We start from the raw sequence: 144,179 nt of genomic DNA, 5'->3' as shown, positions 1-144,179 counted from the left end.
CATTTATGAAATGCATTCACAGATTAGCTGTATCTACCTACACTTATTTATACAAATGCATTCACACAGTAGCTTAACTACCTACATTCATTTGTACAAATGCATTCACACATTAGGTATAGCTACCTACACTCATTTATACCGATGCATTCACACCGTAGCTGTAGCTACCTATACTCATTTAAACAAATGCATTCACACGGTAGCTGTAACTTCCTACACTCATTTATAGCAATTCATTCAGACAGTAGCTATACCTTTCTACACTCATTTATATAAATGCATTCACACAGTAGCTATAGCTAACTACACTAATTTATACCGATGCTTTCACAGAGTAGCTGTAGCTACATATACTCATTTATACAAATACATTCATACAATAGCTATAACTAGCATCACTCATTTATACAAATGCATTCACACAGTAGCTATAACTACCTACACTCATTTATACAAATGAATGCACACAATATATCTAGCTATCTACACTCATTTATACAAATGCATGCACACAGTAGCTGTAACTTCCTACACTCATATATACAAATGCATTTACACAGTAGCTCTAGCTACCTACATTCATTTATACACATGCATTCACAGGGTAGCTGTAGCTACCTAGACTCCTTTATACAAATGCATGCACAAATTAGTTTAGCTACCTACACTCATTTGTACAATTGCATTCACACAGTAGATCTAGCTATCTACACTCATTCATACAAATGCATTAACACAGTAGGTATAAATACCTACACTCATTTATACAAATTTGTTCACACCGTAGCTGTAACTATCTACACTCGGGGCCCCGAGTGGCCGATGCTCTAAAGCTCTCTCCGTTACGGATCACTGCCATCTCACCTCTGTCTGCATGAGCTCGAGTCTAGGATTCGGCCAATGTGGGTGGGTGAGAAAGTTCGCCAGTAGCTTCACGTGGGTCGGTGGTTTTTCCCCGGTTTTTTCTGGGTTCTTCCTCCACCATTAATACTGGCCGCCATGTAAAGTCTATCGTGTGCTGCAAAATGGCGTCAAACACTACAACAACATCAACTACCTACACTCATTTATGCAAATGCATTCACACACTAGCTGTAACTACCTACACTTATTTATACAAATGCATTCACACAGTAGCTGTAACTACCTACACTCATTACACAAATGCATTCACAATGTGGGGGTACCGAACCGTTAATACTGGCCGCGATGTATAGCCTATCGTGTGCTGAAAATGGCCTTAAATCGTACAAAAACAACAACAACAACATTCACACTTTGTCACGCTAGCTATAACTACCTACACTCATTTATGCAAATAAATTCACACAGTAGCTGTAATTACCTTCACTCCTTTATACAAATGCATTTACATGCTGTCTGTAGCTACCCACACTCATTTATAAAAATGCATTCACACGGAAGCTGTAACTACCTACAATCATTTAAACCTACACTCCGGGCCTCGAGTGGCCGAGTGCTGTAAAGCCTCTCCGTTACGAATCGCTGCCATCTCACCTCTGAGTTCGAGTCTAGGATTCGGCCAATGTGGGTATGTGAGAAAGCATTCCAGTAACTTCTCCTGGGTCGGTGGTTCTTTCCGGTTTTTTTCCGGGTTCTTCCTCCACCATTAATACTGGCCGCCATACATATTCTATCGTGTGCTGCATAATGGCGTTAAACCCAACAACAAGATCAACTACCTACACTCGTTTATACAAATGCATTCACGCAGTAGTTTTAGCTACCTACACTCATTTACACAGATGCATTCACACAGTAGCTGTAGCTATCTACATTCATTTATACAAATTCATCCACACAGTAGCTGTAACTACCTACACTGATTTTTTACAAATGCATTCACACAGTAGTATCTAACAACTTACACTCATTTATACAGATGCATTCACACGGTAGCATATTACTACCTACACTCATTTATACAAATGTATTCACAAGGTATCTATAGCTACCTACACTCATTTATACAAATGTATTCACACGGTAGCTATAGCCACCTACACTCATTTATACAAATGCATGCACACAGTAGCTGTAACTACCTACACTCATTTATACAAATGCATTCACACAGTAGCTAACTATCTACACTCATTTATACAAATGCATTCACACAATAGCTAATTATCTACACTCATTTATACAAATGCATGCGCACATTAGCTGTAACTACCTACACTCATTTATACAAATTCATTGACATGGTAGCTGTAACAACAGACACTAATTTATGCAAATAAATTCACACAGTAGAGGTAACTATCTACACTCATTGATACAAATGCATGCGCACATTAGCTGTAACTACCTCACTCATTTATACAAATGCATTCACACAGTAGCTGTAACTACCAACACTCATTTATACAAATGCATTCAAACAGTAGCTGTAACTACCTATACTCATTTATACCAATGCATTCACATGCTAGCTGTAGATACCTACACTCGGGGCCCCGAGTGGCCGAGTGGTATAAAACGTATTCCGTTACGGATGTTTTCCATCTCACCTCTGTCTGTGAATCTCTGTCCAAACACTCATGAGTGAGCAACCGTTGACAAATCGATGTGACTTCATTTATAACATAGGATGTATTGTTGCCCACACGAACTATTTCCAACTGATCATGAAGATCTTTCGGATCACACAATCCACCAAGGCCCTCTCCTTGTTTTCAGGGTGTAAGTCTTAGTATAAGTTGCTGTGCCAATCGTTTGATGTGTTTGTCTATCCAAGGCGTGAAATTCAGATGCATATTGTTCTTCTTCCTTTAGTCTTTTTGTCGTATTTCTTTTCGTGTAACCTTTAGTGGTGGAAGCTTACGTTTTGGATGAGTCGCAACTGCTCTAATTGAATATTATTCTGCTACAGTTTCAGGAGTAAATATACTGGCTGATTTGACCATTCTTCTGTTGTAGTATCAATGGGTAGTGGATAAGTGAATATATATGTTATTCTTTTGTCGTGGTAGTTTTATGGGCTGGGTGATTGTTGCAAGTCTATGCTCTTAAAATAAATAACAGAAAAAGTGAAAAGCAGCAAGCTTTGTTAACTTCAGCGAATATTTTATTACCCTGGAATACAAAGTGAAAATGAAAAACTTATCATATTGCAAATTATGTCCCAAAGAATCCCAGACTAACAGACACAAGTCCAAATAATTTAAAGCCCTGAATAAACTATAGTGAAAATTCAAATTAGGTCCATCGCTGAAGGTGTTGATGTGCATGTAGTCACATGTATCGTGTTGATTTTACCAAGAGTCTTTTCTTGAAACACAGTAACATAATTATAAGCCTGAATTTACTATAAATCCAGTGAATGTATATGTCCAGGAATACTATTTTATGAAAAGCACTACTTATTTCCAGATAAAATATTCACTGAATTAAATAATTTGAATAAATAAATTCCAGCCGAAATGAACTTCTGGATACAACAATGCTGCAAAATTGATTCTGATAGATCTTAAAGCACGAATGAATAATACCAATAACAAGATTAACTTGACCTGAGACCATAATTAACACTTTCTACAAAACCCATTACATAATTTAAGATACTCTTGTTGAAAGTTCATAACGTTTACAAAATAAAATGTTAGTTATGTTTAAATTCTGTTACTAAAATTATATTATATATCTTGGACTATGTCAGCTACACCAGGTAAATTGCAAGAGGATTCCAATAACCTATACCCAGACCCAAATAAACATGTTATATTTTATTAATAATGATACTGATATTAAACCCATATACTCAAAAAATATTTTAGATATGTATCAGTTGTTTACCAAATAAAGTTATCAATAATTCAGGTTCAGTATAAATTAACTTGATTTTGGACAAGGTTAAGTCCAACATACAATGTTACACTACAAATGCATACAATTAAACAAAAAATAAATAAATAAAAGACAAACTTAACAAACAATGTAAATTAAATATGGATATAACAGTGGTAATTTCTTTTTTATGCAGGACTACAATAAAGCTTTGTGTCGCTTGAATTTTTCACCACCTTTACCAGCTTTAATCAAACAAGAATATTATTATAGGAATTAGACATCTTTTCTTCATTAAAATTTAGTTTCGGGGTATGCATCAATGACCAGTATATGGCTGTGGTGGAGACAGTGATTCGTCAGGTTCTCCAACGTCTTCTATGATTTTTTATATTTCCAGGCACTATCTTTGATGGCAAGCTTTTAAAAATCTATGCAGTTGCAAGTGTGTTTTTGATAGCATTGGTGCGTTTGGTTATCTTACGTAATGCATCAGGTGCTTATTTGTTTCGGGTAAGGGCTGACACTTGTCCCGATTTGGCTTATTCAATATCATTGGCACATTCAGCAATTTCTTTTGTGCGTTTAATCAACGGCGCAAAATGTTTGTTCAAACCCAGCTGAGAGATCTTCTTGTGCAGTTTGACGCGGCTGTAACATAGATTTGACTTTTGTGCGGCCTTCTGTTACATTTTGAAGCAATTCTAGATATTGCTTCGCAGCTTCGCGGCATCGTCTTTCGTACGATTCTGTGGTATCACTGCCGGACATGTTTATATGATTGTGGTTTTTAAAAAATTGTTAAAATACTTATTGTTTGCATTCAGACCCGGTTACTATTTATCCCCATCGACAGCAAGCTTCGGTTAAATGAATGATGAGGAAACTATAAGGGTCCGAGGTGATCCGAACAAGCGTGTCAGAAATTCATCCCACGTTTGGTTAGCGGCAAACTTAGTTCAATAAATGTTTGCAAAACCATGCGCTCAGTACCAAATATATCATCAGCATATATTTGTCACAGATCACGTTTTCCACGTAGGCCTACAGCTGAGTCAAATATATGATGTCCGTGTGTTTGTGTCGGCCTCATGAACATATTTGTATGCAATTGACTTAATTGTCAAGCATCACAATATTGTACACAATACTGTATTTATTTGCACACAAATCGTTAATGAGACGGATTACATAGTGAGGTGAAAAGCATCTTCCTGACTAAAACTACTGCGGGCCTGGTACGTGCTTTTATCTACGAATCGATTCTGTCAACTAACCAAGGCCTTGTGAAACATATTAATCGCGTTGATGCTGCGTATTGCCTACCTGACCTTGCTTTTCAAGCATCCCGACCTTTTTTGTTTTATGCAAGGTAACTACTCTATTTAATTTCCAGCAAGCACAACTACTTGATCCATAATTCTATTTATACCATCCGGAGACTCGATTGCTATTCAGTAAACCATAGTTTTCAAAATGGTTATTTCAATCCTTTGACTTCTGTTCATAATACTGAAAAAATAGAGATTAACATATCAAATATAATGTATTAAATCTATTCTATACAAGTGTTTACTCGTCCGTCTACACTACCAGAACCAATGCATTATTTACATATTTGCTTGCAATACGTCTTGTGGCTCAGGTTTTACGATGAAGAATGTCATCGGAAGATGTGTGTCAATCCTTCGTTCTCTGGAGCATATACTAAGAATTGTGGAGTCAACGAATTCTAACTTTTCGATAGGCAAATGACGATGACCCTAAACTCCAGCATAAATGTCCAAATATCAAAACTGGGTGGGATGGGTAAGAGGAATTTTGGGAGTCAGTAGTTGGGTTGTGAGACAGAATTGCTTGATAATGGGTATCACGGCCTACATAATGTGATGGTTCAGACATAATGCAAAATATATTATTTGATCTAGAAAACAGCTGTTTAGTGGCATAATGAACATGCAAAGGCTGCAAGTTACCTCTATCACCCTGTTGTGTCAGTTTGTCCTGTACACTATGCAACGTATCTTTCTTTACCGTGATCAGCAGATGCATGCGTTGATCGGTGCGATTTCTCCTTGTATTCCTGATAATAAGAGGCAGTTGTTCTGAATGTTTACACCAGAAGCCCAGAAGAAACTGGAATTGGTACCAGGGCAATTCAAGAAATTGATTTGCCGTCTGTTAGTAACAGACTCCTGAATAATTATGTACCACAAAACACACATGCTGCAATAAAAATGCTTTGTTCCAGAAGTTTAGTAGCCAATATAACTTGGCGGATGCTTAGCTTCTACAATTGAAACACATTGTCCAATTTTTTGCTTATTATTCTGTCAAGGGTTTGACATTCACGATACCTAGTGCAAATGTGCGTCAAAAGGTTCAAATCAAGTTAGTGGAATAGCAAGATGTAATGCATGAACCATTTAAAAACAGATCTGATAAGTGGTTTCCGTTGACCCTTCATCTGCATGCTCGTTGTGTGTTATTCTAAATATGAAAGTTGAATGCTGCATCATACATATTAGCCTTTCTTGTGTCGGTTTTTAGAGATGCAGAATTCAGAGTGTCTAAAACAGTACCCAACAGAACATTATTGACAAGTTAGATTTTATAGACGTGAGTGATGTAAGTCATTACTTTTGAGGACAATGAATTAAAATATCGAGAGAGAGAGAGAGAGAGAGAGAGAGAGAGAGAGAGAGAACAAATGATTGATAAATAGTTGGGGTCTGACAGATGATGGGGTAATTGGAACAATACAAATGTGCATCTGATCATTTCGTTGAACTCATTTTTGCGAGTCAAAAGCTGTTTAATGTACCTAACACTTAAGACAAAGTGAGACCAGATTTATGATGGGGGGATGAGAATCAGCATCGTGGACAAGGATTTGAAACTGGAAGACAGTCATACGAATACATACCAAATAGGATACACTATACTAGTATGAACGTTGTTATTTCATTGTTATCCTTAATTATAATGGTAGATATTATTACTTATTAGTATAGGACTAGTTACGGTATTAAATCATGACGGTAGTATATATATGTCTAGACTGTTTCCCCATAACTGCCTTTTGACTCACAGCAAATGCATAGCTCATATTCATTGACCCGATTTTAAGTCATACAAGTCCTTTAAACAACTTATTTCTGAATAATGCAGATTGCATGATCCACAAGTCTATTTAAACCGTCTCCAGTTATTATTTGCTTTTCTTAAAAGCCTGTTATTTCTACCAAGTGACGGGTTATATAGTGCCTCACGTTATTAAGGTTTTGGAAGAAAAGTACCCATCCAACCCTCCCGCACCCCTCATTATTGTCCGAAGACAAACGATGGGTGAATTTGAATATAGGGATGTTCCATTAGTACATGTCACATACAGTCCCCAAAGGATCCTCCGCAAAACAGAAATCCTATTCTAGGTCGTTTCTTCTTCGTAAGGATGGGCAGATGTCTACATAAGTTACGGTCAGTATGGTTGTAACACATTCAGCAAAACCATCCAATGACCATGATGTAAATAATAATGATGAAGGTAATGTATGTATGTATGTATGATTGTATGTATAGTCATTACCGCTCCGGTGGCCTAGTGGTTAGATCGTTCGCCTTTATGCGGGAGGTCGTGGGTTCGATCCCTGGCCGAGTCATACCAAAGACTTACAAAAACGGTACTAACAGCCACCTCGCTTGGCGCTCAGCATTAAGAGGTTAGTGTTAGGACTGGTCGGCCCGGTGTCAGGATAATGTGACTGGGTGGGACATCATGCAGCATGTCTGCGGCATGATGCCCCAGTGCTAGACATCACTATAAACTGCCACATTGCAGATATCGTAGCGATATGACTGAAAAATTGTTAAAGCTACGTTAAAAACCCAAATCACACACATGTGTAGTCATTAACGTTACTCATAGGGGACATATGGCCGAGTGGTCTAAAGTGCTCGCCTTTGCCGATTACTGCCATTTCATCTCTGTGCGCGTGGATCGGATGCTCGAGCTCAACCAATGTGTGTATGTGAGAAAGCTTTCTAGTAGCTTCCATTGGGTTGGTAGTTATTACAGGTTTTGTTCCGGGTTACTCCTCCACCTTTTATACAGTCCTCCATGTATATCATGTGCTTTACAATGGCGTTAACCCGACAGGTGCGATCCCTTATGGTTGTATCTCATTGTCAAGGATCTCAAATGATGATAGTATGATAATAATAACGATACCAATGGTTTACTTTACTTTCGACAATAAAGCGAAAAATAAATATATTATATCGCATAAGAATTCGAAAAGTATTTTACTACTCACCTTCATATTTGGAGGGCAAATGGAGGTTCTACGTCCGTCACGTTGGGAAAGAGATCGTAATGCAAAACTGGGAGGGGGTGGGTAGAAGTCAGTCTTTAAAAAATAAAGGTAGTCAGATCTACAGAAAGCGGAATATTGGTGTCTTGACATTACATGTAGTATTTTTCATAACGATAATGTCACTAGCGTCATTTCGCTTATTGCTATACGGTTCAGTAGTAAAGTTAGGATTACTAAGCGCCGTGGCAATTGCCTTAGAGAAAGTTACATGGACTGAATAAAGGTTTCGTCCTAGAGTGACTTTGTAATGGAATCCCAGAAATGTCGGTATAAGAATGAGAAAAGAGATGGAAAGATTGCAGAAAATAGATTTATTTTGAAACCTTACGCGGTGTGAGGGCTATGCGGTATTCCATATTAGTAGTATATGAGGATGATTGAGCGACAAAGGGATCATAGTGTTAAATTATAGGGTTTGGACTTTGCAAAATGAGAATTTAAATGAGAATGGCGCCCGGGGATCTCTGGGAATTGAACATTGGTGACGTTATGGAGTTTTTAGGGTTAAAACTATTATCGAGTGAATGCACTTGAGGGACAAATGTTGATAGGGACAAACATAGTATTAAAGAAACAAACAAATACACGTCCAAACAAAGAAGATGGAAACACAAAGATAAGAGGAAAGAAATGTTCCAAAGAAAGACTCACAGATGCAATAGAGACTCCAAAAAGAAAATCATATTGTACTAAACATTCATTCAAGCATATAGATGGGCTCTCTGTTCTGTATTTTGGTCTAAGCACTATCCATTTAATACATACAAAATTTGACATGAAACAAACCTATTTACAAGTTATTTAGTTCTTGGTTTTAGTAAACTATTTTTTAAAATTAAAGTTCATGCCTTCCTAAAAAAAACCCCACAAAAACACATAATATGCAACGTATTTACATTTCATAAAATAATACAATTTTCTTATACTCTACAATAGATGTTAATTTTTAAGAAAAGGTTAAAACAAAATACGAAACAAACAAACAAATAGGACAAAGTTCATGCTTCTCTTTATATCCATTCCACACTTTCTTTAAAATCTGGTCAGCTACAACTTGTGTCCCAGCGTAGATGTTTCCCATCACGTACTCCCTTTCATTCATAACTCTGCTGTTGTATCCATCGTGCTAGGTGCACTTATCGGTAAGTGCAGTCATTATCTTCTTCCCACGGAGCAACAACGTATGCCATATGAATGGTCAATTTTCCATCGGTGATGTCAAATTTTTCTCTCATCGTCTGCACGTCTTTAATAGCCCTCAAAAGTTTGGAGGAAGTTAATTATGCAGGTGTACCAAACCCCAGGCATACAAGAGTCCGAACTGTCGTGATACATAGATAGGTTCAAATGACTTCGATCTTTGACTTGGCACTGACGTTTGAGACTTCTGAGACTCATCGCCCTTTTGCTACTGTCCCTTCGTTCACTTCCAACAATTCGTATCCCAGGTCCAGAGCTTTGAACATTTCCACGCTAAACAACGTTCCTGTCAATGTGCGTTCTTCCTGAGTGTGATGTCAAGGTTGGTCTTGGTTGCACGTTTCGGCACAAGTAAGACACATTGCAAAAATCAGTTTTCCTTGGCAATGGTGAGGTAAAATGGGAATGTTTATGTTCATGGAAGGCAAGACTTTACATTTAATTAATCCTTCGTAGTGTCGGAATGGTATCCACGTCGATGTGTTCCGTCCACAATTGTGGGTGACCTGGGGGAAAAAGTGACAACATTTACACACGTAAGGATACAGCGAACTCACGTTTAGTTATTTTATTTCTTCTCCTTTCTCGTCGTCCGCGTAGTACAGCAAATAGCTGGTATTCGTCCATCCTTAATACAAACTATCCTGTGGTTCCAGAGGGTCCACCAGCTTGTCATTTGTCAAGATACATTTAAATTCGGGATCGGTTTTCAAATGGTGATCTTACTCGTGTTCCCTCATTTCCACTACTTGGTATCCCTGCTGCTCTAACTTCAAGCGCCGTTCACAAGTAGCCTCTTACAAGTCTTCCATGGTACGTTGTAAAATCTGATTTTTAGTGTCACGTTGAGATCAACAGGTCGGACATCTGTGAAATAAGCAACTTTTAAACTTGTACACGATCTTAGGGTTTCCTAAGTCCCAGCCAACCACAGAATACGTTCTGATGGTCTTTTTGCCTCCTCCGTTTCGGGCATGTTAGATCCATTTGTCTTCCTTCTCGCATAAAAATGTAGCCAGCGTACAGCTTTGAGCGAGTAACGGCGTTTGACAAAATTGGTCGTTTGAGGGCGAATGGCAGCCGGGTTTGATTTCGGGCATGAATCGTTTGCGGTACACTTAGGAAAACACTTTGACAATGGTGCGGACTTTTTTTTCAAAATATCGATCCCTCCGTGACCCATGAACAGTTCTCGAAATTTTCCACAGCAACGCCGTAAAATGTCCAGGTCAGAATGACAATACTTTAAAATTTCTTCCTGAAAGTCGAAGGGGTCCAAGGCATGAGCGTGGTACCAAGCGTAGAAAGCTCTTCCTTGTTCGTTGCGCATGTTGTCGGGGTCATTTTAGTGAGTCTCAGGAAAATAGGGCAGAACGGCATGTTTACTGCTTTGGTATTGAAAAAGTACGGCAAATAGCCTTAGGCCATTTTTGTCATTCCAAACGTTTAAGGCATTCGGCTCCATGTATCCTGGCTAAGTAACTCATCGAATCTTAAACTGCACTTGTCTCACTTGCATGTAGACGAGTTTGACTCCGTTCAGAGTGACTTAATAACTTTAGGTGCCTTGTTCTGTATATTATTTTAGAATAAATTGTCCATCGTATCGCGAGAAATTGTTAGCCATCACCGCGGCATAGCGATGACAATCTTCGTAACGTTCGATGTTCTCTTGACTCGAAATCTGTCAGCGTGTTTGGTTCTCGAAAGATTTTTCTCACGTCTTCCAGGAATCTTGCTACAGTGAGGACAATGACAATAGATCGGTTCTTTAATGTACTTATCGCACGTTCGATGAGCTACGCAAAAATTAGGAATATGAATTCGCGTCTCTTGCGTGCATTCGAAATTGAAAAAGATGAAATTGCCTTTCTTCTTGTGTTCATCGTCGTCATCCTTCTGTTGGGTTAGTATTTTTGAATGAAGCATATATGTTCAAAGTCCACGATTTGGCGACAAATCGGACAGTGTTTCGTTCATACACGTACCTGCGCTTTGGCACTATTGGCGAATAATAATGGTACAGTTAAGTATTTGATGCTACAAGAAGAATTGTTACGGTACACAACACAAGATTGCAAGTTCACATTCCAGTCAGTCTGCACTACAATGGCGATAAACGCAAGATGATAGACAAAACAATGCGTCAGCCGTCAGAAGCAATGTTTTTGGCTCCACCTATTTTCTTCCACATTAGCTTCGATCTCCTTCAGTAGCTCTTCGCACAGTGACAAGATTTCCTGCGCCTGACCTCTACACTACTTGCCTTGAATTAGAACCAAATAAATGCGTCACTGATTGTAATTGACTTCATTGGCATACCGATATTTTCCACCGCCTTAGCTGTTATTTGCACAGCGAGAAGATCAGACGTGATTTTTGTACCTGACCACTAGTCACTTTAGAAACAATAAAACTAATGCACAAACGTACCTAGTCCGATAAATCAATCTCCCAAATCTGTGTTGATACTGATGGACGATATGTTGGTCTGACTTGACTTGTTCAATAAAATGTGTAATTTTGCTGCATGCATATCTTTCCGGAACAAAAATAACTGGTAATAGCCATTTCAAGCGCGAAATTCAAAATGGCCACATGACAAATGGTTTTGCTTTTCCAGGTGGATGTACAAGTCACCAAACATCCGTAAATATAATGTACGTCATCAAAGGAACCACTCAGCCGCCGAGGGTAGCTGAACGTCCACGTGAATTAACGGTAAGCGTGTAAACTGTACACCAATATAATCAGCCAAATTTAATAAATAGGTGATATCAGCCCCTCCACCGAAAATCAGTATCATGACGGGTGAAGGGGTGATGTATCGGCCAAAATCGTACTATGGGCGACTCGCGGATATTGTATCAGTTTTATTGCGAAATACATCACGGCATCTTTAAATATACTATTCTGTGAGAACGTTATATCGACGTTTTTGACAATATTATTTTAGTAGGTTATGTCTCCAATTCACTCTTGTGATATTTTACAACGGTGTTTTTTTCCCCTTCTTATAGGAGTAATTATTTCAATGAGATGTGTGATTTTGAAATTTCGTAAAGAAAATTTACCATACAAACTATAACCTTGCCTATGGTTAACTCGGAACCCTAAAACCAAAACATGCGTTCAGAAAAAATGTAACAATGTTCGACCTATTTTCTCTCAGATTAGACTATCGATAGAACAGGGCACGTTTTGGTACTGCTTTTGTTTTCTTTTTCCGCTCTTATATTTGTGTAAACTTTGCAGCATAGTTTGTAGCGTGTGATGCGAAACACAGGACATCTCTTAAATTTGGGATATGCAGCAAATGTTAAGCGATCATATGACAATAAATATCACGCTATACCTTTTTATGAAATTGATGAATGAATGAAAACAATGAACAGTTAACATGTATGGTTGTTTTAATTATCTTTATCCTATAATACCGCATATAATAGTATAACTAAAACTGGTGTCCTACGTTTTTTAAACCATTCCTTCTTTCTTTCTGTCGTTAATGTTAAGTCTCTCTGCCAATCTCTCAAAACACTCCAGACTAAAAGGCCGCCCATTCTACTGTTACCCAATGCAGTAACATTTGTGTGCGTGTGCGTGCGTGCGTGAGTGTGTGTGTGTGTTTGTTAGCTTTCGCTTACACGCATATCGTTCGTCTCTAAAATTATGGTCACGTTAGAGACATAAAACACACTTCCAGAAAATTGAGAACGAAAGCTTACATCTACAGCTTCAGATGTAAAGAACTCAAGTAGGCCTAATAAGTAAAGCTTTTCAAATTAAAGTTTGTAATCGAGATGAAAGGAGAAAGCAGACACCAAGCGACATTAGCGATCCGTGTCGCACAATACTTTCCGACTGTGTTATTAGAAGTTCGTGCTAGCAATCTTGAAGTGGTGTCATCGTTTCATCTTGATTATAAACTCTAATTTGACTAAGTTTTACACACTACTTGAACTCTTTACATTTCACAGTGTAGGCCTAAGCCATCGTTTAAAAGTTTCTGTAAGTGCGTTTTGGGGTCTCTCAAATGTGACAATAAATTTAGGGGGACGAACAAATTTCTTTGGGGATGAATCAGGACTCATGGTTTTGTGACAGAAGTGAAGGACATTGATGCTGGATGACTCATGTCGTCTCGTTCGATTCGCGATGGATATTATAGATGTGATAAGTATTATTTTCTGTAATCTAAGTACAATTTGTGAGATTTTATCACCTTTTCTTACAATTTAAGCTAAAGGAGGTCGTTTGGATAGTGAGTATGATATCATGGATGGTATAGTGGATGTAATGGATATTATTTTTGTGGTATAAGGGATAGTCTGTTTTGTGAAATTTCATCTTATTCATTTGAATTCTAAGCTAACACAGGATGTGTGTCTTTGTTTGTCGCTATAAAACTTTCTTTGCCCCTATCACGTACATTTCCCCAATCTACCTACCTACCTACAGCAGCGCTTCTTCAGGTCAGCCACTTGCAACCCGGTTTCCATTTCCCCCCTAGTGTCCAGCACAGTGACGTCAGTGAAGCTAGAAGTTTTGAGGCTATAAAAACAGATTTGGATTTTTCCATAGGACTTTACACAGATCGTAGCTATAAACAAATACTAGAGTTTTTAAACAGGATCGTCACACAAGTTGAGGCTATAAATATATACTGGGTTTTTCCATAGGAATTTCCTACAAATTGTGACTACAAATAGTTACTAGCGGTTTTCCGCATAGTATTTTTGGTAGTGTAAGAGATAGTCTATTTTGTGAGATACTATCTCCTTCTCATTTTTATTTTTGTTTGTGTGCGTGCGCGTACGTGTGGGTGTGTATTTTTATTTTGTGTGCGTTCGTGTACGTGTGTGTGTCTTTGTTTGTCCCTATAAAACTCCCCTTGTCCCTACAGTCCTCACCCTCCTTGATTTGTATGCAGCATTTGACACAATAGACCATGATATAGTACTTCACCGTCTCCAGCATGTATTTGGAATTCTTGATACAGCCTTACTGTGGTTCAAGTCCTACTTGGTCAACATGACACAAATTGTATCTGCAAATGGAATACACTCCAGCCCAGTTGATATATGTTGTGGTGTTCCACAGGGGTCTGTTCTTGGACCTGTTCTCTTCATTCTGTACACTCAGCATCTCCTAAGTGTCATAGACCATCATCCAGTGTCTCACCAATTGTACGCTGATGACACCCAAATATACAAATCTAGCCACCCAACTGAAGTTGATACTACCATCCAAGGTGTAGAGAGGTGCATTTCTGGTGTGAAATCATGGATGACTTGGATGACTTGTAACAAGCTGCAGATGAATGATGATAAAACTGAGGCCATTCTGATCACAACACAAAGACCTTCTCATTTACATCCTTTACCTCAAACAATAGATATCAGCAACGCCAACATTAAATTCACACAATAAGTACGAAACCTAGGTGTTACTCTGGACAGTACTCTCACATTGCACCAACATGTCATGAAAACATATGCAAGGCTGCATATCTTGTGCTGAGAGGCATCAGCTCAGTTCGCAAATATCTTTCAGCTGATGCCACTAAAACACTTGTGTGTTCATTAGTACTTTCAAGACTGGACTATTGTAACTCAATTCTGTCTGATTTATTTCAATATCTACTCCAGAAACTTCACAAAGTTCAAAACACAGCTGCTTGGATCATACTTAGAGTACCACGATCAGAGCACACCTCCCCGCTGCTCTGTACCCTACACTTGCTATTCATTCGATCCAGAATCAAACACAAAATTTGTTCTCTGTGCTACATTTCACTGTCGGACTCTAGTCCAACATACCTATCTGACCTAACCCATGTGTACACACCAGCAAGATACTTGCGCTCCTCTTCTGACAATCGTATACTCATTATTCCCACTATGAAAACAAAGTCACATGGACAGCGTTCTTTTGCATACCAGGGCCCAGCAACGTGGAATGAATTGCCCACTGAACTTAGACACAAAGACACAGAGGGCTCTCAAAACTCACTTATTTCGACTGCAAGAACAAACTTAAAGACCTAATATTGTTTCCTACCTGAAATATTCTCAGAATGTTTTTTATTTTTGAATGTTTTTCTAATTTCATGGTGTTTGTTTTTGTAATATTATTGTTTTTTTTATATCTTATAGGTGTTGTCCAATGTTGTAAAGCGCTTAGAGGTTCTAAAGATTAGGCGCTATACAAAGTCCTCATTATTATTATTTTTATTATTTGCCTTGGGAAAGTCAAAATGAGTAAAGTTCACATTTTATAAGGATTTGTTTGCAAATGAAGCCGATAAATGCTCACAAGACAAAAATGTCGAAACTTTGCAGAGAATATTTATGTTTTGAAAGCCAACGTTCTTCTGGGCATATACGGTATTCCACATGTTGATATATACCTTTCCAGTTCATTCATATTACCTCCTTAGCAAACGTGTCCGCATTAAGACACTGAATACAGGTACTGATTGTGTATCTGCAGGAACAGAAAGAGTCGGGAACAAAGGCAACACCGCAAACATATACTTATTTTTAAAAGAATTGATTAGTAACATAGAATGTGAAAAACGATCTTATATGTTGTAGAATAAAAAGTGTTTTCATTGCCTTGAGTACTTTTTATTTTCCTGCTTTGTAGCAAGAAGATTTATGTCTAGATAAAGGCAGCACTTAACATTAAAATGCCGAATGATCATAAATCTGAATCATCATCAATGTCTGTTTTACTACCTCGTGTAGCTAAACACGTTTTGCAGAGTCGCAACCTATTCTGAATAAGTTAACATTTTTCTAGACGATATACTTTATAACTGTAAAGACTTCAGTTCGATATTCATCCATGTACTGAACATTATTACATTTACGATCGACATACTTTACGTAATTGTTTGTTTAATTGATTGTTTCTTTAATTGATTCACCTGTATGTAAGAGTGGGTGTCTTTACAAAAACATCAGATTAATAGTGAACGGAAGAAAACGCAAACATCAGTGAAAGTACACAAATTTTTTAAAAATTTAAAAAAAAAATTTTTTTTGCAAAAGAATTTGTATAAACAATTAAACGAAATGAGTTCAATAATTCAAAAATGTAAACGATAAGTGATGGAAAACAAATCAAGACACGAATTACTGTCTAGAGATTTCACCGAGCTCGACCCGAATCTCCACACACTAGGCAGATACAATTATGCAGAAAAGGGCCTAATTAGTAGAGGAAACAAATGTAGGTACCCAATTCACTAAATATTGTTTGATATCACTGCACTGTTAACATTAAATATCTGTGAAGAAAAACCGTAATTTATGGTAAATATGTACGGGTACAGTTTTTACAGTGGTATCATAATGTAAGGTTATTCGAGGTGATTCGAATATAGTTGTTCCATTTAACTGTTTCACAAAATTTCTATAGGACTCGTGATATTCAGCTTCCATAATAAAACTATAGAAACAACACATACTACTAAAAATTCTATAAATTTAATTGTCGAAATCCTCGTGATCAAACCTACATTGCTCATCACTGACATAACCTAAATGCACAATGCAATTTTTATTTTTATATTTATTTCCAATATGTGTTTTCAATTCCTCACTTAAGAAGGCTCTCATTTCAGCGATGAGTGTTCCAAAGTCAAGTCTGTAATCAAAATAAGTTTGCCTTGGAATAGCTCTAAAAAGATTTGTTTATTATTTACTTTTCCGTTATCAGCCAATCATGACAATCCAAAACCCGTATATACTCTATTTTATGTTCTCCCCTTTCCAGACTGGTTCCAATTTTTGCACGTAATTTGTACCCTGGCTTCTTTACTTCATAAGGTTAAAGGTTACATGTAAATATGTGTGGAATCTGTCGTCATTTTGAACTTCTTTCGTATGAACGACAGTGTACTATCAAAAAAAAAAAAATGGCTTGCCACAGCTGATTTAGACAGAACGCACATGCCTAACCTAAAAACTAAACATTATTTAAAAAAATGTAAACTCTTATGAATGAAACAATTCGGGTAAGATGATATTATTCAAAACATATTTAGTTATACTGGCTGTATTGTAGCATTAGTATTAGTAGTAGTAGAGATGTTAGTGGTAGTAACAGTTTTTGTTTTTGTTTTTGTTGGTTTCAAAGGAGTTTTTAATGTAGTATTGACTACATTATGTCGAGGAAATGAGAGCTACGTGTCTTCCTCAAAGCCACTATGAGTTGTTGTAGTTGAAGATGAAATAATAGTAGTAGTTTTGGTAGTAGTAGGTATAATGCCCCTGGAAGTTGTCATATAGAATACTCGGAATAAAAAGTATAGGTGCAAAACAATGGGGCAGATTTTTCAACAAGTAGAGGCAGCATTAGTTGTTGATGGGTGAAGGATCTGATCACATTACTAATTGTTGATGGGTGAAGGATCTGATCACATTACTTATTGTTGATGGGTGAAGGATCTGATCACATTACTAATTGTTGATGGTGCTGGACGTGATGACAGTATTAGATGTTGATGGGTGAAGGATCTAATCACATTAGTAATTGTTGATGAGTGAAGGATCTGATCACATTACTAATTGTTGATGGGTGCAGGATGTGATGACAGCATTAGTTGTTGATGGGTGAAGGATCTAATCACATTAGTAATTGTTGATGAGTGAAGGATCTGATCACATTACTAATTGTTGATGGGTGCAGGATGTGATGACAGCATTAGTTGTTGATGGGTGAAGGATCTAATCACATTAGTAATTGTTGATGGGTGCAGGACGTGATGACAGTATTAGGTGTTGATGGGTGAAGGATCTAATCACATTAGTAATTGTTGATGGGTGAAGGATCTGATCACATTACTAATTGTTGATGGGTGCAGGACGTGATGACAGTATTAGGTGTTGATGGGTGAAGGATCTAATCACATTAGTAATTGTTGATGGGTGAAGGATCTGATCACATTAGTAATTGTTGATGGGTGCAGGACGTGATGACAGTATTAGGTGTTGATGGGTGAAGGATCTAATCACATTAGTAATTGTTGATGGGTGAAGGATCTGATCACATTACTAATTGTTGATGGGTGCAGGACGTGATGACAGTATTAGGTGTTGATGGGTGAAGGATCTAATCACATTAGTAATTGTTGATGGGTGAAGGATCTGATCACATTAGTAATTGTTGATGGGTGCAGGACGTGATGACAGTATTAGGTGTTGATGGGTGAAGGATCTAATCACATTAGTAATTGTTGGTGGGTGAAGGATCTGATCACATTACTAATTGTTGATGGGTGCAGGACGTGATGACAGTATTAGGTGTTGATGGGTGAAGGATCTAATCACATTAGTAATTGTTGATGGGTGAAGGATCTGATCACATTACTAATTGTTGATGGGTGCAGGACGTGATGACAGTATTAGGTGTTGATGGGTGCTGGGCGTGACGACAGTAGTAGTTGCAAAATATATGTTGTACGTGATGACAACAGTAGCTGATGATAGGTGCGAGACATGATGACAGTAACAGTTGATGATAGGACCGAAACGTGATGGTGGTAGTAGTTATTATCTGTGTGGGACGTGATAACAATATTAGTTGATTATTGGTGTTGGTCGTGATGACTGTAGTAACTGTTGATGGGAGCGAGAATATGATAGTATAAGTTGATGATGGATGCTGAAAGTGACGACAATATTAGTTGATGTTGGATGTTGGAAATGAGGAGGGCAGTAGTTAGTGATGTGGGCCGGACATAAGGACATTATTAGTTGTGATAGGTGCTGGCCGTAATGACAATATCAGTTTATGATGATGGGTGCTTGACGTGATGATAGTAGTAGCTGTTGTTATGTTCTGGGTGTGATAACAGTCCTAGTGGTTGATGTGTGCGAGGCGTGTTGACAGAAGCAGTTGTAGAAGGGTGCGATAACTAACGACAATATTAGTTTATGATGGGTGTTGGATGCGATGAAATTAGTTGATGATGGGTGCTGAACGTTGTTGTTGTTGTGGGGTTTAACGCCATTTTTCAGCACGATGGGCTATACATGGCGGCCAGTATTAATGGTGGAGGAAGAACCCGGAAAACCCCGGAAAGAACCACCGACCCACGAGAAGCTACTGGCAAGCTTTCTCACATGCCCACATTGGCTGAATCTTAGACTCGAACCGCCGCAGACAGAGGTGAGATGGCAGTGATCCGTAACGAAGAGCGCTTTAGACCACTCGGCCACTCGGGGCCCCGGTGCTGAACGTAATGATAATAGTACTTACTGATGAGTGTTAGAACTTGTGACTGTAATATTTGACAAAGGGTGCTGGACGTGAGGATAATAGTAGAAGGCGTGATGACAGTAGTAGCAGTCGATGGGTGATGGAAGTGAGGATTGTAGTAGCAGTTGATGGGTGCTAAAAGCAAGGACAGAAGTTGCAGTTGATGGGTGCTGGACGTGTGGACAGTAGTAGACGTTGATTAGTGCTTGACGAGATGACAATGGAAGCAATGGATGAATGCTGGAAGGGAAGACAATAGTAGCACTTGATAGGTAAAGGACTTGAGGACAGGAGTAGCAGTTGATGGGTGCTAGAAGTGAGGACAGAAGTAGCAGTTGATAGGTCTGGAGACGAAGACAGTAGAAGAAGTTAATGAGTGCTGGACATGAGGACGTTAGTAGCAGTTAATGGGTGTTGGACGTGAGGAGAGTAGCAGTAGTTGGTGGGTGCCTGACATGATAACGTTAGTAGCAGTTCATGATTGCTGGACACGAGGACAGTAGAAGCAGTTGATGGATGGTGAACGTGAGGACAGTAGTAGCATTTGATGGGTGCTTGTCGTGGGGACGGTAAAAGCAGTTGATGGGTACTGGACGTGAGGACAAAAGAAGTATTTGATGTGGATGGACGTGAGGGTAGTAGCAGCAGTTGATAAGTGCTGGACACGAGGACTGACGTAGCAGCTGATGGGTGCTGGATGAGAGGGCAGTTGTAGCAGTTGATGGGTACTGGACAGTAGTAGCAGTTGATGGATGTTCGACACTTGCACAGTAGTAGCAGTTAATGAGTGCTTTACGAGAGGACAGTAGCAGTTGGTAGGTGCCCGACGTGAGGACGGTATTATCAGCTGATAGGTGCTGGACGTGAGGAAAGTAGTAGCAGTCAAAGGGTGCTCAACGTGACGACAATAGTAGGCGTTGATGGGTGCTTGATGTGAGGACAGTAGCATCAGGTGATGGGTACCCGACGTGAGAACAGTAGTAGCAGTTGACGGGTGCCCGACGTGAGGACAGAAGTGGCAGTTGATTGGTATTAGACGTGAGGAAAGTAGTAGCAGTTGACGGGTGCCCGACGTGAGGACAGAAGTGGCAGTTGATTGGTATTAGACGTGAGGAAAGTAGTAGCAGTTGATGGGTGCTTGATGCGAAGACAGTGGTAGTAGTTGATGTGTGCTGGACGTGAGTACAAAAGTAGCAGCTGATGAGTACCCGATGTGCGGACAGTAGTAGTAGCTGATGGATGCTGGACGTAAGGATAGTATTAGCAGTTGAATGCTGCTGCTTTCGAGAACAGTTGTAGCAGCTGATAGATGCCCGACGTGAGCACATAAGTAGCAGTTGATGGGGTTCATTACGTGAGGACGTTGATACGTGCTTGACGCAAAGACAGTAGAATCAGTTCATGGATGCTGGAATCGAGAATAGTAGTAGCAGATGATGGATGCTGTACGCGAGGTAGCAGTTGATTCGTGCTTGACCCGAGGAGAGTAGTAGCAGTAAATGGGTGCTGGACATGAGGACAATAGTAGCGGTTGATGGGTGCCCGTGGTCAGTATTGTATTAGTAGTTGATGGGTGCTGGAGGTGAGAACAGTTGTGGCAGTTGATGGGTGATGTACGTGGTTGACTCTGTGACAGTGGGAGCAGTTGATGGATGCTTTACGTGATGGCAGTAGTAACAGTTGATGGGTGCTGGACGTTATGACAGCAACAGCAGTGAATAGGTGCAGAACGTGAGGACAGTAGCAGCAGTTGATGGGTGCCCAACGTGAAGACAGTATTAACAGTTAATGTGTGCCCGATGTGAGGACAGTAGCAGGGGTTGATGGGTGCTGCAAGTGAGACAGTAGTAGCGGGTGATGGGTGCTGGACGTGATGACAGTAGTAGCAAATGATGAGTGTTGGTCGTGAGGACAGTAACAGCAGTTGATGGGTAATGGACTTGAGGAAAAATGTAGTACATCAAATGAGCCCTACGTGAAGGCAGTAGCAGTTGATGTGTGCCCGACATGAAGACAGTAGTAGCAATTAATGGGTGATGGAGGTGAGGACAGACATAACAGTTGATGGGTGCTGGACGTGAGGGCAGTAGATGCAGTTGAACGTGGTTCGACTGGAGGACCATATTAAGAGTTAATAGGTGCTAGATGCGATAATATTAGCAGCAGTTGATGGATGTTCGACGCTTGTACAGTAGCAGCAGTTAACGGGTACTTTACTTGAGGACAGTAACAGTTGGTATGTGCCCGACGTGAGGACGGTAGTAGCAGTTGATGGGTGCTGGACGTGAGGAAAGTAGTGGCGGTTGATGGGTGCTGGACGTGAGGTCAGTAGTAGCAGTCAATGGGTGCTCGACAGTAGTGGGCATTTATTTGTCCTGGACGCTTGGGTAGTAGTAGCTGTTGATGGGTGCTGGACAGGAGGAGAGTAGTATCAGCTGGTTGGCGCCGCAGGTGAGGACAGTATGACCTGTTGATGGGTACTGAACGCGAGGACAGAAGTAACAGTTGATGGGTGCTGGTCGTGAGGACAGCATTAGTATTTGATTGGTACCCGACCAGAGGACAATATTAGCAGTTGAAGAGTTCGAAATGTGGGGACAGTAGTTGCAGGTAATGGGTGCAGGTCGCAAGACATTATTAACAGTTGACGGGTAACCGACGTACAGACAATGGTAGCAGCTGATGCCTGCTGGACGTAAGGGCAGTAGTAGCAGTTGATGGGTGCCCGATGTGAGTACAACAGTAGCAGTGGATGCGTGCTGGACGCGGTGACAGTATTGGCAGTTGGTAGTTGTTGCAAATGATAACAGTATTAGGCACTGATGGTTGATAGACGCTTGGACAATAGTAACAGTTGATGGGTGCTGGTCCTGAGGACAGTGTCAGCTGGTGATGATTGCTTGGCCTGAGGATAGTAGCAGTTAATAGGTACTGAAGGTGATGACAGTAGATGCAGATGATGAGTGCTGGACATGAGGACAATATCAGTAGTTGATAGCTGCTAGACGTGAGGACAATAGTAGCAGTTATTAGGTGCTGGAGGCAGTGATAGTAGTAGCAGTTGATGGGTGTTGGACTCGATGATAGTAGTAACCAGTGATGGTTGTTGGTCCGCTTGGACAATAGTTGCAGTTGATGGGTGCTTTACGTGATTACAGTATCAGTTAGTGGGTGCCTAACGTTAGGACAGTAATAGCAGTTGATGGGTTCTGGGTGTGAGGAAAGTAGTGGCATTGGATTGGTGCTGGACGTGAGGTCAGTAGTAGCAGTGATGGGTGCTCGACGTGACGACAAGAGTAGGCGTTGATGGGTGCTCGACGTGACGACAATATTAGGCGTTGTTGGGTGCTGGAGTTGGGGACAGTAGTAACAGTTAATTGTGCTCGACGTGACGACAATATTGGTGATAGATGGGTGCTTGATGTCAGGAGAGTAGCAACAGTGGATGAGTGCTGGACGCGGTGACAGTAGTATCAGTTGACGTGTGCTGGATGTGAGGACAGTAATGGCCGTTGATTGGTGCTGGACGTGACGAAAGTAGTTGCAGCTTATGGGTGCTTCATGTGAAAACAGTAGTAGTACTTCATGTTAGCTGGACATAGGGACAAAAGTAGGCGTTAATGGGTGCTAAAGTCGAGGACAATAGTAGCAGTTCATTTGGTGTCGGTCGTGATTACAGTAGTAGCATTTGATGGGCTCCCAACGTGCGAGCAGACGATTTGACAGTACTAGCAGCTGGTAGGTGTTAGACGCGAAGACAGTAGTAGAAGTTGATGTGTGCTACACGCTTGGAAAGTATTAGCAGTTGGTGGCTGCTGAATGTTAGGAGAGTTGTAGTAGTTGGTACTAGACGTTATTGCAGTAGTATCAGTTGATTGATGGTTAAGGCGAGGACAGCAGTGTCAATTGTTGAATGCTCCACAGTAGTGGAATGATGCCTGTCGTGAGAACAGTAGTAGCTGCTGATGGGTGCTCGACATGAGGACATAAGTAGCAGTTGATGTGTTCCCGACGTGAGGGCAGTAACAGCAGTTGAATGATGCTGGAAACGAGGACAGTACCGGCGGTTGATGGATGCTGAACGCTATGACAGTAGTAGGCATGGATGGGTGCTTGACGCTTGGAAATTAGTAGCAGTTGATTAGTGCCTGAGGTGAGGGCAGTATCACCATTTTAACGCGAGCACAGTAGTATCAGTTGATGGGCGCTGGACGTGAGGATATTATTAGTAGTTGAATGGTGCTGGTACTGATAACAGTAGAAACAGCTGATGGGAGCCCTACGCGAAGAGCGTAGTAGCGGTTGATGGATGCTGGACGTGAGAGCAGTAGTAGCAGTTCATAGGTGCCTAACGAGAGGACAGGAGTAGCAGTTGATGGGTGCTGGACGTGAGGACAGTTATAAGAGTTGATGGAGTCCGATGTGGGGACAGTAGTAGCAGTTGATGGCTGCTGCACGTGAGGACATCACTAGTTTTTTGTCGGAGCTGGACGTGAGGACAGCAGCAGGTTTTGTTGTTGTTGTTGTTGAGTCAGAGAGAGTGAGAGAGAGAGAGAGAGAGAGAGAGAGAGAGAGAGAGAGGAGAATGAGGGAGAGAGATGGAGAGCGAGAATTTACTGGCTTGACTATTTTACTACTGTAGTAAAGTGTCAAGAATTGGTTTTATGTACAAGTATGTTAGTCTCAGTTATAAATGTACCAGAAAATTACACGAGCAATGTGTTGGATAAAGACAAGAGCGGTTTTTTGTTTTCGACGCGTCGGGTTCTTGTAAAAAAAAACAACAATGAACTGGAGCGGTAATGGCTGTAAAAGATTATAGTGTACATGAAGAATCCAATTTATTTCAGGAAATATGAATGTGTCATATAATGTTTCAGACGGGAAATAAAATAGTTTGTTCGCCCCTGATTTGAATAGTTAGAAAAGTGCTGATTTGATTGATCCATGCTACTAAAGGGACGTGACAGTAGAGATATATGTTGTTATTTTCGAATATAATTGAAATCTGTCTTTCCAGTTATAACTAGTAAATGATAATAAATGGGAGCCTTTCTAGAGGGCAATGGCCTTGAAACTGCATGTTGTTGTTGTTGTGGGGTTTAAAGCCATTTTTCAGCACACGATAGGCTATGCATGGCGGCCAGTATTAATGGTGGAGGAAGAACCCCAGAAAAACCCCGGGAAGAACCACCGACCCACGAGAATGAAACTGCATGTAGTTTTCTCAGTCGGAAGCCTATTGCTGAATTGAAATAACTATTGACTTCCTTTAAGATAACAAATATCAGACAAAGTCGATGCAATATCATTTTCTGCCAGCAAAGAAGATGTCATCTGCAAATCTTTTAACATACTTTCCAAACACGATTCACTAGTATGCTCCGCTATGTGACATTTTTAATAAAATACAGTATCAATTAATTATGACCACGAGCCAGTTAATATATCCTCCGATTACTCATTACACATGTTTAACAATGATGGAATGGGAGGAAATTAAATTAAATTCAGAGATTGGAAAATACCATCGTTGTACGTTCTGTAAACTAAGACATTTTTTTCCCTCTGCCTAACATCAAAATCCATCTCTCTGAGTCCTCTCCAAAATGTAATTATTGTAAATGATAGCCACCAATGGAAAAATCGTTGAATACTCTATCGTGCTGGATTTATCATGAATAGGACTGAGAAGGGCGCATGCTGCTGATGCATGTACTACCACCACGACTGGTATTGCAAAACTAGGACTGAGATGGTTGCTTACTACTACTGCTGCCTGTACTACCACCACGACCGCTATTGCAGACCTAGGACTGAGAAGAAGCCGGTGGAGGTATAGGATGCTGAGGATGACACTGATAATGACGAATGATGAAGAGGAATGTGAGAAAAGCCATGATGATGATGAGAACGCCGACGATGGTAGCTTTTATACAGCGATGATGATAAAATGATAATAGTGTTGACGAAAAGGACGACGACAATGATGATGTGCAAGATCAACAGTGCAAATTGTGTACTGAAAGGGTTTAGATTTTGATTTAAACGTTAAGCCCACATTGCAGTGAAGATTAGGGTTATTCGTTTCAACAAAATAAACGTGTAGATAAGGAAAACAATGGTGCAGAAAAATAATGTCGAGCGGGAAAACAATGTGTAAAAAAGCGAGATACGGGGTTGCAGTGCTGATGTCAGTGGTCACTTACATCTTGAACATCTTCTTCGTTACATTTATCGCTGAAAACCGGATCTTAAAGTAAACGTTCGGTTAGATAGCATACTAGTATGAAGAATTAAAAATTCAAGAGATACTATTATTATTATACGGTATGTAGCAACAATAACAACAACAACAAAAAACCAACATAATTATAACTCACAAAAGGTCTAATAAAGCAATAAGTGATTTTTAAATTGAACTAAATATTTCGGACTTCTAACAACAGCATAGATAAACATTTACGACCGAAAACTAACGTAGGTGTTAATCGACAATGTTTGCAAAATCTATAACTTATGCGTTGGCATGGCGTTATCTTCCTCATTAGCGGAACTATTGTTTATACAATTATTTATCTTTAAATTAATTGATTTCATGACACTTAGGGACACGTATCGTACTCTGATGACATAAATGGATGTAATTAGTGAATGTTGTCCTATATTATATTTGTTTTTAACTTCCAGGTATGAAGGATTTTTTGTCTTCTTTTGTTTAGCTAAGTTCGTGTCCAAAAGGGAAAATAACGTAAACATTGCCGATATTCTTTTCAGGATCTATGACTGATAAAGTCACTTGGATTTATTGATATTGTTCTTCGCTTCTTATCTCGTCTGCACATCAACAGCAACCAGTCATGGAGCTGTTTTGGGATTTGTATTTCTTTCACATTACTCGAAAAGTACATACTGAAGTCTGCATTGTCCAGCAAGCCTTTTATATCGTTGGCATTTCATCAAACAAATGCGTTGAGCAGTGTCTACGACTATATTTGATAAAATGAAAGTTACAAATAGTTCGCGACCACCTGTTACCTGCAACGAGGCTAACATATCTAGCGTGAAGCTTCTACCGCGTTCATATTTACAAGTAAGCAAAAAGGATTCTCAGTCAGACGAAGTAACCATGCAGTGAGAAACTAGGTGGAACGCGTTTTATAACGGCAACGACATAAAAGAATACGAAGCCATCTGTAATACCTTTCTTTCGAATAGAGGAAACGAGAAGCGGATACAATGACATAAATAATGACCCGGGCACGATGCATATCAGTAACATCCTCAGGGGCCAATCCATTATGCTGGTCCCGGTATATAGGGAGGATTGTCGACCAACGTGACAGACCGCCTAGTGGTTAGAGAGCCCACCTCGGATGTGGGAGATCACGGGTTCGAACCCTGGTCGAGTCATACCAAATACTTATTAAAATGGTATTAACAGCTGCCTTGCTAGGCGATCAGCATTAAGCGGTTAGTGTAAGGATTGACCGGCCTGGTGTCAGGATAATGTGACTAGGTGGGACAACATGCAACATGCAATATGTCTGCGGCATGATGCCCCAGTGCTGGACATCACTATAAACTGCCACAATGCAGACATCCTAGCGATATGACTGAACAATTGTTAAAGCTACGTTAAAAATCCAAATCACACACACACACACACACACACACACACACACACACATATATATATATATATATATATATATATATATATATATATATATATATATATATATATATATATATATATATATATATATCTATCTGAAACCGAGTAGAGTACTTTTAGTGAGCTATAATGTTGAAACAACACGTAGCTTTTCTCGCTATCAAAAGTGAGATTATGCTTTTCAACGTTTCAACCACCACGGGGGGCCCAGAGGAACAGATTGTGTTTTGTTATCCGATTTTTTCATCTACAATGTAGAAGTTCTGTAAGAGTTCGTATGACGATGAAACCCACATCACCAAAAAGTGACAAAGCCGGTAGTATTTGCACTCGTACGTAGCAGACACATTCACATGTCGACCTAGTAATTAATTCTTATCTGGCTACGCAGTCATGACTGTAAGCTTAGGCGTGATGGGCATATAGACTGGTGCGTGCTGTCAAGGCGATGGGTACCGTTTAGCCGCAAATCTGGATTTGTATCTCGGTAGAGTACACGACAAAAATTATCTAACCTTTATGAAAGAATTATATTTTCTTGCATGTATTGCTCCCAAATCAATCTTGAACATTTGTGTACTGTAACTTTCAGTTTGCAGTGGCGGTATGTGTGTCTGCGTATTTGTTTTTGTGATTTGCTTATTATACAGCCGTCAGTAATGTTTCTTAAAAATGTAATGAAGCAAAATACAATTAACTGTAAACATATCTCCATATTTAAATAATGCAATGTCTGTAATCATCACTCGTACATCGAAATAGTGGAGGATATAAATGTAGAAAACTGCATCTTCGCTAGCAAATATTCCGATATGTTAACCCTACTTACATCTTGGCGGATCGAGTAGATATTTTAGTGCTTTGTCCTAACGACATCTGTTGGATTCATGTGTTGCATCCCTCAGTATGTAATGCCAACTAAAAAATGGCGTGTAACAGCGATGCATTGTACATCGGCCGAAAATGGTGGATGCAATTGACTTCAAAAAAGGATACTTTTTAAGTTTAACATCGAATTTTTTTTGTGTGTGTGTGCATATTTTATTTATTAGCATCGTACAAATAATACTGCGCGAAACGTATGCGCTTTGATTATTTGGTTATTAACATAAATGATACCAATTTGATGCTATCTAAATTTTACCAGTAGGTCTGGGTTCTTGTAAAATGTCATCATGTTTAAAACCTAACCAATCAGAAGATACATATGATCAATGAATTTGATAATTTCGTCAACAGCTCAATGGCTCGTGTTTATGTGGAGGAGATGTGCGCTTGTGAAAACGTGTTCGTGTTGAGAAAACAAAATTCGGATGCCTACAGCAAGATGGTTTTGACACAGTTGGACTAAATTTTAATGACTGTATGAAAAGATGTAAGTGACCGCTGAGTTCCACTGGACGTAGTACTTATTTAAAAAATATGATCCGTACAGTTTTAATCTTAGACTGACGTGGGCAGACGGATGATATGACGGAAAGACGGACACAGGGACGTAGGCTATCACAATGTTTCCATTATCAACGCGTACATCATTGGGATGAAACTTTTTCTGCTAGTTAAGGCCGAAACAGTAATGCAAATTGTACGTCAATATCTTAATTTTAGGGTAATTCAGCCTGCTAAAAGTATTGATATAGTGTATTTTGAAGACACGATCTATTATCGCTTTTATTTCAATTCCATGTCAGTCGAAGAAACTAGCCTAACAGAAGATGCCCTGCTTACCATGTGTGGATTAAATTAAGCGTACGTTTTACAACTAGATTATATATGAGACTTAATGGGATTTGCTCATTTAGAACCATTTTAATGTTGTTGTTGTTGCTGGGAGGGAGGAATGAGACGGGACCAGGTCATGGAAGGGAAGACTATCACGTCTAAGGATACAGGTATTGCAAAGCTGCAGGGTTCGGACCCTGGATGGCGGAGTGTTCTAAGGCGCTTGTCTTGACAGATCAGTGACTCAGATCATCTCTGTCTGCTTGTGTTTGAGTCTGGACTCAACCAGCGTTGGTGTGTGAGATACTTTACCAGTACTTTCCCGTGGGACATTGGATCTATCCGGAGTCTTTCCGGTTTCTTCCTCACCCTAATATAATGTCCAACATGTATAGCCTATCATGTGATGAAAAATGCCATTAAACCCCACAAAACCAAACCAAAAGTCCTAATTTTATAGAACTTGGCGGGTTCAGTTAATAATGATCCTGAAATTAAACCCATACAAAGAAAGAATATTTTAGCTATGTATTAGTAGTTTACAGAATTTTAAAAATATCCAAAAAAGTCAGGTCAAGTAGAACATAAACTTGATTTTGGACAAAGTTAAGTCCAGTATAAAATGATACATTGCCATAGCATATAATGAAATAAGATATAAAGAAACTAACTAACAAACAATGCAAATCAAATATACATAACATTATTTAGAGAAGTTTCCTTTGCATTTACTAACATCCTATCTGGCTTTAATTAATATTCTCTGTCTGTTGGACTGGACTAGGGACTTTCCCCACAGTTCCTTCTTGATCCAAGCAAAGTATAACTGTTATGTTGCCTTTAAAGAAAGCCAAGTGGTAAAAGATTTAATTTGACCTCAAAATGCTATGCAATTGGGTCACATTATTACAGCAAAATCTCCTAGGAATCTCATCAAAGGTTCAGATAGACCAATATCATATGCTAAAACTTAATCAAAATAATTTCTAATTATAGCAAGTTGCTGTTCCAGGAATGCTAGTTGTAAATAGGAGTTAAAATATTAGATAAAATTTAAGTCTTATATACTGTTTGTTATTCTGAAATTGAACTCTTTGCATGTTAGACTAGCACGAAAAGGAGACAAAGGTCATATTATATGTTGTCTTCATCGGTCACTAGCAGAACTGTTGAAAATTTATGTTTGAAATAAAAGTTAACATGTATGACACCTTTAGTAATCCATGGGTAGAATACAAAATTCTGTTTTTATTTACTTTCTATAAATTGTTATTTGTAGCAAGTTGTAATTACCCTTGTTGGGCCTCAATGTGACTAGAGTTCATGACGAGCGTTCAACGTGTCAACAAATAAAGGTAGTAATAGGCCTTCGAAGAACACGTGGACGAGATTTATTTAAATGCTTCCTAAAGAGGATTTTTCACTGCTTGAATGCGCTTGTCTCTTGCGGAGTGATTTCCTAAAGGTTACAACTGACTTGGTCAAGCTACCGAAAACTCGTAGTCATGTCTCTTGTCATTTGGATTTTTCTGAATTTTCCTTTTTATGATAAGTGTTATTCTGTTGTTGAGGGATATGCATTTATTGCTCTTATCTTAATTTTGTAAAACATTGAATCATTTCTGCTAAATGTATTGCCGCATTGAAATTGACACAATACTGATTATTATAGTATAACGGTAGTATATCTTGACCCAAATATGTAGACTTCTCACCACACGTCAATTCGCATCCGCAACTCTTATTATTATCCATACCATAGGATGGCACATTTGAAACATTTCCATCGAATAAATTCAACTGTATTTAGCCCTTATTAGTTCTGCTTGAGATTCAATGCCAGATCACGGGGAAATATTTGATAATGACAAGGACAACCTGATTTCATATATGTCAAAATGTATTATTTTCCACTTCTTCCTTGTAGTTGTTCAGTTACTAAGATTCATAGTTAAACTGATTATAATGACTATCCATATACACATGTACAATTAACTGGCAACCTTAGACGATGGATCATGATGGATAGGGTGGTGTATAGTTACCATCGAATAACAAAACCTTTATATATTTTGGTGACTGATACTTTCCTCCTACAGCCCCCCAAAAGTTAATGAACTTGTTTTCGGATTTCACATCCTCTGGCTGGATGTCAATAATCTTACTGTGCCCAGAAAATTGCCAGAGTCTCTTGTGTCACCACGTATTTCATCAACATGTTTATGTGAGAAAGCTTCCTACTAGATTTCCCGTGGGTGGATGGTTCTTTCCGGTTTCTTCCTCCGCAAAATGCACATGCCGTCATTTATTGCCTCTCATTTGCTGAAAAATGGCGTTAAAAGTCACAAAACCAAACCATCATGCATTGCACGTGTGCATGTTACAGCGTTCCATTGTTAACTATATTATAAATAATACGCGGTTTGTTTCTGCTCTGACTTGATTTTGTTATCATCACTGGTGATATATTTCAACTACTGCATCTAGAGAAATCATTTCGGTCTTCATTTATTTTGTTTGATTTAAGAGACAATAACTTAAAGAAAACTCTGATAACATGCACTGGACTCTTAAATGTAAATGTATGTAATGGATAACAAGACCATACATGACGCTAATGGTATCATCTGAAGTTGGAATTGTACACTTTGATATACCAAATACCTATCATGACTTTCCTCCACTCTGATGATTTATCATAAATATTTATATCAAAAGATCATCTGAAAGATGATGGTAATAAAAACAATAACAAATATTTTACAGAAACATGATGAAGATAAAATAAAGTCATTTCTTGAACATGCTTAGAATACCTTTCTTTTCTGTTTCTCTGTTTTCATTAATTTTGTTATCCAGCGAATTGTCACAAATCAAGAAACATTGAAACAAAAGGGGAATTTCTTACGTACACGAAAAAAAACAGTAATTAATGATATCTATGTTAATATTTAGTTGTATAACATTGATATAGCTTCGACATAAAAGTGATATTATATGTTTGACTTGTCAAATTAAACCTATCCATACTGGGTACCCATACGAATGACACAGCAATTTCACATAATTAATCATTCCATTAACATTTTCTTAAAGACAAAGTTGAGTCTTCCTTGATGAATCGACACAGAAACTCAGCGTGTCTGTTACGTGGTAAGTTGGTTAGCGTTACCTCGAGGATGATCGACCATGGTATTATTGCACGGATAGTATAAATAATTAAATTCAATATAAAATCAATGGATGGAAATACAGAGATCTGAACAGAGATATAGAATAGAACGAGTCCCCGTATGTCAAATATAGCAATTTAATCAATTAGAAGCATGAAATAGAACGTTACACTTGAATGATACACTTTCTTTTAGAAATATAATTAAACAATTTGTAAGATATGCAATTAGCTGCTCTGTTTATACCGATAAGACAAAGTTCATCAGGAAATCGAACCCACGATCAAACTCAATTGCCCGGCATGCCGTCATAACCTAATCGCTTGACTGTCCTTCCAATTGCAAATACTGGTGACATGTTAGAGTCGACGGAATCCGTTTTCCATTCTCTGTGTGTCTATCTTTCAATCTGTCTCTGTCTCTCTGTCTGTCTGTCTCTCCCTCTTGGTAGCCTCCTTTCCTGTCATCAACTGTTATCTGGCTGTCTTCTCCCTTTGTCCACGGTAAGGGTGTCTATATGGAGCTATTTCCATTTTAAAAAAAAATAAATAAGGAACCTAAATATTTGTTATTTGTTTCTTCTGGGATCGAACACAACCCACTCTCTAGTTACGTTAGATATCGTCTTACTGTAATTCAACATAAACTAAGGCTAAGTGCGCAGTCTGACAGCTGATACACAAGGCCTATTACAGAAGATTATTGTATGTCCCAAACGTTATCCTAATTAAGAATCAGTCACGTCCCAAACCAGGGCTGTCAAAACCCCAGCAGTCTAGTGATTTTATACGGTACCTAGACCATTATTCAATTTATTCTGACATACCACACTGACAGCGACAAAATTTGCTGCGACAACATCTGCAAAATTCACAATGTTAAAGTGCATAATAGCTTTAATCTTTTTATAGCTCAGATCTGCAGCTCAAGACCATACTTTCAATATTTTTTGTTTAGATGGAAACTGTTGAATACCTTTTTGTTGCACAGCAACGTTTCAACTTAATTTTAATGAATCTATTGGACAAAAAAAGCACTAGAAGCCAATGACAAAATATGCTCGCGTATATATTTTAATACAATTCGATTTGTATACACTTTTCACTTTCGGTACGTTTTGAGCATTGCTTTGACTCAAATATGGTTAGAATTCTTGATGTATCACACTGTCACATTTGCTAAGCACCCAGCTATAAAGTCATGTAAAAGCTATAATCTACATATCTTGGGAATACTATCGCGGTCTTTTGTTTGATCTCTAAAATTTTTAGCGGAGTTAGTGCTGAACTGTTATGCAAGGCTACCATTGCCAGCCAAAGACCTGAAACTTGAGTCGGCAAAGGCTACCGGTCGCGTCACTTAACAAAGGCTTGACATTATCACACCTCTATACTAAAGGTTTGTTCAAGGATCAAAACGAACGTCCACGGGGCCAAGGAGGTGTGTTCTTATCTGTTAGACATTTTCTGCTACGTTTGATTGATCGATCCACAGCGATATCCAATCAAAATTGAGATAGAGGGCGTGATTACAGTTCAAACTCGAATGATACCTTCCTATATTGTAAGAGTAATTTAGTATTCGACTGGTAGGACTGCATATCGTCAGGAATCATGTCACAAATAATAGTTCCGGTTCAGTGCCCACGAATGTAGTTCTAGTCTATTTTCAGAACATGTTTTCCTCTCTCATTTTGGTGGTGATAGAAGAGTTAGATTTATACATTTTTGGTAGGGATTTAAAGGTAATTGTTTATTGTGAGAATATGAGCTCAGGATGTGGTTGTCCGTGTGCATTTTGGCGACAGAGCACATTGAGCAATAAGGCCTTGGTGATGATCTGGAAGTGAAATCTGTTCTGTGTACATGCTGCTCTGTTTACAGTGCAGCCTCTCAAAAAATGCAGGTCAATCTTTGACAAGAACTTCATCGTGAAGTCATCTTTTAAGGCATTTTAGATTAACATATGATTTGTATTGATGGTCACACAGTGGAAAGGTCCGTACTGAGAAAGAAATTTAGAGAATATATAGTAACATTAATTGTGTTTTAAGTCCAGTATGGTTTACTCCGAGAAAGAAGCCACTCGTAATATGGCGGCAGAACTTAGAGGTAGATTCTAAGGATAGACAAAGCTTCGAAAAGGCCAGTAAGTTATTTTCTGATTTTTCCAGAATATTAAGGCATCGTAAGTGTAATTATTTGTAGTATGTACACGTAATTAGTAGGATCGTTTCGTATGTAAAATTTCCTTTGTATTGTTTTATTTACATGCGTATTTGAGAAATGGGTATGAGCGTTACTAGATAATTATTAGATGCGAGGCGGAATTATGTAGATGGTTAACTTGTGGTAATAATTAATTTTGTAATTCGCTATTAGGTTACTTCGTAGTAAGCCAATGCATTTACTATGCGTTATGTAAGAAGTTACACATGCTTGAATTGTGAATTTGGAAACATGGTTGAAGTATGTATGATTAATTACTATGGACGTATGCATGTATCAGTGCATGGGTATTTGAATATTTGCGTACTTTGTATGAGTTTTATGGTAAAGAAATGCGTCTGAGTATTTGTAATATTGTTTAGTATAACGGGATTAGGAATATGTACTGATGTGACGGAATTTATTGATGCATGTATAAGAAGTAATTGATACCGTACTGTATTATGACGTTTGTTTTACCATACAAGAACGTATGGGTATCTCGATGTGAACGAATGTGTGACAGAATAAATTTAATAGCCATTATCTGATGTTAGACTGTATGTGTGTGAGATGAGAGGGCAAAGGAAAAAGAGTGTTCCATCCTTGTGTTTTGATAGGAAGCCTTTTAGGAAACAAAGAACTTCCGTTTCCATTGGTTGCCAAGTCTTCAAGCGTTGGAGACGAAATTGAGACTGTAGCCGAGACAGTCGAAGTCGACAGAAGTGTAAGGAATTCGGACTATTGCCGAGACAGTCGAAGTCGACAGAAGTATATTCTAGGGGGAGAAAGTGGAGAAGGAGGATGAAGAAGTAATTTGGAGAAAGGTCGGGGAGGAAGAGGAGTGTGAACTGGGAGAAATAAAAAAAGGGAAAGGATACAACAGATGAGAAGAAATACAAGAACAGGTGGAAATCAATATCACACTGGTAATCAAATGATGCAATAGGCTTAATAAAGGGTCGAGCGGAAGGAGTGTAATTGGAAATTAGAGTCATTTGATTATTTAATTGTTATTCCTTTAATTTCAACCTTTTTTTGTATACTTACCCATCTAACTGTCGGCATTGCTGACTGGGTACTCGGAGTTCTACAGCTATCTTTCACTAAATTTAACTTCCAACAAAATATAACCTGGGTGGGACTTTTATAATAGTTTAAATAAATATGGGGATCACCCTACCTCAACAAGTATAGCTCGTCACACACTATACTTTAATGTCTGGCATAGTCCTAATCAGCATATCATGAATTTCTTTAAATGTGTAATAGTTTCGAATGTACCTGTATCCCTTGTGTGTTCATTTGAAGTTTCCATTGAATCCATTTGTTACTTATGCATATATAACAATCTGAGGGGTCTAACTACACTATTATTCTTTACAAGGCAGTACAAGTAGCATTACAGATGGGATGATTACTGGTCGCATAAATTATACTAAATCTAGACTAAACAAGTGACTGAGTGTATGAAGTCCAGATTGAATGCATTTGTGACCGGATATTTGCATTATTTGATTTAGAACAATTTTATGGTTAGATAATTTTCTGGAACATGGGAGGAGACAGACAATTGTCGACATTATTTTAGAAACAGAAGTAAGGTAAGTTACTAGATTAGGTTAACATTTTAACCAGGGTTGGCGTATTAGTAACTGGTTCCGACCAAACCACCAGCGCTTTATTCACTGACTGATACCATTAAGTTTTTTGTAACTAGCTTTTGTTGGTTTAATTGGCCATATTACAACATGCGTAATCTTTTCTGTGCAATCACCCTTGAGCAATCGATTTGAAAGATGGCTGACAAACGATTGATAGCAATATAAAAAAAAAAAAAAGATCCAAGCGGCGTGGAAGGACACTTACAAAGGTCGCAGTCAGTCAGTAATGACAATACTGCGCAAGAATATTATCGGCTTATTAGGGACCAGTGAGATCCATATAAAGTTGACATGTCACGAATAATAAAACTGCATCCTTTGTGTAAAGTGTATTAGCTGTGATATCTCTCTCTCTCTCTCTCTCTCTGTCTCTGTCTGTATGTCTGTCTCTCTCTCTTATATATATATATATATATATATATATATATATATATATATATATATATATATATATATATATATATATATATATATATAATGTCCTCAGTTAAATTGGCCTCGTACAGTGGTCGTTTAGTTGCAACTTTATTCGCTTGCATGACGACCCTTCGGGTATTTTAAACATAGGGAAATGTCGCTTCTTATGGACAGATGTAGTGGTAAATTGTCCGTTTGACAAAAGTGAAAGTGGCAACTGATACACTAAATCCACAAAATAGAGTGAATATTAGTTATTTGTATGTGACGTGCAATCATTTAAGTAATTTCAAGCTCTAAGGATAATCCAAAATCAAGAAGGCTGTTTGCTAAATACTCTTTTGTTTGAAGTACATAGTGCTAAAGAGCTCTTTAGGCTCCCATTCTTTTAACAAATTGATGTTAAATACCTTTTATTATTGTGTGAAATTGGTTAGATCGCGTTCTTCTTGAATAATTCAAGGACATCCACGGAAAACGATCCACCATATAAACATAAGAAATAAAAAGTAAGTAACATACTATACTTCTCGGTGTACTAGCCATCTACATTGAGCATTTGGTCACTTCTAAATTTAAAATTAATACAATCTTGCCTCGCAACAACTTTCGCATTGAAAGTGCATTAAGACAATCCCGAGATCTGTACAATTATCACAATAAATGGCACAACTTGTGCTAAACAAGCCACCAGCACAAAAGAAATGGAGGCCTGGGACAACACAAACGAAATTTATTGCGGAATAAAACACATGACACCATTTTCGCTAGCCAAGGTTCCGATATGTTACCCCTATCTACACCTTGGCGAGTCGATCATATATTTCAGTGCTTTGTCCTAGCGACATCCACTGGATTTCATATTTGCATCCCTTAGTCTGTAATGCCAACTAACCAATAGCGTGTAACAGCACTGATTTGTACATCAACCGAAAATTATAGCGGTAACTGACTTAAAAAATCTCGTTTGTCGTAACAGTATGTTTACACTTTCCTTGGGTTCTATCTACAGTTTTTATAATATCAATGATACATATTTCCAATAGCCAGTCGTCATAGTGAATGGGGCCACCCTAGCCTCAATGGGAATTAGCATTACAGAGACCCCTGGGCCACTCTAGCCTCAATGGAAAATTAACATGGAGAAAAATCGTGGGCCACTCTAGCCTCAAGGGGAATTTAACATGGGAAATAGTCTTGGGCTACTCTAGCCTCAAGGGGAATTGAACATGGAGAAAAAACCCTGGGCCACTCTAGCCTCAAGGGGAATTGAACATGGGATTTTTTTTTTTTAATTTTTTTTAAAATTTAAATTTAAATTTAAATTTAAAAAAAGGGTAGGCAATTGAATAAAGTCAATCTCTTTTCGAGAAATATGGCTGGCCCTGAAAAGGGCCTTTGGGTTTATGTTAATGTATCCATTAACATAAAGGGCACCGCATTGGTCTTCTTCTTGTCCTTAGGCTGCGTTTCACTGTAGGACCGTAAATCAGGACTCTTTTGAGGCATCCTTGTCTTTCTACGTAGATCCTACGTATCCACAGACTGGTGTTTGTCCTGTGGACAACGGTCCACTTGGATCGGACATACATGGGTATGTCCGTCCGGAACATCATGGAAGACACAAGCGTAGAAGATTGCACATCGGTCCACATCTTGAAGCGACGAGAACAAGTGAATCAATGCAGTGAACTGCGCTTATTTATAGGTAGAGGTAGGATTGAAACGGATTGAGTTCATTCACCAATCCAAACACGCGTTACAAAATTCAGTCAGCCCGCATCCAATCCGAAGAGATTAGTCTGTGACGTCAGTTGGTCTATATAGATTCGCTAGCGCTTGTGTGCAGTCAATCTATGCGACAGTGATTCAACATGACGGAAATTCAGAAAACGATCCATTGGGGTGCACCAGCAGGGCAGACCGCCCAAGGGAACCCGGACTTACTTTCAGAAGAGGTACATTGGGATTTTGTGGATTTTCTTACCTCGCAAGAATTTGTTCCGGAACCTTCGTCTCATTCTTCATTACCGCAAGTGGAGAATTTTAGACAGAGACAGAAAGAAGAATTGGAGAAATTTATGCAACGACAAAAGGAAGCGGAACAAGCTTTCCTCCTACAGCAACAGCAACAGCAACAGCAACAAGAAGAGGTAAGAAAAAAACAACAGCAACAACAGCAAGAAGAAGTAGCAGCAAAGAAACAAGAGGGTGAAAATCAAACGGCTACGGTACTGTTGGACATTTTAGTTAAGAGTTAAGAAGTCTGAAACAAATGTATCAGACTTCTTTATCACGACCGAAGAGAATACGACCTTCCCGAGCTAAACACGCCAACCCTGTGACTAAGCCTATCGTACCACCCTTAGTGATTTCAACCCAATCATCAGAAGTAGGCCTTGGCCGTGGCAAAGGCTTAAGGCAGTTAAAGTTGATTGGTTAAACTCACTCCTACACCATAAAGAAAAAAGGCCCTTTTCAGGGCCACCCACATTTCTCGAAAAGAAATACAATTTCAATTTGCCAATAACTCAAAAATAAACCCCACCCATTTTACCCTTATAGTACGTGTCTGTGTATGAGTGCGTGAGTGTAGCTTCTTATTTTAAAATCAAAACTCAAAGACACTTACCTTATATCATTAATGTATTCTTTTCTCCATAGTTACAATCCAATTCACAATTCACAACAGAACACTTTAATTAAAAGTTCATTGACTTCTTCTTTCTCCTTGTTTAGTCACTCTGTTTTTTGAATTTCTTCACCGTTTTTTCCTCATTTTCTTCCCTTCTTCTTTTCTTCTCCTGTTTCTTTGCCTCTTGTAAATAGAATTGTCTTCTTTCTTCCTCTTCTTCCTCTGAAGGATCCCTCTCTTCTTTCGAAGAATCCCTCTCTTCTTCCGAAGAATCCCTCTCTTCTTCTGAAGAATCCTTCCTTTCTTCTGACTCCTCTTGTTCCTTTTTTGGGCAATCTGGAGACCAATGTCCTTTTTCTTTACAATAATAACAGGTATCTTGACTTTTGTCTTTTTTAGCCCCTGTTTTTTTCTTTTTTGACGGTCTGGACACTCTGAAGACCAATGCCCTTTCTTCTGACAGATATAGCAAGTATCTTGACTTTTATCTCGAAAGGAAGGAGAGTAGTCCGTCGGCTGGTCTGAAGAGAATTTTCTAATGACCCCTCGCAAAGCTCTGACGAAACGTTCCATCTGGGTAGTCTCTTCCATCGTTGTGCTCGGTTTGAGAGTGAAATGAATAGTGAAAGGACACGACACACACCCTTTTATATACGCTGGTTTGTCATGACTATAAATTAGTCTATGGTGTTTAAACTTGAGTCATTTGACGTTTTTCACTCAAGATGAAACGATCCTATTCATTCGAGAAGAAAGAAGAAGAAGAAGAAAGTAAGAGGCAGAAACGTGATCTATCGCCTCGTACCAGGGCTAAAATCTTGGCACAAATTCATGCCAGTGATTTTGAAGAGGACATGAGTGAACCAGAATCCGAACCCTCTAAACCAAGTTCACCACCCTTAGTCAACCCTGAAAAGTACTATTCCATTCGAGAGACGGAAAAGCGCTCCTCTAGAAAATTTAGAACCACGGCTTACACCTACACAGTGAATTTTAAAGATTTCAAGGCCGACGTACCATTGGAGAAAGCAGAAGGGTTTATCACCGAGATGTGGGATTCTTTGCTCACCGCACTCAAGCGACAATGTCAACCCAAAGAAGACGATCGCTTGACACTATCCATAGATCACGACGGTTTGAAATCCCATGTTTGGATCGAGTTTAGCAGACCCGCAGAACTAACCCCTTCCAAAGTCATGGACAAGATTCAACACGTACAACAATCTAATGACCAGTTTGACATCACCGATGGTAAAGCCACACTGAAAATGGCCCACGTCTCTCCTCCTCAAGGGATTGGACGCAAAAAGATGTTATTGGTGGACGACCTTCGCAACACCAAAACAAGTCACGTCCGAATTAACAACCCTCAAGACCAGATGTGTTTAGCTCGAGCCATCGTGGTGGGACGAACCTATGCCAACAAGAACGACACGGTAGAATAGAAAAGAGCCTGGAAAACTATTCGACAATCGGACCGAGCCAAACAACGAAACGAAGCAGAACTCCTGTTGCAACAAGCTGGTCTGTCCAAAGACACACCCTGTGGCATTCCTGAGATGCAAAAATTGCAAGATGCCCTAGCTCCACGCTACACCTTGAAAGTGCACCCTCAAGAAATGCGCGGACCTCTGTTGTTTCGAGGCCAAGACTTTAAGGACGGAAAATACATTCATGTTTATTATCACGATGACCATTTCGATACCATTACCACTATCACCGGATTCCTGGGATACAGATATTACTGTGAGAAATGTGATTATGGTTATAACAATCGAGAGCAACACAAGCATTGTGGATGGAAATGCCCAGGATGTTTGGCCTCTCCACCCTGTCTGAGCGAAGAACCAGTGCCTTGTTCGACTTGTCTGCGCACGTTTGTCAGCCCTACCTGTTACCAACAACATTTGAAAACACAAGGTTCACAGAAGAAATGTGCTTGTCAACTCCTGAGATTGTGCCCTACGTGTAGACAAGGCATACGTACCAACAGTACCAAGGCACACGTATGTCGAGGAAAGAAAAAATGTCACATTTGTCACCACATCGTCGACTTGGAACACCAATGCTACGTGCAAAAATACCAACCCCCACCAGAGAAAGAGGACGGTCACAAGAAGAAAAGCAATTTCATCTTTTTCGATTTCGAATGCATGCAAGAGACTGGCATTCACATTCCTAATTTCTGCGTGGCTCATCGAGCATGCGAGAAGTGCATTCAAGAACCTATCTTCAGTCATTGCCCTCACTGCAGCAAGATTCCTGGAGGGCGTGAAAAAATCTTTCGAGGACCGAACACGTTAGCCGATTTTGCCCAATGGGTCTTAGATCCCATCGACAAGACGTGGAGCCAAGAGGACATCGAACGTTACGGAGATTGTCATCGTCATGCCACAGTGATGGCTCACAATTTCTCCGGATACGATGGACAGTTTCTTCTCAGATACTATACGGAACAAGGCACCGAGCGTCCTAAAGTGACTTTGAACGGAGCCAAAATCATTTTCATGCAAGTGGGACAAGTGCAGTTTAAAGATTCGATGAGTTACTTGGCCATGCCTTTGAGTCGAATGCCTAAAACGTTTGGAATGACAGAAATGGCTAAAGGGTACTTTCCTCACTTTTTCAATACGGAAGCCAATCAACATGCCGTTCTACCCCATTTACCTGAGGCTCACTATTACGACCCCGACAACATGCGTACCGAACAACGAGAAGCTTTCTACGCTTGGTACCAAGCTCACGCCTCGAACCCTTTCGACTTTCAGGAAGAAATGCTAAAGTATTGTCGTTCCGACGTGGACATTTTACGGCGTTGCTGTGGAAAATTTCGAGAACTGTTCATGAAACACGGAGGGGTCGATCCTTTGAAAGAAGCTTGCACCATTGCCAAAGCGTGTTCCTTAGTGTATCGATAACGATTCATGCCTGAAAACACTGTGGCTGTCATCAGTCCTCAAACGACCCACTTTGTCAAACGTCAATACTCGGTCAAAGCCCTACGTTGGTTACATTACTTGTGCGACAAGGAAGACAAGTGGATTCAGCATGCCCGCAACGGAGGGGGCGAAAAGACCATCGGAACGTATTCGGTCGATGGCTGGGACTTAGAAAACCCCAAGATCGTGTACGAGTTTAACGGTTGCTTATTTCACGGATGTCCCGTCTGTTACCCTGACCGTGGCACTAAAAATCAGTTTTTGCAACGAACCATGGAAGACTTGTACCAGGACACTTGTCAGCGACGCCTAAAGTTGGAACAGGAAGGATACCAAGTGGTGGAAATGTGGGAACACGAGTACGATCACCGTATGAAAACCGATCCCGAGTTTAAACGCCTCGTGGAAGGTTACCAGTTCATGGACCCGCTGAACCCGAGGGATAGTTTGTACGGAGGAAGGACCAATGCCACCTGTTTGCTGTACCAAGGAGAAGAAATCAAATACTTGGACGTGTGTTCGCTGTATCCCTACGTGTGCAAATATTGTCGCTTTCCTGTAGGGCACCCGCAATTGTTAACGGAACACATCGACCTGAAAAACATTCGACAATACGAAGGCTTGATCAAGTGTAAAGTTTTGCCTCCCACGAACCTATACCATCCCTTCTTACCTCACCATTGTCAAGGCAAACTGATGTTTCCTTTGTGCCGTACTTGTGCCGAAACGTGCAACCAAGATCAGCCTTGTCAGCACACCCAGGAAGAACGGGCCTTGACGGGAACCTGGGTCAGCATAGAATTGTTCAAAGCTCTGGACATGGGATACCAACTGTTAGAAGTGTACGAAATTTGCCACTTTCCCAAGACACAACAGTACCACAAGGGTGACCCTACTCAGAAAGGCATTTTCGCCGACTACGTGGATGCCTTTTTGAAACTGAAACAAGAAGCCAGCGGCTATCCTTCCTGGTGTCACACTCCCGAAGACCAAATAAAATTCAAAGAGAAATACTACGAACAAGAGGGCATCTCTTTAGACCACATCGAAAAAAACGAAGGCAGGCGATCGTTTGCCAAAGTGATGTTAAATTGCTTGTGGGGTAAAATGGCACAACGACCGTGTTTACCCAAGACGGAATATTTGACAGAACCTTCCCGCTACTTCCAGATGATTCACGACAAAACCAAATACATGAAACACGTGGACGTCGTTCGAGAGGATTTGATCTTGGTCAATTACGAAGAAGATCTGGACTTTATACAAGACGACCCTTTTGGAAATGTCATCATTGCGGCTTACGTGACAGCTCATGCTCGCTTAAAATTGTACGAAGCTTTAGAACTGTTAGAAGAACGCGTCCTGTACTTTGACACGGACAGTTGCATTTACATCCATCACCCGAGTCAACAGCACCCTGACATCGAAGGAGACCGTTTAGGAGCCTGGACAGACGAGCATCCCGACGACAAGATTCTAAGTTTCGTCAGTGGCGGCCCCAAAAATTACGGTTACGAATACCGGGACAAACAAGGAGAAGTGCACACGACGTGCAAAGTGAAAGGACTGACTCTGAATTATCGTACCAGTCGAGTGGTCAACTTTGGGGTATTGAAAGAAGCCTTGCAATCGGGAGAGGATGGAAACTTTAAAGTGACCACCTATCAACCGAACAAGATTGTACGTTTACCCACTCACCACATCGTCAGTCGACCCTTGGAAAAAGTCTATCAAATTGTATACCAGAAGCGAGTGCGACTTCCCAATCACTTTAAGTTGCCGTACGGTCACGTCGGTATTGGTCTGTATATAAAAAGGAACCCTAGGCAAGATCGATAGTTCATTGTTCATTGAAGTAACTTACCATGTCGTTGACGAAGAAGAAACCAGATTGGTTAGGAGTCAAATGTTGGACATCACCGAGACCAGGGTTTTGAGGCTTGGACACAAGAGGTAGCACATTATGCACGAGAGTTATTCAAGGAAAAAAGTTACTTTTCAACCCGTGTTAGTGACGGTGCCAGAAGAACCCGTCACCCAGGACAGGACTGTCGTGGACAGGCCTGAAAGACCCTTTCGGGAGGACACTTGTGTGACCTTACCCCCTACTATAGAACTGGTTAGAACTTTACCCAAAACATGTGGTTGTTGTACAGACACTTGTTTTTATTCCACGTTCATGGTTATCATGTGCCTTTTATTCTTGTACTTAAGCCTTTGGCTTTTATGTATTTTTGTCTTTCGTATTCATGTTTGAAAAAAAACATTCAATAAACGTGTTCTGAAAAAAAAGTATATAAACTCTTGTCTTGTTTGTTTTCGTGTCACAAGTGATATTTCTCACACTATGGCTACCTCTGCTGTCTCTGCTCCCTCTTCCTCTACTGTCAAAGTCATCGACGAACACTTAGATCGTGCCAGTTGGGAGGCTTTATATCTTCGCCATCCCTTTAACATGCTCATTGCTGGACCTAGCGGTTCAGGCAAAACCGAATTCGTCAAACGTTTGATCGAACATAAACATCATTTGATCGATCGACCCCCTCAACGAATCGTGTGGTGTTACAAAGAGTGGCAATCGGCGTACAGCCTCTTGCGAGAAAGTCAAGGCGATTCCATCGTGTTTGTGGAAGGCATTCCTAAAGAAGACGACGGCATCGTCTCTGACTCCCGTCTAACCCATTTGGTCATTTTTGACGACATGTTAGGAGAAGACGAAGAAGAAATTAAACTGTGGTTCACGCGCAAAGGGCATCACCGTAATGCCAGTGTCGTTTACATCACCCAAAATTTGTTTCAACAAAGTAAAGCCCATCGCACCACCAGTCTCAATGCGCATTACGTGGTCTTGGTTAAAAGCCCTCGAGATAAATCGCAACTGCAAGTCTTAGCCAAACAGTTAGGAACGCCTTGGCTGACTCAGGCGTACGACGATGCCACTCAAACTCCACACGCCTATTTACTCGTCGATTTGAAACCTACGACCCCGAGTATTTGCGATTTCGTACCCACTTGTTTCACCACTGGTGCCAAGACGGAGGGCCTGTCCTGTACACGTTTCCGTCCTCGACTTCATTTCACTCCACATAAAAAAATCTATAAAAACCTCAGACCCTTTTTCGTCTGTCTCACTCTCAGTGCGAACATGTCGTCCCTTCAGTCGCATCTTCCCGTCAAATTGATTCGTGCCTTGTATGGCATCAGTCGAGAAAAAGATCCACAAACACGAGCTCGTGTCTTAGAAGCTAGTCTCAAAGAAGTCTTACGATGGTTCACGGTGACGGCACGTCAATTACTCCAAGGAATCATTCAGATTCCTCATGAAACCAAACGCTTTTTTGATCGAAACAAAGTCGCTTTGGTCCAACTGGCCGATCCCCGCATCGACACTCAAACCAAAAAACAAATCATTTTGAAACCTGGAGGGAGCGGTACTGTAGGAGGGGTCATCATTCGCTCACTCTTAAGATGGGATCCTAATGCCCCCAAAGTTCTCCCCAAGACAAAAGTCCAACGAAGCCCCAAGAAGAAAAAGAAAAAGACCAGGTCCCCACGAAGAACTTCTCCAGTGGCAGGACCCTCCTCTGACCAGACACCACCCCGGAAAAAGAAAAGAAGCCCCCAGAAAAAGAAACAGAGAAAGAGTCCCCAGAAAAAGAAAAGTCCACAGAAAACTAGTCCCAAGAGAGGCACTTCGGCCAGGACGCAACCTTACACTCGCAAACCACGACCCGCCACGGCGGTGACTGCGTCTCCGGCAGCCTCACGTTTGTCCACTTCTCCGTTAATGACACCCAGAACTGAAGAGTACTTGGAGACGTTGATCACACCAAGAACTTCTCCGTTGATGACCCCCAAAAGAACTTCCCCAGTGGCAGGACCTTCCAATTTAGTGGCAGTGGCTGCTGCTCACAAAGTACCTTCTCCCAAAATCAAAGTTCAAGAAAGATCGGGCATGTTACAAAGTTTACTGGATTTGTCCAAGCAAGAACTGGCTCGATTTAGTCCGTTACGTACCCCTGCACGACGTGTCATGCCTGTCCTCAAACTAATACGACGTAAAGACAATCAGTGGCGACGCGTTCCAGTATAAAAAAGGCCTGTGACCAAGTCGGGTATCAGTGTTTTTTGGTGCTCCTGAAGAGTCAAAGATGTCACCCTCCAGAAAACCCCAAGGAAAGAAAAGGAAAGGACTGCCACCACGTTTAGCCAAGCATGGGGACATGTTATCTGTCCTGTCCAAAGCTTCTCCACTCCTACGAAAAAAACTCATTCAAACAGCCTCCAAAGAGGTCATCGATACCGTGTGCGAATGTTGTTTGAACGTTTTGAAAGGCACGATCCCTTTGTCCAAACACCAGAAACAATGCTTAGGCAAACATCGTCACGTTCTTCGCCAAATGGTTCAAAAGAAAATTCCCATTCGTCAAAAAAAGAAGATGTTAGTGCAACGTGGAGGTATTTTACCTCTCTTGTTAGGCCCCATACTGAAAGGAGTCTTGGGAACCATGTTGTGAGGACTGGTGGGAGCAAGATAAAAAGGCCTCGGAAGTTCCAAGATCTCAGAATCGACCCCTGACAACCCTATGGAAGGACGAAAACTAGCTTTAGTGCCTTACAAACGATGGATGGAATACCATCGGTGGCAAGAACAACACACCCCGCATTTACCTCCCAATCCCAATTTGAGCGAGATGTCCCAGTTACAACACGAATTGCAGTCCTTGATGGATCGCCAAGATTTGTCCGAAACAGAAAAATCGCAAAAGTACGGTCAACTCTTGCAACGACTGCAACTCTTTCACCAGAAAGCTTTAGACGAAACAGCTCTACCCACTCTGAAAGATTTTAAGACCTTGATGAAAAGTCCAGCACCATCACCAGTACCAGTACCAGTACCAGTGACCAAGACAGAAAAAGGAAAAGAAGAAGAAGAAGAAGGGTTTCAAACTCCACCAGAAAAAGTACGCAAGTTAACAACACCACCTACCTCCAGAATTGGATGGATTAAAAAGATGATGGCCACCCCTTCTTCATCACAAGAGAAAAAGAAAGTGAAGACAGAAGTGAAGACAGAAGTGAAACAAGAACCGATATCCCCCGCTCAGACATCCTCCTCCTCTTCAACACCTATTGCCGGTCGCACACGCAAAGCATTGCAATCCAAGAAAATACCCCAAGAGAAAAAGAGTAGCATCCTCCAAGAGTGGGTGCCTTATTAACACACCAACCAACACAAAAAAATGGAAAAAGTCTTAGCCAGCATTTACTACGATCCCTCCCATCCTGCAGGTTACAGAGGAGTTCAAAAATTGTATCGTGCTGCCAAAACGAGACTGAAAAGTCTCCGTTTACCTCAAGTGCAACGATGGTTACAAGAACAAGCTACCTACACTTTACACAAACCCATTCGACGCAAGTTTGCCAGAAGTCGCACCCGAGTGGAAGGCATCGATCATCAATGGCAAGCCGATTTAGCCGATGTCTCTCATTTGGCCAGCTACAATCGTGGCTACAAATATTTGTTTTGTGTCATCGACGTCTTTTCCAAATTTGCTTGGGTCGTACCCTTGACTTCCAAATCGAGCAGCGAGTTAGTGCGAGCCCTGCAGCGGGTGTTGAAACAAAGCGGTCGTCACCCTCTTCGATGGCAAACGGACAAAGGTACCGAATTTCTGAACCAAGCTTTCCAAAAAGAATTAAAGAAACGTGACATTCATTTTTTTACCACCGAGAATCCCGAAACCAAAGCCAGCATCGTGGAACGTTTTCAACGCACTTTGAAAGAACGCATGTGGAAAAATTTTACGCATCACCACACTCTGAAGTACATCGACATCTTACCGCACCTGGTGCAAGCGTACAACCAATCTTACCATCGAAGCATTGGACGTGCCCCGCAAGACGTGACTCCCGACAACGAAGTGTTGGTGTTTGAGCGCCTGTTTGGTACGTCCCCGACGAGGGCTGTCCCCAAGAAAAGTGGAGACTTGGCCGTAGGAGATTGGGTGCGCATTGGCAAAACCAAACGCACTTTCGACAAAGGTTACTTACCTAACTGGGCGACCGAATTGTTTCGCGTCACTGGACGAGTGCATGGCCGTCATCCTGCCGTCTATAAATTGGAAGACATGAACGGAGAAGTGCTCAAAGGAACGTTTTATTTGCCCGAGTTGCAACGTGTCACCAGAAAAGAAGACGACGTGTACGACATCGAAAGCATTCTCGAACGCAGAACCCGTAAAGTGGGCAAACGACGTGTCAAAGAAGTCAAAGTACGTTGGAAAGGATATCCACCCAGTTTTGATTCTTGGATCGACGCTTCGCAAGTCATCGACTATAAAAAGAAGTGACCATCATGCCCTTTCACACAGCAGACGCAGCTACGTCGACCACTCCTCCTTCACCTAGTTCTTCTGTGCAAGATTTACAAAAACAACCCTTGTGGGTGTGGTGTGGAGAACGTGTGCCTAAAACGCAAATCGTCTTTTTCTGCCAAATCTTCGTGGTGGATTGTGTCATCGGGGCAGCCATCGCCATTTTGAGTTTGCAACAAGGAGATAAACAATTGTGGACCATTTTATTGAGCAGTTGCATCGGTTACCTGCTTCCCAATCCCTCCCTGAAATTCTCTTCCAACGGGAACCTTGTGTCCAGTGCCAGTCACCACTCCAATCACCACAATCAGAACCCCATTTTGGGCGGAGACACGCCTCTGACGTCCAGTAACCCCTCGGACAGCCACAGAACTCTGGAATTATGAGTCACCAAAACCAATTTTACTTAACCTTACCCAGTGACAGTTCCATGGAGGTGTTTCCCCACAACACGTTGTGCTGTTACACGGCCAAATTACCTCAGGCCATCCCCTTAGATCACGAAGCCCATTGGGAAGTGGCTTTAGTAGAAATGATTCACCCGACCCAAGTCCTCAATGTCCTTCCCAATCAAAATTTTTTTGATGTGGAAGTTCATGACGAACAATTGCAACAGTGGATGGATAGCAATGTCAAATATGACAAGAAAACCCGTACACAAAAGTACACCACCTATCACTTGTTCATTTCCCCAGGCTATTATTTTAGTGGTCAACATTTGGTCAGCGTCATAGCCTCCAGGTTTAATGTCGTGTTTCTGAAAGCTTTGGAGCATGTTAACAAAAGTGTCACCATGGAGTACCACAAAACAGCTCGTCGCTTCTTGATGAAATTTGAACGGAGTAAAGTCCTGTCCATTTTATTTTGTCCTGAATTGTATGACATGTTGGGCGGAGACATGAACCTGAGAATGAGCATGATGAAGAAAAGCGAATTACCCATCGTTTACGACAACGAGTCTTTTAGCAAGTTATTTCGTGCCCCGGTAGAACTGAACCAAGGACTGAATTTGATGTTTGTGTACTCCGATGTGGTGGAGTATAACGTGGTGGGACACACCTCCGTACCGTTACTGCGTGTCATTCCTTTCAAAGTGGATTCTGCCACGAACACTGACGAGGAAGGTGGAAACACTTACCACGTCCACCGCGAATTTGTCCATCCTCACTATTTGCCTGTCAGTAAGTCGTATTTGGACACGGCAACATTACTATAAAAGGAGATTTGGGACAAAATATTCCATTCACCAAAGGTAAAGTCACGGTGAAACTCCATTTTCGAAAACGGTTTTCTCACGATTCGTAAGTCATGTATTCAGTGTACCGAGGGGTTGCTCGACAGCGAGGACACGGTTTAGGAGATATGTTAAAATCGGCCTTTCGTTCGGTGGCCCCGGTGTTGAAACCGATGGTGACACGCGGATTGCACGCATTGAAAGATGCGGCACTGACGCAAGGCAAAGAATTTCTCCAAAATGTCATCATCGACAAACAAAACCCTAAAGAAGCCTTCATGAGGGCAGGCAAAAATGTCTTGCTGCAAACGGGCAAAGACATTTTGGGTCACCGAGAAACACCTATAAATGCCCTGCACGCTACCGAGTCAGGCATTCAGCAAGGACAAGGCAGAAAGAGACGACGAAGAAAACACCCTTTCACCAGACTTCAAGCTAGAAAGGCCAAGAAAAGAAGAACCGTTCGAGTCTTAGACGTTTTCGATTATTGAGAAAGAACAAAAAAAAAAAATGATGCACCGAGAGTCTTGCGCTTGTTCCAAGTCGGAACTGGATCTGTTTGCCATGCCCCCTACGATGATGACCATACAAGAATCCCAGTGGGTGGAATTTCATCCCGTCTCCTCATTGGCCGATTCCGCTCCCATCGAGTTTGAAATCAAAGGACAGCCCGAAGATTACATCGATCTGAATAGCAGTTACTTGTACCTGAAAGTCAAAATTCTAGATAAGACTGGAGGTGCTATAGACGATGAAGCAGTAGCTCCCGTCAACAATTTCATGCATTCCTTGTTCAGTGGAGTGGACTTGTACTTGAATAACAAACTGGTCAGTAGCAGCATGGATACTTACCCTTATCGTGCCTACCTGGAAAATCTCTTGACGTACGGAATAGATGCCAAGAACACTCATCTCAATGCCTGTGTGGTATGGGAAGCTGACGAACCTACCAGGTTTGAAATATTGGAAACTGATGAAAAGAAAGACAACAATGATGGATTTGTAGAACGAAGAAAGAGAATCACGGGAGTCGACACAAGTTTAGAACTGATGGATCGTTTGCATTTGGACATGTGGTTGCAAGAAAAGTATTTGCTGAACGGGGTGGATGTCCGCCTGAGACTGAATCGTAGCAGTGCCGCTTTCCATTTATTGGCTGATAGTGACGGTTACAAAACCAAAATCCTAGAAGCCAGACTCTACGTACGCCGTGTGGAAGTGTTACCTAAAGTGGGAAACGACATCAATCAGACGTTGAGCAGAACGACTGCCAAGTATCCCATACGACGCGTGGAAGTGAAAACCTTCACCATTCCCAAGGGACAGCGATCCATGATCGAAGATCATCTGTTCCAAGGACAGTTACCCAAACGTTTGATCGTTGGTATCGTCGAGAATACATCCTTCAACGGAGCTGCCGAAAAAAATCCTTTCTACTTTCAACACTTTGGCGTGTCCAAAATCGAAGTCAGTCGCGATGGCAAAACCTTGTGTACCCGACCTTTCGAACCTGACTTTACCAAGAAGAATTACTTGAGATCGTACTTGTCCCTGTACGAAGCCACCGGCCAGTTAGGAACCAACACCAGTCACGGCATTACATACGAAGATTATGCAGGAGGCTATGCTTTGTGGGCTTTCGATTTCACTCCAGACCAAGGCAGCGACGAGGGACATTTCCACCCTATAAAATCCGGCCAGATTCGTGTGGAAATTCAGTTTAAAGACCGAGACCCTGATGAAACGGTGAACGTCATCCTGTATGCAGAATTCGATAATACGATAGAAATCAACAGTTTGAGAGAAGTCATCCTAGATTACTAGAAACCATGGAAGACTGTTATCCCTCTTTACCTAGTGGAGAAACTTTGGACATGAAATGTGAGGAGACCGTGGAAAAAGAAGAAGTGATCATGATGAAGTCAAGATGGCCAGAACAAGAAGCCCATTTAGTCTCCTGTTTTGCCAAACACTTGGTCGACAGAATGACGGAATTGATCAAGAAAAATTGCTATGGATGTCAAAACGATCATCCCAGTCAAATTCAACACGATAAATGCCTGATGTTGAGTCAAGAAGAAAAATTGGACGAGTATCTGGACGAAGCTTGGAGTCTTATCTCGAACAAAGACGTGTTGCATCAGTGGTATAAAGACTTGCGTAAACATTCTTGTCCACCATTAACCACTCAAGAGATCATCGTATCGAAGCTCTCCTGAATCAGAGTGAGGAAACAGAACGAATAACCGTTTATTCGTCAGACATTTTCAAGCAAAAAGTCAGGATCGAATTGACGACTTATTATTACCTGTGAAGAAGAAAAAAAACACACACAAATCAATGGATACCTGGGAACTTTATTACCTTTTGAACCACAGTTCGTATACGGCTTCTTGGAATCCTGTCGTCTGTGCTAAAGATGAACTCCCTCATCGCAAACCTCAAGACCATCAAGCTTACGTGATCAACACGGACGACAGTCATCTCCCAGGAACCCACTGGGTAGCCGTTTACTTTCCTCAAGAAGGATGTGTGGAATATTTCGATTCGTACGGATTGCCCCCTTTGGAAGACGATATCATCGACTTTATGAGAAGAAATGCTCAGACCACCCGATTCAATAATGTGAAATTACAAGGCACAGATTCCTTGGTGTGTGGACAATATTGCGTGTATTTTCTGCATCATCGAAGCCTGGGCTATTCCTTAGAACATTTAGTGACTCATTTTGATCCTCGTTCTTCTTCAAGAAATGATGTGAAAGTAGATCGATGGTTTTGTGACCATTATGCTTATCTTTTGTCTCAAGCTAGGAAACGTAGTGTCCATCAATGGCCTAATGATTTCCAACAGTGGAAATCACAATTTCATTCACAACGTTGTCAGCCCTGTTTAAAGTAGATTGTGAATTGAGAAAAAAATGTTGGTGATTTGAAAAAATTGTTTGATGTTATAGTGTTGGATTATTGTTAAAAATGTTAGAGTTGTTGTTGTTGGTTAGTGTTAAGTGATTTTTGAATAAAAATGTTGTGTTTTGAAAAAAAATGCCTTTGTCTTTTGTTTAGCTATAAGAATGTTGGATTGATGCTCTTTGACTTCTTACTATCCCTCTCATGACACTCACTGTAGATTGCGACTCGAAAACCGTGTGGGGGATGTTTTCCTTCACGTCCGCGCTTTGACTTTAAGAACCGGTTTGTTTCGAGTCTAACCATCCATTGTCGACTCATCCTCCTAAGAAGATGTGTTCCAAACTAGCTAAGCTCAACGAAGCCTACGTGAATTTGCATAGGGTCAGACACAGTCTGATACCGAAGCCAGAAGAAATAGAGAATGTGAGAATGTTAAAAATCACTGAAGACCTGAGAGAAGAGCTTTTCAGAGAAGAAATGAACAGGGAAAAAGAAGAATGGACAGAGAAGTACAGACTTCAGAGACAGCAGCAACAGCAGCAACAACAACAATAGCAGCAACAAGAACCTGAAGCTGACAGAGGCTTTGTCGATTGTCGTATCGACACCAAAGAGTTCTTCTTCTCTTTCCGAAGAAGCAGACCTATAGCCAGAAAGTCTATCCTCAGAGGACATCGCATTCTTAGAAACTAAAAGATTGCCATAGCAAACAAAAAAAAAAACAGCCCTTTTCAGGGCTACCCAATACTCTAGAAAAGAAATAACTATCCATTTGCCAATGTGTGTAGGTAGAGTAGTGTGAAAATAAACACTAACTCTTTTTAAAAAAATGTGAGGATATGTGTTTGTGAGTTTGTGTGTTTGTAAGTGATCAAGTACGTTGGTGTGGATAGTAGATTAAAATGATGTCTTTATTTGGTGTTTGAGGTGTAGATTTCGGGGTTAGATTGGATTGCTTTGAGTATGTAGATAGTCAATTGAAGTGATTTATAAAAAATTTTAAAATAGTGATGGGTAGAATAAAAAAGTGAGTGAGTGTTTCTTTTAGGTCCGCGCGTTGTTGTTTTTTTTTGGTCATGATCTAGGTAAGATCAATTTTATGTTTTTAGGGGGATGTTTTCCTTCACGTACGCGCTTTCACTATAAATTGAAACTCGTTCGGCAGTCTAGCTACCCTTGTTGATTGATCAACACAAGAATGAATAGTAGCAGAATAAGCAAACTTCTTGAACTCCAGATACATCTGGAATATGTCAGGCGCCTGGTAAATGAACTGGCTGCGGAGGCTATAATAAAAGAAGAAAGAATAAAGAAGGAAGAGGAGGAGAGAAGACAGAGGGAAGAGGAGGAAAAGAAAAGAGAAGAGAGGATGTCGTTCAATATTCCCGAGACAGAGGATTGGGGTGCTGAAGCGAATCATCCTCCCTCTTCGCTCCCCAGAAGAAAGGTGAAAGGAGACTGGGGAAGAAGATGCGTGTGTGGCGCCAGGCCAGGAAGGTGCAATCATTAGATAGTTGCATCTGGAGTTCAAAAAAAAACAGCCCTTTTCAGGGCTACCCAATACTATAGAAAAGAAATAACTATCGATTTGCCAATGTGTGTGTGTGTGTGTGTGTGTGTGTGTGTGTGTGTAGGTAGAGTAGTGTGATTATAAACACTAACTCTTTTTTCATAGTGCGAGGGTATGTGTTTGTGTGTTTGTGTTTGTAACTGCTCACGTAAGTTTGTGTGAATGGTAGATTATGGGTTTCTTTATTGTTTCTTAGCGTATGTGAAGAGTATAGTTTGGGTTTTGTAACCGCTCACGTACGATTGTGTGGATAGTAGATTATGGATTTTGTTTATTGTTTCTTAGCGTATGTGGAGAGTATAGTTTGGGTTTTGTAACGGCTCACGTACGATTGTGTGGATAGTAGATTATGGATTTTGTTTTAATGATTTGGGTGTGTAAATAGTAGATTTGGGGTTTGTTTATTGTTGCTTCACTTATGTGGATAGTATATTATATGAAATGAGAAAAGTAGGGGATGTTTTCTTTCAAGTCCGCACGATGTTAGGTCATGATCTAGGTAATATCAATTTTATGTTTTAGGGGGATGTTTTCCATCACGTACGCGCTTTCACTATAAGAACCCACAGTATTCGTCGTTCAAACCATTCTACAAAGAAGATGGCTTCTAACCAAATTGACAAAATGCAAACATTGCAAGACGTTTTGGACAATTTAGGAATGATGGAGCAGATGTTAATAAGACTCGTTGAAGACCACTAATCCTATAGTCCCCATCGTGTAAAGATGGAAATTAATAACTTAAAAAAGGTAAAGGATAAGATAAGTGGTGTAATGAAAGAGATAAAGGAGGAGAAGGAGGATGAAGAGGAAAGGATAAGAATACGCAAATGGAACGAAAAAATTGAAAAAGAAGAAGAAAATGAGAAGAGGAAGAAAGAAGAGGAGGAAGAGAAGAAGAAAGAAGAGGAGGAGAAAAAAAAGAAAGAAAAGAAGAGAAAGAGTGTAGGAGAGAAAATAAGAAGTTGGTTGAGAAAAAGAAGAAATTAGAAGCAGAAGAAGAAGAAAAACCAAAGGCCCTTTTCAGGGCCAGCCATATTTCTCGAAAAGAGAATGACTTTATTCAATTGCCTACCCCTTTTTAAAATTTAAATTTAAATTTAAATTTAAAAAAAATTAAAAAAAACTCCCATGTTCAATTCCCCTTGAGGCTAGAGTGGCCCAGGGTTTTTTCTCCATGTTCAATTCCCCTTGAGGCTAGAGTAGGCCAAGACTATTTCCCATGTTAAATTCCCCTTGAGGCTAGAGTGGCCCAGGGTTTTTTCTCCATGTTCAATTCCCCTTGAGGCTAGAGTAGGCCAAGACTATTTCCCATGTTAAATTCCCCTTGAGGCTAGAGTGGTCTCTGTAATGCTAATTCCCATTGAGGCTAGGGTGGCCCCATTCACTACTGTCGTCACTAGGCCTATATGTTAAATTTGTCGGCTACGAGGCAAACATACTTTAGCGTTTTTAATGCTTTGTTGTTTCTTAAACCTATTATAATGTTCTAAAAATCAATTATGAATTATTCGATATTAAAACGTCCAAATGGTCACCACCGCCTGTAGATATATCCCAAGGAAAGTGTAAACATACCGTTACGACGAACCAGATTACTGTAGGTTACTTGGTACAAGCTCAGTTTTAATGTTTTCGTCCAGCGCAATATGTTTTTCTCTCTCACTCCAGATTTGTGCCTATTTTCTCATTTACGCACGAGAGGGGCATGGAAAAAAGAAAGGATTCCGATGAAAGTGTGTACCATTTTTAGATCATTTAGAAAACAGGGACAATTCATACTTTATATATATTGGTACGACTGTGCATCCTAAAATATGAAATAGAAAGAAAGTGAATCCATCAAGTTAACTAAATCAACACGTTCGTTTCATAGAATGCAATGTAAAAATTCAAGGGACACTTACAGTATTTTGATTGAAATTCCAAATAATTTAAAATGTTCTAGCACAAGCAAAATAACAATAGTCCTGAAGTTCTTGATATAACACAATCATGCAATCCATAACGTCTTTAAATGGTGTCACACAAAATCCAAGCGAATTTATTTATCCACATTTCAATGAGCACATTATTAATTCCAACGCATTTTGTAAATACATAATTCATATCTGATTTCAACAACACAACTGTAAACTCTGATCACAAATGGATTCCCACGGACTGAACTAAAACAGGAATGAAATATGTTTTTTAAAATATGAAACCCCTGTTTATAGACATCTAAATTTGACCTATATTATGAAGCAATCCAACGGAAGAATCCCAGTTTGTTTGGAAATACGACTGGCCTTGAACTCAAAGTCTTCGTAAACATTATGTTTCCAAAATAGTCTTAATCTAAAGTGCAATGTGCAATCATATATACATATTTGGCTATCGTACCAACCCCAAAGACTTCATTACTTATTACTGCTATGGCTGGATATATCCATTATGAAATATGTGATGTCGTTTGATTGTAGTGTAGCTTTTGACTATTGACCTTATCCCAAGGATCCCATGCGCTACAGCCTTAATTCGCGTTTCTCGGTAAAAGATAACTAAAACATTTCTTGACTTTCTGCCAGACTGATTTGCAGGATATGCGCTTACAGGAAGACTGTTGGTGGGAGATAATGGCGTACAGATAGACGAATAGTGTCACATTGTCCCTACCATTGACTCATAATAATTGGGATAAAGCATCTTCTGTAAATCGAAGCCGTACTTATGATGAGCATTGTATTTCAGTACATTTTGTTGATTTGGGTTATGTTGCGGAAGATACTTCATTGAAGACACAATCAAGTATATAATTTAGATCGAATTTATGTCAGTGAAAGTCAGTCGTTTTGTTAAATAAATGTAATGCTTACTTAGCATTGAGTTGCCATCGACATATGTTACATGAAAGAATATAAGAATTACTAAGACTATGATCATTTCGAAATTTCGAATGATTTTAATGTTATTTTTTTTCTTAGTAGCGGTGTGAATAGAGGGGGTTTTTTTTATAGCTTTTTTCTTAGGTTTCAGGTACTGTACATCTAAAGACATAAGTTTACATAATTAGTCGGGTATCGCATACCTGAATAACTATGATGTTTTCACTATCAGAATGCTTTCCCAAATAATTTGCGGCTCAGAAAATCAGCTTTAGAACAAAATGCAAGGTTTGGTATTCACTCATTTTGGTCGACTGTTGTTTCTTTTTTTCTTCATTGGGTTTTCCTACATTTTCACTGTTTCAATAAAATATTGAATCACTATTGTAGCCTTTGAGAATATTTGATATCGTCAGCATAATACACACTGTTTCCACTATCCTGCGGGTCATGCAGTTACATAGAAGGATGCGTATCCTCTTCCTAGAATCGATGATAGTCTCGATTCACTGTCTGGCACGAGCTGGTTTTCGACATTAGATTTTATGTCGGGGTACTGGCTATTAGAAATTGAGCAGGCTAATCTGCCTAAGATAGCGTTTGCAACGAGATGGAGAAAACATATGAATTATAGCGGGAATCGCGCCAGGATTTGACAATCGCTCGGTCAAGTTAAGACCACTGGCTTGTAAAAGTAAATGTCTGGTCTTCACGTCTTCAGTAGCCCTCAAAAGTTTAAAATAAGTTAATTCTGCAGGTGTACTAAACCCGAGACAAACAAGAAAGTTCAAAATGTCGTGATACATAAATAGGCTCAAACGACCTCGATTTTTGACTTGGCACTGACGTTTGAGTTCCTCTAACACGAGTCAAATAAGTCCTTAATGAAACCTGCTTCTTCCTCGGGTGGAATGTTAGACGCAAAGTCTTTAAATTTCACCGTGTAGGTGTAAGTTGTCGTCCTAAATTTTCTCGAAATCGCTGTCGGAGTCATTTGGATGTTATAATACTCCTTTGGTCGACTGAATCATTTTCCTTCTTGGAGGCACTTTGCTGTGATGGTATAGTGGTATTGAAAGAGGCCAATGATGGTTGTTCCTTCTCTTTTTTCATCTGCGTAAAGTGATTCATCTTTCTCGGCGCTTGTCCTCGCAGTGAAGTATCGTTCTTGGAAGTCGTCCCCTTTTTATAATAGATGATATCAGCGTGTCCATAAGGCAAAGTCTTTGCATGACATCCCACTCGAGTTTCAATGTGGACTTGAGTCTCTCACTCGATACTTGCTATGTCTAAGTCATCCTTCTTGCTGGTGGCTATCGTGTTGGAACTATTTTCTTATACCAGTGTGTCCGTACAGTAAAGTGAAGTGGATGGGAAGTCGCACTCGTTCCTGTAACACGATTTGATATACTTTTTCCAAAGGTCGGCTAACGATTTGGTGTATGGCTAAACGTACAATCTTGTGAGGTTTTTAGATAGTCACTTTAAAATCTTAATCCTTTCAAGACTCCAAGGCTTCTTTCAATACCCCAAAGTTCACCACTTGACTGGTGAGATAATTGTGAGTCAATCCTTTCACTTTACACTCGGTGTGCACATTTTGTTAGTCCCGGTAGCCGTAATTTTTGAGACCACCACTAGCAAAACTTAGAATCTTGTCGTTGGAGTGCTTGCCCGTCCATACTCCTAAATGGTCTTCTTCGAAGTCAAAGTGTCGGTGACCCAGGCGATGTATGTAGATGCAACTGTCTGTGTCAAAACACAGCACACGATCTCCTAACAGATCTAAGGCTTCGTACAATTTTAAGAGAGCATGGGCTGTCACATAAGCCGCAATGATGACATGTCCAAATTCATCGGCTTCTACAAAATCCAGTTCTTCGTAATTGACTAGGATCAAGTCCTTATGAAGTACGTCCTTGTATTTCATGTATTTGGTTTAGTCGTGAATCATCTGGAAGTAGCGGAAAGGTTCTGTCAAATACTCCGTCTTGGGTTAACACGGTCGTTGTGCCATTTTGCCCCACAAACTATTTACAGCACTTTGGCAAACGGTCGCCTTCCTTCGTTTCTCTCCACGTGGTCTAAAGTGATGCCTTCCTGTTCCAAGTATTTCTCTTTGAATTTATTTTGGTCTTCGGGAGTGTGGCACCAGGAAGGATAGCCGCTGGCTTCTTGATTCAGCTTCAAAAGAGCATCCACGTAGTCTGCGAAAATGCCTTTCTGAGTCTCGTCACTGTATGGTATTTGTCTGCTATGGGAAAGTGGTAAATTTCGTGCACTTCTAACAACTGGTATCCCAAGTCCATAGCTTTAAACAATTCCACGCTGATCCACGTTCCTGTCAAGGCGCGTTCTTTCTGGGTGTGCTGAAAAGGCTGATCTTGGTTGCACGTTCCGGCACAAGTAAAACGGGATTGTACAAGTTCGTGGGAGGCAAGACTTTACATTTAATCAATCCTTCGTATTGTCGAATGTTTTCTGCGTCGATGCGTTCCGTCAGCCATTTAGGGTGCCCTGCTGGAGAGTGACAATATTTGCACACTCAAGGATAAAGCGAACACACGTCCAAGTATTTGATTTCTTCTCCTTTCTCATAGAGAGGGAGGATTGGCGCACTTACCTACTTCATTATTTACAATTACAAAAAACATTAAACAGGAACGTATTTTCATAGTCGATACTATTGTGGAGTCAGCATGAATTCGAATGATTTAACACACTGTCATATATTCCATCAATGCACACAGCCTTTCTGAACTAAAGAAAATATACAGCCAAAATGTTCAAAAAACCACCTTCCTATTTTACCATCGTTTATAGGGCACTCCAACAATTAGGCTATTTAGTCCGGATACGACTGATGAGTAAAATATTGTTCTCATCCAGGTCGAATGTACATTTTGGTTGTGTAACTTTAATGAAATGTAAAAATCAATGCATTAACTGCAAAAGGAAATGAGATCTTAAAAATGTACTTTGACAAAATTGTGTTGAAGCCTGGCATTTGGATTTTACTGTGGTAATGCTGTGATTTACCTATTGTAAAGTAAATAAGCGAAGTAGCATAGTTAAGTCCAAAAAATTAATTAATATCTGATATGTTGTTACAGGTTTAAACACTTTCAACACGCCTTTCACACGTTTTTAAAGATATTTAGTTGTATATTAGTTATATTTACTGATCTAACATATTTCGATACTCATGATTCTGTAGAATACGTGATGGAATATGGTCTGGTACACGTAGGCAAGGCGATGGGTGCCGTTTAACCACGGACATGGGATAGAATCCCCTTAAAGTACGAATGAAAAATTTTCTAACCTGTATGATAGTCTTATATCTATTTATTTCTTCATGTTTTAGTCTATATCACGGATCTTACGATGCACCATTTATAGTAATTACAACGTCGCGATCAAGATGCGTCTGTTTCAGATTGTTCAACCTCAGTTAAAATCGCTCGTAAAATTCAGCAAATGAAACATATCTCATCGTTTTTATTCTATCATTCAAGTCTGTAAGTCATAATTCTTTAGGTTGTTTTGCTTAATAAAATCGTATTTCCATTCGTGTTTTGTTTTTGTATGTGGCCTATCTTTTATTATCTCTCTTAATCCATTCTTTCGTAAAGACAATGTATTAGTATTTGTCGCGATCATGTGGCCAGGCCAGGAATTCATAACCTATTCATAGCCATTAGAACTGAGATATCTTGATGGTCATGGTTAATTTCTTTGTTCGTTGTATGTGTCACCGATTAATGGTGAAAACTAATTCTAATCACGACCCTTTAAACAAACCTGTCACGCAAGGCAAGCGGTGGCCAAGTGAACTGTGAAACCGATTCAGGCAAAATCTAACTTTCAGAAATATTTGGATTTTGAAACAGTAACAGCAACAACAACAACAACAACAACGAAACATACAAAAATAAAACAAAAAACAAACAAACAGAAAAACGAAAAAACAAAAACACATCTTTTGGCTATTTACTAGCGTATGTGAATGTGTCAAGTATTTTTTTGCTTAGTGGCCTCGTGCTGTTGTTATTTACCTCCGAATAATATTATTATTCCATAAGTAATGACTTTGTACCGTATTCATAAAAGGTCTCAAAGCTTGTTTATTGTATTCTAAGAAAACGAAATTGCATTGCTCCTATGTTTCGATACAAGTTTGTTTTTTTATTGTTTAAAATTGAGAAATTAACATTCAATTCGACCTTATACAAAGTTTTTGAGAGAGACACAGTCATTTAGAGAATGCATAATAACGGTGATACGATTTATGAAAACAAAGACCTGTTTAATGCGGTATCTGAGTACGAAGGGGCGAAAATCCTAAGAACTCAAGAACGCATTGGTCTTACCACCCGGTGTTATCTGCTACAGTTGGTATCTGGTGGGTATGATTTATAGCCACTATTGTGAAAACAAATCTAAATAACTATTGAAGGTTCATATAATTATTATCATGCTCCGACGCACACAGTTTCGCACTATAAACCCTATCGCTTCCATTCAAATTGGCCAGTCATAATTGTTCATTGTAGAACTTGCTTTTAAACATTGAAATGCAATGTTATAACTTCCACCCAAAACTCTGATTGTTGATGGCTGTATTCACAGCTATCTTTTGTGCATTCAGAAGTTATAGGTTGAATATAACTATATTGATTTATTACAAGCACACTTTGACAAATCTTAAAAAAGTATATGTATTTATGTGTATTCCACTTTTAGGCTTTGGCCTACGTATAAATTTGGAACACGCAAATATAATTCCTATGAAACTTTTTAAACATGGCCACTCAGTAATTTGTACACCGATAAGTTGATAATAAAAAATAAATATTGATAAAGTAGTACTTTACATTAGCTACTGTTTTTATAACCTTATAAAGTAGTACTTTACATTAGCTACTGTTTTTATAACCTTATCTGACCTATCGTCTTTCAATCTCTCGCTCACTCCATTGCTCTCTCTCTTCCCCTACATTTTTTAATTTCAGAAGTTTTATGCAAATACCATGACCACGTATAAAACAGAACTTTCTTCACCACAAATAACATCACGCCATATAGGTGCACTGTGTTGTAAAAAAAATAAATAACAAAAATACCAATAGCATTTACAGAAATAATTCCAGAAAAGTACATGCAATCACATTTGCTGTTTCCAGTGGATTTCAATAAATGACACGCATAAAGATCTTCAGTACACAGCGCTCCTATTGCATTAAATGTTAAAGGTAAACTTCTTAGTGATTCCCTTCATTGTACCTCATAATTACCATTACCTTTGTCCTTGGAGGAATTTATTGACGACATGTATGCACAACACAGTTAATCAAAGGACACAGGAATAACATTTAATTTCCTTGTAGAAGAGGTGTTTCTCTACACTGCAGTGGAAAACCCGTGTACTTCATATTGACAAAATTTGAATACATAGGGCTATGCTTTCTACATTTATAGCTTCAACACATTTTGTAGCCCATGAAGATGTTCATTCTGATTTGGATTTCCTTCACATTAATTGGTAAGTAAAAGTAGAAGCAATTAGCGTTTCAAAAGTAAGCAACACATGTAAGCAAAAATATATATACAATTTGAAACTGTAAATGATACGAGACAAAGCCGAGAGGAGTAGTATAAAAGCATACATTCTGGCTCACTTGACCTTTATACTAGTACTCTTTAATCTTTGATCCCATACATAAAGCATGTTTCAGTGGTCGTCAGATTTTTATGAAATGAAATCGTCTCAATGGTCGTCACATCTTTTATTGTTTAAATCCAAATCAGTGATATTCAAAATAGTTGCAATAACTACAGAGCTACGCCCCCCACCCCCCAAGCTTATGATGCAAGTCCAGATTTTATAACTTTTAGTAATTACATAGTCAACCGTTAACTCCGTTTATTACATTCATGTTTTATTTTTGAAAGCAATAAACAACGATTCCCTATTTTGACGTAATTTTGGAAAGAAAAGTATTACCTCCTCGTCTATTTTGTCGTGGACTAGGATGATATAATACATTTACCGACTGTTAGGTATCGATTAAAAATAACTTTGTATGGATAATATCTACTGCTAAGCAGTCCCAGAAGAGCGGTTATGACGTTCCATAACCCAATAAAAAATATCATAATTAAATCTATAAAATGTTCTTATACTAATACATACACGTTTAACTTTATAACTCAGAATTTACCATGTAGATTAATCTTTATATCCAGGTTATTTAAGAGATTAATTATCTTCATAAAGGACAAGTTTCGATAACGGCCGATTTAGTCCTCCAATCCAATTAATATGAAACTCGTATAGATATAAATATTATCATTCTAGTCCCAAAATAGGTATTTAATTCTAATCCAGTATCACCTTTAATAAAGAAAATCGACAATTAAAAGACCTCAGTTGTGGATCACATTTCGTGGATTATACATAGTACGGCTAACACGCCCCTTTGAAGCTGACTTTCAAAAAGAGATATATCTGAAATTGGGCATTTGCACATAGCATGCCTAAAAGCCAATTATAGTATATTAAACTATGTATTTTTGTTTTGAAATATTGTCCAAATAATGTGCATGTTTACTTTTCGGTTGATTGCCTCTGACACCTATTTCGGTTTTCATTTAAAATGTTATGATTATGTTTATGTTTAACAATGACTTGCATATCAATATATTGACGTGATAGCCACATAATAAAATTATATGCATCTCCTTAGCATACATAAACACACAAAAGCCGTGCAGATCTTTTGTGTATTAGCCATAGCCGTATGTTGCTACAATGTATTAATTAAGGATCAAAACCATATGTTGAGAACATAAGAGAACAAAGCAGCTTTCTTTATGCATCGGCGGGGGAAAGCACATTATACTTCGTTTTAGTACCAGTTCGATAATCTATTCCTTATACTGATCAATGACCCTAAAATTAGATACTATGTAACAATTATTTTAGGAGAGAGAGAGAGAGAGAGAGTACATTAACTGTAAAGCATAAGGCACGCGATGCACTTGCGTTTTCTTTATAGTACAGTTTTATTAATGAACAGATCGAGGATATGAATTTGGATGATTTCACTGTGAAGAAGATGAATGGACAGGTACCAGTTTCTTATTTTATATGATATGGGTCTTTAGAATGATATAAATGATATAAAAGGAAACAGAAATAAAACATTAGACAGATTATTACGGATGTGTTTGTTCCAGCATGCACCCCACCCACCCTTCATCCCACCATTATTTCATCAACATCACTGCTATCAATTAACCAATTAGAAGTCATAATTTTTTTGGATCTCCTATACTTTGAAAAACATTCTTGCTCTGATGTTTAGAAGGAAAAATAACCTATCATACCCACTGAACTAATTGTAAAAAAATTATTGAGGTAAAAGAAAGAAAAATATATAGGCTCAAAAGAAAATCCCAACATCCATCCAATCCCGAAATTCAAGCATACAAACAAGCATTGAATACAAGTACACAAATTATTTAAGTTTTAAATTAATTTTGAAACAAGGAAATAAGCAAACTTTCAAGTCTGATAAATGTCAAAAATGCTTCTTTTATACATTAATTGGGAATCCAATCAGAACAAGGATTTATAAACACTCACGTACGCAAGGGCACACACTCAGAAATAACTTCAAGCTGTTGATCATCAAGTCTTTTTTTTTTAAAAAAAGGAGCAGTATACTCGAAGGTAAATATGATTTATACCCAATGTTAAGGCTGAAATCAGTCTATTAAGTTATCGTCTAATCTGAAGTAATGCAGCACCTATGGTATAACAGCCAATTCTTTCCTCCCTGCTGAAAGTTTTCCTGAGAAACAAATCAGCTACCTGGTTCTTTTACAAGGGAAATAATTGGCTAGCTGGTTCTTTCCCGCTCTTGTTATCTCTTTTCCCCAACAATAAACTAGTTTCCCCCTCTAGTTTTTTATCTTCCTTCCCCTCCGACAACGAATTAGTTTCTTTTCATTAATGGATCTCCTTGGTATTAAGCTTAATGCCCACATGTGAAATGTCATACATGTAATGGGCCACTTAACAAGTACATAGTTGGTTGTTTTCCCCTACAACCAAATAATTTCATTTCGTTGATGGGATCTTTGGTAATAAACGTAAGGCCTAGAAGTGAAATATCATACTCATAATAGGTCACTTAACAAATGAGGGAGAGGGGACCGAATCATCTAGCTGATTCTTTCCCCACTATAACCAATTTTTTTTTTTTCGTTAAGTCTTTCCTAATCTGCTTAAGGTCCACATGTGAAATATAATACATGTAATGGTTCACTCTCACATAGGGTTTATTTTAAAGGAACTTTTACATTGATGCGGATGACAATATCAGACAAATAACCTTTAAAAATCACTTACACGGAATAGTACATACCTTTTAAATAATGTTCATGCGTTTTCTTAGCAACATAAGACTAATTTAAAATGGTCATTTAAAAGGATTTGTAAATAATTTCCAGATTGAATGAAGGTATAAAAACAAAAGGATGCTGGGTACCTCAATCAATCATACTACTTAACTCTTTTGTAATTTGATCCACTAGCACTATACACATAAATGTATGTGTATAATAAAGATGCTGCACCCATAATCTCGGCATCAGTTGTCCACACAGTATTTGACTTCTTATTACTGTCCTCTAAATACTTATCTACATTGTGTTAAGGTAGTTGCTAAGCGTTTTAGAAACCATTGTGGAGAACTCATGCCTGACACTACTATTACAGCAAATGTTGTAGCCCTCTTCGCTTCCTGAAATGCAAAGCTTATAGCTCTAAACATACAATTACCATCACCTCGTACAATTTGCAGTTTTGCTGGGGCTGAGGATGTCTTATTAAGCTATACTCTGTTAGCATCATAAAGGTCATTCGATTTTTCCTGCAACAATCTTTGCATTGTTTTTCTGTAAATGGATTGAAGATATTAAAACTATATTGTTTTCCTTGTGTACCAGAGGCCTCCTTGGAAGTCTCGTTAGCAATAGTTTCAACTGTTGACTATTTGTCTGTTAAGAGATGTAGATGGATTACCATTACCTCTATTAGTAATGGTTGGAGGAGTTGAATACTGATCTGGTCTTTTCTCGTGACCTTTCAGTAGTTCTTTCAGTGCTTTTTTGGAATTTGTGGTATACTTGGTGGTGTTAGCTTTTGTCATAGCTGGTCTCCTTGTATAAAGTTTCAAATGGCTACTATGATAAATGTTAGACAGTAGCTTGCCACGACGTTCATTTTGCAGTCTTATCCTGTCCTTCGTAAGAACATCGTTTACTAAGTAAGGGTACACCTATCGTGGTGCCAGTTTGCAGCCAAATTTCCTTATTTTATTGTCATTTTTCATAATAACAAGTGCTATTTTTTGAAAGGTTTTAAAGGATTTATTTCTTTTATTTCAATTTTGATTCTTTCGGATCTGTGCACTTGTAATATTTTCTGTTACAGTTTGATCTATAAACTCACAGTGTTTGTTAATGTTTGCCAACACATGATGAGAGGACTCATTGCAATCTCTGCTTTTGTTAGATTTAGAAATGATACGAGCCTTCCCTCCATACCTAATCTCAAAAGTTGGGACCTTGGCAGATGCTTGTACACTTGTCCTGTATACAAACAGTGTACTGAGCAACCAGACATCCCAAGTTGTTGCTTGGTCATTGGTTACCTTGGATAACATTTCTTTCTAAGTCCTATTGTCACGTTCTCTCTGCCCATTAGTTTGCGGATGGTATACAGAGAAAATCCTGTGATTTGAATCTACCTCACTTTTTAGGTTATTTATGAGGCTCTTTGCGAACTTTTCCCCTGATCAGTTATGATTGAGTCCATAGCGACATATCATATTAAGTAGAAGTTATGTTACGTCATCAGTACTTTTGTTTGGGAGACCTTCAACCTCACACCACTTGGAAAAATGATCTGTGGCTGAAACAAAAGATTTGTTCTCATTGTCCTCGGAAGAAAATATCGATTCCAACTAAACTCCACACTTTTCATGAAAATGATTAGGATTCAGAGTAGATGCTGCTTATATTGGCCTTAGATTCACTCTTTTGTATTTATCGTAGTCACTGACATATTTTATTGCATCTTGTTCCATCCCCTTCCAGTAAGACCCTTCATGGCATTTCTCATATGTTAGTGAGGGAGAGAGAGAGAGAGAGAGAGTAAGAGCAGGAGGGAGAGAGAGAGAGAGAGAGAGAGAGAGAGAGAAGAGAGATAGAGATGAAGAGAGAGGAATATAGATAGAGGAAGAGAAAGACGTACATGAAAAGAGATGATAGAAGAAGGAGAATCTATTAGAGTTTTAGAGAGGCAGATGGTGAAAATGGAGGCTGCCAAGAGAGAGAGAGAGAGAGAGAGAGAGATAAAAGGAAGAGACTGGGTAAGAGAGAGAGACTGAGGGAGAAAAAAGGGGGAAGAAGGAGTATATATATTAGGACAGAACTTTAAGTAAAAGTATTACGATTGAAATTTATTCTATATTGTATTAAAAGTAATTTGTCATCAATTTATATCGAAAATAATTTTCCACTACAGTATATGAAGACAAAATTTATATATCTGTGAAATATAACTGTATGAGTAGTATATGGGGCCACCCTAGCGACAATGGGAATTAGCATTACAGAACCCCTTGGGCCACTCTAGCGACAAGGGAAATTTAACATGGAGAAAAACCCTGGGTCACTCTAGCGACAAGGGGAATTGAACATGGAAATTGAACATGGGAATATCACCTGGGGATCAGTGGGAATTAAATATTGGTAACGTCATAGGTTTATAGGGTCAAAACCTTTTGTAGAGTGAAATGTATTTGTAGGGACAAAGGGTTGATAGGGACAAACATAGACATACAGAAACAAACAAATACACATTCAAACACACAGAAAAGAGGACAGAAATATTCTAAAGAAAGACTCACAGATAGAATAGAGACTCGATAAAGAAAAGTCTGTTGTATGGGTTCAAAACATTTATTCAAGTACATATATATATGGGCTCTCTGGCCTGTGCTTTGGTCTAAGCACTATCCATTAAATACATAAACATTTGAACATAAAAGAAACATATTTACGAGTTGTTTAGTTATTGACTCTAGTAAACTAATGTTTAAAATTAACGTTCACCCCTTTCTAAAATCACTTCATATGCAACGAATTTACATTAAATGTTCGTTTATAAGAAAAAGTTAAAACAAAACAAGTAACAAACAATCAAATAAGAGAAAGTTCGTGTTTGTCTCTCTATCCGTTACACACGTTGTTTAAAATCTGGTCAGCTACCACTTGTGTCCCAGCATAGATGTTTCCGATCTCGTATTCCCTGTCAGTCGTAAATCTGCTGTTACGTCCATCGTGCTAGGTACACTTATCGGTAAGCAGATCAAGAGCAGTCATCGTCTTCTTCCCATGGAGGTATAACATATGCCATATGAATAGTCACTTTTCCATCGGTGATGTCAAATTTTTCTCTCACCGACCGCACGTCTTCAATAGCCCTCAAAAGTTTGGAAGAAGTTATTTCTGCAGGTGTGCTAAATCCGAGACATATAGGCGAGTTCAAACTGTCGTGATACATAGATAGGCTCAAACGACCTTCATCTTTGACTTGGCAATGACATTTGAGTTCCTCTAACAGTGAGTCAAGTAGATCCGTAATGAAACCTGATACTTCCTCGGCTGGAACGTCAGACGCGAAGTCTTTAAATTTCACCGTTTAGGTGTAAGTTGTCGTTCTAAATTTTCTCGAGGTCGCTGTCTGGGTCATTTGGATGCTAAAATACTCCTTTAGGTCTATTGAATCCTTTCCCTTCTTGAACGCACTTTGCTGTGACGGTATGGTGGTGAAAGAGGTCAATGATGTTTGTTCCTTCTCTTTTTTCTTCTGCGTAGAGTTATTCATCTTTCTCGTCGCTTGTCCTCGCAATGAAGTGTCGTTCTTGGAAGTCGTCCCTTTTTATACTGGGTGATATCAGCATGTCCATAAGGTAAAGTTTTGTGGTCTGGAAGTTTCACTAGTTTGTCATGGCATTAGTACATAACAACTAAGATGTGGTATTGCATTGGTGATGTGATCGTGAGGCATAGAATCACACCCGAGTTTCTCGTTGGACTTGAGTCTTACGCTCTATACTTGCTGTTTGAAAGGATTCATTTTTGTCGATTGGTCTTGGTAGTGACAATGAACTATTGGTCTTGGACGTTGTCCCTTTTTATATGCTGACCAATATCGATGTGACCGTACGGCAACGTAAAGTGATTGGGAAGTCTCACTCGCTTCTGGTACACGATTTGATAGATTTTTTCCAGGGGTCGACTGACGATGTGGTGAGTGGGTAAACGTACAATCTTGTTCGGTTGGTGAGTGGTCATTTTAAAGTTTCCATCCTCTCCCGATTACAAGGCTTCTTTCAATACCCCAAAGTTGACCACTCGACTGGTACGATAATTCAGAGTCAGTCCTTTCACTTTGCACTCCGTGTGCACTTCTCCTTGTTTGTCCCGGTATTGGTAGCCGTAATTTTTAGGACCGCCACTCGCAAAACTTAGAATCTTGTCGTCGGGGTGTTCGTCTGTCCAGGCTCCTAAACGGTTTTCTTCGATGTTAGGGTGTTGCTGACCCGGTCGATTGATGTAGATGCAACTGTCCGTGTCAAAGTACAGGACGCGTTCCCCTAACAGTCCTAAAGCTTCGTACAATTTTAAGCGAGCATGAGCTGTCACGTAAGCCGCAATGATGACATTTCCAAAAGGGTCGTCTTGTACAAAGTCCAGATCTTCTTCGTAATTGACCAAGATCAAATTCTCGCGAACGACGTCCACGTGTTTCATGAATTTGGCTTTGTCGTGAATCATCTGGAAGTAGCGGGAAGGTTCTGTCAAATATTCCGTCTTGGGTAAACACGGTCGTTGTGCCATTTTACCCCACAAGCAATTTAACATCACTTTGGCAAACGATCGCCTGCCTTCGTTTTTCTCGATGTGCTCTAAAGAGATGCCTTCTTGTTCATAGTATTTCTCTTTGAATTGTATTTGGTCTTCGGGAGTGTGACACCAGGAAGGATAGCCGCTGGCTTCTTGTTTCAGTTTCAAAAAGGCATCCACGTAGTCGGCGAAAATGCCTTTCTGAGTAGGGTCACCCTTGTGGTATTGTTGTGTCTTGGGAAAGTGGCAAATTTCGTACACTTCTAACAGTTGGTATCCCATGTCCAGAGCTTTGAACAATTCTACGCTGACCCAGGTTCCCGTCAAGGCCCGTTCTTCCTGGGTGTGCTGACAAGGTTGGTCTTGGTTGCACGTTTCGGCACAAGTACGGCACAATGGAAACATAAGTTTGCCTTGACAATGGTGAGGTAAGACGGGATGGTATAGGTTCGTGGGAGGCCAAACTTTACACTTGATCAAGCCTTCGTATTGTCGAATGTTTTTCAGGTCGATGTGTTCCGTTAACAATTGCGGGTGCCCTACAGGAAAGCGACAATATTTGCACACGTAGGGATACAGCGAACACACGTCCAAGTATTTGATTTCTTCGCCTTTCTCTTCGTCGGCTTGGTACAGCAAACAGGTGGCATTGGTCCTTCCTCCGTACAAACTATCCCTCGGGTTCAGCGGGTCCATGAACTGGTAACTTTCCACGAGGCTTTTAAACTCGGGATCGGTTTTCATACGGTGATCGTACTCGTGTTCCCACATTTCCACCACTTGGTATCCTTGCTGTTCTAACTTTAGGCGTCGCTGACAAGTGTCCTGGTACAAGTCTTCCATGGTTCGTTGTAAAAACTGATTTTTAGTGCTACGGTCAGGGTAACAGACGGGACATCCGTGAAATAAGCAACCGTTAAACTCGTACACGATCTTGGGGTTTTCTAAGTCCCAGCCATCGACCGAATACGTTCCGATGGTCTTTTCACCCCCTCCGTTGCGGGCATGCTGAATCCACTTGTCTTCCTTGTCGCACAAGTAATGTAACCAACGTAGGGCTTTGACCGAGTATTGACGTTTGACAAAGTTGGTCGTTTGAGGGCTGATGACAGCCACGGTGTTTTCAGGCATGAATCGTTGTCGATACACTAAGGAACACGCTTTGGCAATGGTGCAAGCTTCTTTCAAAGGATCGACCCCTCCGTGTTCCATGAACAGTTCTCGAAATTTTCCACAGCAACGCCGTAAAATGTCCACGTCGGAACGACAATACTTTAGTATTTCTTCCTGAAAGTCGAAAGGGTCCGAGGCGTGAGCCTGGTACCAAGCGTAGAAAGTTTCTCGTTGTTCGGTACGCATGTTGTCGGGGTCGTAATAGTGAGCCTCAGGTAAATGGGGTAGAACGGCGTGTTGATTGGCTTCCGTATTGAAAAAGTGTGGAAAGTACCCTTTAGCCATTTCTGTCATTCCAAACGTTTTAGGCATTCGACTCAAAGGCATGGCCAAATAGCTCATCGAATCTTTAAACTGTACTTGTCCCACTTGCATGAAAATGATTTTGGCTCCGTTCAAAGTCACTTTAGGACGTTCGGTGCCATGTTCCGTATAGTGTCTGAGAAGAAACTGTCCATCATATCCTGAGAAATTGTGAGCCATCACCGTGGCATGACGATGACAATCTCCGTAACGTTCGATGTCCTCTTGGCTCCACGTCTTGTCGATGGGGTCTAAGACTCATCGAGCGAAATCGGCTAGCGTGTTCGGTCCCCGAAAGATTTTTTCACGTCCTCCAGGAATCTTGCTGCAGTGAGGGCAATGACTGAAGATAGGTTCTTGAATGCACTTCTCGCACGCTCGATGAGCCACGCAGAAATTAGGAATGTGAATGCCAGTCTCTTGCATGCATTCGAAATCGAAAAAGATGATATTGCTTTTCTTCTTGTGACCATTCTCTTTCTCTGGTTGGGGTTGGTATTTTTGCACGTAGCATTGGTGTTTCAAGTCCACGATGTGATGACAAATGTGACATCTTTTTTTCCTGAACATACGTGTGCCTTGGTACTATTGGTACGTATGCCTTGTCCACAGGTAGGGCACAATCTCAGGAGTTGACAAGCACATTTCTTCTGTGAATCTTGCGTCTTCAGATGTTGTTGGTAACAGGCAGGGCTGACAAACGTGCGCAGACAAGCAGGACAATGGAATGGTTTTCGCCCTTCGCTCAGACAGGGTGGAGAGGCCAAACATCCTGGGCATTTCGATCCACAATGTTTGTGTTGCTGTCGATTATTATAACCACGGTCACATTTCTCACAGTAATATCTGTATCCCAGGAATCCGGTGATAGTGGTAATGGTATCGAAATGTTCATCGAGATAATAAACATGAATGTATTTTCCGTCCTTAAAATCTTGACCTCGAAACAACAGAGGCCCGCGCACTTCTTGAGGGTGCACTTTCAAGGTGTAGCGTGGAGCTAGGGCATCTTGCAATTTTTGCATTTCAGCAATGCCACAGGGTGTGTCTTTGGACAGTCCGGCTTGTTGCAACAGGAGTTCTGCTTCGTTTCGTTGTTTGGCTCGGTCCGATTGTCGAATAGTTTTCCAGGCTCTTTTCCATTCTACCGTATCGTATGGCATAGGTTCGTCCCACCACGATGGCACGGGCTAAACACATCTGGTCTTGAGGGTTGTTAATTCGGACGAGACTTGTTTTGGTGTTGCGAAGGTCGTTCACCATTAACATCTTTTTGCGTCCAGTCCCTTGAGGAGGAGAGACGTGGGTCATGTCCAGTGTGGCTTTTCCATCGGTGATGTCAAACTGGTCATTAGATTGTTGTACGTGTTGAATCTTGTCCATGACTTTGGAAGCGGTCAATTCTGCAGGGGTGCTAAACTCGATCCAAACAGGGGATTTCGAGCCGTCGTGTTGTATAGAAAGTCTCAAGCGATCGTCTTCTTTGGGTTGACATTGTCGCTTGAGTGCGGTGAGCAAAGAATCCCACACCCCAGTGATGAACACTTCTGCTTTCTCTAACGGTACATCAGCCTTGAAATCTTTAAACTTCACCGTGTATTTGTAAGCCGTGGTTCTAAATTTTCTAGAGGAGTGCTTTTCCGTCTCTCGAATGGAATAGTATTTTTCAGGGTTGACTAAGGGTGGTGAACTTGGTTTAGAGGGTTCAAATTCTGGTTCACTCATGTCCTCTTCAAAATCACTGGCATGAATTTGTGCCAAGACTTCAGCTCTGGTACGAGGCGATAGATCACGTTTCTGCCTCTTACTTTCTTCTTCTTCTTTCTTCTCGAATGAATAGGATCGTTTCATCTTGAGTGAAAAACGTCAAATGACTCAAGTTTAAACACGATGAACTAATTTATAGTCATGGCAAACCAGCGTATATAAAAGGGTGTGTGTCTTGTCCTTTCACTATTCATTTCACTCTTAAACCGAGCACAACGATGGAAGAGACTAGCCAAATCGAACGTTTCATCAGAGCTTTGCGAGGGATTATTAGAAAATTCTCTTCAGACCAGCCCACGGACTACTCTCCTTCCTTTCGAGATAAAAGTCAAGATACTTGCTATATCTGTCAGAAGAAAGGGCATTGGTCTTCAGAGTGTCCAGACCGTCAAAAAAGAACAAAAACAGGGGCTAAAAAAGACAAAAGTCAAGATACCAGTTATTATTGTTAAGAAAAAGGACATTGGTCTCCAGATTGCCCAAAAAAGAAACAAGAGGAGTCAAAAGAAAAAAGGGATTCTTCAGAAGAAGAGAGGGATTCTTCGGAAGAAGAGACGGATTTTTCAGAGGAAGAAAGCAGACAGGTGAAGAAAAAGAAACAGGAGAAGAAAAGAAGAAGGGAAGAAAGTGAGGAGGAAGAAGAGGAAAAGAGTGTGACGGTGAAGAAATTTAAAAAACAGAGAGACTAAACAAGGAGACAGAAGAAGTCAATGAACTTTTTATTAAAGTGTTGAGTTGTGAATTGACAATTGGATTGTAACAATGGATAAAAGAATAAATTAATGATATAAGGTAAGTGTCTTTGAGTTTTGTTTTTAAAATAAGAAGCTACACTCACGCACTCATACAAAGACGCGTACTATAGGGGTAAAATGGGCTGTTTTTTTTTTTTTTTTTTTGAGTTATTGGCAAATTGAAATTGTATTTCTTTTCGAGAAATGTGGGTGGCCCTGAAAAGGGCCTTTTTATTTTGGTGTAGGGGTGAGTTCAAGCAATCAATTTTAACTGCCTTAAGCCTTTGCCACGGCCAAGGCCTACTTCTGGACTGCGTAATGTTGATGATGATTTGGTTGAAATCACTAAGGGTGGTACGACAGGCTTAGTCACAGGGTTGATGTGTTTAGCTCGGGAAGGTCGTATTCTCTTCGGTCGTAATAAAGAAGTCTGATACATTTGTTTCAGACTTCTTAACTCCGCTAAAATGTCTAAGAGTACCGTGACCGTTTGATTTTCACCCTCTTGTTTCTTTGCTGCTACTTCTTCTTGCTGTTGTTGCTGTTGTTTTTTTCTTACCTCTTCTTCTTGCTGCTGTTGCTGTAGGAGAAAAGCTTGTTCCGCTTCCTTTTGTCGTTGTATAAATTTCTCCAATTCTTCTTTCTCTGTCTAAAATTCTCCACTTGCGGTAATGAAGAAGGTAACGAAGGTTCCGGAACAAATTCTTGCGAGGTAAGAAAATCCACAAAATCTCAATTTACCTCTTCTGAAAGTAAGTCCGGGTTCCCTTGGGCAGTCTCCCCTGCTGGTGCACCCCAATGAATCGTTTTCTGAGTTTCCGTCATGTTGAATCACTGTCGCATAGATTGACTGTACACAAGCGCTAGCGAATCTATATAGACCACGTGACGTCACAGACTGCTCTCTTCGGATTGGATGCGAGCTGACTGAATTTTGTAACGCGTGTTCGGATTGATGAATGAACTCAATCCGTTTCAATCCTTCCTCTACCTATAAATAAGCGCAGTTCACTGCATTGATTCACCTGTTCTCGTCGCTTCAAGATGTGGACCACAGTCGAATCATCCACCCTTGTGTCTTCAATGATGTTTAGGACGGACATGCTCATGTATGTCCGGTCCAAGTGGACCGTTGTCGACAAGTCAGACACCAGTCTGTGGATACGAAGAGTGTACGTAGAAAGACAAGGTTGTCTCAAGAGGACACTGATTTATGGCCCTCAAGTAAGACGCAGCTTGAGGACAAGAAGATGCCGCAGATGCCCTTTATGTTAATGGATACATTAACATAAACCCAAAGGCCCTTCTCAGGGCCACCCATATTTCTCGAAAAGAGAATGACTTTCAATTGCCTACCCCATTTTTTTAAAAATTTTTTTTATTTTATTTGTTAAAAAAAAATAAAAAATCCCATGTTCAATTCCCTTGTCCCTAGATAGACCCACACTTTATTCCCCCCATGTTCAATTCCCCTTGAGTCTAGAGTGGCCCAAGACTTTTTCTCTATGTTCAATTCCCCTTGAGGCTAGAGTAGCCCAAGACTATTTCCCATGTTAAATTCACCTTGAGGCTAGAGTGACCACGATTTTTCTCCATGTTAAATTTCCCTTGAGGCTAGAGTGGCCCGGGGAGGTGGTCTGTAATGCTAATTCCCATTAAGGCTAGGGTGGCCCACTTTACTACTTGTATGCCATTTTATAAAGATCGCACATTACAAGCAGGTGCAGAAACCCATACAATAATAAAATACATTTCTCTCGTAACTAAATATCAACAAATTGTCAGCACAAAATATACAATACATTTCGCTCGTAACTAAATGTCAACATTTATCAGCACAAAGTACATTTGCTCGTAACTAAAATTCAACAAATGTCAGCACAAAACACATTTCGCTCGTATCTAAATGCCATCAATTTAGATTTGGAGGGAAGCTGCAGAACATGCAAATTATTAATATATCAATATTGGATGCGTTGCGCAGATGGTACACACGATCGCCATGGAAAAGTTCAAAGGGCATGTTCTCACTAACAATGAGCAAACGAAAAACTGTATAAATAGCGAATCAGGCTTACGAGGAATTAATTCGTTGCTCTTATAAGAATCTTCTGCGTTCGCAAACTTCTTTAAAGAATGTGTACTTTTTAATATTTAAGACTTTAACGGTAAAGTTAATATTTTCCAACATTTTTGTGAGTTCTTTTATTTTATATCATAATATAATGGAATGTTTAATTGTATTTGTGGTATGTATTATGGGAAAAGAAGAATTCACCACGAACTTAATATTTAGATTTAATTTGCAGCTGGAAGATTCTTTAAGAAATATTGAGTAATGTTTAGTAACCTATTCCAAATTAGTATCCTATTTTAACACGATACATTTCTTCAAAATGATCATTGAATTATTCGCAACTATCGAATTGTATACTCGTTGGATATCATAAAGTTAATTGAGATTTAACTATCTGTATTACATTCTAAAAGTTACCAATCAATATATACAATGAAGATGGTAAGCACGATGGGAAAGTGTAAGTTTATACGTATTTCTTGTATTTTAAATATATATTAATAAAGAATTCGTTGCTCCAGTCAGAACAGCTCTATCTTTTTGTTACAGCGAATCCGTACCTCATTACCCAGAGATGTAGTCGTATCATCACTATTATTAGTGACAACCTTGTTATGATGCGAACAATATCATAACATATAAGTACTAGCGAGGAAGACAGTGAAAATGGAGATAGCAAGAGAGGAAGAGAGAGTGAAAGGAAAAGTTAGAGACTAAGATAAATGGAGTGGTGAGGGGCATAGAGATTGAAGAATAGATAGGGATTGGGAGTTAGAAGACAGAGAGGAGCAGAAAAAAAGAAGAGAGAGAAAGAGGAAGAGAAAGACAGAGAGAGACAGAGAGAGAGAGAGAGAGAGAGAGGAAGACAAAGGACAAGAGAAGGAAAGACAGGGTGGAAGAGAAGGAAAGACAAGGGACTTTATTGAGAGAGAGAGAGAGAGAGAGAGAGAGAGAGAGAGAGAGAGAGGGAGAGAGAGAGAGAGACAAATACGAGAAGAGAAAGGAAGACATATATGAAGATAGTGGAAAACAGAGAGAAAGACCAAGAACAGAGAAAAACTGAATGAGTAAGATCGGGAAAGACAGGAAGAAAGGAAGAAAGGGGAATATAGGAAGGGAGAGGAAGACAGCAAGATAAAGACGAAGAGAGAGAGAGAGAGAAGATAAATTAAAAGATAAAGGAAGAAATATATGAAGATATAGAAAGACAGAAAGGAAGACGGTGAGCACAGACAAATTGAGAGAGGAAGATAGAGAAAGACAGGAAGACAGTGGAAGAGAGGAAGATAGTAAGAGAGGGAGACAGAATAGAAAGTGGATTGATTGACTGATATTCTTTTAAATCTCATCACTCCCTGGAATGATGATGGATATTTGATCTTGTTAGAGTATGAATATATAATTCTATTAATTAGCTTATCAATACGGGTTAACTTGGTTTTTTATTTCTGGGCAATATACCAGGTTCTTTACATTTTCTATGAGTAACCTAGAATATTGCATTAATATTATAGTATGATTGCTATTTTTTAAAATGTACTGCTTACCAAGATGAAGACTTGCTTTGACTTTTGATACTTCATTGTTTTTAAGAACACGGCAGTTATCTTTTTAAAGTATACCATTGCTTGTAGGGAAACTTTTAGCCTTAATACTGCGTTTTCACTCTTTCTCTTAATGAGATCATCCGATCTTTGATATCTGCCAGAATTGCTGGGTAGGTGTTATCATTAACAAACGATACTATATTAATGTACTTCTTGTCATCAATAGTAAATATAAATAGGGGTTCTGGCTCACTTTTAATACCCAGTGATAAGGGGTGGTCTAGAGAGCCTTCCCCACCCACCCACCCGTCGTTGAGCGGATCCCCAGTACAAAAACAGATTGTTTGACGATCGGTTGGCGCGACTTCTCAAGCCCAGTATAGCTAACGGTATATGGTTAAGTAGCCTCGGCAGACGATCCTAGCAATTTGTGACCTTGATTTCTGGAAGTGTTTCTTTCACAAAATGTTCTAATCATACTTTACTTAAAGTAGAAGGATTTTGATTACCGATGCTAAACATCAGATCACTCATAGCCTGATTGATCTTAGCCTGCTCACCTTTTTTTCTACTTCCACATCCAAACATTTTCTCTGGATTTATTCCAGCAAATTCCTTTCCTCCTCTGTTTTAGCGATTCAAGACAGGCTTCGCATTTTGTTTTGTCGTCTTTCATGTGCTAGAGTGACTCTATTTGGTTTCTTTTCGTATCATTGTTTTTGTTAATTAGGCCTTCCTGGCTCCTTGTCTTTGTTCCACTTCCGCTCGCCTTATCATCGCGATGCTGCTTTCGGGAGGCGGTGGCGTTAACTCCTGCAGCTGTTGTTGGTGCTGTTGCTGGATGATTTTAGCGTTGCTAGCAACTGATCATGCTTAACATCGTATGTCATTTTGGCTTCGTCGAGTTTTGTCAGGAGTGGCTTGAACAGTCGCTCTAAAAGTACCGCTGTCCTATTTTGTCTTTGAGGACGTGCTGCGCAAATGCGGTTTATATTCTCTCGGTCGATCTTAATATCGTCGAGCACGATGATCTTATGCGTGTCAAAATCCAGTTCTTCTACGGGTTGTATCTGATCCGGATCTGCTATGGTGAAACGTCCTTTTCAAGCGAATCTCTGAACTCGTGCATAGTATTTGTATTTATCCTGGCGAGGATTGAGCATGTAAATGATCACGGACTGTACGACTTGGAGTGTATACCAAGCTGAACACGAGATCGACGATGGTTTTCTATTTTGGAACTGCGGACCGTTCTATGTGGATCGATAGAAAAGCTACAGGAACTTACACGGCGATCGTGATTGAAAAGGTGGAAGGACTTCACGCGAACAGTTCAATTTATCAGTGGCCTGTAGACAAAACAAATGCCAAAGGTATCCCGTATAGAACGACATCAATAGAAGGACAAAATTATATGGCCTTCCTACTACATGCCCCATCAGCGACGACACCCAAGCAATCTAATATTCTCAGATAAAATCATTTGGTGGCACAGAGTTATCGACCACGAGAGGAACACTTACAGGAACTCTGATAGCTGCAGACGGAACCATGTTAGTAGTGACGGATTATCCACTGACAGACAACAACAAGGATGCCACAATAATGTACGTGTGGACAAGAGCAGCGTCAGAAACAGCTCAGGATACATTCCAAAACTCACAGGAAATAGTGGAAACCTATGTGAAGTTTCAGTATCAGCTTCATCAGAATTCTCAAGCTCGTACCAGGCTTATTATGTTTTTGCCAATCACCTGATGATATCTGATGCAAGATACGAGTGGGCCACGGCTGCAATTACATAATGTTTCTGGCTTCAGGTGTTACAGTAGCCATTTTGGAAATTCAAAGTGCGTGGGCGAAGCTCTGGAACACAATGCATCCTCAAGTGGAGACTTGATGGCATCAAACCTGAGAGCACCACGGATATACTTTATAACGGTACATCACTGATTGGAGTCACCACACTGTAACTTTACATTGCCACGTGGTGGGCGACCAAGAAGTATTTCAATTAAATGTACTGCGCTCACAGCAGAACCTTATAATTTTGAGTTAAGTCTTTTGGAAATTTTTACAGTGGACGAGCTGAAGTATGCTGATTATTTTAGCATGATAGAGATTTCATCATGGCGGATATTGTCCGAATAGCTATTGAGCATTGCCAATAGTTGTTTGACCATACTTGCAGGCATGATGCGTCGTATGCTGAAAATGACAAGCACGTTCTCCGTCAGACCACTGGGATTTACTCTTTTATCAATCAGGTGAGAAACGCGAGTAAGGTATCAGTAGAAAATGAACATGAACAGTGGAAACAAAATGAAATAAATCTGTCTTACATTTCGGTTGGGCATATGCGACAGCAGTAGCTCAGGCACGCATTTGACAAGTATTTTGCTGTACTTACATTTTGTATCGACAGAGAATCGACTCAGCTGGTCAAAACCATCAAGGACATCATCCAGTTCTCCATCGCGTAGCTGCATCCGAGCCTTATGGTGGTCGTGAAAATCACATATATTAAACGACGACGGTTTAGTCAAAATGAAGACGATGACGTACACAAAAAAAGTCATGACTGCGAAGACTAAATAGTATCCAAAAATAGATTTTTCGCAAACCTAAAACTGCCAAATGCCTTTGACAAAATATGTTTTTCTTCAACATGACGGATTAGAGTATGAGGACGTGGAGGAAGTAATTTCACTCGACGATGTAGTTGTTCCTGAACCAGTGGCAGAACAACCAGTTTTTGAAAACAACAAGGCCATGGAGACATTTTTTGTCTTGATCATGTATAACGCGCATGGAAAAATCGATACACGTATTTGGAAAATTTCACACCGGATGTAATTAAAAAAAAAATGAGCAGTGTTTTCAAGAAAGGAAGTTCGCTTCTACAACTTTGTTAACGCTACAAAACACCTCAGGAACTGCATGATAAAATGAATGATCGAGAAAGATATCCAATAAAATAATGGAATAAGTGTGCTTCCAAGAACAGAGATTTTATGTTTTTAGCAATAAAAGACTTTGAAAAAGTAAATCTCAACGTGTCTTATTATTACGGTTACAAGTATCATCAAAAAATACTTTATTCCACTGAAGAGTTCTGGTTGTTACTTTTAGTAGAAGCACAGCGATATCCGGGACATCCTGAGCTGGCAGTGACACCTGATACGCTGTCAGATCTTGTAAAATTAAAGCAGCTGGCGAAAAGTTTAAATAGATTTCCACTTTGGGTTGCTGCAGAAACGGTGAGTGGAATTAAGGTCAGCGAGGCTAAAATTTACGTGCATGTAAAGTTTTTAAGGGTGCATTTATCACAGTTTGAACTGCTTCTGCAAACTTAGTTGACGCCGACAACACGTATAAGCATAGGACGAATCCCATCAATCACTTCAATCACGGAGATGGGAATTTTTCGGCGGAAGAGCGTCGCGAGCTAAAATCGTATTATGGCTATTGCCATCGAAAAGTCTTCGTGTACAAGCATGCATACAGGAGATACAAGCGTATACGAGGTTCATTTAGGTGACACCGCTCGTCGTGACTGCTATTGGGGAGATCTCCACGGGCGCAATGGCCGATGAAAGATATTTATTTTGTTTGTAGCCGGATTGACCTTCCAAATGTTGTTAAAGCGCATCGAGCCACGAATAGAGAAAAAAATGTCACCATGCGGACCATGCTGTTCTATCAGATAATGCTCAATAAAACAAACTGATATCTTTGTGGGGCCCGTTTCACATGCAATTGCTCATTGGCGAGATGAGAACAGTCGAGTATCTCATCGTGGACATGGTAGGAAGCCAGTGTGGATTGACATCGCTTAACCGATTCGAAAAAGGCTGCGTTAAAAAGTATGTCTTGGATTATATAAAGATAATGTCAGGCTACATCGGCTATACTGCCGGGGATTAAAAGTTCTTCGTCACTGACGTGATCTTGCAGAATCCAGTATCGTTCCAATGAGCCATCGCGATGGTGATTCAAAATAACGTTCATGTGACGCTGACATTGCCGTTGACCAAAACGCAGTGAACAGCGCGCAAACAGGTCTTTTATTTTTTATTCTAGTTATAAGAATAAATTTGTAGAAAGTGAGCTCGGTTGTTATACTATTCAACAATGAGGCCACCTCAATCAAGGCCGAAGCAAACCTATTCAATACTGTTGATCGGACACAATATCTCTCGTCTTAAGGATGCTATATTGAGCATTTACCCTCTCAACATAGACATCAGCGCAGCTCTCACGCTCACCAAGGTGGTCGGGATAGGAAGAGACATCATGTTTACGGCAGCACAGTAGAAAGAGCTCTACGATACAGGCATGCTCAACATCGTCTACGATAAAAATCTCACTTTGAAGCACTGCATCTCCTGCATGCATCCATAATAGCTCCTCATCTGATTGTACAGAGCCACTGAGGCATAGAAACCGCCTTTTTATTCGTTAACACAATAATGATTTTCCTCTCCGTCAGGTCTTATCTCCAAGTTGTCTAACCGATAATCGGATTTATCTCCGTTGAGACGAACGATTGAGTAGCCTATGTAAACTATTCCACGATGAGCTTCGAACACAAAACGATGACGGTAAATCGAAGCGCTGATTCCATTGACGTACAAATGAACGATGAAATATCTTGTGGTGCTGAACCTAACCACGTGTCTGATCTTCGTGTGCACGTTGCGTACCTCTCCCTCCACGTTAGCTTCGTAACGACTCAACACGGGATGAACTTTTCACGGGTCTACTGACGGTGACATGCTTAGTCTTGCCTAAGAACTCTTCGAACAACGCAGAATAATGTTTGAGTCGCTGAGTGGTTCTCAATTTTAAGTAAGATTTAATTGCCCTGATGTTTCGACCACCGAAGCGCTGACACACTTGAAGGTGACCCTCAAACTTCTTCATGACAACCGATGGTTTATATCTATAACTTCCACGCTTGATGAGAGCATTATGCTTAGCGCAATACTCTTTCATGCATGACTTTCTGCTTCCAATGTCTTTGAGTAACTATCCACACCTATTAAGCCCACGGAGAGGCATTTTGCTATATACTTATACTAGATGAAAGTTTATGTCATATAAATTAACAATTATTTAAAGAAATGACACAAATTAACAAGCAATAAAAGAAATTAAAGACGGGTTTATGTCATATACACCACTATCATCGCACTGACAAACCAGAATCTTTCAAAGTATGAATGGAGGGTAGAAGTCCGCACAATATAGCCGCAAATCCAGGAAAAGATTTTATCCGGGGGCATGATATTGCTCGTCGACTCAAAGACATCGCCACATTCATACAAGGTACCAAAGTACCCTATTTCATATCGAATGACTCCCTACATGAAATGGTCGAACGAGGCAGAGGATCCTTAAAGTGGATATCGAAAAGATAATCTGAACGCAAAGCTTTCCGTCGCAAGCTCGTCAACGAAATCATGAGCAGGTCGAGGAGAGTTGACATTGAGAAAAACTATCTAAACTCGATATGCAGTCCATTAGACAACAACGTGATACAATCCCGCAATTCAACCACCCAGGCGCGTCGAGAAAGCATACTGAGGTGTTGACAAAGGATTCATATATGATCATATGCTTGAGCGAGGAGTCGACAAAGAACCCATGCAACACATTCAAAACCTTCCGTAGATTCAGAACTGCGCAAACTCACGGCTATCAAAAAAGCATCGACGTGTGGATCAGAATAAAATCGCTCATCGTGTATCGTAGCGGCGATTTCATTCATATCGTCGACGTCGCCTGGTCGTTTGTCCAACGTCGTATCGAAGGTTATCAAGAGACCAGATCGGCATTAGTGTTCGTCGGAGTCAATCCTGTCTCCCTTTAAACTTACATATTCACACCGTTACGGGGAAGTAAGCATGCACCTGTTCCCAAAGAGATCATGGCCACCAAAGAGTACATCAACTACTGTCTCGTGCGGGTCATCCTTGCCGCGCTATATGCTGCAGAGGACAATGCTGATCGCGTCTCCAAGTAGAAGCCGTATTTTGGCACCATCAAAACCACTGGCATAGCCTTTCAAGCGGCAGTCAAAGACGTCCTTAAAACTAGAAGATATCAACGTGTTTGGACTCGATGCAAAGACAACGGATGATAAACTCTTCGTCGTCTACCCGTTTATGATCTCCAAACCAGCCTCACAATACAGCATACGTTTACTGTATTACCAAAACCATTTCGTGTACATCAATGACTTCAGCCTGTTATGTCGATCACAGTACACACAACATAAAATTCATGGATATTTCGGCTATCGCTGCCTGCAGTACTTTCCTTAAACTCAGTGACTACACGACCGCAATACGTCGGGATACAGTCAACTTAAAACCGTTCAGATGCTACGCCATCGAGTACTACAGTTCGAACATCACTACATGAAACAATACACGCATCTGTCTTATATTGCTTTTGACTCGGAGGCGTTCCTCAAAAAAGTACAAGAATCCTTTCCTTATCCAGTTCACACGCTCACTCAAGTGGAACACAAACATATTTCATGCTTGACTGGATATAACACACGCTGCTCAGTCGATGCACATTTGTCTTCTCCGTATTGACAACAACAAAAGGGATGACGTCGTGTGGTTCTTTAAGCAACTCGTAGCTGAATGTAAACGCATCAGCGACATCAGGAAAAATTAAGCGCCGATAATTCCACTCACCGTCACAACTGCAACACACAAATCAGCACAGCGATGTCATATCTGTGGGGAGTACTTCAAGCCATACAAGAACAATTAGAGATGCATTGCCATGTCACCGGTTACTATCGAGGAGCTACTCATGCTAATTGTAATCTACGATTCAAAGATCTAGACTTTCTGCCAGTGATGGCGAATAATCTATGAAGATACGTTAGACATTTCATCATTGCAGCTCTCGAAGAACAGCGAGTCAAGACACTTCTTGCTAAGCTTAATAGCACACATAAAATTCGTTTCAAACAATTATGAAAAGTACATATCTTTCTCAATTGTACCTTTTCAATTCATCCATTAGTTCCATTTCATTGCGTCGTCGCTGGCAGAACTCGCTGAACATGTCCCAATTTCACGCACCTACCTAAAAAAGGAATTGGGAACTCCATAAGAAAGGAGTTTATCCCTACTAATACATCGATGCTTGGTCGAGATTCGGTGAAACCTTGTTACCAACCAAAGACGCCTTCTATTCTCACTTACATCTCTCTGACATCACTGATGAGGAATACCAATACAAACAAGATATGGAACGAGATCGGATGAAAGACCCACGGAGATTGTCAAGATCCCTTTACTTGAAAATGGATGTGCTCCTGCTCACTGGTGTCTTCGAAAATTTCAGACATACATGCTTGGATCATTACCAAGCCAATCCACTCTGGTATCTCGCCTCGCCTGGCCTCTCCTGTGACGCTCTTTTCAAACAATCCGGATTCACCTTAGAATACTTTACAAATCCAGACATGTTCATGTTTACCGAACAAATGATTCGTGGAGGAATCTCCGTCATCAATGAAAAACACGCTGTCGCCATAACAAATACATGAAAAACTACGATCCCACCAAACCATCCACGTACATCCTTGATGCCACTAGTCACTATGAATGGGCCATTTTACAACCTCTTACCCTGGCAGAGTTTTACTGGATCACTGGTGAACAGTTCCTCGAACAAAGACAAGCGGGATACGATGATGAACATGGCTATTTCGTCGAGGTCGACCTCCTTTATCCCAATCATCTCTACGACGCTCACAACAATTATCCCTTCTGCTCTGAACTACTCCTCGTCACCATCTCCATGCTGTTTCCTCAACAACAAAAGCAGAAAAATCAATCTAGACTCTGAGACACGAATGTGAAAATACTTGTACCCAATCTCAACCACAAAACACGCTACAAGATACATTATCAACTGCTCGAACAAACTCTCCAAGCTCGTTCCCGATAAAGTTCTTCGTGTTCTCAATTTTAAACCATTTACATGGATGAAAACCTAGATCGACTTCAACAGACATAATGGGCCAAAACCACTACTTAACTTCGGTAAAACTTTATTGAAACTCATGAACTATAGCATCTTGGAAAAAACTACAAAAAACATTAGACGCAGAAAGAAAATTGAAATCGTCAATAACCAACGACTACGAAATATGCTCTTAGCCAACCATGCATTAGTCAGAATAAAAATCTTTGACGAAGAACTCGTCGCGATCGAATCTAGAAAAACTAACCTAACGAGCACAAGTCTCATGCGACACTTGCTCATACCCATTACGTTTTGTAGTTAAGCGAAATCCTTATAAAAAATACCAAACAATCTTTTAAAATTAAATTTACGTAAGACACGTTCCACCCCTTTATGACTTAGGGACGCACAACTTGATTAATTTTGTATGGGGGGAACACGGTTGCTCAGTTGATAGAGTGTGGGATTTGTAACCTAAAGGTAATGAGTTCGTTACCTTCCCAAGGCACAGAATGGGCAAGCTCTTTCGGCGTGTCATTGGCGAAGGCACTTAGCTTTTTTAAAGAAATATAATGTGGCATTGTGTGTTAGTGTGAATTGGGCCTAACTTGTTTTTAGCTGCTAATATTGTCTTCCTGTTTTTGTTCGTTAGTGATTGAACGTAAATGAGAACATCCGTAAAATTTGCATGCGTGTTAGATAGTTAAAAAAGTTATCTTTATTTCCAAAAATTTAAATGTGTTTTTGACTGTGCTGTTGGATTTTTAAGACTTCAAAGAGGACAAATCTGGCAACATTGTAGTTTTTGATTGAACCCTGGGCTTTTTAGGAACAAACGTAAATGCTAAATTCTCATTTTCATTATGTCACATGTAAACGAGTTGATATATAGTGGATATTGCATAAGAAATACTCTTACAAGCACACTCAGATATGATAAAGGCATTCAGACAAATTATTTAGATTGTGAATTTTGCGTAGTTAGCCATTGTTTGACTTGTGGACATATAATTAATTATTTGTATATGTGTAAGTCTTTTATAATTCTTTGAGTAGGAAAGGCATATAATTGTTGTTCACAGCGATAGTTACTATATCGGGAATGTTAACAATTAGGAATGTGTATGCATGCATTAGAAATCGTTGATACTATTGCTATTGTTGTAGCAAAATTATTATAGAACAAATATTTAGAGAGCGTGATTGGTAATTTATTTGCTATTATTCTGATGAAAGGTATGTGAAAGTGAGATGAATCCTCCTGAGATTATAGCAAGGAGACAAGATTATACGTCCCTTCTGATTCCACAGAAAGCTTTCCAGGTGCGTGCCAGAGGCGATACCTGAGGATCTTAGAAAGAGAACACACGCTGAGAGCACGTGGGAGGTCTATTGTGACGTCAGCAGTTTGTGCGGAGGCACAGTGCCGGAAGAACGGATCCGGAAATGCCAGGAAAGCACGAAGTCAAGGGTATCGGAAGTACCGAAGGAGAAACAAGAGACAGACATATGTGTAATAGACACAACACTGAAGGGAAACAGTCTCAATTCAAAGGATGAGATAGTAATTGGCAAATGTGAATATGTCATTGCATTCGTTCGGAGAAATTATGATTGAGAAATTTGTCGATGAAATTGTTGAATACATTTAATATATTTTGTTAATCTGTTATACCTTTCACCTTGAGTTATTTATACACCTAGACCGTCGGCAGTGCTGACTCGGGGCTCGAAGCTATTTAAATTGTAATTGTCCACCTTCACTGGTGTTAGAATTAATACTGTAGGAGGCATGACAACTATACTATGGTGAATATTATATTTTAATAGTCAGGGATACAAGCTTGAAATTATTGGAACATGTTGAATTTTTTTATATTAAATTATTAAACATGAAGAACATTCATTATATACGTGATGTATCTACCTATCAGGAATCAATATAAATCCGACTTCCTACTTTTCTTCACATATGTGTGATATAGACGGCAAATTTCTGGACAGCCGGAAGAAACGTCAGTGGGATTAATGCCACTAAGAAATCTACACATGTAGCATTATTTTAATTGTTAACCAATGATGAAAGTAACTAAACAATAATATAATTTGATTTTAGTAAAAATCTAATGCAATCTGTATTTTTCTTAACATCTACCTCGTTGCTGACATCGAAGTTTCCTCATTCATATCCAGTGATAGGTGTTCTGATATGAGTACAAATCCAGACTCAGTGTAAACAATTTCGACTGATACTTCCAACAGTTAGAGGATGATTGATAAGCAGATTATTTTTGTGTGTCTTTCTGTTTTAACTATTAATTGGTTAATCATTTTAATGACAAGTAGTCATGAAGAGAAGGGTTTGTCTCCCCAGCAGAAAACTAGTTATGACTAGCATTAATGATAGTCGTAAATTCCCTCTTGCGAATAGTAATGAGAGTTTTATGTATACATGCAGACTACATTTTCTCTCTAGCATGGATACCTGACGTAGAAACATTTCGGCGGTGAAAATGAACACGTAGCTGGTTTCGAGGCTTTGATATTCAACCACAGTTGATGAAACCAGAGACGTTATGCTTTGCATCTCTATTGCGAATACCTGACGCGTTAGGTGTTGTAGTCCCATTGACCGCTGTGACGTCGGCTGTGAACCACAAAATCATAGCACCAGGCTCAGATGGAAAATCCCCGAGGTTGGCCATGGTTGCATAGTTGGACAAATCGCTCACGTCAGTTGGGGCTGCTTTGCTAGCGTCCATGGATATCTACAGGTATGCTGCGAGCTCACTTTGATGTCGCTGATCTAAGTTTAGGTAGTTTAATCGAGAGGCCCTTGATCGGTATCTTGGTGACCATTTTAAAATCTCACAGGCCAGCATTTCGATTAGTTGCAAAAGCTTGATCTTTGTAGAATCTTTGGCACGGTTTTCTCGACTTTAATATAACAAGTGGAACTGGTTTCTGGTCACCTAACGGCCGCTATATGCAACAATTCGTTGTCATCGACAGGGACCTGCGTCTGTGATATTTGTTTTTAATAAACTATAAGCCCACATTCTCATGGCACATGGTTTAAATGTTATCTGGATTAAATTAAGCGTACGTTTTACAATTAGATTATATATGAGACTTAATGGGATTTGCTCATTTAGAACCATTTTAATGTTGTTGTTGTTGCTGGGAGGGAGGAATGAGACGGGACCAGGTCATGGAAGGGAAGACTATCACGTCTAAGGATACAGGTATTGCAAAGCTGCAGGCTTCGGACCCCGGATGGCGGAGTGTTCTAAGGCGCTTGTCTTGACAGATCAGTGACTCAGATCATCTCTGTCTGCTTGTGTTTGAGTCTGGACTCAACCAGCGTTGGTGTGTGAGATACTTTACCAGTACTTTCCCGTGGGACATTGGATCTATCCGGAGTCTTTCCGGTTTCTTCCTCACCCTAATATAATGTCCAACATGTATAGCCTATCATGTGATGAAAAATGCCATTAAACCCCACAAAACCAAACCAAAAGTCCTAATTTTATAGAACTTGGCGGGTTCAGTTAATAATGATCCTGAAATTAAACCCATACAAAGAAAGAATATTTTAGCTATGTATTAGTAGTTTACAGAATTTTAAAAATATCCAAAAAAGTCAGGTCAAGTAGAACATAAACTTGATTTTGGACAAAGTTAAGTTCAGTATAAAATGATACATTGCCATAGCATATAATGAAATAAGATATAAAGAAACTAACTAACAAACAATGCAAATCAAATATACATAACATTATTTAGAGAAGTTTCCTTTGCATTTACTAACATCCTATCTGGCTTTAATTAATATTCTCTGTCTGTTGGACTGGACTAGGAACTTTCCCCACAGTTCCTTCTTGATCCAAGCAAAGTATAACTGTTATGTTGCCTTTAAAGAAAGCCAAGTGGTAAAAGATTTAATTTGACTTCAAAATGCTATGCAATTGGGTCACATTATTACAGCAAAATCTCCTAGGAATCTCATCAAAGGTTCAGATAGACCAATATCATATGCTAAAACTTAATCAAAATAATTTCTAATTATAGCAAGTTGCTGTTCCAGGAATGCTAGTTGTAAATAGGAGTTAAAATATTAGATAAAATTTAAGTCTTATATACTGTTTGTTATTCTGAAAATTGACCCCTTTGCATATTAGACTAGCACGGAAAGGAGACAAAGGTCATATTATATGTTGTCTTCATCGGTCACTAGCAGAACTGTTGAAAATTTATGTTTGAAATAAAAGTTAACATGTATGACACCTTTAGTAATCCATGGGTAGAATACCAAATTTTGTTTATGTTTACTTTCTATAAATTGTTATTTATGGCAAGTTGTAATTACCCTTGTTGGGCCTCAATGTGACTAGAGTTCATATAAGAAATATAACGAATGTTGGCACTGATTAAACCCCAAAGCCTTATGTTTGGACAGGAAACTGTAAATGAAACACCATATTTATTTAAAGAAAAAGATTAAGAATGTATGGACCAGAATGATCACTGCTTGGGAGTGGATGTTGATGACAAAGTTGTAGGACATTATTAATATTGTCCCATTAGACCAAAGAAAGAATATTGGGCAAATACCAATTGGCAATAGGATCATATACACTACGATGTGATGTCAAGAGAGATGCGTCTGGTGCAATATATATCAACCAGTGAGTGGACTAATTTTAGTACCAACTGTTTCAAAGATTTTATTCTCCATTTGCTAATTGTAAATTCATATTTATTGCTGAATGTTTTTCTTCAAAAAGACTTATACATGAATACAATTTAAGTACGAGAAGAGAAGAAACTAACAGGACAAGAAGACGGTTTATTTGTGTGCAAAAAGAAATAGTGAATTACATTTTGCACCAGTGAAAGATATCTGTCCCTCTATATGGGAAACAGGCACATGACCAAAGATGATTTGATTGTGACAGCGACTACAAATTGCAATCTTCCCACTAACAGTTCAAATAACCACACGTAGAGTGTCATCGAATGCAGATGATTAATCATTCACAGATGACGATGGGATACATGGAAACTGGATAAATAAATGGGAAAATGGGGAAAGGTGGTTAACGATTCGATGTCAAAGCTGGAAAAGAAAGGTTAATACAACAGAGAGATAACCAATGCAGAATTGGTTTACTGACAATGAAACAAAATGCAGCAGAACAAATATATCAACCGATGGGATCAGATTTGATTAATAAATAATTTTGAAAACTACTTATTAAATATTGGTGATTCTTAATAATTTGAAAACACTGCAAACAAAAACAAGGGAGCAATGGCAAGTTGTTGTTGTTCTGGGGTTTAACGCCATTTTCAGCACAAGATAGGCCATATATGGCGGCCAGTATAACTGGTGGAGGAAGAACCCTGGAAAACCCAGGAAAGAACCACCGACCCACGAGAAGCTACTGGCAGGCTTTCCCACGTACCCACGTTAGCCGAGTCTTGGACTCGAACATACGCAGACAGAGGTGAGATGGCAGTGATCCGGAACGGTGAGCGCTTTAGACCACTCGGCCACTCCGGGCCCAGCAATGGCAAGACACGTTCGGACATAATAAGGCAATAAATCAGATTTTGAAGAGAATTAAAGCCCTATAGAGATTGCAGAAATATCACACTATACATGTGAATGGTTTTGGTGATTTTCTGCTATCCTTCTCAAACAATTAAATCTCCTTTAGTGTCAGTCTACATGGTTGACTTATTTTGAGCACAAATATTTGCCTTCTACTCTTGTAGATTTACTATCATCTTGTGAGAAAGCTTCTTCGAATAGTTTGATTTGTTCACTTCATATCTTTTCTAGTCGACACTGAAACCCAAGTATTATGATTAAAACCAAATCTTATAACACCGTGCTGAACATAATCTATTACACATTGTTTATTCCTGATGATTTGAAAAGAGAAGATAAAGAAAGCCGATAGATGTCCAAGCATACATGAAGTGCAAAAGCGAGATGTCAACATAAAGGCTGCTATTTATTCAAATGATCCTGCAAATGATGAAGATGAAAGAGGTGGTGTATAATTCATCGGTAAAGACACATTTCAAATGAAAGCGCCAATTACAAGTAAACGTGCACCCCATCAAAAGGTCAATCAATGGATACCCACTCAATTGGCACCACAAATAACAACTATTAAAATCAGAAACAAAAGAAGCTTTCTCTAAACTATACTTGTTTCAGATTTACTTGCGTTTATGCAATTTTAAGAAATAGATATGCTTTTGCATTAGCACTTAGAGCAAACAGAGTATAAACGGGCTTCAGAATAACAAAGAATAACTATTTCTCAAATGTGTTGGGAGAATTGTATTTGCAAAGAAATTGGCAAAATACAATGAGTGTCCACTGGTCCAATGGTACATCCTCCACACAGTAATCACGTGAAACTATTATTCAACTGGTTTATGGCTATATCAACAACTCATTCGTTCACCTGACTTAATTTGTAGAAGAATGCATTTACTCCAGGCAGAAAAGAGCTAAAAATATTTAAAATAAACGATGACACCAAACCTGTCAAAGAAATGATTTCAGAAACAATTTTTGAAGGATAATAGTTTATTTTTTACGAGAAAAGACCAGCACCTCATTTCACGTCGTTATGAGTTTTTAACAGGAAGAAAATTGGATGAAATAAAACGAATATAAAAGAACAGGGACACAAATTGACATGGAAATAAAGAAGTTAGAGAAGGAAAGAGTAAAAAATCTTACTCAACTTTAGACACTTCAACAAATGAATTACTGACAACCCTTGTTGATTAGAGTGATAAGTATCTATTATATAAAAGAAGTTTTCTGCTATTCCTTAACAATCGACTCACTTGGACATGGTAATGCAACTTACTTCTTCTGTGACAAAAATAGCTAGAATGGCTTGCAATATCGAGACTTGCTTTACCTTACTTTTAAACCTTCTTACTACCAGAACATCCAACAGTAAGGAAGTAATTTACTTTTTCTGATACGCTAGGTAGGTACAACATGAATCATTTTGTATCATGTACGTTTCTATACTGTAGCTGATACAATAGCCACATTACAGAGAAGTTTCTAAAATATTCTAAAATGGTAACATTCAGTGAATTAATGGTACAATATATATATATATATATATATATATATATATATATATATATATATATATATATATATATATATATATATATATATATATATATAAAGAAAATTATCAAACTGCATGTTTCTTCTCATTGAAAGAGTGTGGTATTACTTGCAAGAGACGACCACCCCTTGTGATTCAACTGTTTTGAGACTTGCTGAAATTGAAATAAAAAGTAAAGAGAAAAAAAGTTGTACGTGGACGAAATAGGAGAGAATATACCAGTTAAACACAAAATGGATTAAAGTTGAGAAGTGGACACACTCTTAGAGCCTCGTTGTAATTCATACATTCAATGAATATGACTTATTAGAAGTGCTTTTGACCTCTGGAATAGCTAAAATCAATCAATGCAATAACCTTGGCTTAAAAGCACTGGGCACAACTATTAATTTCTTTTACCAAAGTGTTGTTGTGTTGTCTCACTTTTTTCATCGCGAATAGTAAGTATCTCCCATTCAGTAAATGTTTAAAAGACGTGCAGCCAGTTTCTGATGAAAATTAGTATGAGGAGAAAACTGACGAGTATTCAACATCGTTGATACTGAGAGTTTTAAATTCGCAAAAGAAGGTAATTTTCGTTGGTTTTATTATTATTATTGTTGTTTATCAATGATGCATAACATTCAGAAGTGTTCTATGATAGTGAAGAGTTTGAGTGATATATCATGGTTTTTCTTCACTGGAAAATTATTACAGAATATTCTGACGTTTTTTTTGTCAGAGAATATACACCAGTTAATAAATGATGTTGCATTGTCAAATAAAGAGGTGATACTTATAATTTCGAAAGCAAGACTCGGGGAAAATTACCATTCTGAAAATTGTATACACACTGTACTATTGAAAAAATCAAGTTTCTTCTTTTATTGTAGTGCTTATTTATTTGATGGAAGAATCACTGATTTTACATTAACGGTTATCTTGTTCATAAATACATAAACAGGTTGAACAACAGATTGGACATAATGTGAAAAATATGACAATACACCATGCTTGATATTTTCTAGCAAAGTATGTTTTAATAACAAAATGTACTTTTTATTTATTTAGTTGCTCTGCACATGTATCTTTGTATATTCTTACGTCTGATAAAAGATGATATAGCAAGTCTCAATTTACCAGCAAACGTTATGAATTTCCTCAAAGGAAAAACGTGCTTAGAGCTATCTCATTTTACAAGCAATAGAAAAGAAAAAGAGACTTGTTAAAAAATTAAACTTGCATTCGAAGTACAAACATTTATTTCACCGTTGATTCATAAGGAAAAGTGCTTGTTTTATAAAAGTATTTCAAAATAATAAATATGGAAGCTATAAAGACTTTTATAACTCACTGAAACATTTGACGTCCAATATTTCAAAATGTGAAAATGTGTAGTAATCAGCTTTTTCGAATCAACCCTCGCTCTGATGGGATAATATTCCCGCATTGAGTCCATTCGTATGGGTGTTGTCGCAGATGTATCAGTCCTCAGCCTTCTGGGGACCGCATTCAAAACGAGCACACATCTCCTCCCTCTCGTACTCTAGACGCCAGATGAATGTGTCGACCGCTTCTTTACCACGGGACGACACCGGTCTCAACGACTACTAGCTAGCATAGCTGCCTTGCCGTCAATTACTGACAATCAAAGCAGCTCCTCGGCGTGTGGAATTGATTTCTTGCTAAGATGCATACAGCTATTCACCGGTTGAGAAGCTCGAACATGCCTAAAGTCTATCCTATCACATTTAAGCTCGCCAAGGTACTGGCAGTATATGTCTGGCCAGTAGACGCGCCTTTATCTGCAAGATATAGATCTAATAGAAAACATGTCATTTTTTAAAACATCGACGACGTATAGCGGTGTAATACAATTTGGTAATGCTTTGGCTCGGATCCCCGAAACGGTCGGTGCAGCAAAAGGTAGAGTTCTACTTCCACGCATCTAACGAAGTATCAGTGACAACCTCGCGAGCTAAAATTTTCAATACGTTTTCCTAGTGCAGCCTTTACTTGGAAAACCAGTAGCATGGTGGCACATGTGGGGCTATGGAAAAAAGGCTGTGACCTGGACAGTTTACTGCTGGTCTGAAGAGGCTTTTTCTAGTTGGGCCGCCATCACGATGCAAAACCTCCATTCCGAGTGGTTTAGGACCTCCTTGCCAAAGGTTCTCTATTTGAATTTATTCTCATTTTAAGGCTTTTAAAATCTTCGGCGAATAACGTTTTGAAACATTTCTCTTCTTCCTCTCTTTCTCACTTAACATTTCAGACGCTGACCATGTTCTTTCTTATTTTAATGCACACAGGTGGGGCGCATACGACATATGAAACTGCTTGTTATGGAATAAGCAGGGACACATGTTACAGCTTCAGTTTAACGTGCAGCGGAAACAAGATCATACGAATAACGGCAGCGGAATATGGATATAAACCTCCAGCAAAATCAAGTAGTGAATGCTGCGACTTCAATAAACACGATTGCTTTGCAAACTACTCTCATATGCACGCAGCGGACCTGTACGAAAGTTGCTCTGGGAAGACCAAGTGCTCGAATAACAGAGCACATATACCTCCTGCATTTGAGTGCAAAGGCTTTACTGGAAGACAATATGCACACGTGAAGTACGATTGCATCATGGGTAAGATTAAGCTGTAAAAATATATTTGATTAGTTCATGTTACTGACTAATCAATTTTCACATTGATAATCTCTTGCAGTCATTAGTTCGTCTGTACACCAGTTTTAGCATTATCTCAGTATAGAAATAAATATAATTAATTAAAAATAAGTCAGTAATCTAAATAATGTTATTTCATTTTCATCGGCATGCATTTTAAAAAGTAAAAAGCTATCAATTAAAAATAGCGATAATAGGTATAGCTATAGCCGACATTTGGCTGTGGACGTAATTTAAAAAATGCTTATCATATTCACACTCCTCTAAATTGTAATTGTTGACCTGGATTAAATACGAAATTTAGTAACGATAACTATCAATTCCAACAAATTTATACTACTTTGAAGTCATTGGTTTTGAATACACTGGCCTTGTTTTATATCAATTACACGACTTAAATAGGTGCATTCCCTCCCCAAACCAATTTGGCACATATAACAAATCTATATGAACCGATAGTCTAATCCCACCAAACAGCCTCAAATTTACCATTATAAATATTATAGAAGTTTCTTGTTCGTTGCAAAATAATTTTTAACTAATTGCACGTTTATTTATTTCAGCAAATACACATGTTGATATGTGTAATGCTTCAGTGAGTTCGGCGTCTGAAGTGAACATTATGTTTAAAAAGAACAACCTTCCAGTAGTCTATTCAACGACATGCTATTGTCAGGTTACAGCAAGAACATCGGTGAAGTACCAGCTTGTGGATATAAGATTATTCACAAAACTAAATAACAGATACAACTGTATAAATGGTTTCTTTTCAATAAATGACACAAAGATTCAATGTAATAGTGGACCCGAAGATGGAAAGTTTATATATGTTAACTCTCCACTCTTTGAAGGTGAAATACCAGCCAAAAGAAATTTAAATCTGCTGCTCATTTACCAAGGAAATGTCCATCCTGACATGGTTTGGGTAAATTTGAAATGTAAATATTTTTTACAACTGAATTATATTTTTAACAATTAAGCCTAGATCTTCCATGCATATCTACATAACATGACAAAGATATATGTGGCAGCAAGGTTGTCTAAAACTCCTTTGATAAAACTCTGCAAATATTTTGTAAAAGCCTTTTACGAAATATACATACTTGGATTGACAATAAAAAGACGACAAGAAGTGGATTATAATGAATGGGTCATCATTTCAGCATCACGAACAAAACATGGAAACGTCATCTAAATCAAAATACATTAATCACAGAGTATCGATCCTTGTTTATTCTGAAACTTAAAAACCAAATATGCTATGGATGGTTTCATTTCTTTCATATTTGTGCTGCCCATTATGTTCAGTTTGGTTCCCAAGGTGAAATGTTCAGAGCTGACGCAGCTTAATATAACGTTTTTTAAACACTAATAAACTGTTATCTACATTTCCATTGCAGCATCGAGTAACCTCATGATATACTGTCAAAATGTGCTTCCGACAATAGAAACAACAACTACAACAGCTATAGAAATAGCCAACAAGACTATATTGATAAACGGTGAGTAGTGTTTCTTGCTAAAACAATTAAAGAATCTTTAGAAACAGAACTTGCTGCATCTGAAGCATCATACTCCATAGTAGTAATAGTGCCAGTGTAAGATAATAACAGCAAATATCATGTTGGTTGTAATAACCCTAGTAGTAGGAGAAGATGAAGAAGTAGCAGCATTTGTCGTAGTATAGGTATTGATGAAAGTAGTGGTGAACAAAGTCAAAAGCATCCTTTACTGATCTCATCATTTCAATTAATTTAAAACATGATTTCAATAATGATGAAATTTGTTTATACTAAGCCATACAAAGTCTAAAAACGTCCCATAGTTTTGGTGTTGGGGTGTTTGTTAAGAGAGTTCCAATTAACATATCAATTATATAACTAAAATTTTGCTACATTCTGTCAAGAATCTGCAATGGATCATGAGGTATAGATAATTGAAAGCCAAATTACAACCAGCTAATATAAGGTCCTGATAGGGCCCATAGTTATATTCCATATTTTCAGCCGTCCGCTGTATCGATTTATTATTTTATATTTCGAGATTTCAATGCAAGGTATTCAAGAATTGACTCAGGAGGAAAATCGCTTTATTCGTGTAATAAAAGAAACAGGATACTATGTCAGTAGTAAATGGGGGCACCCTAGCGTCAAGGGGAATTAGCATTTCAAGACCCCTTGGGCAACTCTAGCGTCAAGGGAAAATTAACATGGAGAAAAATCGTGGGTCAGATTAGCATCAAGGGAAATTAACATGGAGAAAAATCGTGGGTCACTCTAGCGACAAGGGGAATTTAACATGGAACTATAGTGTGGGTCTGTCTAGCGACAAGGGGAAATTAACATGGGAATAGAGTTTGGGTCTGTCTAGGGACAAGGGGAATTGAACATATGGAAATTGAACATGGTGGGTCTGTATAGCGTCAAGGGGAATTGAACATGGTGGGATTGTCTAGGGACAATGATGGTAGAGGGTCAAACACAACAGAGACAGAAACATACATACACTAGTACAAGCGTGAGATTTATATATAAAGCATTACCAAGACCTGAAATCTTGCTGGGGTGTTCAAAAATTTGCATAATTGTAATGATGCTATAAATAGCTATAATCAAGGAAATGCTCAACGACAAAATGGATGTGACTAAAAGTAACGCTAAAATGACGAAATTGTCCCAGAATTTAAAGGAAAATAAACATATCCCCGAAAATTAAGTTACAATGGTTTAGACTAAAATGGATAAAATTAGTAACTACTTACAATATCAACTTCTGTGACGATCGTGAATAAATACCTATGTATCTATAATCAGCTGAAATTCCTATGAAATCCCACTATCTATTTATAGCTCCAACTTGTGGGTTTTTTCCTTTGGAAAATCCCACTATCTTTTTATAGCCTCAGCTTGAGTGACGTTCCTGTTTATGAATTCTAGTATATATGTATAGCTACAAAATGTGGAAATCCCCAAGTCGATATTTATAGTCTCAAAATTTCCACCGTCAGTGACGTCACTGTACTGAACACTAGGGGATAAATGTCACCAGTGTTGCAAGTGGCTGACCTGAATACACGCTACTGCAGGTAGGTAGGTAGAGTGTATCTGATAGGGATAAAGTGAGTTTTTATAGGGACAAACAGAGACCAATACACACACACACACACACACACACACACACACACACACACAACGTACGCGCGCAGACATACGCACACACACACACACACACACACACACAGAGGGAAGAGGAAAAAACAAACCCCAAATATACTATCAATACAGAAGGGAGATAACACAAACCCCAAATAAACTATCAACACAAACGTACGCGAACGCATACAAACCCCAAATATACTATTCACACAACGTCGCTAACGCATACAAACCCCAAATATGCTATCCACACTCGGGAGGAAGAAGAAAAAACAACCAAATATACGATCTACACAACGTACGCGAACACACACACACACACACACACACACACACACACACACTCTCACACACAGAGGGAAGAGGCAAAAACAAACCCCAAATATACTATCAACACAAAAGGGAGATAATACAAACCCCAAATAAACTATCCACACAAACGTACGCGAACGCATACAAACCACAAATATACTATCAACACAGAAGGGAGATAATACAAACCCCAAATAAACTATCCACACAAACGTACGCGAACGCATACAAACCCCAAATATACTATCAACACAGAAGGGAGATAATACAAACCCCAAATGAACTATCCACACAAACGTACACGAACGCATACAAACCCCAAATATGCTATCCACACTCGGGAGGAAGAAGAAAAAAACAACCAAATATACGATCTACACAACGTACGCGAACAAACACACACACACACACATACACACACACAGAGGGAAGAGTCAAAAACAAACCCCAAATATACTATCAACACAGAAGGGAGATAATACAAACCCCAAATAAACTATCCACACAAACGTACGCGAACGCATACAAACCCCAAATATACTATTCACACAACGTCGCTAACGCATACAAACCCCAAATATGCTATCCACACTCGGGAGGAAGAAGAAAAAACAACCAAATATACGATTTACACAACGTACGCGAACACACACACACACACACACACACACACACACACACAGAGGGAAGAGGAAAAAACAAACCCCAAATATACTATCAACACAGAAGGGAGATAATACAAACCCCAAATAAACTATCCACACAAACGTACGCGAACGCATACAAACCACAAATATACTATCAACACAGAAGGGAGATAATACAAACCCCAAATAAACTATCCACACAAACGTACGCGAACGCATACAAACCCCAAATATACTATCAACACAGAAGGGAGATAATACAAACCCCAAATAAACTATCCACACAAACGTACGCGAACGCATACAAACCCCAAATATGCTATCCACACTCGGGAGTAAGAAGAAAAAAACAACCAAATATACGATCTACACAACGTACGCGAACAAACACACACACACACATACACACACACAGAGGGGAGAGTCAAAAACAAACCCCAAATATACTATCAACACAGAAGGGAGATAATACAAACCCCAAATAAACTATCCACACAAACGTACGCGAACGCATACAAACCCCAAATATACTATTCACACAACGTCGCTAACGCATACAAACCCCAAATATGCTATCCACACTCGGGAGGAAGAAGAAAAAAAACAACCAAATATACGATCTACACAACGTACGCGAACAAACCCACACACACACATACACACACACAGAGGGAAGAGGCAAAAACAAACCCCAAATATACTATCAACACAGAAGGGAGATAATACAAACCCCAAATAAACTATCCACACAAACGTACGCGAACGCATACAAACCCCAAATATACTATCAACACAGAGTGAAGAAGAAAAAGTTTTTGAAAGCACCTAAGCCCTCACCTGCAATGACCAACTCTGCCAAACACCTACACGCCACCCCCACTCCCAACACTACAAAACCCATTTAACCCGTTATTTTATGGCATCAGTGTGTGATTTAGGAAACATCAAGACACAAAATGATGGATGAATAGACTGACTATTGTTTACCGACTTGCATGCCTAAAGAGCGTGCGTGAAGGAAAACATCCTTCCATTTCAATTCTAACTAAAACATGATCCAGAGGGATAGAGAGAGGTGAAAGAGCACAATTTCATAAAGTGTGAGTAAAAACAAAACACGCCATCCTTATTATACAATGTCAAGACCAAGAGACACTTACGTTTTCTTTCTGGTCTATTCTCTTTTAGAAGGTAGTATGAAATTTCACATCAGGGCCAACGCATCGGCTCACATTGTCAATTTTTCCATTTCCATGTCTTTACTGGCACAAGTTCTTCATCATCTTCAATTTCTTCTTCTTCTGAATCCCTCTTCTCTGTTTCGTCTTGTTTTTGTTTCTTCTCTTTTCTCGTAGGGCACTCTGAATTCCAGTGTCCTTTCTCCTGACAACGATATTAGGTATCTTGACTTTTGTCTCTCTTTTTTAGACGAAGCAGGTATTCTGGAGACAAATACCCATTTACCTTTGCAGATATAGCAAACTTCATTAGCACTTACACACTTTCGTATGACTCTCATCAAATCAACGATCAAAAGAGTAAGTTTTGTTGCCACTTTCGCATGTGAATTATGCTTTCGTATGACTTTTAGCAAATATTTGACCAGCAGGTCGATCTGTGCTGACTCTTCCATCTTCTTGATCGTTTGAGAGCGGAATGAATACTCTGACGCTAAGACACTCTCCTTATATACAGGGACCTGCTGCGTATGAAACCTAGTCAAATGTAATTTTGCAATAAGATGAAACGATTTCATTGAGGAAGTAAAAAGCAATGATGTACCGTATCGCCTCACACAAAACCTGAAGTGTTAGTTCAAATCCGTGTCAGCGATTTCGAAGAAGACATAACTGAGCTTTAATCAATGCTCTCTAATTATGCCACAAAACCACGAGTCCTGATTCACGCCAAAAGAAATTTCGTTCGATCCATAAAAAATAGTATCATATCTGAGAAACGCAAAAAGGAACTTCCAGAAAACTGAGAAAGACGGCTTACACCTACAACGTAAATGTATGAGTTCAAGTAGTGCGTAAAACTTAGTCAAATTAAATTTTTATAGTCAAGACGAAAGGATCTCTTTTCGAACAAGAAAGCAGACACCAAGCGACAATGGCGATCCGTGTCACACAACACTTTTCAAAATGTATATTATCAGAGGTTTGTTCTAGCGATCTGCACGGTTAAATTAAATGTTGATGTATTTTGCAATAAGACGGACACAATTTCCATGGGATCGCCCATGGTACGAATGTTCGTGCATTAGTTTAATTTTTAAAAATATTTTTTTTTATATAAATCGCCTATAGGATAGACCCAGTAAAGCATGGCCATTCTCGTCACTGTCTGAATAGCTACTCAAGTCAATTCGAAGCGAACGCGGTAAGAAAATAAGTATAGCCAATGAAATGGCTTACAACGGGTGATGCATTGTTTTGTTCTAGGACTGTGTGGCATAATAATCCCTATGTTCTTGCGTTGTTACCATTACAGTGCAGACAGACTGAAATGTGAACTTACAAGCCCTCTTTGTGTGTGTTGTACCATTTCCTCTTACCACATCAAAATACTGAGCGTCACAGTATTGGTTCGCGTTTTCAAACTGACCATTTTTTTATATCTCACTTAAACATTTCGACATAAACACTCACACTCACATCGGTAGAGTCAGAACAGACGTGTTACGGTATTGAGGGGCATGTTATCTTTTCGTTTTCAAACTAATAAATTTGGGGCTTGTATGAAGTAAAGAACCGAAAGTACAGTGAAACTCAAGGATGATGACCCAATCTGTCTGTCTATTGATGTGTGTATTTACTTAAGAAGAAATATGACCTCTAAAACACAAAGAGATACGGCAAGCATGATTAGATCAAACACAGCGATGTTTTCCTTCACGCCCGTGTAATTTAGAGTTTTAATCGTCTTTGAAGACAAACTTGGTCTCCTTTTGTAGGGCTTGAAATAATAAAAGAAACTGAAAAATCTTAAGCACTTTGCTATAGATAATTTCATCAACAGACTAAACAACATAAATACCGTTACAACAATAGAAAGCCTTAAATCTTCTATCAAAAAGAAATGCATGAAAAAAATTAAAGATTAACGATAACTAACCAATGAAACCGAATTTAACAAAGGCAATGACATGTGAAGAAATGCCTCTCACTTTGGAAAGGTAGGCGAATGTACTCTGTCATGCACCATCAACTTGAAAAAAATTATAAACAGAGAGAAACCTGAATTCAAAATTCAGTTGTTTCTTTTTCTTCAAAATTGTTTCGTTTCTTTTTTCTTTTTTTTTTGGAACAAATCTAAGCACTAATATAGAGTGGAAAAGGGAAAATGCACATACAAGCTTTGATATTTCTGAAAAAATGAGGGGATATTCCTAACGTTCATAACCACCTATATATGCTTGGACTTGTCTGTGACTTATCCACAAAACAAGATGTACATATTTCTGGTCAAGCTGCAAGTGTGTGCGTGTTTTTGAAAATGGTAAAAATGGGATATACAATTTTCTCGTGACACTTATAAAGTGAAGAGTCTGTGCAAGTGTCAAAAGCCAAGTCATATAAGTTTTGTATTTTGTACGGCTTGTAAAGATTTCCACTTTAGAAAATGTGAAGTATCACAAGTTATTATCACAAACAGAAGTGGAACATAGGGGCTTGCAAGAAAGAAAATAACCCAGACAGTTGGTGTCATCAAGAGTGCTAGAGACGGTACCCGAACTTGCTTGCTTGCTTACTTGAATTAAAGTGATTTTCGCTCTAATGGAGCATGTATCACTGGTTTAATAACGCACCGCGTGATTTTTAATTACTCATGGGGAAGGAAAGAGAGCCTCATCCCCCCCAGGCTTTTATGTACTCACAGACTACTTTTAAATTTAGCCAATCAGGTGTAGGACTAACTAGTCCTTAACAACCTGACTGAAAGGCTTTAAACATGAGTGGGAATTGTCTCACCACACACTCATTTTTCTGTCCGAGCGTGGTAAAGGAGGAAAAAGGTGCTCAGCAAGACAGCCATGGATGTTAAGTACTCACCAAAACGCTAGCCCGTACTTATTTCAAATCAAGTAGTGTCACCAAAAAAGACCACGTGTACGACATCAAAGGCATTGTCGAACGCAGAATGCCTCAGTGCTAACTGGCTAGGTCTGCATTTCTTGCTCCCGCTGCTGTTGCGTATATTTCTTCCCTCCACACCGAGTTCTGGGCCTAATTCTTTAAATTTCGTTGTACCCGAACTTACATTATCCATATTATCACCAACAAAAAAAAACCAAAAAAAAAACCGCACAGACCTAAAAGAAACACTCACTCACTTTTTACAGAACATTACTATTTTTAAAATTTTGATAAGCGACGGAAACGAACAACTTAGAGTCACACTTTCTAACCAAGATAAAGAAATCATGTGCTGATAGACTCAATTCTGTATTTTTTCTTCTAACTGACTAACATATCATAGGCAATGGAATGTTATTTCTTTTCGAGAGTATGGGGTAGCCCTAAAAATGTTTTGGGGAACTTGAAGCTATGGCAATCGCTTCAAGTTCCCCAAAAATTTTTTTAGGGCTACCCCATACTCTCGAAAAGAAATAACATTCCATTGCCTATGATATGTTAGTCAGTTAGAAGAAAAAATACAGAAGTGAGTCTATCAGCACATGATTTCTTTATCTTGGTTAGAAAGTGTGACACTAAGTTGTTCGTTTCCGTCGCTTATCAAAATTTTAAAAATAGTAATGTTCTGTAAAAAGTGAGTGAGTGTTTCTTTTAGGTCTGTGCGTTTTTTTTTGTTTTTTTTTGTTGGTGATAATATGGATAATGTAAGTTCGGGTACAACGAAATTTAAAGAATTAGGCCCAGAACTCGGTGTGGAGGGAAGAAATATACGCAACAGCAGCGGGAGCAAGAAATGCAGACCTAGCCAGTTAGCACTGAGGCATTCTGCGTTTGACAATGCCTTTGATGTCGTACACGTGGTCTTTTTTGGTGACACGACTTGATTTGAAATAAGTACGGGCTAGCGTTTTGGTGAGTACTTAACATCCATGGCTGTCTTGCTGAGCACCTTTTTCCTCCTTTACCACGCTCGGACAGAAAAATGAGTGTGTGGTGAGACAATTCCCACTCATGTTTAAAGCCTTTCAGTCAGGTTGTTAAGGACTAGTTAGTCCTACACCTGATTGGCTAAATTTAAAAGTAGTCTGTGAGTACATAAAAGCCTGGGGGGGATGAGGCTCTCTTTCCTTCCCCATGAGTAATTAAAAATCACGCGGTGCGTTATTAAACCAGTGATACATGCTCCATTAGAGCGAAAATCACTTTAATTCAAGTAAGCAAGCAAGCAAGTTCGGGTACCGTCTCTAGCACTCTTGATGACACCAACTGTCTGGGTTATTTTCTTTCTTGCAAGCCCCTATGTTCCACTTCTGTTTGTGATAATAACTTGTGATACTTCACATTTTCTAAAGTGGAAATCTTTACAAGCCGTACAAAATACAAAACTTATATGACTTGGCTTTTGACACTTGCACAGACTCTTCACTTTATAAGTGTCACGAGAAAATTGTATATCCCATTTTTACCATTTTCAAAAACACGCACACACTTGCAGCTTGACCAGAAATATGTACATCTTGTTTTGTGGATAAGTCACAGACAAGTCCAAGCATATATAGGTGGTTATGAACGTTAGGAATATCCCCTCATTTTTTCAGAAATATCAAAGCTTGTATGTGCATTTTCCCTTTTCCACTCTATATTAGTGCTTAGATTTGTTCCAAAAAAAAAAGAAAAAAGAAACGAAACAATTTTGAAGAAAAAGAAACAACTGAATTTTGAATTCAGGTTTCTCTCTGTTTATAATTTTTTTCAAGTTGATGGTGCATGACAGAGTACATTCGCCTACCTTTCCAAAGTGAGAGGCATTTCTTCACATGTCATTGCCTTTGTTAAATTCGGTTTCATTGGTTAGTTATCGTTAATCTTTAATTTTTTTCATGCATTTCTTTTTGATAGAAGATTTAAGGCTTTCTATTGTTGTAACGGTATTTATGTTGTTTAGTCTGTTGATGAAATTATCTATAGCAAAGTGCTTAAGATTTTTCAGTTTCTTTTATTATTTCAAGCCCTACAAAAGGAGACCAAGTTTGTCTTCAAAGACGATTAAAACTCTAAATTACACGGGCGTGAAGGAAAACATCGCTGTGTTTGATCTAATCATGCTTGCCGTATCTCTTTGTGTTTTAGAGGTCATATTTCTTCTTAAGTAAATACACGCATCAATAGACAGACAGATTGGGTCATCATCCTTGAGTTTCACTGTACTTTCGGTTCTTTACTTCATACAAGCCCCAAATTTATTAGTTTGAAAACGAAAAGATAACATGCCCCTCAATACCGTAACACGTCTGTTCTGACTCTACCGATGTGAGTGTGAGTGTTTATGTCGAAATGTTTAAGTGAGATATAAAAAAATGGTCAGTTTGAAAACGCGAACCAATACTGTGACGCTCAGTATTTTGATGTGGTAAGAGGAAATGGTACAACACACACAAAGAGGGCTTGTAAGTTCACATTTCAGTCTGTCTGCACTGTAATGGTAACAACGCAAGAACATAGGGATTATTATGCCACACAGTCCTAGAACAAAACAATGCATCACCCGTTGTAAGCCATTTCATTGGCTATACTTATTTTCTTACCGCGTTCGCTTCGAATTGACTTGAGTAGCTATTCAGACAGTGACGAGAATGGCCATGCTTTACTGGGTCTATCCTATAGGCGATTTATATAAAAAAAAATATTTTTAAAAATTAAACTAATGCACGAACATTCGTACCATGGGCGATCCCATGGAAATTGTGTCCGTCTTATTGCAAAATACATCAACATTTAATTTAACCGTGCAGATCGCTAGAACAAACCTCTGATAATATACATTTTGAAAAGTGTTGTGTGACACGGATCGCCATTGTCGCTTGGTGTCTGCTTTCTTGTTCGAAAAGAGATCCTTTCGTCTTGACTATAAAAATTTAATTTGACTAAGTTTTACGCACTACTTGAACTCATACATTTACGTTGTAGGTGTAAGCCGTCTTTCTCAGTTTTCTGGAAGTTCCTTTTTGCGTTTCTCAGATATGATACTATTTTTTATGGATCGAACGAAATTTCTTTTGGCGTGAATCAGGACTCGTGGTTTTGTGGCATAATTAGAGAGCATTGATTAAAGCTCAGTTATGTCTTCTTCGAAATCGCTGACACGGATTTGAACTAACACTTCAGGTTTTGTGTGAGGCGATACGGTACATCATTGCTTTTTACTTCCTCAATGAAATCGTTTCATCTTATTGCAAAATTACATTTGACTAGGTTTCATACGCAGCAGGTCCCTGTATATAAGGAGAGTGTCTTAGCGTCAGAGTATTCATTCCGCTCTCAAACGATCAAGAAGATGGAAGAGTCAGCACAGATCGACCTGCTGGTCAAATATTTGCTAAAAGTCATACGAAAGCATAATTCACATGCGAAAGTGGCAACAAAACTTACTCTTTTGATCGTTGATTTGATGAGAGTCATACGAAAGTGTGTAAGTGCTAATGAAGTTTGCTATATCTGCAAAGGTAAATGGGTATTTGTCTCCAGAATACCTGCTTCGTCTAAAAAAGAGAGACAAAAGTCAAGATACCTAATATCGTTGTCAGGAGAAAGGACACTGGAATTCAGAGTGCCCTACGAGAAAAGAGAAGAAACAAAAACAAGACGAAACAGAGAAGAGGGATTCAGAAGAAGAAGAAATTGAAGATGATGAAGAACTTGTGCCAGTAAAGACATGGAAATGGAAAAATTGACAATGTGAGCCGATGCGTTGGCCCTGATGTGAAATTTCATACTACCTTCTAAAAGAGAATAGACCAGAAAGAAAACGTAAGTGTCTCTTGGTCTTGACATTGTATAATAAGGATGGCGTGTTTTGTTTTTACTCACACTTTATGAAATTGTGCTCTTTCACCTCTCTCTATCCCTCTGGATCATGTTTTAGTTAGAATTGAAATGGAAGGATGTTTTCCTTCACGCACGCTCTTTAGGCATGCAAGTCGGTAAACAATAGTCAGTCTATTCATCCATCATTTTGTGTCTTGATGTTTCCTAAATCACACACTGATGCCATAAAATAACGGGTTAAATGGGTTTTGTAGTGTTGGGAGTGGGGGTGGCGTGTAGGTGTTTGGCAGAGTTGGTCATTGCAGGTGAGGGCTTAGGTGCTTTCAAAAAACTTTTTCTTCTTCACTCTGTGTTGATAGTATATTTGGGGTTTGTATGCGTTCGCGTACGTTTGTGTGGATAGTTTATTTGGGGTTTGTATTATCTCCCTTCTGTGTTGATAGTATATTTGGGGTTTGTTTTTGCCTCTTCCCTCTGTGTGTGTGTATGTGTGTGTGTGGGTTTGTTCGCGTACGTTGTGTAGATCGTATATTTGGTTGTTTTTTTTCTTCTTCCTCCCGAGTGTGGATAGCATATTTGGGGTTTGTATGCGTTAGCGACGTTGTGTGAATAGTATATTTGGGGTTTGTATGCGTTCGCGTACGTTTGTGTGGATAGTTTATTTGGGGTTTGTATTATCTCCCTTCTGTGTTGATAGTATATTTGGGGTTTGTTTTTGACTCTCCCCTCTGTGTGTGTGTATGTGTGTGTGTGTGTTTGTTCGCGTACGTTGTGTAGATCGTATATTTGGTTGTTTTTTTCTTCTTACTCCCGAGTGTGGATAGCATATTTGGGGTTTGTATGCGTTCGCGTACGTTTGTGTGGATAGTTTATTTGGGGTTTGTATTATCTCCCTTCTGTGTTGATAGTATATTTGGGGTTTGTATGCGTTCGCGTACGTTTGTGTGGATAGTTTATTTGGGGTTTGTATTATCTCCCTTCTGTGTTGATAGTATATTTGTGGTTTGTATGCGTTCGCGTACGTTTGTGTGGATAGTTTATTTGGGGTTTGTATTATCTCCCTTCTGTGTTGATAGTATATTTGGGGTTTGTTTTTTCCTCTTCCCTCTGTGTGTGTGTGTGTGTGTGTGTGTTCGCGTACGTTGTGTAAATCGTATATTTGGTTGTTTTTTCTTCTTCCTCCCGAGTGTGGATAGCATATTTGGGGTTTGTATGGGTTAGCGACGTTGTGTGAATAGTATATTTGGGGTTTGTATGCGTTCGCGTACGTTTGTGTTGATAGTTTATTTGGGGTTTGTATTATCTCCCTTCTGTGTTGATAGTATATTTGTGGTTTTGTTTTTGACTCTTCCCTCTGTGTGTGTGTATGTGTGTGTGTGTGTGTTTGTTCGCGTACGTTGTGTAGATCGTATATTTGGTTGTTTTTTTCTTCTTCCTCCCGAGTGTGGATAGCATATTTGGGGTTTGTATGCGTTCGTGTACGTTTGTGTGGATAGTTCATTTGGGGTTTGTATTATCTCCCTTCTGTGTTGATAGTATATTTGGGGTTTGTATGCATTCGCGTACGTTTGTGTGGATAGTTTATTTGGGGTTTGTATTATCTCCCTTCTGTGTTGATAGTATATTTGTGGTTTGTATGCGTTCGCGTACGTTTGTGTGGATAGTTTATTTGGGGTTTGTATTATCTCCCTTTTGTGTTGATAGTATATTTGGGGTTTGTTTTTGCCTCTTCCCTCTGTGTGTGAGAGTGTGTGTGTGTGTGTGTGTGTGTGTGTGTTCGCGTACGTTGTGTAGATCGTATATTTGGTTGTTTTTTCTTCTTCCTCCCGAGTGTGGATAGCATATTTGGGGTTTGTATGCGTTAGCGACGTTGTGTGAATAGTATATTTGGGGTTTGTATGCGTTCGCGTACGTTTGTGTTGATAGTTTATTTGGGGTTTGTGTTATCTCCCTTCTGTATTGATAGTATATTTGGGGTTTGTTTTTTCCTCTTCCCTCTGTGTGTGTGTGTGTGTGTGTGCGTATGTCTGCGCGCGTACGTTGTGTCTGTGTGTGTGTGTGTGTGTGTGTATTGGTCTCTGTTTGTCCCTATAAAAACTCACTTTATCCCTATCAGATACACTCTACCTACCTACCTGCAGTAGCGTGTATTCAGGTCAGCCACTTGCAACACTGGTGACATTTATCCCCTAGTGTTCAGTACAGTGACGTCACTGACGGTGGAAATTTTGAGACTATAAATATCGACTTGGGGATTTCCACATTTTGTAGCTATACATATATACTAGAATTCATAAACAGGAACGTCACTCAAGCTGAGGCTATAAAAAGATAGTGGGATTTTCCAAAGGAAAAAACCCACAAGTTGGAGCTATAAATAGATAGTGGGATTTCATAGGAATTTCAGCTGATTATAGATACATAGGTATTTATTCACGATCGTCACAGAAGTTGATATTGTAAGTAGTTACTAATTTTATCCATTTTAGTCTAAACCATTGTAACTTAATTTTCGGGGATATGTTTATTTTCCTTTAAATTCTGGGACAATTTCGTCATTTTAGCGTTACTTTTAGTCACATCCATTTTGTCGTTGAGCATTTCCTTGATTATAGCTATTTATAGCATCATTACAATTATGCAAATTTTTGAACACCCCAGCAAGATTTCAGGTCTTGGTAATGCTTTATATATAAATCTCACGCTTGTACTAGTGTATGTATGTTTCTGTCTCTGTTGTGTTTGACCCTCTACCATCATTGTCCCTAGACAATCCCACCATGTTCAATTCCCCTTGACACTATACAGACCCACCATGTTCAATTTCCATATGTTCAATTCCCCTTGTCCCTAGACAGACCCAAACTCTATTCCCATGTTAATTTCCCCTTGTCGCTAGACAGACCCACACTATAGTTCCATGTTAAATTCCCCTTGTCGCTAGAGTGACCCACGATTTTTCTCCATGTTAATTTCGCTTGACGCTAATCTGACCCACGATTTTTCTCCATGTTAATTTTCCCTTGACGCTAGAGTTGCCCAAGGGGTCTTGTAATGCTAATTCCCCTTGACGCTAGGGTACCCCCATTTACTACTTATGTCGTCAGTATGAAGTTGAGTTTACGATTATATTTGGTATATTTTTAAACATCCGCCTGTTTCATGGTTAATGTTATCTGTGAACAGGTAAAAACGTTACATTTGTAAAATATCCGTCTTATAGTGAGTCGGTTTCACAACACAATTAAAAATTATTTGTACAGCATACAAGTTGTCAAAAAAAGATAAAGCAAGTCCCATGATATATTTTAATCGCAAAAGTATCAAACACACGTACAAAAAAGAGGTAAATTAATATCAAAGCAGTAACTCAAGAGAAATACAAGTATAAATTTCAAAGACACTCGTGTGCCATGGAGACCTGCAATCGAAGCTCAGTTCAGCCTATTGGCACACTATCTGATTTTTGTATATTTCAGAAGAATAACAAATATATACTATTTCTTGAAAACCGCTAAGACAACGGTTATTATAATATAGCAGAATTTTCGCTTTACCAATGTATAATATACTAAGTGTATCAGTGAAATAGGTTCAAGTATTTTGTCGTCAATGCGTACTGTATCCAGCGAATAGACAGCAAACTTTCCAAATTTGTTACCTTTTAAGCTAAAAGTCTAAATAGTGCTAAAGACTGAAACAACTTAAACATTATTTAAGTTGTAGATACTTAATACAAATCCACATGCATAATGTTATTTTGTTTTATAAAAAGGACATAAGAGAAGAAACCATTTGATTTGGAAAGGTTTAACAAGTCTTATACCATATTCATGTGGACAAAACATGCCTCCCACATTGTATTTGCCTTTGCTGCTGAGTGGTTTTGATCAACCATTCAATCCAACGAACCAGGAAATGTGTACAGTCAGAAACAAATCATGATGCTTTCAAAGCATTTGCACGTACATGTAGACGTGAATGGAAAATGTCCGCTGGAAATAGTTTTTGATACTATCCCAACCAGCATTCTGTTAATTGTAGCACATTAAAAACCTTTCAATATGCCAACCTGAATATGATGCTTATGAAATGTGTTAGTGTTAAACATAAGAGACCTTTTCCTTGCATTATATGATGATTCATTCGTACACAAACACACACACACACACACACAAACACACACACATAATAATAATAATAATAATAATAATAATAATAATAATAATAATAATAATAATATTTGTTCATGATTGTGCATTGTAAGGGGCATTTGTAAACAACATATTACATCCGTAATCGTACTGTTTATTTGGGTCTGAGTTCAGCATCTTGTTTTCTCCTTGAAAAGGTTAAGGTCTGCAAGATTCGTTCTGGTTCTTTGCTAAATTTTAAGTAAATAGAACTAATATTTTTAGCGAATTAATTTAAAAATGACCAAAGACGTGGTCATCTTAAAGTATTTTTGGTTTTAATATAAGGTTTTGCATTTAACAATATTCTTCACTCCCATTGTAATACCAGTCCTTGTGAAATCACTTTTGGATATAATTTGTGAGCAATTATTTGTTCAAATTATGATTGTTTATTACAAAGTGCTCATTTACATTCTAGACGCAAAGACTATTTGGGATTATATTGAATTCATTAGAAGATATTCTAGATTGTATTATTTTGACACATTGAAACCATTAGCATATCAGCACATGTAGAACATTTGATATATTATATTAAAAATCATTTGAAACATTGTAAACTTTTGGAATTTTGCTTGGACATTTAGGGATATTTTGGATTTAATTCAAAATACTATAAGTTCCTCTTAAATATTTATTTTTCAACTTAGAGAAAAGATTAATTGTTGATTTTCACAAAACTTGTTGGTTTTACGTTTATGTTAGTTTAGGATTATGGGGTAAAAAATACACACACATATATAACACACACACACACACACACACACACACATATATATATATATATATATATATATATATATATATATATATATATATATATATATATATATATATATATACATGTTAATAATAGGTTGTCTTCATTCACAATTATAGCATTGTATATTTTGTTTTTATAAGATTCTCTTTTAAGAATTTGTTCATATCGCCCCCTACCAGATGAGTAATGTGTTTAACGTGGCACAAGTGATGGAAAATATTGAACAAATTTGGTACACACTTTTTTCTTCAGTCAAGATCCTTGCTCATAATACTATTTAGCTATAATGTCCATTGTACAGTTTTGCTAATACCTGGCATCTACATTTTTATAAGAGTCCAGTGCTATAAAAAGACAAAAACAGACATGCATTCAAGAGCGATGAAGATCATTTAAGCATCCCATTATGCTCTTATATTCTTTTAAAAAATGTTTGCCAATTATAAACATACTTATTTGTGTGCTTTATAACATTTCCATTGTAATTACAAAATGTTCTTTGATATTTTGGACTAAAACAATATTTTACGACTACTGAGAACCCATTCAAAGACATTCTTGGTTGCATCAAGGCGGTGGTATATGAGGACATTAAAGGGTTTTAGTAATTCATGACAATTGAAATTAATTCGGAACATTCTTTTTCTTTAATTATGATGGAACATTTATGATTTGGTTGGGTTAAGGCATAATCATGTAGAAGTCCCTTAACTTTTCACTTTCTGACTTAGAGAAGAAAATAACGAATTTGTTGATTTTACTAGAATTGTTGATTTCGCTTCTATATTTGGCATTGTTTAAGAGCCGTAGCAATTAATACAATTCTACAACCTATTTTAACATTTGGAATTTGAAATTTTACATTTATCCGGGCATTTTTATATAAATCGAATATAATTTGGTTATCATTTTACTTGTAATACATTTTAAATTCGAACATTTTATAAAGTCAATACTTTTACAAATAAAAACATTCTTATCATCGTGTGAACAGTTTGAGGGTAATTTCGATTTTATATTTCCGGTAAATTCCATATTTATTTAGGCAATTAAGTAATTATTTTAATATAGACTTATATTATAATTTTGTCGGGCATATTTTGCCTCAGTTAAGGTCCATTTGGGCTTTGGAAGTTTAGTGATACTTTTAGTTTATCCATTTTGTTCCTTAAGTTCGAAATAGTTTCAGAATTGTAAGAATACTTTTAGTTAAAGCCATTTTCCCCTCATATTTGTAAGGCTTTTGTTTTAGTCTCTGATGTGCGTGAAAGTTTAGGAATTTTAATGCTAGTTTTGACTCTAATAGTCGAGATGTTTCAAACTGTGTTAAAGTCCGTGACAGTTTAGGAATTTGTGCACTACTTTTAGTTTCGGCCATTTCAGTTTTATCAGTTGTTTGACTTGATTAACATTGTCTATAATATCGTTAGAACATATGCCAATTTACTGACGCATCCAACTTTATTTGAGGTATATATAACCGTGTAGTTTCAATTGAGGTCAACAACTTCTAACAATGAAACAATGTATACATTGTGCTTCCGACAGCACTGATATCAATTTTATATCCTCAGTATTAAAATCACATCGATTGCTATAGCGTCTCGTACTGTAAATATAGTTCCTGTACCTGTAGAGGGATATATTGTCCCACACTGCAATTGTTGTCCTCACCTTGGAATTAGTGCAACGTAGTTTGGTTATTTCTGTGATAGAGACGATCTTCGATTTTCGTTGTAGAACTTCCTTGTTCTGTAGGCAGAGTGTGTAAGAATATACATTATTCCTTTAAAGGGCGTTCTAATAATTAATTATGTCTTTCTACCTTTTTAAAACTAATGTTAGTATTTTGCAGTCCAGACTTTCTTTTGACTTCTGTCTCTAGCAATTGCTTCGTGGGAGTTCCTTCTTCCGTTGCGAAGAGCGTTATATTTTTGAGCGCCCGTAATTATCTATGGTGATTTAGATATTTATTATATTATCAGTATCTATTAACACATCTGTGTACTTGCGGCGACACTAATCACAAAACACGTCGTCGATCAACTCGTTGATCAGCGGGAGGTATTCATGTGGGTACATGAATCCCTGCTCGTAAACAACAGCTAACATATTGATAATAGCTTCCCTGATGACATCGTGGAAATTGTTGTCAGCACGTAAACTCCCCCAATATGGTTTCTTATGGATTAACTTCAGCCAGCATGTTGGCAGCATGCAAATCTGATGCCGCTCCAGTAATGCTGTTGGGAAATTGGTGTTGTCGCAACAATGCGTGTCGGCCACGGATCCCCGTGCCGGTTGTTTTTTTCTTCTTGTGTCTGGTAACGAAGTACCTGCATCGATTTTATCGCGCGCGATCTGCTTGGAGCTCAAAGACAACCATGGTACTTCTCTCGAAGTGGAGCGCACTGTTTATTTTACCATTGCAATAAATCTAAGCTGTCATCACCGGCTTTTATCTTATTACCATCCTTATGCAATACCCGACTCTTTCCGGTTAAGCTCGATGAAACCATTTGTACCTGTCAGCTCGGCTCTTAGGGGCTTTTCCTACTAATAAATGTTTACCTTTATGGGCAAACTCGTTTATAGCAAATTCAGGTGTATTCGCAAGCATATGTTTGGCGTACTCATTAAAAATGTGTGGTTTTGTTCTCAATTGAGCTATATACTGGGCGGGTTCACCCTACTTTTCCTTTTGGTCCTCTAGGGCTTCTCTCATTTTCCCCGGAATCTTTGCCGCCACAAGGACTCTTTGGATAGTCCCCGGCATGTATCACATTGCCATCTAGGATAGTTTTATCGTGAGCTGGAAGAGGTGTTAGTGTCTGTGCGGTTCCTCCCGTTGCCTAGGTGATGTTCTTCATTGGATTGATCAACGGGGTACATGGTTGCTCAAATCCCGCGGTGATATCATCCCTCGCTGACTGCCGCAATTGTAATTTTTGTTGCACTGCATCACGGGTTGGTACACTTGTTTTAGCGTGGCCAGAGGCCGCTGCTCTAGTCGTTGTCTTCTATTTATTATATTTACCAAGTACATGTTTAAAACATATTGTTTACGGCGCAATGAATAATTACACGTATACTTTATCAATGCCAAACCGCTATTGCACTGGCGTTGAAATCGATATTGTAAAAAAATTTTGTGGTGTAGCTTGTGCATATAAAAATGAATGTTTGAAATGTTTTTTGAAACCTATGTCTCCGGAACACTATGTGACCTGCATATTTCTCAACGTGTGTGAGTCTAACCCGATGATCACAAATAACATATTGGAGTGGTCCCGCATGAATTTGGAAATCTCGGCGTGTCGTTGTGTCGGATATAACACGTCTGTGTTTTTCTGTCTACTCTTGGAAAATATCGCTGTTGGATTAGATTGTGTCTCAAGTAGCACGTACTCGTACACTAACAAGTTGCTAATACTGCCATCTATGTCAACGATGGCAAGTGCGTCTTTGATGTTGTCAATGAATTCAACCATGTGGTTAACGTTATGCTCACCTTTGATATTTTTGGCGACATCGATGCAGTCTCGAAGAACGTTATAACATATATGGTCATCTGCGCTTGACGCAGCCAGGTATCACGTGTCCCATATTAGTATTCTCACGACGAGATTGTACAACAACTGAGTCTTACTACAGTCAGAGGGCCGTATAATTATCACATGCATATTGTACGGCCTAGGTTTGTTTTATCGGCTGCAAATTGTTGTTGCTGATACGTCAATTATAAGAAACTCTTCGGGGATATTAAACATTTCACGTTTCATATGGGCATTTAATATTACTATGGCAGTAGTCAATATTTTGACTACTGCCACAGTGATATTAAATGCCCATATGTTTATACTGTCTGCGATGCTAGGGGTACACGGACATAGTAGAGACAGGTGTAGTCACCACGAAAAATAAAGAGAGCGGAACCAAAGGGCGTGTACGTGATGTGGAGCAAAAGAATGTAAATTTGTATCAACCGTCAGCAAGTTGACGCGTGATAAAACACACGGTGGTGATTTTGCATCGTCATTGGGGAGTTAGGCGGTTCCTATGCTACCATGGTCAAAATACGTAGGAGAGAAACATTTACCAGGGTATAATTACTGTGGCTATGAGACTCGACTTGATATACGACCAGATTCTCGCGGACAGCCTGAGGTCAGGCGAGAATCCAGTCAAAGAAATAAACCGTACATGTTTTCGCCATGATCTCGCATACAGGAATAACGATGTACCGCCGTGACACGTTGCCGACCGCGCGTTCCTTAACACATTAAATGACATCATTTCAGAAACGATTCCAGAACGGCTTACATAATGGTTAATAACAACGCCTGTGCGGGAAGGTTATTAGTGTCACAATGATGAATTAATTGAAGTAGTATCAGCATAGTCCAAGGACTCCGAATACTAATGATGGAGAGTTGACATTGGAAATATAAACATTCTCACAATGGAATCACTTTCTTATAGTCCCAGTGATTATTCAAAGAAAACCGCAGCGACCAGCAAATTACCTCTGGCGTTGTTAAAAAGGCTGCCGATGATTAGTGGGCAGGACAAGCATTACGACAGATTTATTTAGTGACCTCAAAACGATTCCACATGGGTGGTTCGACGTCAGAACAGCCAACAAAGTTCAAAAGGCTGACAATTTGTTTCTTCCACACGACGTGCAAATGCAAATACGCGTAGACCACCGTCGATATAGCCAGTCACTACAACGAAGCTGAACTGTTGACATCGGAAACTGACACGTAGGTCGCAGTCGCATTCGGGAGGATATATGTGCGTGTGGACCATTAAGTTGGTCAAGTTTGCCACAAGTTGATCCAGGCCGAAAAGTTCTCGGAGACGCAACAGCATTAATGAAACGTTACGGGGTTAAAGTTAGCCAGAGACACGCCAGTGTTCATCGTGATCGACCCATCGTTGAATGATTTAACCGTCTATACCCTAACGATTATTTGAACATCAATACAAGCATAACATATTGATATAACGAAACGTACGATCACTAAATTTGAAGAATAAAATTACGCGTGCGATCGCGACTAAACCCGCAATGGCAATACAAAAAATAGTAACACTAGTATAGTGCGTTAACGAGCCTGGCACCGATGGTCACATTGAAACAATATTGGGAGGCGCAAGACGCACTTTAGTGAGATATCTATACATACCTAAAGATCTATAATGCTCAGCAAGAAGAGATGCTGATCCTACCTGGAGTTTAACCACGCACACAATTGCATACGTGACCCGTCGCAGCAATGCGAGATCAGTGTATTACCTTGATGCGACGGCTACCTGGGTTGCAAGCACTCACGCGTGGAGTTGTGAGAGAACAGTTGAAAGTTATTCAAGAGGATAACCATTTACCACCCCAGCAGCAAGGTTGCAAGCACCCAAAACACTAGCGCAAGGTGACCACACCGACGTCGGTTAAGTTCAAAGCACGTAAGGATAACGTTTCAACCTAGACGACCTCGTTGATTATCAACACTAGACACAGCAAATTGTTTGAAATCACGAGACTGGTAATGCCATAATAGTTTTAATGCTGCATAGTTTTCAACAATTGTTTTGTGTTTTGGTTGTTGAGAATTTTCTGCGAAAGCGGTTGATAAAAGGTTACTATGGTGCTTACCAACGATACTATGGGGATGGTGGGTAAGGGAATCACCATTGGTGGCGTTGAAAATGCCATGTACAACCCGCGTGAGTTGTGATAGATACTCGACCCGCTACACAGTAAGATGTACGAGATTTGGCCTTTCTACACCATTACCAATAATCCGTGCACGATATGGGTTATTAATTTTACAATCTTGTGATGAATTTACGGTGATTGCCTATTCAAGACTCCATGGATACAAATCATCGCTCGTGACACATTCAGCTTCACACAACGGCACATTCATTATATCGGTAAATGCAAGCTTGAGAGTTGTTTCCGTGCCTGGTATCTGCAAGTTGATGTTTTGCCTCCGAGCATCCACCAGTTAGTATACGAGTGAGACATCTCTGGGATATTTTTCTTTATGAAGTTGTAGCTTTTCATCCTAAAGCGTTTTACGAACATGATTTCGTGTGACTATGATGATGTTTTTCCTGTGGGATCATGTTGCAATAAAGTCATTATAGTCTCACGTATTTTTCCACATTGATCCAAGTCAGATTTTAGTCACTTTCGTAATTTTAACTCGCGTAGTTTATCATCCTTGGCAAGATTACGTCTAAAACTTGTCCATAATCATCAGACACCAACCAGCCATGGTGAGATTTACCAGCAATAGTAGGAGGCTGACCTTGATTCCCACACATGAGTATGCAACAAAGCTTGGTGCTCAACTATGTTAAAATAATTTTAACGTGTCAACGGGTACAGTACATATTTCGTCCCATAAGAGAGGTATATGCTTGTTCCCCATACGGCACATCCTGATTATCCTTTCCATCTGAAAATCTATGATACTTTTCTGAGGTAACTTGTCATTACCTCATGTTGGTCGCAAGTTGATGGGGAGTGGTTCGGTCGGTGGGGTTTAACACACGTGAGAATTAATTGTACAACAAATTTCTTAAACAAGTTAATGACGCTCGTTGTTTTACTAGAACCATCGCGAACGTTCAGATATACGACTTTGTGACGTGAAAGTGGATCATTTCACCGAGTGGTCCTCGAATCTGCAGAGAGAAACTTTCCCGAAAGATGATATTGTTGTTCCTGAAATTGTGTACAGTATCTTGAGTTTCTTATAGTTTCCTCTTTAATTCTCAAGATCCGTACGGGAAAAATTCATTCGGGGATGCTGATGAGCCATATTCGGTTTCAGTCAGCTAGAATACTGAATAGTGTTCATGTGCTTGTGTGTATTTCATGTAAAAGGAATAATTTGCAACTCTGGCCGCTGTTGTTGGAAATCTGTTACTCCTCAATAACAAGTTAATGCTGACGTAGGCCAGCATTGGTAACCGGAAATGAGTATATTGTGGCGATTCTCCGTCGTTGTACAAGACTATATATGCAAACTGGCACGTATATGATGGCCCCTGAGAGGTTTAGGTCTACGGTACTCAACCATAGGAACTTATTGAAATGTACCCTTGAGACGTTCAGACGATTCAGTATGATTCCAATGGTTGCGTATGCTATCATGTGGGTTTGGAGAATCTGGGTGAAAAGTTAACACGAAGGGGACAGGCTTGTTGGTTTTCCTAGTTTTTTATTTCAGGAGTGTTCCTCTGTGGAATAGTCTATATATATATATATATATATATATATATATATATATATATATATATATATATGTCTTGTTTGCAAGTTACTAATAGGTTCGTTTGAGTTCAAGGTCTAGCCATTTTAATAGAACTTCAGATAGTTCTGGAAGCGAACATATGACCCACAATTTGGTAATTTTGTTGTGTCTTATCTTTTTATATAAGGTTATTGTCATCACAATTATCCGTTCTTCTTTAAGGTCAGTCTAATATCATTGCTAGCTTTGTTTAAAACTGTATCCTTTAAATTACAAAGTACTCATTAAAGTTTTGGATTAAATGATTATTTTGGGAGTATTGTAAATTCATTCAAAGAGACTCTGGATTATATCGTTGTGATATATTAGGACTGTTGACACATCAGTACATTCAATAATTCATTCGGAACACATTATTCTTTAGGAATTGTTATAAAACATTTAGGATTAAATGAGGTTGAATTCACAATATTGTAAGTTCCTTTTCAGTTTTAACTTTGCTTTCTAAGGAAATAAATTATTTGTTGAATTTTGCTAACTCGTTGGCTGTGCTATTTCTGTTTCTTAGTTTAAGACCAAAGAGTCGTACCTCAAACAGTCCCTCGGGTGTATTACACGTTTTCAATGTTATCACATTTCGAGCAACATATGTCTCTGCAAACAATAGTCGTTATAATTAACCGATATTCAAAGATGGTCGAGTATATCTAAGGCGATTTTTTGATAGTAATAAATACCAAAAATCAATTATCATGTAGCACGACGTAATCATCACGAGAATGACTCTTTATGCAGTAAAAATTAATAATAAGAAATGAATGCTTTCTTGAAAGTTTTGCGAACAGCACACATCGATGTTTAAAAACAGCGATTGCCGTGAGACTAATACACTGAACTTGTTTGATATTGAAATTCTCGTCATTTGTTGATTTATGTGGAACACTATTGTCTCTTCCATCATGTTAGTATGTTACCGTAATATTCTGCGGTATAGAATAGTTATGTGTGTCACGCTGGCCCCTTACTGGACTCCATGTTTAAAAGGGAGACAGATTATAGTACCATTTTGGAGCCATATTGACGCTGCATGTAAAAGTATGGATTTGGTGCTAGAGGGATACCCATGGGTCTAAGAATTTATGGTTTCAAACGTTTTGTGGCTCCTTTTAAGCATGTGTAGTGACCAACACCATGTCATCTACTATATAACACCCATAATTATAAAATCAATCCCCGTCCCCGCCTTTAGTGAACTGTACCCTAAAAAACTACCAAATTCCTTGTATAGTGCCCAGTACCTCCTAGTGACCAGTACCTACATAAACTATCCATCAAGCCGTTTGTAGCGACGAACATTCAGTTATCCAACACCAAGCACCCCATATTATGCCATCAACACACCATGTGTATTGCCCAATAACCCTACATATAATATTCAGAATAACCTGTCTAGTGACCAACACTCAGTCATTTACTATCAATTATGCCGCATTATAATATCAACACGCCTTTTGTAGTGACCTTCGTCCTAGTGGCATTATTCATATTTTCGAGATTTATATTTACACCTATAAAACTGATCGCGTTTGAGGTGTCAGAAAATTCCCATATTTAGTCTTATGTTATAAAACACTGCAAACAAAGAAAACAGCGCATAATAAACTAACATGTATTTTTCTTTTAGTCGTCATAAAAGTCTGAAAATGTACATGGCTTTAGAGGACACAAACATATCCAGAACAAAAGTAAACAAATTGTTTTCGTTTTGTTGTTGTTGTTGTTGTTGTTGTTCAAAGGTTTAAAGCCATTTTCAGCACAAGATAGGCTATACATGGCGGCCAGTATAAATGGTGGAGGAAGAACCCTGGAAAACCCAGGGAAAAACCACCGACCCACGAGAAGCTACTGGCAGGCTTTCCCACTTATCCACGCTAGCCGAGCCTTGGACTCGAACCCATGCAGACAGAGGTGAGATGGCAGTGATCCGGAACGGTGAGCGCTTTAGACCACTCGGCCACTCGGGGCCTCTTTTCGTTTGTAAAAGTAATATTAACTTAGAAACTTTTCCTAACTTTAACGGACACTAAAAAATAAATGTACTGAAAAATGTAAGACAAATATGGCATTGACTGAAGTAACACTAAAGTGCTGAACTGAAACTGTAACGTACGTTTGAGGTGAATAAAAATAAATTCCAACAAGAATGAAACATAACTTGGCATAGTCTTAAAGTAGTACTACAATTCATAAAATATACCTGACTATGACAGAGACTGAAATATAAATACAGAAAGGTGTATGAATTGGATAAGACTAAAACTCAATAGTATTTTAACCAAGGCTGAATAAAATGTAAAACAAACTGGTCTTGATTAAAGATGGTACGAAAATTGTCAAAATCATATGGACTTTAACTGAGACTGAGGAAAGTGAGGAGAAATTTAAAATATTGTCAAGACTAAAGTGATATGGAAATTTCTAAAAGTAATACAACATTTAAGAGGAGATATAAAGAATGTTCCCACAAAATATAAAAATTGTATGCAGTTTAAATAAATAAATAATTTATACGAAATTTAACAAAGACTGAACAATATCAGGCTAAATCTTAAATCTTGCAAACAATGATTTAAAAGTTAATAACAGTTTGGATGAATTGTGAACGAGATGTGTAAACAAATACATAATAGTCAAGGATATTTTGAGTGACCAACAAACCACACTTAATAACCAGCAAAGCTCAATTGAAGGAAAATATTCCTCTTCAAACAAATTCAAAGATTGACGGAGAAAATTGAAATAAGCATGTGATAAAGGTTTCTATAAAATGAACCAAAACTATAAGTTTAAATTAATATTTTCTGATCAGACTTGTTAACTAAAACATCAACAAAACCAAATAAAATATTGAGTCCTTTCCTCTTCATCTACAAAAAAATGAAGCTTACATTTCTTTTCAAATTTTTTCCTATTTTTACAGACTGATCTAAAGCCCGATACATCTTGGGAAATGTGTTAATACTTTCAGTCAAGACCAATTTTGTATATTTCTTACCTGAATTATTTAAGTCTCTGCTATGTCCAGTATAGTTCAGGAGGTTTGTAACTATTTTGATCAATGTCAAACCTTTTTCTGACATTTATCCTGATTCGTTTCAGTACAGTTTTGGAATTTAGATACTATTTTTATTCGATGCAATCATTGTTTTCTGTAATTGTTTCAATCTCAGCTAAATGCCTGTACAGTTTCAAACTTTAATACTATTCTTCGCTTTGCCATTTTTTTTTAAATGTTTGTTTTGCGTATTGTTCAGTCTTTGCCAGTGTCCGGCATAGTGTCTGAATTGTACTGCCACTTTTAGTCACGACCATTTTAGTGTTTTAATGAGTTAATTTCTTTGATTGAAACTATTTTTAACATCAGTACAATATATATAAATTTACTGACACGTCCAAGATGACATGATGTATAGGGAATGCTGTATATAGAAATCTCGGATGCATGAATGTAACCACTAGGCAGAGAGTCACTACACAAGGCATGTTTTTAGTATAATGTGGGGTATTGGATAGTAGATGACTTTGAACAGTACATACGATAGTATGTTTGGTATGGGTCAGTACACAAGGGGTGTTGATTGTATATAACAGTGTGTTAGATAGTAGCTGCCTGGATTTTGATCACCAAGCACGGCCCGATGGTTAGTACATACAGGGTATAAGTCAGTTAGACCCATATGTTTACGTAAAGTATTATAATGGCTCCAAATAGGCTATACTCCTTCGATCTTTCTTACAATGACGGAAGCAGGCGTAAAGTGTTCATGCCAGACACATAACAACAATAAAGCTTATAGGTCACGGGAATAAACAAGAAACGGAAAGAAAGACATAGCTGTTACGTACAATCTCACACTTCGCCCCAAATTAATTTCAGTGTGTAGTTCAGTCCTACAGCTGAAAGGGATTTAAACTATGCCATTTATGGTGTGAACTTTCCATGAATGATCCTTCGACAATGCGTCTATCAGTGAAATTAATCAGTAAAGGTAAGACTTTAGAAAAACTTTTAGAATTATGAAATGTATACGCAATGGGGATAATATTTTTTTACGTAAAATAACAAAAGATAGTGAAATTGAACATTATATATATAATTAAATTTTATCTAAACGGTTAGGTATCGAACACATTTTTTCTGATATTGAAATGTGCTCTTTCAAGAGCAATCAGACGACATAACTTGGACAATTTTACCAAGCTTGGTAATTTATATAATAACTCGTTCAAAATGCATGCGCGAGTATAAAGATAGACGAATAAACACTATATTTATCTGGTCATGGAATTAGTAGAAACTTCGGTATATAAAATAATGTCAAAGTCTTTCCAAACGTGGGACAAGAATCATGTTACATCATTATGAATAAAACAATGTAAGATTGCACGAGATTTGTAGTTTATAAAATGAATCGTTTATAATTTACATTTTCTTAACTTCAGAGCGCAATCATTCTTGACGCGTGACTGAATTCCTCTGTTAGATTTAAATTTGAGTTTTGTTCATGCGTAACTGGAGTCCGTCATTTTTAAAAAATAGGGTATGGATTACTTCTTATTTTTGAACAAACTATATGTGGTCGCAAGCTTTGTGGCATAAAATTACTTATTTTCAAGGCTTTTGGTTTCTCTGTGAAGACATCCTTGAAATTCTAGAAGCAATAAAGATGAAACTAACTGCAAGCGAGTATTTCTTTTAAACTTATATGGTTTATGTTATTCCTTAACCATCTACAGTGAACTTAAAAATATTAGAATTTCAAGGATCAAATAAATTTCTTCCAAAAGTCTATGATGCGAGTGTAAAATTCTGTCTCCCCTCAGTCGCTAGTCTGGTATTTTGATGATAAAACCTCTGGACAATGAGAAATATGGGAACCTTTTATTGAGAGCAAATCATATATTATTATATATTATTTATTATTGTTCGTTAAACTCATTCTAATTGGCCTGCAAATTTAGAATTTAAGACACATTTTAAGAATTGATTTCCATTCTTTGGCACCTGTCTATCAGATGTTAATTACGAATATTCAGCACTTTGAGCGAGAGGAGGGCGATGTGGAGTTGGTATGTTGTACTGGTGCTAATACTCAGCCAACACATTGCAATGCTGCAAGAGATAAACCTTGTTTTACAAAATCAACAGGGGTTTAAAAAAAAATTCAATTCTAACTCGATCAGCTAGTTTCGATGAAGTTTCTGTTCGCTAAGATGTCGTCGTTCTTCTGCCGCCAGTCTGCCAACGTAGCACAAAACTAGGGGACAGAATATTTTCATTGCTGAAATAATTGGAATCAGAGTTTTGTGGAGACTGCACGAAATTTGGTTACTTGAGATGGACTCGTCCGCAAGAATAAAAGGTATTTAAGATCAGTTTGTTAAAAGAAGGAGTCTGAAGGAATAAATATACCCACATACTACAAAGCGAGTATTTAGTAAATTGCCTGCCTGATTTAAATTATCCTCAGGAGTCCAAATTACTTCCTTGATTACATGTAACAGGCAGTAAACGAATATTATCACTATCCATTCGGATTAAGTGTAGAAGCGGCCGCCTTTGTCAAACGGATAATTTACAACTTACAGAATGTTGTGCTCCTGTTCAGTAGACCACATTTTAAAGCACCATTATTATAACATATGTTCCTAAGAGGTGACATGTATCTATGTTTAAAAATGTCGAAGGGTCGTCATGCAATCGTATTGGCTGCTGATACTAAACGACCAGTATACTGGAAGATAGTGTTTGCTTTATTATGTGATTTCGAATGGAATGAACAGACAAGTTATTATATAGATTGTCCCTAGAATAGAGCCAGACACTCAGTTCAGTTCATTTATTTAATGTAGTTTTGAAAATATTCTTCCGGACGTTTTTGCAAATTTCTTCCGTGACAAAGTATAATCCATTAGAGATCAGCTTGACAACACAATTTCAGTTGATACGGAATATCAATGGCAGCCTTTAATAACATTTAACCTGCCTCTAAAGATATAGTGCATACATTTGTGACCAAGGGCACCACAAAGTCATGTGAATTCGAACCGATTCCGTCATCACTGCTATTTCAGTACTTAGATTAAATATTGTCTTCACTAACCTATGTTATCTTAACTTTTCTTTCATTCCCATCAATTTTTAAAACAACCATTGTAATGCCTCTGTTGAAGAAACAAACGCTTGAAATGAACGATGTATAGAACTACACCCTAGTTTCTAACCGCCAATTTATGTCAAAAATCTTAGAAAACGTTATATCCCACCTTGTATCTCATCTGAATTCAAATAGTCCTTTTTAGCAATCTACAATCTGTATAGCACCCTCGACATAATACTGAAACTGTCCTGAGAGTAGTTTGCGACCGTCACTCTGCTTTTGATAGTGGACAGATTAACGTATTCGCCTTTCTTGACTCTTCTGTGGCATTAGGCACAATAGTTTGGTGAACAGATTTCGAGTTATATTCCGGTTCGAACGGGTAGCCCGTGGAGGGTACAGAGCAAGGGGGGGGGGGGAGAGAATATGTGCTCAGTTCTTCGTACTCTAAGGATAATCTGAGCAGATGTGTTTTGAACGTTTGGAAGTTTCTGTAGTAGATACTGAGACGTACCGGATAGAAGTGAATCACAATAATCCAGTCTTGAAAGTAATAAGGAACACACAATTGTTTTAGTGGCATCAACCCATAGAAAACTGAATTGAACTTATGCAATGTTATTATTGCTGGTACTTATTGTCTGTGGTAAAGGATGTGAATGATAAGTTCTTTATGTGGTGATCAGGATGACTTCAGATGATGCTACATGCCTGTGGCATGTTGTCCAATTGCAAAAATCAATATAAGCTGCCACACTATGATAGCGATATGACTCAAATTGTTCAAGCTACATTACGAATCTAAATCACACACACACACACGCACACACACACACACACACACACACGCACAATGAACTAACGTAAGCGAAACAGTGAAATCGGAGTCAGTTCGGTAACCTTCGGATACAGTAGTCTAGTGATCCTTGATATGCATCTCTTCACCAGGTTTCATGGCCATACTGTGAACAACGTCAAAGTAACTAACTTGAATGCAAAACATTATCAAAGACGGTTAGCGCAAAAATTAAGTGACGGTCCCTTCTTTTGATTTGTTTCTGTGTTACTAAATATGCAGTCATTGAACACAGTCTCTTGCCCTTATTGATAAATGTCACCAGGAAAGGTGGCATCGTCCAGGACGAGAGAGAGAGAGAGAGAGAGAGAGAGAGAGAGAACTAACGTTAATATCTACATTGGATTCCACTCCTTCGGCTGGTCCATCTCGCTTTTTAATTGAAATAATCTTTTAAGACCAATCAGACGAGAACAATCATTTAGCAGTCGTAAGGCTCCGTTTCCCCTTTCTCTGCCCTAAATACTGTATAACGTCAAACTTATATTGATAGGTCATATTTAACTTCTGCAAAAATGTGGTGTTTTCAATGGTGCAAAGAAAAAGCGATATTTTGACGATCCTCTCAACAGCAGATAAGTAACGTAGGATATTCATTTTTTCACTAATCTCTACCTAAAGAAAATGAACGAGTAATTCAGAAAACTATAATTCTTTTATTGAACAATATGTTTCGCTGCATCACCACCTGACCATAAGGAAAAGGGAATTACCTTAAAATTATTTGAATCCTAATCTTAACATGTGTTCCCTTAATTAGACACAACACACACACACACACATTCAGTTTTCTCTGTTGTAGGGTTTAACACCATTTTTCAGCATACGATAGGCTGTACATGGCGGCCAGTATTAATGGTGAGGAAGAACCTGGGAAAACTCCGGAAAGAACCACCGACCCACGAGAAGCTACTGGCAAGCTTTCTCACATACCCACATTGGCCGAATCCGAGACTCGAACCCACGCAGACAGAGGTGAGATGTCAGTGACCCCTAACGGAAAGCGCTTTAGACCACTCAGCCACTCTAGGCCCCTCAGTTTTTTCTAACATCTACATAATGATAGTACATTAATATCTCATGAAACTATACATCTAGAAAGTCCCATTCTGATATGTGACAAATGAATAAGCAAAAGTGAAATTTATCTTTCCCCATTAAAAGGTCCAATAAATAAATAAATTCATAAATTCATAAACTCGATACTCGAGTTTTAAATCTCAATAAAATGAACCATATATTTTTTCTTTCGTTCTTTGTTAAATATTGAAATATGCTTAACAATGCAACAAGGCCGAAAAGGAAATGCTGCTGTTATTTAGTTTAACGCCATTTTCAGCACAATATAGACCATGAATGCCGGCCAGTATAAATGCTGGAGAAGGAGCCTGGAAAAACCCCGGAAAGAATCATGGACCGACCGGAAGCTACTGGCACGCTTTCTCTCAAAACCACATTGACCGAGCCCTGGACTAGAACCCACACAGACACAGGTGAGATGACAGTGATACGTAACGGAGATCGCTTTAGACCACCCATGGCCCCCGATAAAGAAATACACATCGATAATATAACATTTTCATTAATGATGATCTACGGTTATATACATTTTAGGTACAAGTACAACAACAAGGCAAACTGGAACATCAGCAACTACTTCCAGCATAATTCTGACATCAGGTGCATCTTTGTCAACAAGTGAGGTTATTTCTTCAGACAAGTACTCAAGTACTGCTATAACATCAGCTTCATTTAATGGTACGGATATCGGTAATAAATCTGTTGATCAGTATATGTTGTTTTATTTGATAGGTTTAATATATCTATTTTGAACTATTCGCATACAAGTGTTAATAAATTAATTCATTTCCGATTTCAGGTGAATATCGATATTTAATGTTATAATAATATTCCCACTACAAATTCATTTGGTAGGGTTACATTGAATACCAAGATCCAGTCTCAAACCCAGGCTTAGAGTTGTATAATCTTGAACGAGGAGCTCAATCGTCAGACAAATGAATGGGCACAATAGTAATCTGTAATGCTTTAGTTATATGTCCAGAATTGTCACTAGATGGCACGCTGACAGTTACTTCCGGTTCGTTTGGAAGCAGAAAGATAATATTTATTATTACTGCAGCAATTTGTAAGGACATATATAGACTCAAAGCATTAAATCAGACTAAATGATGAATGCTGTCGTTTCTTTAACATCGATGGATCTAAAGAAATGTGTCTTTTATGTGGCTTGGATGATTTACTTGATGACTTATAACCTAAACATATATTGTCTTTAGTCGTTCTAAAAATTTACAACTTAACATGTATATCAGAACACCATAATGATATAAGATTTAAATACGTCTTTAACTCGGAAGATGTTGAGACCTCTATGAAAGTGTTAATGTTTAGCAAGAAAGTTATACTGCATTTCGACAAAACATGCTGTTAGTTAGCCTTAATGTGTTCCTTCTCTTAATATATATTAATACAAATAATTTTTACAATTGCTAAACTAATAATACTTTATAAGCTTTGTATTTAAGATCACACAAGGAAACATAAAATATCAACTTCTATGTAGACTTTCATAGCCATGTGAATACTTATTCAATAGTTATGCTGCTCACCATTTAACCTTAATCACAGTCTTAAGCTGTTTCTTTATGCTTTGTTTTACATTCCCCTTATGCGTACTTGATTTTCAATAAAAGTCCCAAATTAATACCTTAAGTAGTTTGTCGATCTTCAACTGTTTGAATTTCATATTGCACTACATAAATTATCAAACACATGTAACTTTGCTTTTCAATGACACGATATACCAATCCATCAAAGCATGGTTTTGCAGAAAATACAAAAAGTAATCAAACCGAATAAAATTACATTGTGACAACAATGACCAATCTCACCTCATGTGTAATTTATAGTACTCACCCTTGCGAGCTCCATTGTTGTCTCAAAAGTCGATCTTTAATACACAGTGATGAGTGTTATACAAACCTAAATTTGCTGTATAAGATAAACTTGAGCAACATAGAAACTAAGCACATAGGTATGATGAATTCTGCATATGTCAGACGAAAAAGAGCACAACACCTTCTGTCTTAGATTCTATTTCTTGTATATAGTGTACTTGCAGCAAGATTCTTTCTTCGTGACGGGTGGGATCGATATTCCATCTTAAAATGATACTATTCAATATATTATTTATTTCAATAGATGATGTTTAGTCATTGTTTCTTTCAGATGGGGAAGAACATCACGAACGTCTCATAATAAGCTTGGTCGTGGTCGTTGCAGTACTTGTGTTATTTGCAATGCTGGTTATCGGTTTTATCTTACATTGGAGGTATGAAAAGAATTTATATATACTGCGTTGAAAAGTATGCCACTAGTAGAAAAATTCCATGTTGTGATTATATTGATGTGCCAAATCAGGTCAAAATATGCGAAGTAATCCTACACATCTTAGATATAGATGATAATATATTTATCTCATGAAAAAAGAAAAGTTTGGTCAACTTCAACCTTGTTTAAGAGAAGTTATCGAAAATTAGAAGCGCACATAGTGCTGTTAGTTTTAAATTTGTTCTGGACCGCTCCGGTGGCCTAGTGGTTAGAGCGTCCGTCTCGGAAGCGGGAGGTCGTGGGTTCGAACCCCGGCCGAGTCATGCCAAAGACTTACAAAAATGGTACTAACAGCTGCCACGCTAGGCGCTCAGCATTAAAAGGTTAGTGTTAGGACTGGTCGGCCTGGTGTCAGGAAAATGTGACTGGGTGGGACAACATGCTACATGTCTGCAGCATGTTGCCCCAGTGCTAGACATCACTATAAACTGCCACACTGCAGACATCACAGCGATATAACTTAAAAATTGGTAAAACTACGTTGAAAATCTTAAATCACACACACACACACACACACACACACACACACACAGACACACACACATTTGTTCTGGGTGTCCCGAGAGGCCGAGAGTTCTAAGGCGCTCACCGTTACGGATCGCTGCCATCTCACCTCTGCGCGGGTTCGAGTCTCGAATTCGCCCAATGTGGGTATGTGAGAAAGCTTTCCAGTAGCTTCTCGTGGGTCGGTGGTTCTTTTCCGGGATTTTCCCGGGTTCATCCTCCAACATTCATACTAGCCGCCATGTATAGCCTATCGTGTGCTGAAAAATGGAGTTAAACCCTACAACAACAATATTTTTCTGATAGCACAGTCTCAAATCTATGCCGTGCTGCAAGCTTGATCAACTTCATCATTTTCTCTCTCGTTCTCTGTCTCTCTCTCTCTCTCTCTCTCTCTGTCTCTCTCTCTCTCTCTCTCTCTCTCTCAATTGAGGTGCAATAAATTTAATAAAAATAGTTATCACATAAGTTCTTAGTTGTCAATAAGGCATTTAGTGAAAGTATTTAGGACAAGGAAAGTTTAAGCAATTGTGTTTTTGATCGAAACGAAAGAAGTGGTTTGTAAAGTTTGAATCAGCATAAGCATTGTATGTTTGAGGGAAAGTATTTCTGAAGAAATAACCCAAACATCACAAAAAGCTACATCCCAAAAACGAACAAACAACAACAAGGAAACGAACGGAAAACGGTGAAAATTAAACGCAAAAGGGACTTAAAATTATATAGACAATAAAACACATGAATAAATAATTCTGACATGAAATATAACAAATTAAAGGTTAAAATCCATCAACAATATGTAATGAACCTTTTGCATGTATGTTATAATAAATCTTCTAACACCACATTTATCCAAAACAGACGATGTAAGAAGTCATCGAAAGAAGACGCACCCAAGAATCAACTACCTGATGTGCTGATAAATCACAGCAACATGAATTTTGGAGGTTCAAATCAAGACTATAGGGCTGTTGAAGGCTCAGATTTGGTCGAGATGAATGACGAATCTATTGCAACTTATTCCAGGCCTGTTAAGAAAAAGGAAAATTGTAGCACAATTGCTAAAGACGAAAAGAAAACTGGAGGAAACCTCGCTACTGATGCGTATGACAGAATAGAGTTTGAAAACAAATGTGCTGTAAAGATGACAAACTATGACTGTGTTTCGGCAATAGAAGCAAAGAAACTTGATGATACGTATTCACATGTATCAAGTCAATCAAACCCTGCCTCTACAGGAGCTGCTAATGACTATTCCCATTGTCAATTTATAAGACACGAATCAAGGAGCAATGATTACACGAACAAGACAGCTGTCTATAATGAAAATCTTGTTGCTGATAACTACTCCCATGTTGACCTCAATGCAGAGAAGACGAAGATAAGACCATCACATATCATCGAAGAGGATTCATACACACACATTGAGCTTGATAAAAGTACGAACCCACCCAGAAACGGACATGCGTTAAGTGTACGAACCATTCCTAAATCTGAGGAAGGTTCTCAGACATTCAAAGATCTTCAATCACTTGCTACTGAGAAAGAGGAATGGCCTATATGTGATAGGAATTTTGGAGTATCTTTACAAGATAAACCACTAAAAGACATAAAGGCCGTATCTTTGCCGGATAACTACATCGAGTTTAAATTTGGTGACATCTATGACACTCCCAGGTGCAAAGACCAACAGTACGATGTTGTTCTGAAGGGGAACAAAGAACAATTATTGAATAGGACTGAAATTGGAAGCAAGCGAAAATCTTTAACTCAAGAGAACGCTGAAGACTGTGCAGTTAGGTTTGATTACGAGCTGGCGAAACCTATAGACTTGTAAATATGGTATATGTACTTAATGAAATAGTTTTCATTTCAACACAAATCCTTTTGATTAATATCCTGAGCATTTCCCAACATGATTGTGTCGTATATTGAAATTATTTATTCACAGCATTTGTCCTGGATATCTTTGTGTTTATTTTTATGATTTCGCACTGCTTTCAAACAGAAGCGTAATAATTTTATCTAGTATTCCAGTTAGTAGGTTGTTTGTAAATAGAGTAAGACAGATGAAATAAATAGGTTCAGAAATAGCCTAAATTTTAAACCACATTTGAATTATTTAATAAAACAGAATCATTGTAAGCCATGCATTTTGTGTATATATCTTTATATATGGAGACTGCATATTAGTTCACTGAACTGCATTCTTGAAAGAACCAGTAAATTACGTATCAATCGCATTATGCTGTGTTTTGAAAAGGTTTTAATGTTCAACCTTGCCGTTGTGTACAGATGCAGGACGTCAACCCTTTCATCCATTTTGTTCTTGCAGTCAACAAACCATGCATATAGTAATGTAAATTTTAATTGTATCATGATTACTTGCAACTTGTTCTTTGTGTTTTACTGGGATATACACATGCTTCCATGAAATTATGCAAATTACCTGTGGTCTTTCCACTCATTTTGTTCTGATTTATTCCTTCTTAGTCATCAGAAAAGTACTAATTTGTCTCTACACACGGACATGGAAGCCTTACATACATACATACATACATACATACATACATACATACATATGTCTAAGAGTTATTTTCATAATAATTCGAGTCCTGAAATTTCAAACGTTTTATTTAACAAAGCTTAATAACCAGCAACTGTATTTATGTAAATCACAGCGGCAATCATTTTCAAATAGAGTAATTATTTTATGATTCGAAATGAATTTTCAAATAGAATACTGTATATTCAAACATATTGCTTAATATGACCATATAGATTTATTATGGTCATAGAGTATACCAGTTAAAGCATCTAACCAACATGTTGAGCCAGTCTAACGTCATCATAAAACGAATTGTTCTTTCGAATAGTGTTTGGACCTTAATATAATCACAGTGAAATGCAGTAAGGAAAGAGTATAAACGTTCTTAATACAAAGTTTCATCTGCACTGAAGGTTTAACACAATTCTTATAACTAGCTATGTCTAGTAGTATGTTTATGATATTGTACAACGACTTGAAAAATGTTAAATTGACTCGATGTTAATGGAGATGATTACACAAGAGGACAGCAAGGAAAACAACCCATCGGATAAACATAACTAGTATACTATACTTCTCGCTGTACCTCGGTCTATATTAGAGCGAGTGACCGTTTGCAAATTTTAAATGTAATCTTGCTCCGCAACAATTATTTTCATCAAATATACATCAAGAATACCCCGAGACATGTAACATGTTAAAACTAGCACAATGATTGGCACAACTTGCGCGTAGTAAGCCCCCCCCCCCCCCGACACGGAGGTCTTGCACAACACAAAATCAAATTTATTGTGCGATATACAACAGGGCATAATCAGATTAATACTTACAGCAGTATTGTACCAATACACGATACATTATTAAGCTTGTATCAGAGGCGACTCATCGTAGCAAATGACGTGTCACATTTAAGAAATGTTCACATTTCCTCCGTTCTATATATACATATCAGCCAAGACATAAAGACGGAGTTAGGTGAGAGGATTAGAAGTTAAAATGGATTTTTCGACGTCAAATTGGTAAGTCTAGATAAATGTTTGTTTACATATTAACATACTTCATTCGTTGTTTCCTAATAATTGTACAAATCGGAGGAGAACGTTTCTTTTCTATTGCCTAGTAAAGAATCAAGAAATTCAGACATTTGTATTCATAAAAACGCAAACAGTCAGAATGCCAGCCTTCAGTAAATTCTTTTAGGTAGTGTTCCTTAAATACTTACTTACTGAGAGGTTTTAGATTTTCCTTGGCACTAAAAACTTCATCGTTGAACTAGAAAGTGAACAATACCGATAAAAAACGTCATAAAGTTAAATACTCTTTTCTTCTCTGACGCATGATGATTCCACCGTATAGACTAACTGGCAAAAAGCATCATTGTTTTGCGAACAGAAACTGGACTGTTAGATCGTGATCAATAAAAAAAATTATTTGCAATGTATGAGTCGAAATGTCAAAGGTCATTTAGTTTAGACATATCATTAGAGGACGCGGTTAAAACAAAAAATAAAAAAGCATCATCTAGGCAGAGAGCGTCCTTTTGTCTTGCTGTTTTCCTTCGTACAAATACAATTGATATATTTTTATGTTTTGAAAATCAACACATATTACAAATAGTAAATTATATACTAAAGTACTACTATGTGAGTAAATCAATGCTGAAGACTTCTATATTCCATCATCTGATTGCAAAGTAAGTCAGGAAAAACGGTGTGCTGCCTCCACTGAAATGTCCTGACAAGGAAACAAATGAAAACGTACGATTAAGTAAACATTATACAAACTCATGACAGAAATGTAAATGAGTATAGATTTTACGGCGGAAACAATCAAACGTTGCATGAATTGCTCAGTAAAGAAAGATATTTTGTTAAGGTTCGAGTTGTTGTTGTTGTTGTTGTAGGATTTAATGCCAGTTTTCAGCACAATATAGTCTAATCGTGGCGGCCAGCATAACTGGTGGAAGAAGAACCCGGGAAAACCCCGGAATTAACCACCGACCCAATAGAAGATACTGGCATGCTTTCTCACATACCCACATTGGCCGAATCCGAGACTCAAACCCACGCAGACAGAGGTGGGATGGCGGCGATCCGTAACGGTCATCAAGCTGCTGAACCTTAAAAGCAGGATGGGTTTGTAGTTTTGGATCGTTTTCAGACTTTTTAAAGCGCCTACGTCGCTATTGATTTCGTTGGTGTTCGTCTCATTGTTATCAAACTCACATTTGTGAGTTTGTTTTGCCTTGTTTACGCTTCTGCACCGTTACCCTTTTGATCCTCTTGTCCCCATTCCTCAGAAAATGGAATAGATCGTCATTTGTATATCCCTTCTTGCGTATTTTCTGGTTTTCCTCTGCTTTCATATTTATGTCATATGTTTTGTCTACTGATCATTCATTTGCCTCTTTGCTCTATATATTCGGCATAAAAGGGCATTGTTTCTAGACAGTACGTTTATAGATAAAAGACCATCAACCGGCGTGTCGTGGATTTCAGCCAAAGCTGCTGTTGAATCTCCTTCATGGAAGGATTGTATGCGACTTCCGCCTTACTTGTTTATGAGCCTCGTATTTCATCGGCCTGATCGGCCTGGTCTGCCACCGTCACATTAGCTTTCCAAGGCCAGTCATTTCAAACACTCCTCCAACGATGTTTTTCTCAATCATATATGGGCGCTCTTTAAAGAAAGGACACATGATTGAGAAAAATCTGAGTTCGGAAACAACCTCGAAATATTCCTCCGCGTCAGAAGCTCGCTTGGTGTAAATGAAATACGGTCAGGGTGACTAATAATCTAAGCACCATAAAACCAGCTGCTTATTGTCAAATTTTCCAACCACGGTAGCAAAGATGCCATTGCAATTGATCTGAGCGGATCCACAACAGCTATCAATGACTCCAACCGTACAATAGTGAAAATCCTGGTTCGTTCCGTCTTCAGGAAGATAAGTGTCAAACCCGAGAGCAATAAGCTGACTTGGTCAATGACGTAGGCGTCAGGGGCGTCTATAAGAAGCTTTGCCTGACTGAAAAAGAGAGGACCAACGATGAATACCATGGCATCGAATACGCGAACGTTCTACGTACAGGCGGTGGTGACGCCATTGCCCCCACCCAGCTCCACGTGTTTGTCCTTCCACATTTTGGGAACCGCTCTTTAGTGCCACTCATCTTCGAGCTACTAATGATAACATGCTATATTACAAGTCCCGTCTTTCAGACCGCCTCAACATTGAAGCGACATTTACCGACTACGCCAGGGTGATCCGCAGCACTGATGAAACGACGAGCCAAACATTCCCATTGTGGAACATTGACCGGAATAAGCCGACACAATGCATAAAGTCAATAATCACACTCTTGCTTTTGGATTTGCAACACAACGCTATGAGTTCGCACTCGATACTGTGTATTTATAAACTCCGTTATTGGAAAGTTGTCGGTGACAATAGAGGGCGTCCAAAATAAGATCTACGTCCGTGGACTGAAGCTAAACAAGCAATGGGCAAGGCCCTAAAAAATAACGGCACGTGAGTCTACTCACGACGATTCACACTCAAAGATCGACTATGGTGACTTCTATCAGAACAAACTTCCCTTCTTCAACGCGTGAAGGATAAGGAAGAAGCATCGACCTTGCTAACTGAAAAACTGCCAAAGTGGCCGGCAGTTTTAGCATGAAAATGGCCAGTTTATGTCAGCCATCTTCTAACATCTTGGCAAGCCCCACACCCGTAGGGAAGCCTGCACTACTTCGTTGATAACTCCCTGAAACATGATCGGCTGTGGTAAAAGCTGTGGTAAAAGCGTGCTTGCCTGAGCACCTCAAGAATGGGCTTTAAAAAACCGCCCCAACTGTATCGTCATCATATGCTCTGGGGTCAAGGATGATTCTTCTTTGGATCATCTGTGCTCGATTATTGTGAGTCTTAGTGGTCGTAGACAACATAAAGCCCAGTGAGAGAACTGCTCCGGGTAACAACGACCATTGTTATGTCACATGTCTGACCCTCTTCGTATGGAATAATAGTGTATAAGATGTCTACCACACCGTTTGCCAAAGACCTCATTTTGTTTTTTTACTATGCAATAATACTTAGCGGCCTTACCGTTTGGTATACGATAATTGCCAAACCCTAGTTATAAATGAAACTTCCCCACACTAGCTGTCTGTATTAAAAGACGATGCAAATGATATAACCATCATATCGGCGATTCTTTGGGTACAATACATACTAAGTAAACAGGGCATGATTAATGCCAATATTACCATGTCTGTTTAATGATTACTTGCGATATAGTGGCAATCGGTAACGACGGCTAAAACTACTTCAGCTCTTAAATAGACATAAAGGTAGTTGAAAAACAATGCTTCCTCCACGACATGGCTATGGACTAATTCGAGGCTGCGTTGTTCAAATGTAGACGCAATGAGCATCTCGACAATCTCAGTGAGAAAATAATCAAGTCGAGCAGCTGCCTGATAGGGCTAACAATGACATGCAAGATTCTACGCGTGCATACCAACTGGCTACTAAGGGAAAAGAGACGACCCACCAATGAGTGACTATACCAAGATTTCAAATTTTCCACGTCTTCGCTTCATGAGAAAAAATATAAGATGATCTTTATCGATGGATACTAAGCTAGTAGTTTTATAGTGCACCCCCCCCCCCAGAGTTTTCTGAAAGCGACTGGCAGCTATCGAAAAGCTGGTATAACTCAACGGGCTCTGCTAACTATGCCGCCTGGGCGTATAGTGCCACCAGGTAGTGTTGTACACTTAGTGTTTATTTCTGAAAGAGGGAACAGTATAAGATCAAGCTATTGGCATTAGCAACGTGAATATCTCGATGCTACTTTCATGTACTCAAACATACATATGATACAGTGGTCGCCCTCTTGAGCACACTGTATCCAGGTCTGGAATCTAAGGAACACCCGTTGATGGCTTAATACAATCGCGGACATTATATGAAGGGCGTTGGCATAACATGCCATATCCGTTAACGAGTTTAAGTTCATTCTCAATTAGCCTGAAAAATACGTAACGTTTTAAAGCAAAATAATATACAGCGCACACAAAGCCTACACTTCGGTTGTTATTGACGAATGGGTGACAATGAAGTGATGGTCAGATAGTCAGCAGAGGTCAGCAAGGAGATCATTACAGTTGTCACTTGAAATCCGGAATAAGATATGTTTTGACCATTCAAGCAAAAGTGATAACAAAAACAACACAACCGTTGGAACAACAACAACAATCTGACTCAAGTACCGCACCCCCAAGCGCCAACGCTGTACTATGTGGCCTTCCTATAAGGGTCACATACAATGCTGCGCCAAAGCAGTTTTTGTTGTTGCCTCGTACATTTGAAAGCCACCTCACGCGCCATTGACCTTATACTCTATGGCTTGCTTGTTTGCAGTAGAAGGTTGCGAATTATCAATTTTGATGTTAAGATTAGTGTTTGACGAGCCGACTTCGATGCATATTTGCCAACCCAAACACATGCAAGGGTGTTTCAAACCAAGTTGTTAAATGCACAAAGGTATCAATATTAAAGCGGCAAATGCACGTTTTAGTGGATAGGTCTCTACAGCACATAAACATTGTTATTGTGAACCAACAGGTGTCTCAACAAGACTGAATTGTAAAAGTCCCAGCTTGAGTCGACCTCGTAGGGGACAATGGTCGTTTGGAAAAATAGATTTTGGATCAGTTTATAAGGTGATGGTCTGGGCACAAGCAAATCCCCTAACCGAACTCTCCAGGGATGGGGCACCCACAACATCCACCCCGAAACGCTTCGTTTTGTTTTGTAAAAGAGGCCAACTGAACATAAAAAAATTAAAGAAAACAGAGTTATATTATCAATCCGTTTTACAATATTGAAATTGAAATAAATCATTAACAAAATTCAAAGGATACATTAGATTACCTGAGATTGGATTACGCGTGCATTAGCGATTCTGGTATGTATTTTTCTTTTTTTGTATCATTATACAGTTTTGCAATTAACTAATAATGGATTACTAATGTAAAGTTTTCAATGATAGGTTTATTGACATCTTGACTATTCATTCGTTAATATTCCAAACAATCTTGAATAATCTGGAAATTATTTACATTTCAAAATTTTAATAAGTGTGCTTTTTCAAATAAAGTGAAATAAAAAAGTTCAGTTCTCTTTATAAGATTCTTTTTCTTCGACCATTACTAATCGTAACACGTGTCTCGGTTATTATTCGAGTAATACATGAATCGTATTGTTAAAGATGATGCGACCTGCACTATAATTGTCGCTCAGTAATCTGCGTCTGGTATACCAATAATCCGTGCACTCTATATTTTTAAAAAGTTTTAATCACTATGAAACATATTTGTTTCGACTTGAAAATGTTCTCTATACAGATCGATGATAATAGATTGTTACAAATGAACATAGGATAAGAATCAATAGGGTGCAGCTTTCGCACACACAGACACGCACACTCACCACACTCACCTATATATATCTGTGCAATATGTCTCATTCATTTGAACAAGGTATAAGCTGAATTAAATAGGTCTGCACATGGGGGAAGTAAAAGTCAATGAGTCACTTGAAATTATGGATTTCTGTTTCGTTACGCCACATAAGTGTATTAGGACCTTCTGAATTGTATGGTAAATTATTGTGAACAAAATGCAATCCTAGAGCATATAATTTGGCACGCATCTATCATAAACATTTTCTACGAAGACATTTTTTTTTGCGCGAGCCAACTCGCGTCTCTTGTTGACATGAACTTATTTGCGTTATAAATGTGACCTTACTATCGCGTTCGAACATTTATTTTACAAATAAGCACTTAATAGAAGGACAGATCAAAATTAATATCTTATGAAGAAGTAGTATTTTCTCAACAGTACAACTGAGAAGTTTACATGCCGAAAATATTCCCAGCAGCACATCTGTGGACTAAATTATTAATATTTCGCTCTATATCTACATGAAGGTAGTAAATGAGTAATTCGTGAACCAATACATTTCCACTTGCATTTTCCTTGCTATTATGTGACAGGTACATCGAGAAATGCCCATTATTTTAGAATAGGATTCACCAGAGAAATACTTGTGTTAGGTAAAACTAATTCTACATGTTATGATATGTTTTGAATATTGGATAATACAATGCTTCAAAATCAAGGTCATTGTCATGTATGTACCTAAGCTTGAAAACTTGTTATGGCTGGGCCATTTGCCAATCAAAGCCCGCTTTAAACTTTAGATAGGCAATCGAAGAAGAAATACTGAAAAAGAAATTGTATGTTTTAGAGTGATCAAAATGTAATTGGATACATTCTAGAAGTAGATTTTGAAGCATGTGCTCGGCTATATTAATTATTATGCTCTGGTTTCAGAAACAAAGTTACTCCTAGTTAGAGATATTTAGCTCCACTAACCAATTAATTCAAAGAAGACGAAAATGATGAAAAATCCCCAGTGTCTAAATTACCATGGACGCTAAAACACAATGTAGTTTACTTGCTATCGAAATTTGAAGTTATATCTACATTTATCAGGCCGAAAAAGATTAGACAGAGTATTTTACTATTACTATTACTACAAGCATCGACTACTATGATTTGTTATTCTCTTACACTCATGCGATTACTAATCAGGATCATGTTACTTCAGCTGCAGCTGCTTCTGTTTCTAAAAATATTATATTGTTATTTACCAAGGCGTATACTAGAGATTGTATTAATTGTAACAATTTGTTTTCGATGTCAGTCACTAGTGTAAGGATACAACAGCTATATAAAACACAAATTATGTTAAGAATTCGTGAGCGTAATAATATTTATATCCAAGCTAAAACAAAATTCCGTACTATTTGGTTTCACGATTTGTGTCTAGAATGAGATAAAGTCATTTACAACCTTTCTTTCTTTTGCCTGTCCTTCCACCCCCAGCGATAAAAGGCAAGAAACAAGTAAACTATTTAAAAAATAAGCTATTTAAAAAACTATTAAAACATTCTTAAGCAAAGACGTCACAATGTTAAGACCATCTTCCAAAATTCTCTTTTCCAGAAAAGGAAAAAGAGACTCCCTGCTCATTTAAGCAAAACATTTGGATGTTGTATTAGTACTACGAAACCTAATGTCCTGATGCGAAATAAAACCCCAAAATCGTTCATATACACCTAAATAAATTATTGATACCATGTGTGAATATTGTTTGAACTGATGAAAGGAAAATGCATTTGATGCAGATAAGAAAACAAAGATTAGGACGACATCGTCACACTCTTTTTCAAATGGTGAAGAAAAAAATGGTACGTTAACCTGTGGGAATTCTATTCTTGCTGATGATACCGTTGTTAAAAGTCGCTGATCCTTTGTTAGGATCGATTGCTGAAACTCTTGTTAGGATGAGTGATGAAATGGTGAAGAAAAAGATGAAAAGAACAGACTTTGTTGAAAAGCCATCACACATACGCCATTGGATCTTGGATCTTATGGGTGGAAGAAAATCAGCTTTAGGTCTGTGTGGACGGATGAAACTTCATCGTTACACAGAAGGGTCATCAAATTTATCTCCGATGCCTAATCACATTTATATGTCACATTGGCAACAATTGTTGATGGATGAAACAGATTTGTCAGAAACGACAAAATAGCAATGCTACCAACAATTATTGCATCGTTATCAGCTGATTACTCTTAAAGATTTAGAAGAAACAGCTAAACCAACTCTGAGACATTTCAGGAATCTCGTGAAAAGCGAAGCCAACAAAAATCACCAAATACAATGGCAGAAACGTCTATGAGGTTGGAAGGATAGAAAGAATTAAGAGAAGTGTTTTAAATTCCCTCCGATTCTTTTCCTCCGCATAGCACTAAAACCTTGTTAGCACCTTCCCCTTCTCTCAGACCAGACGATATGAATGTTGACCTCAAATAGATGACGATGACGCCTGTTCAGCAGAAGAAGCAAAATGATAAAAATGCGACCAACGAACCGATGGCTTACTACTGTTCCGCTTCGGAAACGTCAAGCATCGCAATCCAAAATTACCACACAAACAACCGAAGAACAGCATCGAGCAGAGGGTGAAATTTTTAAGAGCAGCGACATTGAACACGAACACGCTTTTGGTCATTATTTTATTCACTCCTGCTCATGTTGATGGCTGATGGATAATTCGAAAAATTATTATCTTGTAGCTAAAACCAACATTAAAAGATTACTTCAACAAGATATACTACAGGGTTACAAAAACAACAAACGTACACGTTACACACACCCAAGTGACGAATCTTTCAACAAACTCAAATAGCTGGAGTTGAATATCACTGGCAAGCAGATTTTCAGGTGCCTCTAATTTAGCGTAGGATGATCAGAGTTACACATATTTGTTTATAGCGTGCTTTTAAATTTTCTTTTAAACTGGTCTTGATACTCCTTGATGATGCCAAACGGACCCAGACACCAAGTTTCTGAACAAAGCATTTCAAATAGAATTTTAAAAGGACATTTGTGTTGACACAACTAAAAATCCTGAAACAAAAGCTAGTGCCGTGTAACATATTTAAAGAACATAAAATATCTTATGTAGAAATGGTTTACAAACCAACATATTCTCAAACTTAAATGACATGTTACAACATACTATCAAAGGTTACAATTAGTCAACCCATGGTTCCATTGGGCGTACTCCAAAAGTAGCGACACTTTATAAAGAAGCGATTGAGTTTGATCAATTGTTTGGAACCTCAAAGACTAGAGGAAGAAGGAAGTGCTGAACACTATTGTTTGGGTTCATATTGGATAAACAAATAGTATATACCCAATTATTGATTCTTTCTATAAAGTGGAAGATATCAATGAAAAAGTGTCAAAAAGAACATTTTACTTTCCTGAGATTCAAGAAGTGACTACGAAAGAAAACGGCGTGTACAATGTCGAAAGCGTTCTCGGTGGAAGGACACATAGAGTTGGAAAACTTAACTCAAAGAATTGAATGTTCGTTGGAAAGAAAATCCACATACTTTAGCTTATTAGATTGCCGCTACAAAAGTCAAGGAAGTAGAAACCACTATCACGCTAAAACATCATATCAGCGTCTCAGAATTATCTCTCTAACAACAGTAAAAACAAACAACTTTGCTATGGCGTAGAGAACATGAACCCAAAATTCAAATAGTCTTTTAATGCGAAATCATTGAGGCGTATTGTGTCGTTCGAGCAGTGCTGATAAATTTGAGTTTGCAATAAAGAGACGAACAACAGCGGATTATTTTGTTCCGGAGATATATTTGTTTTTCTCAATTCTTCGTTCATATATACCGAAATTAACAACAACAACCATAGCTTTGCCATCGTCAGGCACCAATCTTCTTAAAATCGTAGCAGCAGCCATTTGGTGGAATCCTCTATGGGATTTCACCCTTTGACAATAAGTGTTTCCTCTAAGACAGGAATTAGCGAACTTTGAACAACCAATTTTATTTAAATGTACCCAGTGACAATTCTATGTACGTATGACTGAACACTATATTTTGTTGTTTCAAAATCAACGTACCTCAGCCAATTCAGTTTGTTCAGGATGCTTGTTAGGAAACGGCTTTACTAGAAATAATTCATCCCACTCAAGTCAAGAAAGTGGTTAAAGATCAAACCATTTACCTCGTCGAAATATTAAGCGAACAAATCTATGAACAGTTGTACAAAGCTGATTTGCTCATAGACAACGAAAATCCAGATAAACATCTATTCAATGATAATTTCTGCAGGATTAGATTACACAGCTCAACATCTCGTTTATACGATTTCAGCTATTTACAATAACCAGTTGGATGAAGCACTGGAGAAAACTACACGAAGGATACTGAGCGACTACAATA

The 144,179-nt window shown here is 38.7% G+C and overlaps 1 protein-coding gene across 2 annotated transcripts; it reads left to right on the top strand.

Annotated features, from left to right (window-relative positions):
- The first annotated feature begins 62,425 nt into the window (after positions 1-62,425).
- On the top strand, positions 62,426-133,110 carry LOC149797340 (uncharacterized). Of its 2 annotated transcripts, none has more exons than XM_089962067.1 (7): positions 62,426-62,601; positions 95,115-95,447; positions 96,050-96,424; positions 96,887-96,988; positions 128,426-128,569; positions 130,064-130,166; positions 131,591-133,110. In XM_089962067.1, the coding sequence occupies exons 1-7, from the start codon at positions 62,559-62,561 to the stop codon at positions 132,564-132,566; spliced, it is 2,076 nt and encodes a 691-aa protein (XP_089818193.1). In that variant the 5' UTR covers positions 62,426-62,558; the 3' UTR covers positions 132,567-133,110. The 2 variants fall into 2 exon arrangements, with proteins under 2 accessions (XP_089818193.1, XP_089818192.1); XM_089962066.1 differs by having other exon boundaries at positions 128,426-128,581.
- Positions 133,111-144,179: the final 11,069 nt, after the last annotated feature.

This window comes from Sinohyriopsis cumingii, chromosome 6, assembly GCF_028554795.1.
Source record: "Sinohyriopsis cumingii isolate HCF-2022 chromosome 6, ASM2855479v2, whole genome shotgun sequence".
NCBI lineage: Eukaryota > Metazoa > Mollusca > Bivalvia > Unionida > Unionidae > Sinohyriopsis > Sinohyriopsis cumingii.
This window is presented reverse-complemented; position numbering and strand designations above follow the sequence as displayed.

Coding starts and splice junctions, on each gene's coding strand:
- LOC149797340 (XM_089962066.1), top strand. CDS start 62,559: ATGAAGATGTTCATTCTGATTTGGATTTCCTTCACATTAATTG. Junction 128,582..130,063: donor ATTTAATGGTACGGATATCG/GTAATAAATCTG, acceptor TGTTTCTTTCAG/ATGGGGAAGAACATCACGAA. Junction 130,167..131,590: donor GGTTTTATCTTACATTGGAG/GTATGAAAAGAA, acceptor TATCCAAAACAG/ACGATGTAAGAAGTCATCGA.